Below are 120,478 nucleotides of genomic sequence, written 5' to 3'. Positions count from 1 at the left end.
AAAAAAATTAAAAATAATAATAATAATAATAATAATAAAACGTATGGCTCTTGAATCGCATTCTTATGTTGGGGCATATTATTGGTTGTGATAGGGATAGAGTTAATTGTGATTAAGCAGGGATATTAAATGTGATAGAAGTGATTAGGTTGTAATGCATGATGTAACTGGAAAAGCATGCATGATGTAACTGGAAAAGCATACCCTTTGAAAAAAGGGGCATCGAAAGGTGGTGGGTAGGGGTTGGAATATGCAATGTTGACGGTGATATTGTGCACTATGGAAAAGGAAAGTCTTGCTTTCACATTGCAACTTGGTCTTGGTGCTAGGTTGCTTGGTTGCTTAATGCTTGGCAGGCTATTAATTTAATTGAAAAGAAAGAGGTCTTTTTTTTTTTTTTTTTTTACAAACAATATTATTTTATTAAAGGGGTGGGAAAGTGGATTAAGTTTCATAATAGACTAACAATAATGTGGTTCAATTTCGTCTTTGGCGAGAATCGAACTTAAGGGCCAATTTGGAATTGTTGTACTTTTTTAATAAATTGTTTTTGATGCGCTTTAAGAAGAATCAACTGTAAAATAAAGTTTAATAAATTGTAGTTGTAAAAATGTTGTGAGTATGAAAAGCAATGTAAGAACGATGTCTAAAATGATAAATAATGTCATTTTTTAATTTAATGAGCTTATTACACGAATTAAAAATATTATAAATGCTCAACTTTGCATTTTATTAAAGCAACTCACATACTGCTTTTAAAAGCAGCTGCTTAGAAGCCATTGCTTTTAAACTACGCAGTATATTTTAGTTTTACCACACTTTTTTCCTTCTTAACTTTAAAGTGAAGCAGCTTTTAGTAAAAAAAAAGCAATAACAAACTAAGCCTAAGACCTCTCCACTTACCAGCGAAAAAAAATTTCATTAGACTATAGTATTTAGTCGCAAAAGAAAAAGATTACTCTCTGCTCTGCTTAACGGAAACGCAAATGATTCAACCTAAACCTTCGAGTCTTTTGAGTCTTGTCTGGGGCAAGCAATATCATATATACAAACTATATTCAGTCATTGACTGTGGGGAGGAAAATTCTTCGACGAATCGTATATAAAAACTATCTTCAGTCATTGACTGTGGGGAGGAAAATTCTTCGACGAATCGTATATATATACAAACTATCTTCAGTCATTGAAGGGCACCCTAAACTTGCAATGCCCTCTGGAAATTCTGGAATATCATACAAAGGACACATTGTATTAACATCGTCCGATGGCAAAACGCACACCAATGTCATGTCCATAAAAGTTCAACACATCAAATACCTGTTTGCCACACCGAGAGAGAAACTTCCTGCTGTTAATCATCCGCGGCGCAAGCTAGACATCAAAAAGCTTGTTAGAGAAGTAACTTTGGTAGTTCTTACAACCAAGTAGGAAACATAGTTTCCCCAACTGAACAGAACAACGCGGTCGAATAGCAGGCAATCACGATTTCAAACCAAACCCTTTCATATATTCATTAGCAATCCATAGTACACCATTACACTTATACAAGCCAGTACAATAATAATATAACTACGATAACTCACTACATACTGATTACAACACACCATACAAGATGGTATACTTACAAAAAACAGAAAACATAAAGCCCCATACCTAAAACCATCTTTATAAATAAGAGATGTTAGCTTTGCTAAGATCATTTTCATCTCACAAACTGACCTTCCACATTTCCCATCAGCATCCGGTCTGAGACTGCTCCACCTGATCTTAGTTTGGAAAGCAATGTGTCACGCCCGGCTAACAGGATTTGGAAAAATCCATCAACTTCCTTTGTAAGAAGATCGAGCCCTTGGGAGAGTTTCTGTGCCTTCCTGTCTAAGTCTGAAATAGAATTCTTGAATGCATTCCCTTCAGCAAGGTCAACGCCATCTTGGATCTTGGGATACATTTCCTTGACTGTATCATCAACTGCTTCCAGCTCTTTCAGTACCATGACTCTTCCACTAGAAAAAACATTTCTAATTTCCCCATTTACAATACCCTGTAAATCGTTAAACGCTTGAGCCCACAAATATGTATCAGCGACATTCAAATCTAACAACTTCTTTGCAGAACCAGAAAAGGCGGCAGCAAAGACACTGCAAACAGATATTGTCAACACCTTCACTCCATACATAGCACGCATCAAAAGTTTCCCTTTGGCTGAGTTCTTAACTTTTGGCAGATCAAGGGATTCCACAAGCTTATCTAAAATGGTGCTACAGTTCTCAACTCTAGGGTTTTTTGAACTAATATGATGCCTCCAGCCATCAAGTGAGGAACGGGCCCGAATAAATTGGTCTGAAGTAGTTGAATCCAAATTATGCAAGCCGCACTGAAGATAAAGATGTCCCTGGTTTAAACGTGAGATCTCAGAGCTAAAAGCAATGCATACATCAAGCAACTTCACACTGATGTCCAAGTACACATCAATCCATTTCTCGTCCCAGTTACTAACAGGGAGATCAATTTCAGCTATGAGGGATTTTATGTCATTATGAGTTCCACAAAGAGACTCCATAGCTAATTTCATCCATGACAAGCTGAGGACATCATCCTTGTCTTTTGGGTTAAGCTTTCTTAGCCTCCCAGCCAATGTTTCCTCAAACGTGTTCAACAGTCCAACAAGCCTTGGAGACAGTTGGGAACCCTTTGGTGCAATCATCTTAAAAGGATTTCCAAAATGGAAGAATGGTCGGTGTGGTTCCTGTGGACGACTCATTATTGTGTATTTACTGCAGAAGAAAATGTAATCAGATATCGTATGGGAAATCAACCTCAAAAGGCATCCAAAACCAAAAGTGGGGAAGACATAAACATGATGAGACATCACATTGTAAATCAGCCTCATCAAGTCCTCCAGGGAACATGTTAGAGTAAAAGGCCACATAAACATTGCAAAATTAGGTCTCTTTGGAAGCTGATTGTCAACCTCCATCCATAGTGATGTATTGCAAATTGCAAGACTGCTCACTACATGTGCTCTAGTCATCCCGGAGATGACAGCAGGAGACACAATGATTTTAACAAACATATAACACAACCTTCCACCTGATTCCAGGCAGAAGAATAACAAAATTATGTTAACAACCAACTAGGCAGTAATCACCGAAAACATATCCCTAATTGAGTTGACAAGATCAGCTGCAAATAAATAAACCCAAATACACAAGTACTCTCTGTTCATTCTTCCATTTAACAGCATGCCATTTCAACAGTTTAAACAAAACTTGACATATGCCCGATCAGTAATTTAGCACTCGTCAAGCAACTTTCGTAATAAACTTAGCTGAGTTTCGCTTATATACAAAATAACAAGCTATGACCCCCTCCCCCAAACCACAAACAAATAAATCCTCTGTCTTATGCTTCTCTTTACAGAAAGACGAAAAACAGTTAAGCTCAACCTTAGGTGAAATTCTGTGTTCCACCGATAGAACCAAAATACAACAAAGCAATGCAAAATCTGTATGAAATGAAGATAAAAATTAGTTATACATGCTTTCCTACCTATTTTCTCATTTTCTGCCATTTCATACGGTACCAAACGGGCGGTAAACAATTACCCAAATTGAAAATCCTACCCATACCTAATTAAAAACAAAACCCCCAAATTTCTATCATAAGTTTTTAATTTCCAAGTCACAAACTTCAATACCACAAATTAGAAGCTTCTAAAACAAAATTGAACAAAAATTAAAGCTAACCCAAACAAATCACATGCATATACAAGATTTTACATATCAGATATACAAGCATATACAAACAACAAATACATACACAAAAATTAAAAATTTAACATTTCTAGGCATAGATCACTCACCTAACCGTTAGATCTTCAGAAATCTACACCGATCTTTGAGAAATTGGAAACCAAAAACCCTAAACCTAAAGTCAATCTAAGCGAAACAAGAATTGAAAAAACGGAAATTTGAAAGCCTTTTACCCTAATTATACTATAAACACATCACAAGAGAGAGGTAGAGAAAGGTAGAGAGAGGGGGTCCGTACCTGATTCAGAGGAGAAATCGAGAAATTTCGATGAAAGTTTCGAGCGTCGGCGACTCGGCTTTTGGGGTCTTCGTTGAAAATGTGAGGCTGCTGAGAAACTGCTGTATACAGGTGGGTGAGTGACAGTGATAGGCTCACCCAAGGATGTACGGGGAGAGGGCCACGTGGTAGTGGGTGATATTTCCGTTGAGGTTCGAAGACCTTCGGTAGTAATCCTGGGGTTGCACGTAGTGTACTGTTGTCTCTCTGTTAATGGACGATTTTGATTGTTCTTTGTGCACGAAACGCGGCCGGGTTATGTGGTTGTGATCACGAGAAGAACGGTCTTGATTGATAATTGGCTGAGGGTGGGATTTGTTTTGGGCCTTTGGGCTTCGGCCCGCCAGATCGTTTGTTCTTTTTTTTTTTTTTTTTTTGGGTCAAACGATATGTTTTGTTGGATTAGCCAACGATAGAGTTTAAACTCACGCCGTTATGTAATGACTCAACATCTTTCTACCAGATCGTTAAAGGAAAAAGAATGGGAAGTGATTTTTCCATTTCCATGCATATTTTCCCCTTGTACATGATTACATTTTATATTTTCATTAAATAAATTAGATTACAAAAATGAATAGATGTATACCAAAAGGGTAATGCTAAGTAGGTTAAATTTGAAAACTAAATGATGTATCACTAATTAAAAAAATTAAGTACGTTAATCAACAATCAAGTAATAATCTAGAGCTCATTTGGATGTGCTTTTAAAATGACTGAAAGCGTTTTTAGTGAAAATATTTTTGAAAACAATCCTGAGTAAAATTGTTAGTAAATCTTAGAAAAGAAAGTGCTTTTGGAACCTAAAAATATTTTTCCTAAAAGCGCTTTCAGTTATTTTAAAAGCACATCCAAACGAGCACCTAATCTTCAGTTTCTATGTCATTTAGTTTACAAAGCCTACACATTTAATCTCCCTCTCATTACCCATACAAAAATCATTTCTTAAAATGAAAAGCTTTTCTAATGTTTAAAACTAGGGTTTTTTTTTTTTTTTTTTTTTTTTTTTTTTTGGGATACGAGTGTTACTAACACTCGGAAGGGGAGAAAAGAACACATGACCTCAAATGTATGAGTAACCCCTTGAGTTACAAACCTCTTATAATCTGCATATGTCATTTAGAATAAGCTTTACATATTCCAAATTTTGATTTATGATACAGAGAAACTTGCAAGTTATTATCACTCGTGGGGTAATAATTGTGCAATGGTGATGAAGCTCGCGATGGTGAAAAAAACTATGATGTGTGCAACTTATTATGAAAGATGAATCGTGGTACAAAAAGTACTAATTTGGCTCCTTAATGGATGAGGAGGAGTTCTTTCTCAATTCAATTTGTGGCCGATTCATAGAACTTTGGCTTATGATCGGAATTGTTAGATTGTGTAAATCACTCATTAAAAGTCACCTTTGCAAAAAAAAAAAAAAATTCATTAAAATATGAGATCATTTAGTCATTAACCTATGTAAAAAAAAATCCAGGGATTAAGTAAAAACATTATGAACCCTTCATTTATTTGCTACAGTTGATTGACTAAAAGATTTTAGTTTCAATTATTTTTTGTAGAAATAATTTTTACATACTGATTTATAATATAAACGGTTTCATTTATAAACATAAAATTTTGTAAATTGAGGACGAACTGTTCCTCAATCTTAAGGATCCAAACTGCTCTCGATCAGTCCAAAATTGGCAAGAAATTGTAGTTCAAATGGTCAAAAGCATTGATCTTTACAACCTTCATATCTCACTACCATTTGTATTAAGAAAATTGTGTCGTCCTAAATCCGAAGAAACATTTGTATAATGTAATAGTATCGTAAGGCTAATATAACCAAGGTTTTTGATATTATTTCTTAGAAACAAGCGATGTTAGGAATGAGAGAACTTAGACAAATCTCTCATCTAATCCTGAGAGGCATAGATAAACGTTCTTAAATATTTGAGTCTCGAGTTCTAGTGTTTGTGGTGCCTACAACGTGCAAATTACTGTTAGATCAAAAAATGCGATTGGTGCTTCTAAATAAAGAACCATTGAGTCAACAATTGTATTTGTAAATGAACCTCGTCGATAGTTAATCTAACAAAATGTATCGTTTGAAGAAAAAAACCAATTGTATTAGAAAAGATTTGATAGGATTTTTACCACCTGCAAAAGTAAAAATAAAAATACTTAAAGTACTTGCAAGATAACAAGATAATTGTAGTATAAACGGCTTAATTGAATGAATAATTTGTGTAAAAACCAAATATTAATTAATTGTTTGAAAACCAAGTTTAGAAAAGATTGATTTTGTGACTTAAAATAATAAAAACGAATTTAATTAAAAAAAACAAATTAAGAAATCAACTAGAAAATAATTTAAAGAAAATCAATTAGTAAAAGCACTAGGGTTCCACCATCACCTTAACAATCCTACGTAATTCTTCCAATCACTTATGAATTACCCATGCATATTTTGAAAGTTAGGTTTTCCTAATATATATCCCAGTTGGAACCTCCAATATAGAATGTATATCTCACATGCAATCCGTCCGGACGTTCAGATCAAATATGAACATGAAAGACTCATTAAACTTTGTGAAAACCCTTTGAAAAACCATGCAACCCTTAGGACGTGATGTTCATCCTAAGTGAATTTACAATTATTAACCACAAGAAGCCAACGTCAATTTCAGGGAACCTTCCGATTCAAATTACTTTTCTAAATATTTTAATGGTCGAGAATCACTATGACAATTAGATAGTTTAAAACAGTGATTAATAATTCAAAACATGCATGCATGATATCATAAGTAAATTGAAAATAAACTACATATTCTTACTAAGGCTCGTGGTCTCACCCTAGCAAAAGAGACTAGTTACGATAGCATAAAACAAAATATTATTAAGAACATGAAAAGAAAACACCTTGAAAATAAACTTGAATCGTCAAAGGCTCCTTAAATTAGTGCGTTCCTCCCCTCTAAAACCCTATATGGCTAAATAGCCTTATTTATACTAATACAAAATAAAACCCTACTTAGGAAAATATCTTAGAATAAAACTAGAAAACAAAATAAATTAAGATAAACTAGGAAACAATCTCCTAGTCAAACATGGAGAAATTTTCCATCTAACAAATCTACCACGTTTTAGACCTAAATCTCCTCAAAATCCGAAAGATTAAAACAACCTGAACACATCTCCATAAGGGCCGAATCCAAAATAGGCCATCTTGGGCTCCAATACTCGCAATCAAGCCCAAAACGTAACTTTGACAGCATTGTGCACTGCATTTTTATTTCTCCACAAGAAAATATCTGCTTGGTGAGAAAATGTGAAACTTTGACATGAATAAGCTGAGAGACTCACGAACATCCTCCAAATGGAATTACTCCAAAATTCATCCATTTGATCACGTTTTGCCCCAAAGGAAGTCGAAAATCCTATATTGAAAATACAATTCAAAATATCAAAATTCTTCCAATATAATAACCAAACTAAACTAAAATTAGGATAAAATATACAGCATAATATCGACTCATCAAGATTCATTCACATCAATGGAGGACCTATATTAGCAAAAGCAGATGCTTCACATGTGAAAATATTTAAAAGAAAAACACTGAGGACAAATAACCATGGTAGAGTAAAAGATAAGAAATTGAGCTGATCAATCAGCAAAATCTGCTAAGCAAGATACAATTACCTGATTCACCCTTCCAAGTGCGCACTTGTAGATATATGAAAGGGACAACAAATTTAGGAGATTTAGGTTTTGCCAAGTTGGTTAAAACAGTACGCTTCACACTTTAACTTAAATTTGAATGTCAATATTTGTAGTTTTGATGAATCTAGTATGATAATCTTATTGTTCGTCCAAAAATGTAATTCCTGTGATGACCTGCCAAGTAAAATACTTGCAAAAACAACTGAGATTAATCACAGATAAAAATTTCGCCACAAGGTCAAAATAGTGTGATTGGCTTCTTCCCTCAAAGTTATAACCCTCTTCCCATCAATATTTTAGTTTAAAATATTGCCTAAAATTTTTAAAAAGTAATTGATGAATATTTTAGTCGACAATTGTAGGCTAGCTTCGGCCCCAGCCGCGCACGCCTTTTTTTAACAAAATCTCATGACACAGGTCAAAATTTTCAGCTTCTACCCAACGCAAACAAATGCATTGAAAAGGTCTTAAAATGCTATAAATAAATAATTAACAAAATATAAACACTAGCAAAAAGACAAAGGGGTCCCTTTAAACATTACCTATTGCCAGCTTTATAACACTACCGTTTATCATGCCAAATGTCGATGTTGAGGGGCAAAAGGGGCAAAAGAATGTTCTGGCATTTGATGGTGAAAGCCGAAAGCATGACCCCAGTCCAGCCCAGACCAATACCTACATGAAGAAGAAGTTGCAGGCTTCTAGCAGCAGCTCTTTCAACTCAATTAGCTGGTTGCCGGGTCCATTCCCCACAAACCATCCAAGGCAGTCATGTGGCCTGTCTGTGATTATGAGACTAAAAACGTTTTCTGATAACTAGAAGCGTTTATGACTATATTTATCAGCAACAACTCAAAAGTATACATCATATAAGTGCTTTATGGAGAATAGGGACTCGTTTAAATGTGTTTTTAAAATGGCTGAAAGCGTTTTTAGAGAAAATATTTTTGGGTACCAAAAGCACTTTAATTCTTTTCTGCAAGAAACACTTTAAGTGATTTTTCAGGATTTACTTGTATTTTTATTAAGGATTGGTTCCAAAAACATTTTCACCAAAAGCGCTTCCAGTTATTTTAAAAGCACTTCCAAACAAGCTCTAGGTCTCGTTTAGAAGTGATTTCAAAATGGTTGATGCTTTTGAAATAGCTAAAAGCACTTTTGGTGAAAGCTTTGTTGAAACAAATCCTTGTAATGCAAGTGAATGTTGAAAAAACAGTTGAAGTACTTTCTACAAGAAGCACATAACTGGTGCTTCTTCAAGTGTCAAATTTTTTTTCTTCCCTAAAAGCGCTTTTCAATCATTTTAAAATCACTTCCAATCAAGCCATAACTTGCTAAATGCTTCTTAAGGAAGTAGTTCCAAGAGCTTTTCCATAAAGTAATTGAATTCAACATATTTTTAATAAAAGCACTTCTAGTAAAAGTGATTCCTACACAAGCAGTCTTAAACATCCTATATCTAGACAAGTATATACACAAACGGAAATGATTACAAATTTTTAATCAAAAATGAAATCCGAGAGACACTTAAGACATTGTATATGTAAGGTTTGTTAATTAAAACCTTACGTATACAACTTATTGTGGGTTTGGTGTCACTCATTGTATATGTAAGGTTCTGTTTGTGCGTATTAAGGGGCTTACAGCTCATCACCATCTAACACTGAGGCTGGCATTGATGGTGACAAGAAGTTGGAAACCGACACGAACCTTATAAGTAACTTTATCATTGCCTAAACAGGCTTAAACTGAGAAAGAAAGAAGATATATATTTTTGAAGTAACACTAATGATATATCTTGTTTTTACAAGCAAAGCAATAGTAATGAATTATGCTTCCTATAAGAAATTAAGAATGAAGAACAAATTATTTGAATTGTACAATTGCAACCAAATTCGGTGTACGTCCTAAAAAAATATGTAACTAAGCAGGAAAAGGATTTAAATTATTGAACATACAGCAAAAATGGTAGGAGAAATATGAGCTTCAGAAACCTGGAGATAACTTAAAGATGTTAGTCACGTAATCCTCCCGGGGCATTATCTCCACGTTGTAGTTTGATGATGGTTCCTACTGGTATCACCTTTGCTAGTATCAGAAGTACCTTCATTCAAGTGTTTGTTGTTTATCTTCACAACGATGTGATTGTCCTGTTGAGAATCAAGGTCTTTTCTGGACGTATCTCTACCAGGTCGGTGTTCCTGCAAGTCAATGACAAAATGGATAAGTAATTACATATCAAGAACAGACGGCAATCAAGAATCATGAGATTAGTTTTCAATTATACATACATCACGGAATAGCAAGTCATCAGCCTCGAGCATGTGGATCACATGTCCCATTTTTGGCCTTTTTGTGGCATCAGGATCAACGCATCGAAGAGCAACCAACAGAGCACGTTTAAGTGCTTTTGAAGCAGGCATCTCGGGCAGCTTGGGATCAACCACATCCTCTGCTTTTCGTTTCCCAACCATGGTTTTTAACCATTCAACTAGATTCACCTGATAATATTCATTAAGTTCAACTTATAGTTAGTAGCAGCGAAAGAAAACTTGCTATATGAGGGGTTGGGGTTGAAAGTTCAAAACCTAACCTCTCCTTGTGGTCGACCATAATCAACAGGGCTTCTCCCAGATATAAGTTCCATAATAAGTATTCCAAAGCTATAAACATCACTCTTCTCGTTCAGCATTCCCGTGCAAGCATATTCCGGTGCAACATAACTAAAGTAACCACCAAATATAAGATTCATTTTCAAACCCCAAGCACATATGACTCTTTATGCATATGTTTAGGTAAATTTGTAAATAAATTTTAAAAGAAATCAAGAACTGACCCAAATGTTCCCATCACTCGAGTTGTCACATAACTGTTCTCAGAGCACAAGAGCTTAGCAAGACCGAAATCAGATACTTTGGGGTTCCACTGGCGATCAATTAGTATGTTGCTAGATTTCACATCACGGTGAACCACCTTTGGTTCAAGACCCTCATGAAGATAGGCCAACCTGCACAATGAGGGAACACCAAAAGGCCCTTGCATACATCAATATGGATTTCTTTTCTTAATTTTAAGGAAAAAAACGAATAGTCAAGCAAAAACTAATTTAATCTGAGTACCCTTTTGCTGTTCCCAGTATAATATTCATACGGATATCCCATGTTAGAGGGCTGACTTCACCAACATCCCCATGAAGCCACTGATCCAGATTGCCATTGTCAACGTACTCATACACAAGCATCCTACGAAAAATCAGAAGTTATATGACATCTATACACAAACCACAAGAACTGCAAACTCAAACTCAAATTAGAAGATAAAAAAATGGGTACCTGTATGCACCCTCAACACAGTATCCAAGCAACCTTACAAGATTTTTGTGTCTCACACGCCCAATGGCTTCCACCTCCACTTTAAATTCCTTCTCAGCTTGACCCCTGATTATGGACCAGTATCATAAGCAAATGCATTAGTCACATGCATAAAAGATAAGAGATATCCAAAAGCCAAGGCACAATGTACCATCAGTTAATCATTGACAATGCAGCCATACACTAAATAGTACGAACATTGACACCAAAAAGAAATTCGAGATAAGTCCAATTTGGCATGTGGGAAGAGAGAGTAAAGTGAGAAACAGATTCTGATGCCAACTTCATCAATTCAAGCTTGACTATAAGCACAAGAAACTCAAAAAGAAGATGGGTTGGGTTCATTCTTTTCAGAAAGCATGCAACTTTACAGCACAATTCTAACAAACGCAAGACAAGAATAAAGGGCAAAAAGGGATCAACCCGAAAAAAATAACCAAATGGTAAACATGCCAATTCATTCAACCAACACAGAAGTACCCTGTTTGGTTGCTGAGAAAATGCAGGAACAGAAAAATTTTAATATCCAAAAAATATATATCCAGGAAGAAAACAACAGTTCGTTGAAGTCAATTTCAAACTGTTACTCAGACCAGAAAAACTTGACACCGTTATCTTACACATAACCCATCTTTCTATCTCCGTAAGAATTGTACCACAATTATCAGATATCCAAACGCCCCTTCTATTTTTAGATTTTGAGCTTTCCTATTTTAATAAAGTTCTTCAATTTATAAAATAAAAAATACATAATTCAACTAAAATTTTCACTTAATGTCGAATATTACAACAAAAATATTCAAAATTGATCATCAAAATCTTGTCTGATCAGAAAAACCCCACAAACCCATATCCAAATCAATCCAGAAATCACAAAATTCATATTTGAAAAAAAAGTTTCAAACTTGGAAGAAAATTTATTGAAAAAAGTACCTGTTATTCAACAAGTTCTTGACAGCGACTTTAGTCCCGTCACTGAGAATCCCACTGTAAACAATCCCATACCCTCCTTCCCCAATCACATTCTCCTCACACAGCCCATTCGTCGCCGCCTCCAGCTCTCTCAGAGTGTACCATCTCCCCCAACCCAGATGCGACACCTCCGGCCCCACCACGTTCCCGCTCCCAAATGACGCCGTCTCGCACCCGCTATTCAATGTCCCCTTGCTCTCCCCGCTCGACGCCCGGTCCGAATACACCACGACCCGGTGCTCCAGCTTCCCGATCTCCACGTGGAGGTCGTTGACGACTTCCTGGATTTCCTTCGATTTGACTGGAGTAGTGGGAGAATCGGCGGCGGAAGGCTTGGGCTGGGCCTTGTGGGCCTTGTGAGCCCGGGAGCGGTGGCGGGAGGTGAGGCAGAGGGAAAGGAGGAAGAGGGTCAGGACTATCAGAGCACCGACGAGGATTCCAATGACCACCCAGAGACGGAGCCCGAAGATTGATGTCGTTTTCGCGAGCTGCGAGTTCACAAACGCCGCGTCGTACACCGACATTGCAAATACTGTGAGAATGACTCAGACAGTTCGCTGCTTGGATTGTGGGCTCCGTCGCATTGAGTCGCCGGAGTTTTATTTTCCGGCGATCAGAGAATCGTGCAAGTTTTTAGAGAGAGTTTTTGAAGGCTCAAGACAAGATGTAGTGGGAGCTTTTGTATAAATATGAAAATTGATCTGTCTTACTCTTATCTGTCTATCTGTCTGTGTGTCATTAATTTAATGTTTTTTATTTATTTATATTTGTTTTTATTTTATTTTTATTATTTTTGTGTGAGGGTTTTTATCAATGTGAGCAAAAATACTTCCTACCGTGAATTCAAAATTTTTATTGAAATTGGATGACAAGATGGAAAACATTTTTCATGTATGAAAAACACAAGTCGTAATCATGTATCATAATATAAGTAAACAAATAATATATTTTTCATCATTTATTCATTTGTGTTTATAACACGCAGTGTATCTGTTTGTTACCCGTTTAACGTGTTTCTTTTTTTAAGTCTTTGATATAGAGGAAAGAACGGGTGTGTCCCTTGGCCGGACGCAGACAGGTGACGGTGGGACTCTCAGTGTCTCACTGGGTTTCTTCCAAATGGTGGTTGTAGAGTGAATTTTCTTGGCAGATTAGCTTGAGCTTTCAAGCAAAAGCATTTACTAACATTAATTGTTGCAACTTTGAAATTTGAATCCATCTTGATGGATTATCTGTTTTTGGATTCAAGTAAATGACTTTTCTTCTAATCAATAAGAATTTGTTTAGAAGATTAAAAAAGGTCATTTGAATTCTTCATTTGATTTTCTTATTGACGTGAGTTTCACCTTAGATTGAAATCTTACATTAAAACTCAAATATAAGTATCAATTTAACTCAAAGGTGTGTGTGTGTGTGTATATATATATATGTATATATAGGTTCTAACCTTCCGTTTCTTGGCATCTCTACGTGCTCTAATATTCTAGTAAATAAGGTGCTGAGTTTTCACACATGCATATTCTGGTTCAAAAATTTTCTCTTCCTTAAATATTGTAATAATTTCGGACATTCATCATCCCTTAGTATTAATAAATTTAAAAAGAAAATGGAAGTAATATTAGAGAAATTGCAGAAAAGTCCTTGAATTCACTATTGTACCAAAACTCCATGAAAGCATATCACCTACTTAGTTTTGAGTAGGAAAAAGGGCTTACACAAATCTATGGGCAAAAAAGTGACCGTTATGTATTGAGAAAATTTAAAGTGTTTCTGGCACTTATGTCAGCTCTATTTGTGAGAATTTAACTTAATTATAATTAATTGAAAAGAATATCTAAGTGTCAAATTTTTATTGGTGGAAACACCACCTGGCACAAGTGTCAGGTCCTCTTAAAAATTTCTCCTACATATTAGGGTTGGTAAAGAGTATTGGATAAGTTTTATAGGTAGCAAATGACTACTCTTAAAACTCCGTAACGTTGCAAAATAGTATTGTAAATTAGATTACGTGTAATAATTTGTGAATTACATGTAACAACACAAATACGTTGTAAGTGATTTGGATGCTTTGTTGGGAAATTGAAGATATATGGCCGTTTGACATGCTCACAAGATACAAACAAAACTAACGGACCTAAAGATTAGACCCATCACCATTAAAAAAAAATCATAAAAACAATAAAACCAAAACAAAGTAAGCAAAGCTTAACAACCATCAAAAGAGCAAAGAGACTAATAAACTAAAGGGCTCATAGTAGTTATGTCCTATCAACTTCCATACTAATGAATTGAGGTCAATAACCATGAATTCCAATGTACGAGATCTTGTAGCACTTAGAGATGTTTTGCATATCATACTTTAAACATCCAATTTTAAAGCAGGTCTCAATTGCAGGTATACCTCTTAAAATAGTTAGTAGTACAACCACAAATGGATGATTGTAGTGTTGTCTTATGTTCATCGTATTTGTAAGGGTAAAGTACAAAAAAACTACTTCAACTATTGGTGTCACGACATTTTTATACATTATCTTATAAAATTGACAATGTCATACCTCATCTTTATAATTTGGTCCAATGTTATACCTTCCGTTACTTGGCCGTTTACTTTTCAGTTAAATGCTGATGTGGCTTGATTTGGGACCCACTTTCTATTAAAAAAAATCATTAAAATATTATTAAAAACTAAAAAAAAATATTTAATATTATTTTAAATATTAAAATAATAATAAAAAGTAAAAAAAAAAATAAAAAATTAACCCTCAGTTCGTCCCTCCCCTCCTCCTCTCTCTTCTCCCCATCTTCATCTTCTTCTCACCACCTGCAAATCCCCAAAAGAAAAAAAAAATATTTGAAAACCCATCAACCCCCACCCCTGCAGAAGAAGAAGAAGGAGAAGGAGAAGGAGAAGGAGGAAGAAGAAGAAGAAGAGGGAACAAAGGAGAAGGAGGAAGAAAAAGAAAAAAAAAATCCCCCCCCTCGGCGCGGAAGAAGAAGAAGGAGAAGGAGAAGGAGGAGGAGGAGAAAAAAAAAAAATTTGAAAACCCATCAACCCCCCTACGGAAGAAGAAGAAGAAGGAGAAGGAAGAAGAAGAAGAAGAAGAAGAAGAGGAAAAAAAAGGAGAAGGAGGAAGAAAAAAAAAAAAATTTGAAAATCCATCAAACCCCAAATCCACCACTTTCATCCATTATTCACATCCTCTTCTGCACCCATCCTCCACCTTCTCTGCGCACCCATCTTCCCACCGACGGGATCTGAGTTTTTTTTTTTTTTTTTTTTTTTTTTTTTTTTTTTTTTTTTTTTTCTGGGTTGCAGGGGGAGAAGAGGGAGTGGGGAGGGGGGAAACTGAGTGTGGGTTGGGGGAAGACAAATTGGATTTTTTTTTTTTTTTTTTGGGTTTGCAGGTGGGGGAAGAAGATGAAGATGGGGAGAAGAGAGAGGAGGGGGGACAGGACGGGAAGGGCGAAATGAGGGTTTTTTTTTAAATATTATTTTATTATTTAAAAAATATTAAATAATTTTTTTTTAGTTTTTAATAATATTTTAATGATTTTTTAATAGAAAATGGGTCCCGAATCAAGCCACGTTAGTAGTTAACTGAAAAGTAAAAGGTCAAGTGATGGAAGGTATAACATTGAACCAAATTCTCAATATGAAGTATGACATTATCAATTTTAAAAGATGATGTATGAAAGTGTTGTGACATCAATAGTTGACGTAGTTTTTTGTATTTTAACCTATTTGTAATGGAGAAGCCATGGAAACATACGATAATACTATTTGACCCCAAAAGAAAGCAAGCTGTAATACGAATCCGGATCCTCTCCTAATCCTTTTGGTGAGGATCTATTTTAAATATTTTTATTTAAAATTAAAAACAAACAATACTTGACAAAAATTGATCGCATGATGTATAAGAAATGGACACGATTCACTGATTATCTGAATCCTCACTAAAAGAATTCGGAAAAGATCCTGTGAGCTATAATACTCCATTTTTATAATTTATTAGAATAAATTGTTATAAAATAATAGGTTTCTAATCAAAATGTTGTGAAAGGATAACTTAGAATTTGATTAAAAAAAAAAAAAACTTTGAGTGACATATGACTTGTTTGGAATTGTTAAGTAATTAAAAACGATTTTGATGAAAAGTTTTTTTTAAACTAATTCTTAGTAAAAATTTAAGTGGATTCTAGAAAATATTTTAAATGTTTTCTGTAAGAAATACATATATAATACTTCTTTAAAAAAAATACTTAAAATGCTTTTGAAACTTGAAATTATTTTCAACTAAATTACTTTTAATTATTGTAAAAACATTTTCAAATGAACTCGTATTCAATCAATGCAAGTAGTACAAGAGAATCTCATATTATTATATTCTGATTGATATGACACAGGGTGACAAAAAGCTGTGAAATAAAAAACCAACAAAATAGTGGAAATCCCTATCGGAATTGTGTGGACAACAATAAAGGCAAATAATAATGGGATTTCAAAAAGAATTTTTGTTTATTTATTATTTATTTATGCTTTTATTAATTTTCAATATTTTCTGTGTTATTTTGGTGTGTTGTGACAGTTGGGTTTCCTTCTGGTTTGGCATATGGTTGAAGGTGAATTATTGGGCATGATGAATAATTGTCCCAAAGTCTCTTTTTTCTTCTTTCTTTCTTGTTAAGTTTAGATGTCATCATCTTCTTTGTGACAAATAAAATCAATCAATGAGGAGTATGATTTGGGATTTGGTTTACTTACTAGTGTTGTCAAACATTAGTTTCATCATTAAACATTAAATTACTTTGGTGATTGGAAAGTTCACACATATTTAAGGTCCGATGTAAAAGGTAAGAGGAAAGAGACTTTCGTGAATACTTATGTATGGATTACTTGAGCAATTCGAAAGCAATTTAACTGTTTTAAAAGCATTTTCAACCGTGTCTTTACATCTTCACTTTACAAGTGCTTTCTAAAGCACTTATCAAAATAGACCATGATTTTCATTAACCAAAATGAAATGACATATTTAGGTTACACTAAAATTGGGTACCCAACATTTGGATGCCAAATTTTGTGACAATTTCTTATTTGGTACAAACAAATAATTCCTACAAGAAGCATATCATAACTTGTTTTTTAGTAGAACAATAACGTTAGTAGATTAAATAGTTACTTGTTAAGAGAAAGGAAAATCAGTGAGGATTCAACACGCACCAGAGTGCGTATGTATAATACTTTTCTTAACTAACGGACATCCTATCTTTCAAGGATTATCCATGCCGAAACCAATAAGAAAACGAAATCATCTAGTGCAGTTTTCACACGTGAGCAATTTATACCAGCAATAAATAATACCACAACCAACCGGCAAATCAGATGCATAATAATTTGCATGCTTCTCTGCCTCCCTCGTGTAATCTGTAAAACTTTAACATATGAATCATTTCTCCAAACGATTTCAGCATTTTAAGGACAAGTTGGACATGAAATACACAAAAGCATCAGAGAAAGGGATTCAATTCAGACTTCGAAACAGAAGTAACAGATGCTATCGTAAAATTTCAAGGAAAACGAAATATCAAGATACAACAGGGCGGAGCGCAACTACTATAAGAGCTGTTCCAACTGTTAGGTCATGCGAACATTATACACGTAAACGAAAGTTGTTTTCTGTTCACTTGTATATTTCATTCTTCACCCGTACCCCACCTTGTCCCAGGCAGAGTACTTGAACTACAAATATGGGAATAACCATCGAGTTAAACGTGACAAAGTAACAAATATGCCATTGACGACCACGAACCTAATGCTCTTTGTCAACTGAGATTGATTAACCATATTCGTGGTGATCATCCATGGGTCGCATCAGTCAGCTTTCTTGTCTGGTTTATCAATCGCAGCTAGCCTTTCGACAAGCGGAGGATGAGAATAGTGATATGCAGAGTACCAAGGATCGGTGTTCATAGCCGACAAATTCTCTTCCTGTAAAACCATTAAACTCCACTCAGTAATGCAAACATTTCAGCAAGGTAAGAGCACAAACGGAAACAACTAATCCACAAGCAACATTGATGAGAGAGGACATGACAAAAGCTATATGATGGCTAGAGTAAAATATAAATATAGCGGAAACAACTAATCCACAAGCATCATAGATGACAGAGGACATGACAGAAGCTATATGTGGGGCATTCATCTGTCTGCCCTATTGAACTTATATCACCAGAAGTCGGAATTTAATGGCAAGAACTAAACGAGGAAAAAAGAAACCAACAATGCGAAAAGGAATCTTTAGTTCCAGGATAAGTTTGAAATGCTCCATGATTTTAAGTTTGTAACCAACAAAGAACACATATTAGCGTCTAAATGAAGGGAAGCATTTAGATAAATCACCTGTAGTTTAACAAGACCAGCTCGAAGTGCAGACGAATAACCAAGCTTCTTAGCAAAAGCATCAGCCTACAGTAAAGTGAAAATGATAAAAGCAAGATCCGGCCGTAAAGAGAAAAAGTAAAGAAATGAAGAGGCAACTGATCAAGTACCTGAAATTCAAATGATCGGCTCACAAGGTTAAGAGCAAAGCTTACTATGTGCTGGATGGGTATTATGGTGTGCTACAAACAACAAAGTGAGGTTTAAATAAATAACACAGATATATGGATACAGCATAGTCTTTCCTCATACAGCAGTTTCTCCCAAGTCAACCGTTTCATCATAATGATCTACAGTTTGCAAATGTTCAAAAACAAGTGACATATGGACTACATGCGCATGTGGTCTATATGTCAATTTCTACAATATCAAGTACTCAGAAACCAAAAGGTCACTACAATTGAAGAATACAAGGAAATCGGGAGTAGCCAAAAGCTATCGACACCTGAAATATGATGAGTCCAATGATCACTGGCTGCGTATCAAACCCAAAACTTTGAAACAGGCTGCTTGAGTTTCTCACTAGAGTATATCCTCCAAACTGTAAAAATGTAAGGATCTGCGCCAAAGCAGAAAAAAATGAAGCAACCAGACAACATCATATAAAGGAACTTACTTAGAGTCAACCTGAAATATCACTAATTTCTAAACTATCTAATCAGATATTTGAATACTGCACATTTCACAAGTACGACAACAAAACATTCAAATTTTAAATAATCAATAGTCTAAGAGGACATATGTCCCTTGTCCTAGTAAGCTTTGGTGAGTAGTCATAAATTTAGCCAGTAGCCTTATGCTCTAAGTTGTTATTATTCACATAGGGTATCTTATCACGATCGATACCTGAGATGGAATATGGTTATTAGAGTTGAGCATTCCAAATTATAACAGAACAGATAAAACAGTGATCCAGATTTACAAAAAAAATTACAGCATACCTGCACAGCAATAAATGAATACATTGTGTGGTTGAGCTTCCAATGGCCTAACTCATGAGCTATAACAGCTACAATCTCCTCATCATTTTTGCACTGCAAACCATCAATTATCTCATAAGACTTTTGTGCATTAAAACGGAACAACACAATCTGAAAATAATTATCCTTTTCAACCCATAAAAAGGATAAGAGAATAGTGGAGGAAGGCATTCAAGATGATTTTAAAGTGACATATATACATCCCTTTCACCACAATCAAAAAATAATTATCCTTTTCTTCCCATTAAAATTAAAGAAACTTGAAGATAAAAGGAAAACAATACTTATTGGAGGACAAATAACACAATTCCAAAAGTGATGCCTCCTCACCTGTTGAATTAATGTATCATAGAGGACGATTCTCTTGTTCTTAAAAAATCCATACATATAGGCCTGTATTGTGAGTGGTAAGATGAGCAAGTCCAAAAATATGAACAAAATTCAGGACTAAATATGGTAAAGAAATAAGATACAAGGATAAACATAGAAGGGTTAAATCCTCACATTGCTGTGACTTGACCTTGTAGATCCATCAACGACAAACAACTTCTTCAATGGAAACTTGAGAGAAGAAGCAAGTTTCTCAATTTTCTGCCTGAGCTCACCCTCTGGAAGCTATTGTTGCACATAACAAAGAAAACAATATGACGAAACCGAATATAAAAGCAGAATAAATGGACTTCAGTTAATGACAAATATTTACAACACTCACAGGGGTGAACTTGTTAAAGAGAGGGGCTATTAGAACAGGGTAGAGTGTCATCATCACAAGAGAGAGAACAAACATGAATGCCCAAAGATAGATGGCCAGGTAATCACCTCCTTTCTGCAATTACACAAGTGAACATGAAATACCACCAAAATCCTTAGGATCTAAGAACTAATGACCCATTCAAGTTACTGCAAATCAACAAAAAACTGCAAAAAAAGGTGCTTGCTATAATGCTAATATAATTATGGTCTTACCTGTACAATTACAATTATGGCAGACACAATTGGTGGGCCGAGAATAACAGTGAGGCAAATTCCTTTAATCATGTCTCTGAAGAATAACCATATTGTTTGCTGTAAAACAGATAACAACATTATAAATAAATAAGACGAAAGAAATGGACGAAGAACATAATAATAGAAAAAACTGAAAAGTTTAATAATAGTAATGGTGATGGTAGCAGCAGTCGTAATAATAGTTTGCTTAATAGAGAATGAGTAAACTAGAAACTTATAAGAGATACAACATGATAAGAAAGTCTGAGTACAAATGCAAACCTTATTAAAACCATGACGAGCTTCAACCACAAATGTGGAGTATAGAGAGAAAGGTAAATCAGTGATCTGCTCAAAAGAAACAAACTATCATTAACTTTAACCCCCAAAGTTAATATAATCTACAAAATCAGTGCAGTGAAAATACTAATGGGATAACTCATATATCTCAGATTTTCCCAGACATGATGTTAAAGCCTATATGATTTGCTTCTTAGGAACAACGTTGCCAATGATGAAAATCACATCCATCATACGAAGATTAAAAACCTTCTATGTTAGGCAATCAACTGAAATAATTTCAAAAGCTTGTACAAACCATCACACTCATGAAATACACCATTAAGCGTGAGCCTCAGCAGTGAGCACAATAGTGCTACTCAGATTTTGTACATCATCCCCCACCCCAAAAAAAAATAAAGGATATGAAAACGCTAGATTTATTTACTCCAATGTAGTACTAGACATCTCAAAACATTTGAAGATGTGGCTAACAACACTTCATTAAATTTTTCAGAATCTGCAATGCAGACAAAGAAAATAAACACAATACTATCTTACATGCTAAGAGAGGGATATCACATTCGCACCTGTGACCAAATCATAACACCACCCAAAAACGCAAGTGTATGCCAGATTTCATTTTCAGCATTGAGGCCAGCTAAAGCCACGAAATCTGCTGATCTCTGCAATTATTGAAAACATGAAGTTAATATAATAAATATGATTTGCAGCAAAGAGGGAGGGCTCCCAATTACTAACCTTCCAAAACCAAGGCAACACCCGAAAGAACAAAATTGCTGAGTCCATCAGTATTGTCACAAACTCATGAACAAAATGGAAGCGGCTGAAAGTCAAAGAAAGATACATTAGAGCAACACAACCGTGAATGTGCACACCTAACAAAATTAAATGAGAATGGAAATTACAATATACCTTTTATCAAGACTATAGGCTCGTGACTTCTCAAACTTTTCTTGGCTGATTACTCCTTCCAAAGTTTTAGGAAGGGTTGGAAGTTTGTGAGCAGCATGTTGGCGCAAATCCAAATAAGTCTCGAAAAAGTACAATGATATCATAAAACCTGTAATATATATTAGAAAAAAGAGAAACAGTTATAGGCATTTTTCTAACCAGCTCTATCATTTGACAGATTTGAGCTGAACTATTCCAGATACCAGTAAAAACTGAGTCTTTAAAGCATAATTGCATCTCCAATCCAGAAACTATGCAATTTGAGTAGCAAAATAGTACTAAAACTCAGTTCTATTAAGCATAAAGGTTCATACTTTACGGAAAGAAAGGGGTAACCAATTCGGGTTGCCCGTCCAGAATTCGATAAAACCCAACAGTTATAACTTCAATCCGAACAAAAGTACCCACATTTTCCTAGAAACCAAACAAAATTTCTTCTATCTGAAAACATGAAAATCAATAAATCCAAACACCCACAAAGAAAGCCCGGTCCGAGCTCATCACAATAATCGCCATTAGAGAACAAAGATACAAACTTCAACTTCAAAAAAGCCCTAACATTTAATTAAAATCAAAACTGAAACAAAAAGATTAAACTTTCTGATTAAACACGATGCGCAAGACTAAACTCAATGAGTTCCCAGTCCCAGAAGAAACAAAAATTACATGAATTCTTTAAAACCTAAAATTAATTCAGCACAGTTATCAGAATAATAGGCAATGAAGACGAAGAAGATGGTGGCTCTCGATCGAAGCGAGCAGCTCAGAAAATTAATAAAGAAAAATTACAGGAGAAAAACAAACGAGAGAATTCGAAAAAGATGGAGGGAGAGAAGGAAATGGAGAAGTACCGATAACAGCTTCCAAGAACGGGAAAGCCATGGCTGACTAGCAAGGTGCAGAGAGAAAGAGAGGTTTTGACGAATTGAACCGTGTGTGGTGCGAATATATAGAATAGGAGACGGACTGGATCTTACCCGACTCAATTTTGAGACCCGAGATATTTTTGATAAATCTTGTAAGCAAAACCCTATTCAATCTTCTTTTTGGGGCCATACCTGAACCCGGACGATGACGCTCGGGTTCAGGTCAAGACACCCGCTTTTAGGACTTCTTACTCAGCCCTAGGGATTGACCAAGAACTCGATGTATGAGATTGAATTTGAGACTTTTTTTTTTTTTTTTTTTTTAACAATCGATATTATCTACACTAAATGACAGATTGTAAGAACCAAAGAGTTGGGACCAAACTTGGAATCCGCTTTAGAAGCCCATTGCCGGATCATACATGGGAACTTTGTATCTAAGCTCAGCCTCAATAACTTGATACCCGTTACTAAAGTTGAAGACCCGACATTTTAGGTCGAACTACATGACGGAAAATTTGGAACAGTGACCTAATTTTCAAACCTAAAGTCACAAGTCAATAATTAAAAGTAGTTTTTTTAGGCGAATAGTTAAAATAGTTATCTTTCATATTTAATGTAAATATATCGTCGTATAAATTTTTTGGTATTATTCTCATATTTGAATCCCATTGAAAACGTTATTAGCCATATTGAGACGAGGAGACAAATTCCATAACTTTGCAATCCTCTTCCCCCAAATCCCATCACATTGTCAAAATATCTCATTCAAACACAACCTTAATTTTTATTTTGAGGTGACAAAATTGAAACCCACATGTAAGCTTAGGGATGCGAGCAAAGTACTGTTCCAAGAAAGGGAAATATGAGAAGCAAGTTTTCCATCAAGGACTTTTCCCTGTATATACAAAGAAAAATAACATATTGTGATCATGTTTACACTTCTTTTTGTAAAGTTCATGCATGCCCTAATGGGGTGGTATCAAATTCACCGACCTTTTTGGGACTTTAACTAATAAAACAAACACATATAATCATGATTCACGATCACTGTCATAAAACAATTTACCTAAAATGAATTCACCACCATATGGTGTCTCAATCCAATAATGTAATATCATGTCATTTAGAGCGAAACACATAATATTGTAGTATTAGCAAGGTTCTAAAAGATGCTGGGGGCTAGTCGAATGGTGGGTTGGGGTCCAGCGCTTAGGCGGACTTAAGTAAATATATTATATATCGTATAAATAAGTGTTAGCTTATAGTTAAAAAATACATAATTGCAAAATAGAATGACATATAGAGTATAAAATATTAGAACATAATGAAAATATGGGAGAATAAGCATAATGTGTGTTTATCTAAATATTCAACGTCTCTTACAATTTATTTAGAACAATGAGTATCAAATAAACGCCACATTAATAGTAATGAACTCATTCCATACAAGTCATTTGTGCTATTGTTAGCGAATACAATCATAACTGTGTATAACTTCATTAAATGAGTGAATCATACAAAGTACACTCTTGTCATGCAATCTCCTTTGATAGATTTCGCTCCCACTCACATGCTTGTAGTTCGACGAAGGCCGTCGGATACAAGTACGATTTTTTAATACGCCTGCACTTATCCTTAAAATTAAGTTACAAGCACATAAACCATCAAAGTGCTAATCATAATTTTGAGAAAATTGGCCATAGCTTGTCAGTCATGACCTCCCTTTCCATGTTTGGAGTATGATTCAATTTAATCCTAATTTTCCGCAATTAGCAATACTAACCACCATCAAATCTTCAACCACCTGATTTCTTAGGCCAAAACCTACGACTCGGCTTTAGAATTTGCTTCAGTAGAACCATTTTAGGAACATTCCAGTGCTCTACATGCCTGAAAATTTCCATAAACATTCACTAATTATATGTCACAATGTTGGAAAGATAGAAGAAGTTACATTGTTTTAACAAAGTTACCTGCACACTTTTCCTGAGACCGCATCAAAGTAATACTCTGTGTATCCACTTGCTGCAACATTTCTCAATAATCAGATACACTACTATTTTATGTGTTATAATACGAGCGACAAACAAATTTATAACGTGAGTGGATAGGTGTCACCAGATGATGATGCGGCTAATTGAACATAACTTAATGAAAAAGGAGGAGAAACTAGTTAAACGAAAGGTTTTGTTATGTGGATAAGTTATGAGGATTTTAGAGCTCAATAGGATTGAAGCTAAAAGCATACCAGATAGAATGGGCCTCCAAGGGAATGTTAAGATACAACTAAATCTCCAGTGACCAATTCCCTTATCCTGTGTGACCAAATAATTAATCAAAGTTTAATGACAGATTTATAGAAAGCATGGGAATGATATTATCTTATAAAAAATACTTCTGCACATAAACGCTTTTGCTGAAAATGTTTGTTTTTTTAAACACAAGAAAAAAATTTATTACAAATTCATGTATTTTTTAAAACAAAAGGACTTACTCAATATTCACATTTTCGCGATGTACTAAATATAATTTTCAAAAACACTTATGAGTTTTTCCAACAAACGAAGCATTAAAAGGGAAATGCAAAATTTGTATATGGTGATGTAACTACCTCAAAATCTTCCCACTTCATAAGCTTCATATTTGACTTGACTAAAAGTGATCCAAAATTAGTGCAGTTCCTCTTGAAACGTTGCAGGCCTCTGAACGAACTTGCTGGATCAGCAAACTCACAATCCTCCTCATATGCATCAAGCCTAAGGTTCCCTGGCAACCAAACGTTGTTAAGTTGGCGGGTTATCGGATTCGGATCCTATTCGGATCAACGAACACAGCATTAAGAAACACACAAGAGAAAGAAAGAGAGAGGCCAATGAAATCCAATTGGGTTCTGAGAATACCTGTGACGAAGTATGATCTCTCAAAGTCTTCTTTGATGGATTTAACTACCACCGCACGATCAACCGCTCCCGACCCGTCTCTTGCAAGCTCGAGGACGGGATCAGGAGGAGGTTCGGATGTAGACGGTGGCCGGAAAAACGACGTGGCAATTCCAAGAAGCTCGGAGCTGTACCAGGCCACCTTAAGCAATGCGTTTTGAGGTTGAGATTCTTTGTCGGTTGGGGAGTTAGTTGTTCGGTTTTCTGCTCTGCAACGAAATCTGTAGCCGTTGTGAGGAGGGTTTGGCGGGAAACCGAGGTGGTGTTGGTGTTGGGTGGTGAGGCCGGGAGGAATGGAAGCGCAGGAGAAAATATGCGCCATTTTAGAGAGAGAGAGAGAGAGAGAGAGAGAATTGGTGGTTTATATTTGAGTTCTGTGAAGTTTGTACAGACGTCGCTTATTATCTAAAGACCTCAGTGAATGGCAGCCATAAATAATTTAGAAAAAAAAAGAAATACGAACAAATAAAACCGATTATAAATTTTTTATTAAATCAGAATAAGAGAGAAAACGAAGTTAATGAACTCATAATAACTGGTTATACCCTTTTAAACGGCTTATTGTCTGCTTAATATCTTAATTCGATTTAATAATTAAAATTTCAAAACAACACCACTTCCGCATATTTACTCCATCATGCCCATCTTTCTTCTCCTGTGACACATCAGATGACGAGAGAGATAGGCACAAAGGGAGGCAGCACCTAAGATTCAGTCTCCATTGAGGCTTTGCTATTTTACAATTACCAACAAGTCGATGCAATCAAAGCCGGAAAACATACAGGAAAACTAGCAAAGCTGGAAAACGGAAGATTATACGAGCGTGAAGCAAAAAAAAAAAAGTGTCTAACGTACAACACACCAGCATACACTGGATCGGATTCAGCTGCTTCGGTTTGACTATGCTGGAGATTGTAAGAATAGTTAGAAGTTCGTGATCAGTTTACGAGCTGCGATTCTCTTACAGTTTGCGAGCTTCAGTTATGTTAGTCGCTTGTATGTATAAATAAAGCTGTACTCTCTGTCTGAATGATTATTTGATGAGAAAAAACCTTCCGGTTCATTTTCTTTCCAGCAGCCGAACTGATGCTTAGATTGCTTCATCTGCACACCCTTCAATTTCTTCGATAAGGCACCAGGTACAAGTTCCACGGTTCACTTCAGCATATCATTTCGATTGCAGAAGGTAATATACAAAACTTCCTAGGCAGGAATCCTAGATGTTCGCCGTCAGATTGAACATAAATGCTGCCACTGCCTGAAATGTCTTCCACCTCAATAGAATGCACGCTGCAAAAAGAAAAAAAATACATAAATGCGATCCAAAGACAAATTGCTACACGTAATAGCTGCAGATGAATTAACTCTTGAGCAACCAATTCAAAGCTTTTGATTCCTCACGTTATGCATGCTGATGTGATGAAACAAGCAGTGAGAGAGAGAGAGAGAGAGAGAGAGAGACAGGAGTAAGTTATTGTGTAACGTAATGCAACTCGACCTAGTAAGGCCTACCTTCTTGAAGATACATTTTTCATTGTTAGATGCATCCCATTGTAGAGCTTATGTAGCTTCAGAATAAAGTCATACCACTTGAAGCCTTGAAGGATCACAACCTGCTAAGAAAGTTTATAACAAAGATCAAATGTACTCGCAAAGACACTGCAATGTATAAAGTTTCTTTTTAAAGCAAACAAAATTATTGCAAATAGTTAGGAAGGTTAAGTGCAGAAAAACAAATCCACCTCAAAATTGCCGCTGCGAGGGTCAGCATTTGGTGTAATTTTCATACCACCACCAAAGTATTTTGCATTTCCAACACAAAGGGCAGTTACTTGAGAGTATACTTCCCACTCCCCTTCATTGACCTAAACAAAAAACATTCTATTAAGCAAAACAAAAGGTACAAGAGGGGAAATTGCATGCGTGTGACATACAGACTATTAGTGCTCAATATTACAAATATTGACCTTGATTTTAAGGTCCTGATTACGGTGCCCAGCAAAAGCTTTTAATGAACCAATAACGTAGCACAAGTTTCCAAATCTCTTGTAACTAGAAGCATGGAATCCTGCTTTTGCACTCCTGCAACATATCCCCAAAAAAATGGCAATAAGACTTACTAAGATCGGCATCGGCCTTTGTTGACGTTAATTTGTCAAAATTTCCAAGTTAACCTTACAAATGAATGTCAGCAACATTAGCAAAGTAATGAGGTTCTCCATCTTCTCCACTAATAACACCAACATCAATCTGTGATCTCTGCCCTGCAGAAGACAATATTATAAATGACCAATTAAGTGCAAAACTGAAAGCGAACAAAAATATACAATAAAAAGAACAAATTAACTACCCCTAACTACCTAAGCAATCAAGAGAGAGAGATAACCTTTGGCTATACGGTCAATGGCTTCATGGGGATCATTTTTCCTGATAAAACAACAAACAGTCAACAATCTAAAACAAGTGTATGCATAGAAAACTTACATAAAATGATAACTGGCTGGAAACACATGAGCTAACCAGCCAAATGTTCTGGCAAAATCAGATCCAGTCCCCAAAGGGAGGAGCTGTAGAAAGCACAAAATAAATTATTTCCCTTTAGAAATCCAAAACATCCAAACCAGGCAGTAAAGGGATCAACTCAACTTGTCATACGCAATCACTGAAGTTAGCTTTACATAGAACAATAAACAATTGGAACTGAGATTACTAGACTCTCATGGTAAACACTTACACCAAGTGCAGTTGAATGGGTGGCATCCCTATCATAATTAGTAACAGTTTTTCCTGCCCAAAAGAATCCATTAACAACCTGTTCATCACAAGCCAATGCAGACGAGTGAGACTATTATCAAATACTATTAAATTAGCAACACTGCTCAATATTGCAGGTTATTAATATCAGACAGTTTCATAGAAACTTTTTGAATACAAGGGTTAATTGTAATTTATTTAACTATCTCCGTACCAGACAAAATGCCTCATCATAAAGATGGTAAAAAATCTTATCAGCAAAAGTCAATTGCAGAATATGAAGGACCCAGGGAAGGAGGTAAAATGTGATTGACTCTAAATGACACCATCTTTCCATGAAAACTATGATATTAGAGAAAATTCCACCTCATGCAGAGTTCCATCTCCTCCCACCGCGATTACAGCATCAGCTCCCTCACGTATGGCCTGCATACCATAAGAAATGCAGAAGCCATATTAAATCAATCTTCCATTAGAGAAACTGGATTCATGTCAGGCTCAAATAATAGAAGCACCAAATCCCACCTCCCTCGTTATGTCAATTGCATGAGACGGGCCTGATGTTAAAGATTCACATATCTGCCCATAAGATAAACAAGTGAATTAGATAAGCTCAAATAAATGAGCGAAACACAAACACACACATACGATCACCAAATCCGCTGAGTTAGATGCATTTAGCAGTTCTACAAATTTACAAAATGCACACAAGTGTGGTGAATAGTATTGGTAAAGTGATTGGTTAAAACTTGTGGTGTACCAGCAAGACCCAAAGATTGAAGCAATAAGCGAAGAAATTTCAAACCGCACAGCACTTGGGACAAACATTGAAAATGATTCCCAGGGCATGAGTTTCATGGATATACATATGATCTAAGATTTTGACCCAAAAAAACCTATGATCTAAGATAACATAGGATTTCCAGTTTTCTTGCCAAGCAAGATAAATTAATCCAAATTAATACAAGCAATGCATGTAAACCCAAAATTAACATAAAATTAATGGGTACGAATCATCAACCTCCATGGAATTAGTCAGAAGGAAAATTGGATAATTGGGTCCAGCTAAAAAAGAAACAAATGGTAATAAACCAAAGAAAGGAAAATTGGTAAGAAACTCACATTGCAATCAGCACCAAGGCGAGACCTTAGATATGGAAGCAGCTTCTTCCACTCCTTCCCAGTCCTCCCATTCGCACCTGCTCCAATTTCCCATTTCAATAATCCACAAAACTCATAAAAACAGAGAGAGAGAGAGAGAGAGAGAGAGAGAGAGAGAGAGAGAGACTGCTAGGATTGACGACGAAAACGAGGTCATGACGGCGAGACGAGGAAGACCCACTTCGCAAAATGGAGCGGTCAACGCTCAGGTCAGGAGCTTTGGGGAGTTCTGCTCTCACAGCCCACGGTGTCGCCGTTGAAACTCTCACTCCTCCGCCTACTGCTACTCCTCCACCGCCTCCGAATGCTATCAGATTAGTGCCCATCTTTTCTTTTTGAAGCTTTGGTTTTGGTTTTGTGGTTTATCCTGATTTGCCTAACTTCGCAGAGAAAATCAGGGTTTTAATTTTGTATAATCAAGCTTATTAGAATTTAGAACAATGCGTTTCTCGAATCTCTTCATACCATCGAAAAATTCCTAGACGGAATTACACGCTTATTCTTAGCCTACCCTTCTGGAACTGGATTCTAATTCTTTCGCTCATTTTTTATTTGTAAATTTACAGGACGCCGCCTAAAATATATATGGAACCCAACACCATTCAAAACTTAACCGAGCGTAATGAAGTTGTTTTTTCATGCGGTTAATTATTCTAGAGTGTTGAGTTTTTATTAATGCGTCGTGATTAAAAAATTAATGTTTAGAGTAATACATTTCTCGAATCTCTTCATACCATTTAAAAATTTAGAATTATATGTTTAGAGTAGTGTTAGGGAGATCAAATTTTCTAAACTAAATGATGTGTCGCCAATAAAAAAATAAACACATTAATCGACACTTATGCAAATAATCCAATCATTTACAACCATATCATTTAGTTTGCAAATTTAGTTTAAAAAATTTGATCTCTCAAGTATTACTCATATGTTTATTCTTAGCTACGCTCTTCGAACTCAATTTTAATTCACCTTGCTTTCTGTAACTCAAAATTCATCATTTTATTTCCTGAAACTCAAAGTTCGTTTCCCTTTGACTTGTAGACTCTCTCTTCTCCCTGAATTTATAGGTTGCCTCTTGAAACATATGTGGAATCCAACACCATTCAAAACTTAACCGGAGCGTAATGAAGTTGTTTTTTCATGCGGTAAATTATTCTAAAGTCTTGAATTTTTATCAATGCGTCGTGATTAAAAACTTCCCCCTCTTCTGAATTAATGTAATAAATTCAAATCATCACTTTTTTTTGAGAATAATTTTAAAATGTTTTTTTTTTTTTTGTTCTCTCCGTAGCTTGATTTTTAAGCGATTATCGTATGATCGAAATGAGGATCCTATCCGAATCCTCTTTGTGAGGATTCCTATGATCCTGAAAACGTATCTCTTTATCGTATATCGTACGATCAGTTTTCATCAGGTACTGTTCATGTTTAATTTTAAATAAAAATATTTAAAATTATTCTTGACCGCATGATATATGATCAACGGGGATTGACAATGATATTAAAATAAAGCTTTGTCGGGGGTTGGCAATAATATTAAACACGTAACAAAATTATTCTGAAGGGTTCACCAAAAAGAATAAAAAAATATTCTGATGGGAATTAACGTCATTATCTAACTTGTTGGTAGATGACACCTGTTTATTTCTTGATCGATAAATTTGATTAGGATTTAGGAATATTTTAAACTTTTAATCTTTGATAATAATTATTTGGATTAAGCACCAAATTCTTCAACCTTTTAGTGTCATTTCAAATTAGTTTTAATCTTTTTAAATATTTCAAACAAGTACCTAACTTATTGAAAATGTTAAATCCGTTAAGCCACAGTTATTTTTCAAATATAGATTATATTCAAACCCCACCAATTAGGTATATTATGGTCAACATAACTATTAGTTACGTCAAGTATGATTTCAAAATAGATTATATGATATGGAACTCAATGATAAACGGGTATTGAATTGAATCGAAAATGGACTCAAATTGAAATTACAATAGAAGGCCAATCTCCTAACAAAAAAGAGAGATAAGTATTCATATAGGGTTTCAAGGAGCTTGTTTCTACTCATGTGATTTCCTCATTTGTTGATTCTTGGCTCATAAAGCTTTCAGTTCTTCTTTATGGGCGGTGAAGATGGTGGTGACCACATCATGACAATCCATACTACTCAGCAACCTCCATGACCTTTTTCTTGATGTTGGTAGCTTGAGTTCTAAGGTGGAGTTGGTGATTTTGTGTTGGGCTTAAAGGTGATGGCATCATGGGGGGTAGTGGTGACTATTAGTGTGGAGGTTATCTATGATCTTCTATTGATTTTGAAGACGAAGTAAGCCCTTACTTAATTTAACAGATTTGATTAGTACCTAATAGATGTGACATTTTCAATAGGTTTGGTACTTATTTGAAATATTTAAAAAGATTGAAACCAATTTATAATGACACTAAAAAGTTGGGAAATTTTAGGTACTTAATTGATAGCGACATGAATTATACTTTTTCACCATTTAATATTTTTTCTTTATTAAACACAAATTATCAAACAATTAATTTGTTTTAAGCCAATGAGCAACTAGTGATTTACAGCTGCATAATCCAGAACAACTGTTGGTGGGGGTTTTAACTTGGCAAAATTACAAAACAGCAGTAAAATGTCATCCTCTCCGGACGGCGAACTTTCACCTTCGTCCTCTTCCACCCTTCGAACTGAAATGGTGAGACTTGAGCTTCTTCTTGCGCACCGCTGATGCAGGGCCGGTCTCTCTGAACGGCATCCCCATTAGAGCCAAAAGCATCTGAGCTTCTTTATCTGTTTTAGCAGTTGTTCTGATGCAAACATCCATTCCCCTGCCCTTACCAAGATCGAACCGAATCTCTGGGAACACACTCTGTTCCTTGATTCCAAGGGCATAATTCCCGTTTCCATCAAAACTATTTGGGTTTACACCTTGGAAATCCCTTGTCCTAGGAAGTCCCAGATTAATGAGACGATCAAGGAATGCATACATCACCTGTAAAATAGAATAGTAAGCTTAGTGCATGAGATTGGATGCATTTGGGTTTATAAGAGAAACATACGCATTTTCAAGAGGTTGACACAGGAAATACTGCTTAAATCCTTTAAGCACGTATAAGACCACTATAGTGCATGCGTCTTCAACCGCATACTAACAATGCCAATATAAAATGTTTGGATAGAAGGAAAAAAAAAGGCGATTCACCCCCCATTTTGCTTCTCGTCAAACTATTTCTTTTTATTGCAACAACTTAATTATTTCTCATCATCACCCTCACCAATGCAGAGTTGCTACAAATGCCAAATTGATTCAGCACACAAACCATGGATGCTCTCTCAGTCAACACCTTCACCCACCATTGCAACATCAATTTACCACACAACTTACAAATGCAGTTTCTGTTCACAACTTGCCACCACGACTGCAGTCTCTAACAACTATATGCACCAACACATCCATCTTGATCATACTACCTCCTCAGGATATTAATTCCACGCTGTAAATAATGGCACTCTTCGCCTATGATCAGACCTCACCTTATAGACCATACTACCACATCTTTAACAATATGTTTTACAGGCTAAATTGTGATTGAGCATTTTAATATGATACTAAACAAAGAAGAATAAAAAAGGATATGTGCGTGGTGTCACCATCATAATATAAAGAACTTCAAGAAGGACCACCAAGTGATTTAAAGCGTTATCTTGGGTCGTGATGAACGTAATTTCAAGCATTAACTTGGAAATGATAAGAAAAAGAAACAGTCTTGTAAGTATCTATGCAGAAGGTAAGATTCACTTTTAGGGTTGAAAAGCAAACTCACATTTCCTCTGAGTGTGACAGCAATCCCAAGTGGCTGGCCTTCCCTGATCTTGAAGGTAGCAAGGGAAACCTTTGCTCGTGTCTTGACGGGTCTCTGCCCTGTAATGAGTGCCAAGTCATTCATTGCCGCTTCCAATCCCTTAGCATTCTGTTGAGCATCTCCAATTCCGCAGTTCACCACAATCTTCTCAATCTTCGGAACCTACCCAAGTTCCACATTGCATAACACTATTAAGTCACTGAACCCCTTGGCGGAATAACAAAACTACCAAAAGCAATATGTATATCAAGGAAACAGCCTTTCCATTGCTTACAAGGATAATACATTCCGGAAACCTTAGTTCAAGGTAAAGAAGATTTTATTTTACACTCAACCCAATTCATCAATATAGATAATTCATCACCACAATAACACGGAAATTCTCACTCCCGGAAGGCATTAACACGAAAAACTGAGTCGTTATGATTGAGAAAATTGTATCATAACATCAAAACTGAACCACATTGTCACTACTCGTTCTTAAATGTACTTTCAGTAAATGGAAATTTAATGAAGCTAAATCAAAAATTCGATTGCTTAACCAGAGCAAATCAACTTCTGCTAAAATTAGAGGTAACAAAGCAACACATTGAACCATTTTCCCACAAAAAAAAAAAAAAAAAAAAAAAAACAAACAAAAACAAAAACAAAAACCCCCATTTAATTATCAAAATAACAATATCCAGAACAATAAAAATTAACAAAATTAATGTAAAAAAAATTAAAATTGTGGGTTTTATTCACCTCGTGGATGTTGGTGTAAGAGAACTCTTCTTTGAGCTTAGGGATGATTCTTTCGAGGTAAGTGGTTTTGAGCCGGCTGACCTTTTCTGCCTCCGACTTCTCCACCAGCACCACCTCCGCGGCCTTCACCGGCACCACCACATTCCTAGGGTTTCCGTACGAAAGTCGTAAAGGCGGAGGTGAAACGGCAACCGGGAATTGGCCGTGAAACGACGACGTGGCGGAGCGTAAGAGCGAAGGGCAGGCCATTGTTGTCTCTGTAAGTTTTTTTTCCAGTGTCCGAGTGTTTTTGGAGCTGGGAGCGAAGGGGCTTAGGAGGCGTGGTCGTGAAAGGGGCTCGCATTTGAACTTATTTACGAAAATGGCTGTAGGAGGAGGTCAAATGTGGTGGTTTTTTTTGTAAATTTGAGTAATATAGGGGCTGTTGTTGGACATGACATTCTGTGAATGAAATAGGATAAGGTAAGGTTCTTTAGGAAGAAAACGATATAGGGATTATCTTTCTAGCCAAGGGTAAAATAACATTGTGTTATCCGAATTTAGGGGGTATATTTAATTGGAATTTTTGACACACCCCGACCCAAAAAGTCCACTTGGACCTTAAATCGAGCTGTGCTGGCCGACACCTGGAAGGTGACGAAGCCATAAAATGTGATAGTGTATAAAAAGTGAATGAATTTGAATCTAAAAGTGTCTAAAACCAGAGTGCGCTACGAGTGGGAGCGAACCCATTTCACTCGCGATGTCAGAGCATAAGTAAGGTACAGTAGTGTGGGTAAGAATCATACCCTCAAAAATATCCATCAATACTAAGATTCGCCACAGATTCTTGTCGATACAAACTCAGCAGTTAAAACCTGGAGGGCACCAAACAGAAGGTGTGAGTAAGCAATAAAACCAAGCTTCCCAAAGTTACTACCTCTCAAAAAGTAATGCCCCTAAATGTAAAACCCGTATCGTTTTCCATAAGACAGTACAACATATATACATATATCCAAACCATACTCAGAAATGACCAAAACCACGGTTTGCCATCAACTCCAACATACATTAATAAGTAGGCCAAATGAACTAAATCAATACAAAGTGATATATCAGTCAGAGTCATCTAAAATGACTTGTACATCTTATCCATATTTCATCAATCACGGCTAGCATATAAGTCGGAGTCACCTATAGTGACCTGTACGACTTATCCATATCTCATCAATCATGGCTAGCATATAAGTCGGAGTCACCTATAGTGACCTGTACGACTTATCCATATCTCATCAATCCTGGCTAGCATATAAGTCGGAGTCACCTATAGTGACATGTACGACTTATCCATATCTCATCAATCATGGCTAGCATATAAGTCGGAGTCACCTATAGTGACCTGTACGACTTATCCATTTATCCATATCTCATCAATCATGGCTAGCATATAAGTCGGAGTCACCTATAGTGACCTGTACGACTTATCCATATCTCATCAATCATGGCTAGCATATAAGTCGGAGTCACCTATAGTGACCTGTACGACTTATCCATATCTCATCAATCCTGGCTAGCCAATAGCTCAATAAGTATACCTGCACACGAGTCGGAACCACCTAAAGTGGTCTGTACGACATGACTGGGTGTAAATAAATACGCTCAAGTGCTACGATCACGTGAAGACTGGGCGAATGATCGCGGGTCACCTACGAGTCGGAACCACCTAAAGTGGTCTGTACGACAGGACTGTGCACCTACCTTAAATCCAAGGTGAGCGTAAGGTGCGGGAGGTGAACATCACGTGAAGGACTGTGCCCTGGCCACGGGCGGGAGCACTAACACCGGGGTGCAGGTTTATGAGCTCTCAATGCATCTCAATATAACATGTGCAACTCATGGCAACCAGTACGACAGTATCGAAGTTGCCTAACTCATAACTGTAGTCATGCTATAACGCAATCGATTCAACTATTACCATAAACTCACCTAAACTTACCTGGGTGTCCTGAGTTCACCTTTGCACTTGAAAGCATTCCCAATAATTATATGCAAGTAATATACATATGGATATATCATGATGCAATCTACTACTCAACCATGTCGTAGCATTTTCAATTATAAACAATATGGTGTGAAGTGTACAATCAGTAACGCCCTACTCCCAAACTACTTATTTTCAGGGATAATTATCCATGACAACCCAATTAACTCTAATTTAACTAACTAATTCACAAAACTAAAACTTGCCTTTACAAATTTCCTTTGCATTACTCAATTTCCCAAGCAAGGCTTTTGTCTCAAATATTTTATGGCTGCATCTAACGTCTCGTTAGACTGCCTACGTACCCTAGACATGGATCAAGCCATTCGTAGTTCATATTGTACTTCAAGCATTCACAATAAATATGTATGAAAGTAATATGCCTAATCAATTTAAAAGTGTCGATAGAACTCTCAATAATATGTACGATAAAAAGGAAAAGATGCACTCACCTGGAGTCCACGCTATGATTCTCTAGCGCACGCATCGAGGCGTCCTGAATGATTGGTCCCTGTGACCAAATATCAAATCACATCTCAGAACTCTTATGTGACATCCCGTCCCGAAAATATCGGAAATGTGCTTAGGAAATGACCTTTTTACCCCTAGTTGGTTTTCGTATTATTGTTTTTGGTTACTTTGTGTGGTGTTGGCAAGCTTTGGGCCACACACACACACCTGCACATACACTGTCTCTCTTCACCCTCTCTCTGTCTCTGTCCCGTGTCTCTCTCTCTCTCCCTTTCTTCTTCTTCTTCTTCTTCCAAAAACGTACGGACCAACACACATACCCCTCAAACTGTGGTGGATCGAGGAAACCAAGGACACATTTGAGCTCGTGAGGTCGAGGGGAACACAACCGTAGCATTTTCAGGTGAGAAACACATCGTTTTCACGTCGATTCGACGATGTCCGTTTTGAGCACTGTTCATGCAAAAGTTATACATTAAGTTTTTGGGTTTTCTGAGCTTGTAGATGTGTTGGTGAGGTCCCAAGGAGCCTCGGAGTGCTTCGTTGGACAAAATTGGACGTCGGGATCGTCCTGTTCTAAGTTGGCCGGTTTTGGAGAAATTGCACAGGTATAATCTCTTAGTTTTAGCCCTTAAAACTTGTTGGGACATGTTCTACTAGTCTAGGGCTTTCATTTGGTCCAAGAATCACGAAAAACGGTCGAGAAACGAGCGAGAAAACCCTAGTTGCAGGTTTTCCCAGTTTCCGGCGCCGGCGACGTCGCCGGCGTTCGAATGAAGAAGGCGACGGAATATTCCGTCAATTCTGACGGAATATTCCTAACGCCGTTAACGGATCCGGTTAGTTTTAACGGAATATTCCGTCAGTTTAACGGAATATTCCTGACGGCGTCTGTTGACACCGTCAGTGTGCCTGGCACGTGGCCGCGCGTGGGGGGCGCGTAGGTCCGTGCCTGTGCTGGCGCGTGGGGGCGCGTGCGGGGTCCAAAATTTTTTCTAAAAATATGGTTGTGACCCTGAGGTTGTGTAGAGCACGTGGGTATATTCATTTGTCCATTTTGAGCAATGTATGAGAAGTTATTACGAGAAACGGGTTATGTGCTTTAAAGTTAACGTTTTTATAGTTGTTTCGCATCTAGGTGACACGTACCCAGAGGACGAGCGTGCACACGCGAGACAGGGGGGCTACGACCCTTCTACATACCAGTGAGTGGGCTTTTGTTTTCCGTATATACCTATATACATTTATATTCCCAGAAATTGAATTAAAAAGGGTTATTTGCCTTATGCCATGCACTTTATTATTTATCGTTTATGCATCTTTGCATGCATTATTTGTGGCATACATATACATATGCATATGTCATATATATTTATATGTGGGTGCTGTGGAGGCATAGGTAAGTGCCAGGTAAGCGTTATTTAACGATTGCATTAAATAGTGGTTAGAGATGCTTAGAGAGCTCATAACCTGCACCCCCGGTGTTAGTGCTCCCGCCCAGAGTAGGGCACAGTCCTTCACGTGTTGTTCACCTCCCGCACCATACGCTCAGCTTGGATCCAAGCTAGGTGCATAGGCCTGTCGTACAGACCACAGTAGGTGGTTCCGACTCGTAGGTGACCCGCGATTATTCGCACAGCCTTCACGTGATCGTAGCACTAGAGCGTATATACATGTTACACCCAGGCCTGTCGTACAGACCCCTTTAGGTGGTTCCGACTCGTGGGCAGGTTTAGATATTGAGTTGAGATTTGAGCTCTATATGCAGCCGTACAGGTCACGTTAGGTGACTCCGGCTGCCAGAGGATTATGTGATTGATATGACTCATACCTGAGCACTTGCATGTCATTATGAGATTTTGACATGGTATATATTGAGCATGATTGGCATACCCTTAAGCATGTTTGGTATATCTATACATACGGTTATATGTCTATTTTCTGGGAAGTATACAGGTTTTACGGCGAGGGGTTAGAAAGTATTTTGTAAATGGTTTTAGAAAGAATTGTTTTTGCCCACTCACGCTTTTGTTTTGCGCCCCTCCAGGTTCTAGTTGCTTAGCCGTTGCGGTGGTTTCCCTTGAGAGCTTTTCGGCGTTCTGACAGACACTCCCCATTGTAGGGTCGCCTTCGGGCGTACTACTGTTGTTGTTTTATTTGGACTGCTATAGACCTGCTCTGAATTTGTATCGCACTAACTAGCACTCATTCTAGTACTTGTATGCTAGTTTTTAATTATTCGTACTTTTATATTACTACTTATTAGCTTCTGCACGTGCACATGGCTACGTCACCTTTGTGTGACGGCCAGCACGCTCCGATCTCGGTCGGGGTGTGTCACTTATCCGTAGAATATGTAATTCACATAAAACACAACCTCAACGACATTCTAAAATAGTTTGATACCCATTGACCACAAGTCAACCGTCGATCAAAGATCGACGGTAGGGTTTACAACCCTGTATAACTTGACCCGGAAGATCCGCATATCAGATTTCCAATCCGCAACTCCCAACGATCCAAAATATGTTTCTAGAATAACATATTAAAATTTCATTACGATCCAACGGTCAAATCTCCGCCAATTGCCTAAAACAAGTGGCCGTGAACATTTATTTTACTGACTTACAAATCCAATTCAGGAAGATCCGTAAGTCGGATTCCCGATCCGTAAATTCCTATAATCTTTAAATATTACGTAATATAATGTATCCAATTTTGGTGACGATCCAACGGTCGGATCATCGATTCACATTTTATCAAGTAACGTATCGTAACGAATTTAGGTTCCAACTATCAACCTACGTCATTCAAATGACAAAACTGAATTCAAGACATTTGACATAGCCTAAAAATAGCATTGGCGGCCCACTGGCCACGCGCCGCCGCTGGTGGCGGTCGGCCGCCCCGACTCGCCGGAAAATTCAACTATTTCCAAAAATTCTCAAACTTCACAGAAATGAAGGTCTCAGTGAGTGGAGCAACTTTCATACCTGCCATGAAGTCCAAAAGTGGACGGAAAATGGTCAATTTTGCCCACGAAGCCGGCGGGTGCCTAAAACTTCCCGACGTCGATTCGTCGTCTACGGTGGTCCAACGGGGTCAAGGTTGGTTGGGTTTTGCTCCTGGGATGATGGGCTACAAAGCCCAAGTGGTGGCATCGGCCATTGCTTTGCCGATTTGCCGGAAAATCGAAAAGGGTGGCCGGAGCACCATTGATTTTCGTCAACTTTCGTGGCCTCAAACCTCCAGATCCCATGGTTAATCAAGGTGGTTCTTGGGTGGGTTTTGTAGAGGGGAATGAGAGCTTCAAGATGGTGGTGGTGGCATCGAAAAACTCCACTGGAGTTGGCCGGAATCGGCCTTGGAAAATGGGCACCCGCGGTGGGTGCGGGTGGACGAAAACCCACTTCCCTTTTTTTTTCTTTTTTTTTTTTTCTTTTCTTTCTTCCAATTCTGATTGGGCTTTTCCCCACAAGGGGGAATTTAATTTAAATAAACGCTAAACCTTGAATAACTAATTTCGAACGTCCGTAACTATACCGTTATAATCCGGACTCGCAAACGGCTTTCGTCTATGCGTTCACATCCACGAGTATTACGAGAATATGTTAAAAGAATAAGTCATACGTCTCTCTAGACGATGGTCAACAGAAGTCAAAGTCCTTGCCTCTAGGGCAATTTCGTAAATTCACGCTTTTTAAATAAAATAAAAACGTAAAATTTGGAACGGGTTGTCACAATTTTGAAGAAATTTTATTCTTTTAATAAATTTAAAGATATTCAGTCAGGATTTTGATTAATTTTTGAAATTCCAAATGTGTTTAATCAGGATTTTTAATATAGTTTATTAAAACGATAATTGTTATTTAAAGTATAATGTATGTATTGCATTCTAAAAAGACTTATTTAGCTTAATCAGACACTGACATGCTCTATAGTAACGTTTGGTACGAAGACGAGACGAAACGGGACAAAATGGAACGGAGGTTCCGTGCTATGTTTGGTATGCACAGGATGGAATAGGACATTTGTTCTATTCCGCGTTTGGTACATGTAGGGCGGAATGGAACAAAGGATTAAATGACAAACGCACCCATGGTTCTCCATCAACTCCATCGACTTAACTCCATAGATTTTTTTCAGAAATTGGATTTTCTGCAACTGTCATGGTTGTGGGAAGGAAGGTTAGGCAACGTGCGGGACCATTATCGGGACTATCGTGTAGGACCATCGTTGCCGGAGCTTTGTACCTCATCATCTAGCGCACCACCGAACTTTCCCCAAGACCTCTGGGTGCAAGTCGAGCATCGTCACTGCCCACAACAAAGACGATGTCGAAGTGTCCTGAGCTGCGAAGAGGAAGTTAATGAGGCAAACGGTCTGGAGATTAAGGAGAAGGAAGGGATATGGTGGAGGATTTGAGAGTGATGGAGGCTACGGGAGAAAGAGAGAGGGTGGAAGCTCTGATTTATGACGACGCCGGAGAAGCAACGGGGCATCGTCGACCACGTCCTGCCAATGAGTGGCCATGAGGTTGGCGTGGCGGAAGGTGACGATCTCATCATCGAACCAGCAGGGAAGAAGAAGGAAGTTGGGGTTGGGTTCGGGTGGGTTTGGTAGGATTGGGTTAGCATTGGGGCCAATTAGAGAGGGATGATGAAATCATCCTATGAGGAAGATGGTGGAGAAGCTATGGTTGGGTTGCTAGATTTGTGGTGGAGGAAGAGGAATAGGAGAATAAGAGAGGGAGACTATGTGAGGGAGAGGGAAGGTAGACAGTGGAATTAATGAAAAAGATTAGGGGTTCTATGGGCTGGAACAAGTCGTTCCGACTAAAATTTGTTCCACGGGACAACGCGTCCCAAACAATTTGGTGCACCAAACGTAGGACGAATGCGTTCCTCTCGTCCCATATACCAAACAGTACCTATAAGAACTAGGTGGGTAGAAGCACTCATGTTCTACATACAACACACTAACTGAAAACTTAACGAATTTTTAACGCAAGCACCACATTGATGTGTGGTGAACAAACTTAGAGACTAATTATATTGATTTTAATTGTTCAGGACCAAACTGAGGAGTTATAACAATCTAAGTGATCAATTTAGCTAAAAAGCCTTAGCTTAATTTTTTTTGGGTCAAAAGGTAATTTTAGTACCAACACCAAAACAATACACACAAAAGGCCCCAAAAGCACACTAATTACAAAGAAACATGGACCAAAAAACACACAAAACAAGTCAAAAGTCTACTTTGGAGCCCAGCACACACAAACCACAAAAAAAAAAAAAAAAACCCTAAGCATCCACAACTACTGTAGTTGTTTTCCCCGCAACCGACGCTCCCCAGAACGAAGCACAAAAACCTTCGCCCACCACTGTCACCAATCATTAGACCATTGAGAATTTGTGGAAAAATAATGAAACCAAATGGTGAAGATGGTAGAGAAAAAGGACGATCTGCCCATGGAGCTCAAGATGGTGGAATCACCTGCAAGAAAATGGGTATATAGGAGAAACGGGGTTGGGCTTATTGAAAAAGACAATATGAGAAAGAAGAAATAAAAAACAACAGAAATATAAGGGCCTGTTTGGTATCCTATTTGAAATTTTTTATCATTTCTCAAAACATTTCTTAAAAACATTTCTTGAAAACAATTTTCTTTAAGACTTAAAAACTTGATTGGTTTGCGATTTAAAATTTTTAAATCTTATGACTTAAACTAGACAAAAAGATTTAAAAAGAGGGGGTCGTAGGAGAGGGAGACAGATGAGAGAGGAGGAAAGAAAGTAAGAGATGATTGAAGGAAAGAGAAAAAAGAGAGAGGATCAGACGAGATGGAGAGGAAGATGAGTGAGAGAAAGAACCCAGAGAATGAAAAAAGCGGATTAGATGAGAGACGAAAAAGGTAAAAAAAAAAGGAGAGAGAAAGAAGAAGAGAGAGAGGGAAGGAAAAGAAATGTGTGAGTTTAAATTTAAAAACTCTAAAAACTTATTTTTTTATATTTTTAGATAATAGAGTATATTTTTTAGTTAGTCTTGAATTCAGTTTTTGAAAATAGTCCTACTAAATAAGTTTTTAAAGTATAAAATTTGAAAATTACTTTTGAGTTTAAAAAGTTAGATTCAAATAGAGTACCAAACAGTCCTAGAGACTGAAGCCGCCTCTTGCCAATAGCAGGGCCGACAACAACGCAGGACATCTGAAATGAAAACTAGAGCTCACACTTAGCTTAATTAGACATCCACATGCTCTATAAGATTTCGGGTTACTCAAACCTATTTCACAAGATAAAATTACAAAGTTTAGCATTATATCTCACAATTGGTTGCTAAACTTCTTACACGTATCAAATTAGACTTAACACTAACGTCTGTTTCAAAAGTTAATAGGATTATTAATTTAGTGAAATACATTATTTAATTCAGTCGATTTTTGGTTTGAATGGACAATGGTGTCACTTAGGCTAAGGCATGTGTAAAATATTTAAATATTTTTTTATCAAAGATTTTATTGGTGAAAACAACTAAGGTAGAATTGTCCATAGAAGGTAGACTGATCTAAATTAAACTAATTGCAGTATGATCTAAAACCAAACCAACATTTATCGATTTTAGTTTGGTTAATTTAAACGATTTGGCCAGTTTTTTTTGTGACATCCCACATCGTCCAGGGGAGTGATCCTTAAATGTATATTCCCATTTCTACCTAGCACAAGACTTTTTGGGAGTTCACTGGCTTCGGGTTCCATAGGAACTCCGAAGTTAAGCGAGAAGGGGGCTAGAGCAATCCCATGATGGGTGATCCATTGGGAAGTTGCTCGTGAGTTCCCAAAAACAAAACCGTGAGGGAATGGTAAGCCCAAAACGGATAATATCGTGCTACGGTGGTGGAGCGGGCCCGGGGAGTGATTCGTCCCGGGCCGGGATGTGACAATTTGGTATCAGAGCCTAACCCTGGCTGCGTGTGTGCCGACGAGGACGTCGGGCCCCTAAGGGGGGTGGATTGTGACATCCCACATCGCCCAGGGGAGTGATCCTTATATGTATATTCTCATCCCTATTTAACACGAGGCCTTTTGGGAGCTCACTAGCTTCGGGTTCCATAGGAACTCCGAAGTTAAGCGAGAAGGGGGCTAGAGCAATCTCATGATGGGTGACCCACTAGAAAGTTGCTCGTGAGTTCCCAAAAAACAAAACCGTGAGGGAATGGTAAACCCAAAGAGGACAATATCGTGTTACGGTGGTGGAGCGGGCTCAGAAAGTGATCCGGCCCGGACCGGGATGTGACATTTTTGCCCAACTTTAATTTGAATGGCTCACTTTTGGCTGATATAGTTTGAATTTGACTTAATTTGAGCTCGTTCGGACCCTTTTATAAGTGAAAGGAGGTGAGCTTAAACAAAATGTTAGATTTTTTTCCTAAACGAGCCAATCTTGAGCTTTGAGTAAACTTGATGATCGTATTTTTTTATTTAAAATATGTTATGACTTGTTATTAGATTTTAAATAGGTCACCTGTTTTTTACTACAAGTACTTTAGCTTTTTTTACAATTATAATGTATTATTTAAAAAAAAAAGAAAAAAAGAAGAGATGAGTTGAGCTGATAATTTTGTCACGAGTTTACGTCTTTAGGGATCGAAAAGATTCACAGAGATATTTTAATATCTCTATTTTATTTTTTACAATTATAATGCTTCGACTATGTTTATTTTTGGTTTGAAAAGTAAATTTCATTACTTTGAAAGAAGGTTACATGCCAACACATAAGAAGATAAAATAATCCAAATACATTGGGAGAAACAAATACATAAAAATCAAGTCCAATTAAATAAGCAAAAGTTAAAACTTACATCTCTAATCTATGACCGCAGAAAACAGCATCTGATACCGCTAGTGCCATAAAAATCTTACCAGCAGCTACCTCGACTATATGTTATTTTGTTAAGCAACTTGTCTACGTATCAGTCGGTTACAAATTATTCACTCACATCAAAGGAGAGACCGCGGCCACGAGCCAAAGAAGCGCGTGAGGCGTCGCTCATTATTTTTGAAAATTTATTATTTCTCCTTCAGCGATGTGAAGGTTGTCTTTGTCCCTCTCTCTAAACAACTCGCTCGCGCTCTGCAAATCCTCTCGCTAATTCTCTCTCTCTCTAAACATTCCGATTGAAAGAACACGGCAGAGAAGATCAAACCCGCAAATTCCAGTCAATCTCTCTCTCTCTCTCTCTTTTCATTTGGATCCCCGTAGGCTGTAGGTCCTCCGTTGGAGAATACCTTAGTTTTTGCAAGATCTAGATAAAAATATTTAAAAATAGAACCCTAGGCCTGTCGTCCCGTTCGATGCTTATTCCGGAGGCTTTTCACCCAACTTTTTAGGATGTTTTGATGAATTTTTCTTGAAATTTACACGATACTCGAGTTTTGATTTTCAGAAAAAGTTGATCATACTTGTATGCATGTGTGCTTTGGTGTTTGGATTGGACAAATTTTGATTAGGGAGAGTTTTGGGTGGGTTTTTGAAATATTTGGTGTATTGGGTATTTTGCTGTCGATTGAGCTGGATGGACCAGAGAATGGATTTTCTTTGTTTTTAGGGTTCTAGTGGTAGTACCGTAGTGGGCTAGACTTTTTTTGCTGATTTTGTATTGCTGGGGAGTTGCGAAATTCGATTTTTGGATATAGTAATATATGATGGGTGAGCTGGGGTTATTGATTTTCTTGCTCTGAATTGTATAACTTTCTGTATCGAATTGACTCTTCGGGTTAGAATTGGTGTACCAGTTCGGCGAATAATGGATTATTGAATTAAAGCTTTCTGTGGAGGTAGGAAGTTCTTGTGTTGATTTGGAATGCTGCTACGGTTTCTGGGCTTTGCCTTTTGAGCTTGGTGTAGTGACTATTGAATTGAAGAGTGGTTGTTTTCTTATGGTTGAGAGGTTACGTTGATTAGGTCGTAGTTCAGATATACTGTTTGCATCGGGCGTTTTCAAAATGAGCTTAGAGAACGAAGAACCACGCTCACCAGATCATCTTACCGAAACGAATCACGAAATGCAAAGGTAATGGATTTGTTTTTGGCATTTTTGCTTTTACTAGTAGATATAGTTTCTGTTGTGTGTATATATTCATGCATATTTCATTGCTTTGCTATTGGTGAACTGTAACAAATCTCTTCCTCCAATGACCCAGGAAGTCGAAAATGTCATATACGAGAGAATTCCTACTGTCGTTTAGTGAATTAGATACTTGCAAGAAACTACCAAGTGGGTTCGACCAGTCAATATTAAGGTTAGATTCCTATTTTGAATGGTCTGATTGTTGTATTTATAGCTTCTGTCGCAGAAGGTAGTTCGATTTAGATGGTTGTTTTTACTCATTTACCATGTTAGGCCTTGTTCATTATGTTTGATATTTTCCTTTTTGTTTCCTTTTTCAAATCAGTGAATTCGAGGATGCTTTCAAAGATCGACAGAGAACTAGTGGTTTGTCAGCTCATAGTTTCAGGCGAAACGAGTATGGTCCATCTCCACCTACTAGAGGGGATGTAGCTGGTTATTCACGGCCAATCCATGGAAGGTGGGAAAGTCGTTCAACTGGACGGAGTGACAAGGATAGCGACTCGCAATCTGATAAGGATTCTGGTGAGGTTTTAGTTAATCATATTGATATGGTTTTCTCTGTACAAAGGCACATGTAGTTGAATATGCATGTTTCAGAAAAAAGCTTCATATGATTGTTAGTTCCTGTTGTAGAGGCTGGCAGCGATCTTTATAGGGATTCCAGTAGAGTCTTCCATAAGTAAGTATTAAGTAGGACTTTCGCCCTTCATCTTCTTTGCATCTATTGGATTTGTAGTTATTTGACAGAAGAAACTTATGAATTGTTTAGCCTTTACCCAGACCTCCAGCCACTCTCTCATCGTTGACCAAACAATGGAAATTACATTTCAATTTTCCAAAGGACTGGGCTAAGATTGGTTATGCTTAACAGTTAACATTAGCAGGAGGAAAAGATATATTGATTGGGTGACATGAAAGTAGTTAGGGATTGTGAGGGATGTCCAGATTATGCTTTTGCGGATGTCAGATTATGCTTTTAGGGATGTCCAAATTATGCTGTTTAGGAAAGCCCTTGAAGTTTAATCTGAGACTTACTTTGTGGACAAGCTGATATTTGTTGTGGGGATATTGAAGGATCGACCACTAAAAAGCATTGATTAGCATATAGAATTAGAATTGGTTACTGGTGCCCTTGTAGGTGATTGTTAAAATCCTACCATTGTTCATTTCCTGTCTTGAAACTATCAAGAAATTAATTTCTGATTGAAATACTTTTTGTCCTCATTCTATGTTAGGCTCATTTCTGTGACAATATTATCTTAATTCCAACCCTGCTGTACTCTCTGTAGATAAACTAATCTCTGACGTATTGTACTTTCTGTCCTGTTCAATATCAGATTCAGGAAGGCATTTTGGGAACCAGTCTCGGCGGCCATGGCAGGTTCCTGAGCATGATGGACTACTCGGAAGTGGTTCCTTTCCTAGACCAGCTGGGTTTACTGCAGGGGTATCAGCACCAAAAGTTCGACCTAACGAACCATACCAGTTGAATAGAACCAATGAGCCATACCACCCTCCCCGTCCTTACAAGGTATACCTTGATCTTAGTTGTGGCATTGACATGTTTATGTAAACAATTTTCTGAAGCTTAATGCCTGCAGTAGTGGGTTTAAGTATCCACCACCTTTAAATGGAGCAGCATAATTTTATTCTCTTTTTCTTTTTGATAAGATATTTTCTGTATCTCGAAGAATAGTATAATGTGAATATAAAGCATCCTAATTATATCTTTCCTCTTATCTTATAACTTGTAGGCAGCACCTCACTCGCGGAGGGATACTGAATCATTTGATGATGAAACGTTTGGTTCTTCTGAGTTGACAAGTGAGGAAAGAGCAGAAGAGGAAAGAAAGAGAAGAGGTACTTGAGAAAGTGATTTTTACTTTTTCTTTCTATCTTTTATTTTTCTTTCATTTGTATCTAGTTTGGGTCAGTATAGTTCTGCTCAGTTAAATCCAAGTTTGAAATTTGTTGGATTTCCGCCCAGCATCATTTGAATTGATGAGGAAAGAACAGCACAAAGCACTTCAAGAGCAGAAACTGAAGCCAGAGAAGAATAAAGGTGATTTTGACTTTGCCACACTGGTGGATGATTCCAAAGATGGGAGGAGACATAGAAGTAGTGAAGTAGAGGAGCGTCTCATACCCCGAGCTTCAAGTACTGATTCTGAAAAATCTATTTTACTCTTGCAAACTGCTGCACCCAGACCTCTTGTACCCCCAGGTTTTGCTACCACCGTTTTGGAGAGAAATCTTGGACCAAAATCCTTAAGCCATTCCCATGACGTTGAGGTAACCATATTTCATTTCCGTAATCGTTGATGAAGATGCTGAATTCAAGGATTATAATTATTGGAACTCCTAATTTATTGAATTAAAATGATAACAATCTTGCTTGAAGTGCTAAGACATTATGTTTGCAGAAGGCTGGTTTTTCATGTGAAGAAATTTGTATTCACTTGTTTGTGATGTTGGGTTAATAATTGAAACTTTGTCAATGTTTTGTGATTTGGTTTTTCTGATCTGTGCACCATATAGTTTACGCTGCTACCAAAGTACCATGTAGTAGTGCCAACCCAAGCTTGAATCTTCCTCTATCATTTGCTTTCTGCTATTAATAGAATATATCTTTTGTGCTTTTTGATAGGTTGGGAATTTTGAACTTGAGGAAAATATCTTACATGCCAAAAGTAAACCTGTTTTAAGTGGGACTTTGGATAACCAAGTGGAGAAACAATCAACTGAACAAATGATCTTGAGCAAGCAACAACATGGAAGTGCAAGTACTCATGCCTCAGTTGATAGCATGAGTGAGAAGAATCGAAATCCGTCACCACCTCAAGGTGCCTTGAATAAGATAATTGGCATTGAGAGTGAACTCTATAACATAGCTAATGCATCACAAGCTCTAGAAGCCTCCAGAAATAGTGAAGTAATTGACCTCAATACTGGGAAGGTGATGGGGACTAAGATTGTTGGCGAATCCAATCAAGGTCCTTCTGCGTCGATACTGGAAAAGTTCTTTACCAATGCTGTAGCATTAAATGTAGTTGGCTCCTCTAATATCACTGAGGTAACTGTGGCGTCCAATGTCTTTCTTTTCCTATATACAGATTTTCGATAAGTTCTTGCAAAGGTTATTACTCAGGACAGTTCAAGTTCCCCAAGGTCTTGGTTCATTCTAAATTTTATAATGATACAGTCATAAAGTGACCGAATTCCCCTGTCCCAGTATCTATCTTGGCTTCTTGCATCTGTGCAAGCATAGGGCTTGCTATTACTATATGCTATAAGACCTGCTGATAGGGTCCATTAAAATTACACTTTAGCAAAATAAATTTTACATTTTGGCGTTCTATTTTGTGGTCCAATATCAGTGTGAAAACAAATGTCTTTGCTTCAGCTTTAATCTGAAGCACCCATCTGCATATTTCCCCCTAAAATCACTTTTAACTGCAATTCATGGTTTATATGTTTCAAATGTGTGTTTTTCTTCTCATTTAAATGAAAAAAAGTCATTAGCTTGAATTATGAATCTCATTTATTTCTTTTGTGCTTCTACAGCATCAAGATATTAAAGATGATGAGACACAGAGCTCTGATACTGCCCATTCTTCCAAGTTTGCTCGTTGGTTTCATGAAGGTCTGCAGCTGTTGATATCTTGGAGTTAAAGTTTAAAGTGCTTTCCAACTTAAATTGTTTGTATTTGGAACTGGAAATGTACATTCAAGTTTTAAATGGTTCTATCTTACTGCAGAAAGGAAACCTAGTGATGATTTCTCATCTGGAAGGCAAAATGACTTACTTTCATTGATCGTTGGTGGTGAAAAAGGTGGATCCGGCATTTCTGATGGGAAGATACTTGATCACAGTTTTCCTAGTTTTTCTTCTCAAACCTCTGAACCTGCAGACAGGGTTATGAAATCAGATGTAGTATCTCCTACAGTTGGTAACTCTGAGGATTTTTCCAAAAGTATTAAGCCAGAGGCAGTTTCGACAGTCCTTACATGTGAAGACCTTGAACAATCGATTCTGTCTGGTATTAGTGAAAATGTTCCGACCTTGCAGCCCCATGTTCAAAAGTGGAGTCCTCCTGGGGCTGGTGGAAAGCCTGAGCAGCTGAAAGCTAATGTTGATAATAATGCATCCCATCACATACTTTCACTGTTGCAGAAGGGAACAAGTGTGAGTGATATGGAACCATCCTATAATCAAGAAACAACGTATTCTGAAAAATTACATGACACTGAAGGAGCGACTATTGGCACCGCAGTTCACAGTTCAAAAAAGGAAATTGCTGAAAATGTTTCTATTGCAGGGAAGAACCTGACCCTTGAAATACTGTTTGGAACTGCTTTTATGAAAGAGTTGCAAACAGTTGGAGCACCAGTTTCTGTTAAGAGGGGCCCAATGGGGTCTGCAAAAGTAGATCCTATGGAGCCTCATGGGGTGCCTTTTCCTGTGACAGATAACAGTCTAATTCCTCCTGCAATTCAAATTGGACCCAACTCAACTAGTCATAGTAGTAGTGACTCAACAGCAAATAGGAAGAAACAAACAAAATCAGATACGATCGAAGAGCCGTGGCTAGGTCTCAATAATCCTCATATTGAAGTAGGTTCATCACAGGTTCGAACCGACTTGGGTTCTAAGATTGGGGTTTTTGAGGGGCATCCTGATTTTCGACTTCCTGAGGAGGATAGCTTGATTGCAGCCAGCGAACCGTTGAACATACAAAGTTCTATGTCTTCTCGAAGTCAAATGAAAAGCAAATTGTTCTCCTCCCCAAACACCTATGTGGACATTGTTGAAAAGTTGGCAGCTATGAATTCTGGCTTTAAAGATGAAAGAAGAATGGGAAGCCAAGAAGTTCCTCCTCCTTTTCTTCGTGGTCCTTATGATGTGACAGAGCCTGATATTCCATATCAGAACCTTAATGTGCAACCATCTTCTCAACAGCTCCATCATCCTCCATTGAATCATGTGGGTCCCCCTTTCCACCCTTTAGACTCTCGTCCTGGCAACATCAACTCTCAGATTAATTTTATGGGGCGAGAAGGCATTATGCGAAGCGATCCTCCACCAAATCATCAATTTCAATCAAATATGCTTCGTCCAGCTTTCTATCATCCCAACACTGGTCAATCTGGGTTTGATGCTCACACCCATCACCCTATGATGCAACAGATGCATATGCAAGGCAACTTTCCTCCGCCTCACCTGCTACAAGGATTATCCAGTTCTCCACCCCAGCCTCCTCATCCCAATCGTGGTGCACCTCCACCTGCTCATCCAAACAGTCAGGCTTTTATGCAAGAATTGAACCCAATGCAAGGTTTCCCTTTTGGTCCCCGGCAGCCCAACTTTGGTGGTCATGGAATGCCATCGCCCGGTAAGGCACTTCTCTGTGCATCTGTTGTTAATGACTTTGGTTGATTTCATCGTGTCTGCATGATATTCTGTTTTTAATGCGTTCATGTAGTGGCTTCTCGCACCTTTACTTTTTTTTTTTTTTTTCTTTTCCTAGCAATAACTCGGGTGATTAAATCTCCCAAAGTTGTTGCCGGCAATATTTGGAGCTCTTTGATATTCAACTTTCTTGAACTTCCAAAAATTGCTTGATTTCTTTCTTTCTTTCTTTCTTTCTTTCTTTCTTACTTTTGAGTCTCTGTAGTTTAACATCGAATTGACATCTTCTACCTTAAAAATTTGGCTGATCCTTATGTTGTAATGTTGGAAATTTCATGTGGTATACTGACTTCCTTTTAATTCAGCTGCTGACGTTGCCGGTGGAAGCAACCACCATCCAGAGGCACTCCAAAGGCTCATTGAGATGGAACTAAGGTCAAACCCGAAACAGATTCACCAGTTTGCTGGTAGCGGACACACTCAAGGGACGTACGGACACAAACTGGACATGGGTTTCGGGTATAGGTAGGTCACTCGGATGTCTCGAAACTCGGTGTATTTTCAATGTATTCAGATTTCAGAGTCCTCTTGGATGATATGTGCAACTCAACGGACGGGCGATGTGTTTGATATTGCTTCTTTGAAATGGATGTGTTGAGGGCAGGTGGTGTAATTAATGGATTTTTCTTGACCCTTTGTTTCTCATGTTCTTATTTGATTTCTGAAAGCCACAAGGAAGAGCAAAAGGGTGACATGCCACTAAAGAAAATAATTAAATTTCTGGGCAGGCTAAATTGTTGTAGATTGTAAAAGCACTTTATGGAAAAGCACCTTCAAGAAGCACTTAAAGAAAATTTATCTAACACGTTTATAATACTAGCAGAAGTGCTGCTTGCTTACACAAAACAACGTTCATCTCGTCAGAAAGCGAAATAATCTAAGTTCAGACTGCATCAATAGCACATACACAAAATATAAATGAATGAGGATCCTCTCCGGGATCTCACAAAGAGAGGATCTTGAAAATTCTCTAATCACATTCGTTAATCGTATATCGTGTGATCAAAAATCATTGTAAATCTTTTTATTTAAAATTAAATATAAACAGTACATGATGAAAACTGATCACAAGATATATGATAAACGGATATGATTAGAGGATTTCCAAAATCCTCATAAAGAGGACCCGGAGAGGATCCTCATTCAATATAAACGGCCCTTTATTGAGCTGTAAACAGCCAGACTTAACCGGAGAAGGCTGAACGTCGAACAGACTAGAGGTAAGAACTTTCTGCAGAATGTTCACTGTTTAAGACGGAGACGGCGAGACCACAAACAGTAGCAGGTTTCTCTTGTTTTGAGGTCCTACTTTTATTCCAGTTACGTAAAAACCAAAAACAATTATTACAACGGCATACAGTCCACAGTCAACGATAATCCCCCCGAAATTCTATACAAGACGGCCTTCGGAAGGACGTTGGAGTTGACTGTATCATCCCACATTCCTTCACGACGAAACTCAAAAGGTATGGTATGCACACAAAACTGGGTTTGGTCCTCACAAGCTACATGTATTCAAAACCGCGTATTCTACATATGTACAAAGCCACTCTGCACAATAACTGTTGGTGAACTTGGTCGTGTTCAACGCTCCGCCCTGAAATCCACAGTTAAGAGTCAGAAACGGCTAGATATTCGCAGTAAATATTTAGGAGTTGATAAGTTCCATTTTACCTTCGTCTCTCAAGCAGATAGGATGGCATTCTCTGATTTACCAATGCGAGAGAAGTTGCAATTGCCGTCCGATTTAGTTTTGTTGGAGCCGACAGCATATGATGTAATTAGCTTTCTCTGTGTGTATAAAGAGAACTGTTAATATGCAAATAACATCATCATATAATTTAGTAAGAGCTGAGCTAGCACAAAGCTAGAAACGACACAAACACCGAAGAGTGAAAGGCACGACCTGTCCTAGAAGGCTCAGACACAAGGAAGGCTTAGAGAGATTTATTCGAAGTTAAAAACTAAAGAACTTTTCAGATAGAAAGAGCACGCATTCTTAAAACTTCTCGTGCAACAAAATGGATGTATCAGTCACCGCTACCCATGATGAGAGGGGATACAACAGAACAGCTCAATTGCAAAGAAAGCATCAAGGTCCAGCATATTGTTAGATCGGCAATCCATAAATTTCAAATTTCTAACTACAGAACTTCTGTGCACAAGACATTCTTCAACAACTGCTTCGTCTCTCATCAGAGACATCTGATCCTCACACTCCGGAGCTCCATTAATAAGTAGTCAATTATTACCTTAATGAGAGAGACCATTAGGTGTCTTAATTCAAAAATGAAATTTCAGTTTATCAACTGCCAAACACAAGGTGTGAACATTATGTTCCTAAGATATTGGCAAAGTTTTGAACCGTCAAGATAGAAATTTATAATATTGATTCTTTGTGCAAACAATTAGACTAAGGCACCCATACTGCAGTCAAGAAAGACATGCTGAAGTTGAGAAGGTGAACACTTACATGATCCTGAAACTCGGGACTTGTCAAATTAATGGAGAGGTTCCGCATCAGCAAAAGTGCCTGAGAAGAACCAAATAGAACCCTTCAGTAAACTTAGCAGTAAGAGCAAGACACTTCCGGTAAATTCACGGGGGTGTAATTCTGAACCCTTTTGATGATATGAATGGCCAAATAAATAAATAAAAAAGAAGGTTACAAACAGTCAAAATTGACTTACTGTTTCGAAATTTATGGGGTCCAATTGTCTCAGTCTCTCCAAATGACCAACTGCACCGGGGTCAAATACACTTCCGATAAATTTATACACCTGAGCAAAATCTGGCAAAACTGCAACTACAAGAACTACAGTTAATACCAACAGAACTTAAAAAAATGTCATAAACGCATATAAACATTGCAATACCGAGGAGAATCTACATGCAATTATAAGTTGCATGCAAGCAACATCTTCAACTCCTAAGGAGGAGATCATAGACCAGTATACAGTACCGGGCACCTAAAAGCATCCCATGGACAACAGAGAGCTACTACAGTGATAAAACATAGATTATCCTCCATCCTTTCTGGTGATAGGGGGGGGGGGGGGGGGGTGGGAAACCCAAAATTTGCCAAACTATATGAAGAAGGTCAAGGAGATAATGTAGAACTCAAAGGCTAGACTTCAATATCACCTCCTTAAGCAGCTCTTATGATTTTAACATGATAAGAAGATCATAACTCAAGCACATGAAGGGAGGCATTAAAAATATGAGAGAGAATTTTACCTCTGTGTGGCTGGCCAGGATCTACTCGATCAACTGTCTCACTCACTTTCCAATTTGTCGGGTTGCTTTCATTGCTACTACTGTAGCAAGAGTTATGTGTAACAGTTGGCCCAGATAACCTTCCTTCGTCTAAGAAAAAGCATAATAAAAAATATAAAAAATTGTATCTTAACAAGATAGGGAGAACAACTTATTATTATGGTCAAATCGATCAAGATTAAATCACTAAGGCAGGCAGAAAAATATGAAACCTTTAATTGTTTGCGACACGTTGACTGGTGGCACAGAGTTATAACTCCAAGAAGATAAAGTTGCAGCGTCAACTGGAGTTCCAAGCACAAATGAGGAATCTGGCTGGTAAACATATCCATGTTCAAGCAAGTGAGATGAGGACTGAAACGGCCCAGCTACTTGAGATACAACTGCAGCTGCCAGAGATTACCTTATGAACAAGAATTCTATGATAACCATAAGAAGCATTGACAAGAAAACAATGGTTGACCATGCTGACCACTTTTTGGAGCCTTTTGTGGGTATGGATGAGTCGCTTTCCTCTTTGGCCGAGGTGGAGGTACATGTTCACTTGTCCCTTTCTTCTGAACCTTCAAAAAGTACTTCTGTGCATGACTTCGTATCTGAAAGGAATATCATTTGCCATGAGTACAATGAAAACATGACACATAAGCATTGAAATGGAGCAAAAAGAAATACGACAACACGAAGCAGATACAGGGCTTACTAAGAAAAGATTTCTCAGATGGTATTTAAATTCTATAAGGAAAGAAGCATAAACCCTGCAGGGGCATGTATTTCTCTGTCACCTTGTCCAAGATATTCACTTCCTTCATTTTAAAATTATTTTTTCGATAACATGAAACTATGCTTGAAAAAGTGAGATTGGAATACATACACATGACTAGAGGATGTTGTTTTATATGTAATCTGAAAATTTGTGAACATAAAAATTCTCAATATCAGTTCACTATCCACAAATTCAAAGGACAGTTGGTTTCTCTATCTTCAATCAACCAAAAACGCAACAAAAAGAAATTTACAGAACCTACAAAAATGTTAGAGATCCTTCTAAGTACCCACAAGAAATTACTTACAAGTTACAATTCCTTCACCATATACTTAAAGACAACCAAAACCATCTAACATCACTCTCCAAGTAATTATATAAATATTAAAGCAAAAAAATAAAAAATAAGCATATTATATTCATCCTACATTTTTGTTTTTTGCTATCTGCAAATACATGATGAATTTGACTATAATAAGTAGTCACCTGAATAACCGTTTTTGAGCCAATAAATGCTTCAATCTTCTTCCAGTCACGATCAAACCTGAGTTAACCCAAGCGAACAAACATAAGAATGCTTAAACGTGGAGGAATAACTCATGTGAATTAAAACCGCAAAGCTTACATCTACATTACACTAACACAAACATATATATTGAGTTAAAAATACCAGATACCTCACGTAGTCTCAAGAAACATTAATACATCTCGACCATGAAAAGAAGAGAAACTAAATAGATAAAACAACTTATCAAGACATTCCACTCAAAACTACTAAATCTAATAGTAAATTTAGAAATCGAGAACAACTTATCAAGACGTTCCACTCAAAACATTCCACTCAAAACAACTTATCTAATAGTAAATAGATAAAACAACTTATCAAGACATTCCACTCAAAACTACTATTAACAAAAATTTGATATCGAGAACAAAATCTAATAGTAAATCCCAAATTGGGATTTAGAAATCGTCAAATTCAGAGATTATCAACTTGCATAACATAAATATTCCACCATTTGGATGAACTAATCCAAACAACTAGATCAACTTGGGCGAGATTTGCATTTTGAATACATCCTGGTGTCCAAAACAACACTCTTTGACAATACAAAGTCTCATTTGCTTACACTCGAACGCCTATCTCGCCCACTTACACAAGCCCGAAAAGGCTCATCCTTGGGAAAAAATTTTAGCTCCAACTTAGTAAAATTAATCTAATTAGCACAAATTCACTAAAAAAATCCATCAAATTATACTGGTAGAAAAAATCCGAAAACCGAAGGACCTTCAATAAGCTCCAATTCTCTTCTTGGTTAATAGGAAATGCAATAATCCATTACAGAACAAAAATCACCATCTCAATTCCAAATCTTCGTTTATGCAAACTGAAAGAAAAGCTTTTCCATTTCATTCTTATTTTTAAACAAATTAAAAAAGAAGCTGCCTTTTCATCTATTTTCCACACCCTGTCCCCAATTTTCCCAGCAACCGAACAGAAACCAAAGAAACAATACTAATAACACAAAATTGAACTCCTTACAGCTGAAGAGCTTCGAGAAACTTGTCGTGCTCCTGCTCCGTCCAGCTCTCTCTCGACTTGGTAATCGTATACGGCTTCCGGATTTTCTTGCTCTGATCATCCGCCGACATCGACGCGGCGTTTGCGGGCGCGGACGAAGACGTGCAGGCAGCAGTCGTACTGGTCGCCGCCGTAGCTGAAGCACCACCAGTTGTCGGCGGCGGCATAGTATTGAGACCCGGAAGGCCCATATTGGTAATCATGGGATCGAATAAGTAGAAACCTTGAGCTGGGTTTGGATTCAGAGACAGCATAAGCTATAAGCTAAAAGCTGAAAGCTCAAATTATCAAATCCAAGTACTAAACGCTATCAAGTTTGTAAATAAACCACAGAAAAGTGAAAATTTTCTTTGAATTTTCTGGTGATTTTTGTTGGTTTGGTTTGCCCTTTGATTTGGGTTTTTAGCTTTTGGCAGGAAATGAGGTGTGGCCTAGAAATGTAGCCGCCCTTGGGCCATTTTGGTCCTATATTTACTTATGCCGCTATTTATAATGTTACTAGTTTCTCAGCATGCGTTTTAGCACGAACTTAATATTGTTTGGGAAAATTTGAAATAGGTTCAATTTTATAGACCATCTTATTTCATGAAATAAGTCTAATTTTTAATGACTTTTGACTTTTGAAATAAGTCTAATTTTTAATTACTTTGGACCCATATAAAAAAACCCCATATTTTTTTTTTGTAAGATACGCTTCGCGATTTTTTATCTCAATAAGTTACTAAAAACTAAAAGATTAAGCAAATATGGGTTTAGCAAAGTTGAAGTGAACACCACCCTTTAAAACCTTCGGTCGTATTTTTTTTTATAAATAAAAGTATAATTATTCTATTGTTTGTAAATGTAAATATTAAAAAATAATTAGTATTTATCAATTAACGTTCTTGAGTTTGTTTTAAATATAAAGTAAAATAACTTTTTTTTATTTATCAATATACGTGTTTTAATAAAATTATTTTTTAAATGATATTAATTTTCTTATTATTTTTTGCGCACTTCTCATTCTTCTTGTAATTTTGAGTAATTAACATAAAAAAATGTAAAACCAAAGTACTAAAATCACTACCTTCAAATTTGGAAAGAAAAAAAAAAAACCAACTCCATTGAAATAATGAGTTATGGTAGCAATTGATCATCTATCACAGTGATTGAGAAAAGTAGTCCTTTACACTACGGCATGAATTAAAATTCTATCGAGTCTCTAATTTAATATTTAATTTAATAAATTTATTGTTTGATAAAAAATAATGGGAAAGAGATTCTCTCCTAATCTCTCCCATCAAAGTCATCTAATCAAGTGATCTGAATCCTTGAAATTTGATACAAAGACTAAAAATAGGAACTCCCTTTAAAAGTTAATAACTTTAGTCGTTGAATCAAATTTAAGGATCCGAATTACTTGATTAGGTGGCTTTGGTGAGAAAGATTATAAGAGGATCTTTGTGCAAAATAATGAGTTATGATATATATGAATATTGTATTTGTTGATGTAGGTAGGGACACTAAAAATATTACCTACTTGGCTACTTGGGTTTGACCGCACACGTGGCGACACACAGATATGGTATCATACTATGTGCTGGGCTTGCGGGGAGTGGCACTGGCACGTGGCAAGTGCCAATGCTGTCGCTTTGAAAAATTCCCCAGGTTTTTGACAAAGAATTTTAAAAGAAAACTTACAAATAACGTTACATAATTACAGACCACTGTAGTCGTATACCCGTGAAGGCTGATTTCATTTAAGTCGCACAATACTATCTAACTTTGTCATTATTATTTATTAGTCTTCATGCACGTGCATGATTATTTACTAATCTTTATGCACGTGCTCAAGCACATACATAATGTATTTTTTGAATCACGGCATGCTACGTAAATTGATAAAAGGAAAGTCTAATATTTGAAGTAAATGAATAATTTTAGATCATGCTAGAAGAAACCTCTCATAAACTAATTAAAGCAACTGAATTCACATAATAAAACCGATCCCTATAGAATTTACATTAAGAATAAAGAAAATAATATTTAATAAACAATTGATTGAACCACATTATTGCTAGCCCATTGTGAGGCTAAGCTCACCCTCTCCTCCTTAGCGTAGATAATATCATTTGTTAAAAAAAAAAATAATCATTTGACAATTAATTTAATCACATTATTATCCGTGTGCGAAAGACCTTTTTTATAACCAGCATTACACATCTTTTAAGATGTTTTAAACGTGTTTCAAATTAGAGAAAATAATATTTAATAAACAACTGATTGAATCACATTATTGCTAGTCCACCCCCTCTCCCTTAGTGTAGATAATATCGTTTGTTAAAAAAAAAAAATCATTTGACAACTTATTTAATCACATTATTATCCGCGTGCGAAATACCTTTGTTATAACCAGCATTATATGCCTCTTAAAATGTTTTGAACGTATTTAAAAATAGAGAAATTGAATCACATTATTGCTAGTCTATTGTGAGGTACTAATTATTTAAATAAAAAAAATACAGCACCAAAAAATTAATTATTAAAAAAACACTATTAAAATGACGAAACTTCCCCTGCATTATTTTGAGATGCCTTTGAAATTTTTTGTCTTGGGGATATTTTTGTCCAAATCTTTTTGTTGAAACTTGATGACATCAAAATCACTATTCCTTTTTCCATTGGCTTTATATATAGATAATAATAATAATAATCAAGTATTTGGAAAAGTAAACCACTATGGGGTGGCCCTGTGATTGGGGACGAATTTCAAACTGGTATTCCACATAGGAAATTCAAGTTCGATTCCTGACGTTGGTGAGTCACACAATGGTGGCTAAGGGGAGGTTGAAATGTCTCTGCGAATCTTTCTGGCACTAAAAAGGGTTTAGAGAATGGAGGGAGAGGGTACACGACATGGAGGGAGAGATGGAAAAAAGGGCCTGAGGAATTTTATGTGTTATTCTCCATACCTTGTGTCTTTATTTATAGTAATAAGGAGGAGAGAAACTTGCTCTTCAAGTAATACAAAGTTTAATAGGAAAAATCCTCTAAATCCCAAAGGTTTCCTAATTTATTTCTACTTAGGATTTACACAATCACATGGTGGCAAGAGAGAGGTTGAAATGCGTCTATAACTCTTTCCGACTATGAAATGATGGATTGTCGTAACGAAACCACTAGCTGGTTTTTTTTTTTTTTTTTTTAATATTGGAAAAGTAGGATGTTTGTGTTTTTAATTTTAATCCATTCTTTTGTTTAGGCTTTGGTTGTACAATGTCATTTAAAAAAGGATAAATCTCTCCTAACTTCATAGAAAGATCACCTTTTGCAACCCATAACCCCAAATGTAGAAACATAGTTTTTGTTTCCATACACAAATACTTATTTGTAACTTATCTACATCAACATGCAACGGAGATACCTCCAAGGCTCCAACCCTCCTTCGAGCTACTTTCTCAAACACCTTGCTCCAAATGAAAAGTTGGGCACCTTCATCGGTACCAAACATGACGAGTCGGGCAATAGTCTTCACTCGCCTTGTCATATCATTTGGTAACGAAATAATAATAGAAATTCTTATTAGCATTTGAAAAAAAGTCGGCAGCATGTTAATAATCCACATCATTTGGTAACAAAAAAAAAAAAAAAAAACTGTTATTACTCATCTTATTTTGCTAGCGTTAAGAATATTATTTTGTTTTTTCATTTAGTTTCAATAATAAATGAATTCGTTATAATAAATTTTTGAAATGTTAATAATATCTGCCGCGATATTCATAATAATAGTATTATTGCTACAGGTGTGATTGGACTTCCAAAATACGAAAATAAAATTACCAAACGGCCAGGGCTGAGATGATGTCTTGTGTGCCCCTCAAATATAATATATAATATTCCCCAAAAGAAAAAGATATGGAGGGAAAGCTCTAGAGTTTCTTTCTAGCACCGTCTTGACAGAAATGTTAATCAAGATGTTGCCCACTCCTTTTGGCAGACTAAAGTCCAAGAATCCGTACTAAAACAGCAAACCCGATTAGTTTAATGACTTAATTATCAAATCAAATGTTAACCACGCTAGTGGTTGGCAATTGATTACCATATTTGCAAGCAAATCCGTTTAAATTCTGTTGCTTGCATTTCTCCCCACCAATTCACGTTGCCAAATTCAGTAACAACAACATTACGGATTACTTGTGTTTAATTCGAGTTTGGTAAGATCACCAAGAACTTGTAGAGCAATGAGTTCCTCTCTCTGTACTCAAAGTTTGATTGGTTTTCGTCGCAAATTAAACTGACTGAAAGGACAACGGAAATTTCTAATCTATGATCAAAATACTGAGTTTTGCTCGCGTCTCGAATGAATTCGAGCACATATTCAAACAGAATAAAATTAATACTCCGAATGATAGAGAAACAATAAGATTCATCAATCGCAAAACAACACTCCGAATGAAACTTCCTTGATGGATGAGTTACAACCGCCATCCCTTGGGACAAACCAAAGGATATCACTTGTACATTACACAATACACGCACCTAACATCTGGAGGCTGAATAACCCACAACACAAATCTTCTTCCAGTTGATAACATTATGCGACGAAAAGCCCGAAAAAGGGAAGTGTAGATGAACCAAAAATGATAAGAAAAAGAACGCTTTACAACTCTCAAGCTGTTTTAAAATGATACAAACCTCAGAAAGAGGAAAAAATCAGAATAAAAATGTCAGGATTCTTAGTATTCTTGCTCGTCGCAGTCTAATCAAGCCAACGTGTAACCCCGTCTTCCCCTATGGTGGCCAGAATCTCGATGCTTACATCCAAAACAGCCTACAGTTTTGTAACAACCGAACATTCGAACGGTGAGCAGGATTAAATTGGCAACAACAATTACAGTTCATGAAATTCACAATTTAGCACTTCAAGGATTTTTTGGGCTGAGAATTACATCTGGAAAAGGAGAGGCAACATTTTGTTATATCGTTTAAATTCTAAAGAAAGCACATAATCGTTTAAATTAGTAGACTCGGGAGACCACAGTTTACACAGGAGAGGTTTTATCTTAAATTCTTCTTGGTAGTGGGGGTTATGTTCGTTCAAGACAACTTAATCACCTATGGTTATTGAACTACCAGTCCACGGTCCGCTAGCGTCAAAATTTCAGTTTAAAACACATGAAAGCAGATACAACTACATAAAGTAAAGGAACTTACCAAAGGATTTCTACAGTTAACCAGTTTACATTCCTCCAGAGTACCTTCCAACATCCAACTCTCCCAGACATCGAAACTGTGACTGGCAAATACAAACTCCATTTTTCTATTTATCTGCAATGTTAAGGTAGACGTTGATTTTAATCCCAAGAACTTAAATAGTCAGGTAGTCAGCTTTTGAGATCAATTTTTATACTCGTCCAAATTTAGACTTCCAGGAGTAATAATTGATAAAGTAATATTACCTGCAATAACTTTCCGCCAGCAGCAAAAGATCGCAAACCAATTGTGTCCTATAAGAAGGAACCGATAATTTCATATCAGCTAACAGATTACAATTAACACAGCAGCCAGGATGGATTGAATAATAGGCTACAGTTTAGGTCCAAGGGAAGAAATAAGTTCTTGCATGCTAACCTTGCTTCTGATAACAATGAGAAACTGAGCTGCAGGATCTCTTTTTGTTACATTTGACATGGTATCTAGGAACCAACCGCCACCTTTAACTCTTTGCCTTGAGACATGGAGGGCGGGACGATCTCTTGCATACAAAGCAACAACATACCCATCCTTCAACAGCTCACCAGGCTTTCCACTGAGCCTCTTAATAGATTTTTGAAGATGGTGGGAAGGCAATTCTTGCATTGATTCTATTTGAGTTTTCCTACTTCTTGAGTCCTCTGGGGAGGCAAACCGAGAACTGGAACTTAACGCTTGATCAGTTCCACTCATAGCTGTATCTTCTTCCCGCTGCGAGGTACTTTCTTTTTCTCGTGAAGGATCATCTGATTTTTGCCGGGATTTTTGGTGTGCGTGCCTCTTTTTGGCTTTCTTACCTGATCTGCCTCGTCTTCCATCAGGTCGAGTGGCACTTTGAGATAAACCTGAACTTTGGTGCTGGCTAGGAGACTCCTTGGATTGAATAGCTTCTTTATTCTGAGAGCTTTCCGGACTTGAATGAATGACTTCAGTTGGTTGCTCAATAACGGATAGCTGCAAGTTATTTTCTCTGTCCAGCTTATCCGACTCTTCATTTTCATCACCTAACTCACTTTCATTCTCCTCTTCAGATACAGAATCTTTTGGAACAATCCCGTCAAAAAAGAATGTCTGCAATATGGAGATAGCTTTCTCCCTTATCTCCAACCATACTTCTTCACTATAATCTGCACTGTGTGGAAGTATCAACACGTTGGGCATCTCCTTCACCTGAAGTAAACCCATGATATGTATCTTAGCATCAACCTGGTATATCGAATTTAAATGCTCCAGATGTGCATCATTCATATGTGGGTAGAAATAAAGAAGAAAAATACTAAGAATATACAATCATCCAGAAGCAGGTAAAATTTACATTCCCTTCCGCCTTTCATGCCTGTTAAGTTATATTACCACATGTAAACAGCACCATAAATACCATGGGGTTTCATACCAAAGGTTATAGAGCCATGTGATAGTTCAAAGATAATTAATGTTAACAATGCAGGTGCATTTTTTTACTCCTCAAAGCACAATCTACATCCACTAATTCAGATATTAAGGATGTAAGACTTATAAGAAATGAAGAAAAAAAATTGAATTAGGCAAGGGGGGAATCAATGAGAAGACGGGTATAGTACAAGGCTAGAATGAAAACACATACTTTGCATATTAGTGCATACAGTTTGCAAAAAAAGAAAAAGAAAAAAAATGATCTACACATCGTTTAAGGCTCCCAAGCTATTTATGAGCAAGTCCAAAGCTATTAATACAGCAAGAAAGCAGGAGACAAGTCCTGAAATGAAGCAAAAAGGGGACTAGACTAACTGGGTATATTGCAAAGCATGCTGCAACACTCAAGCACAAGTATTTGCCAGAAATTGACACAGTCGCACAGCCTATGTTAACAAGTCAATATCCCACAAAGAATTAGCATACCCATGCTTCCATCCATTGTGGCCCTTCAGCGCCATCTAAAGCACACCCAGCTAAGGTTCCGTCAATCAAAAGCTGTTTCACAGAACAATCGTCCAATAGTTGACAGCTCCCTGTGTTGACCAGAAATGCTCCTGCACAACAACACTTATAAAATCATTCCACGCTAATATAACATACAAGGAATCCCAAAATTTCCTTAAACAGGCACCAAGATGAAGATTAATGTACCAGGCTTTACATGCTGTAAGCATTCAGCATTTAGAATCTGAACTGTTTCATTTGTCAGAGCACAGTGCAATGAAATGAGGTCACTCGCAGCCAGTAAATCATTAAGTGTATCCATTCTTCTCGCAGCAGAAGGAAAGCTTACAGGAGACCTGCTCACTTTTCCATTCACCTGAGATATTGTATCGGGCAAAATGTTCATACAGCACACAATAAATTGAACCAGAAGAATCAAATATGAGACGCAAAAGGCAGTTCCAAACTAGAAAGTATGCAATGGCAATATTGAGTCAATTTCCATCAATAGAAGTGGCAAAAACAAGTTTATTTCCAAAAGAAGTTTCAAGTGCAAAGTATTTGAAGAAACTAAAAACAATAGTTTTCAGAATTCAAATAAGCATTAGGATACTTGTAAGCAGTACTTCGCAACTAAAACATCATCGTGTACCCACCACCCCAATAGATAATTAGATAAGTAAAAAACTGAAGGTCCACAATTTCTTGATAAGTAATGCATTCTGCTTCAATAAAACATACCCATATCCAATCCCAAAAGAAAATATTAACGAACCACAACTTAACTTCAAACATCAAAATGAATTGAATCTACTCTCTTTTTTCCCGCTATCAGATTCATAATAAACTATACTACATTTTAGGCTCCGAACATAGATTAGGACCGAAAACACAAACTTTACCACATTTCCATCATAACAAGCTTCGGTAAACATAAAAAGAAGTGCATTGTCTCAGCAATATCGATATGAACAATAAAAAGCACATTTAAAGGTCAAATATTTCAGCTACTCAAATGTTAAAACTTAAAAGTGAATTCAGTAACTTCAAAATGATGCACATTTCGAGCTACTAAACATCAGATCTTTTAGTATAATTTAGCTGAATATGAGTTCGGAGAACTAAATATGATCGAATCAGTACCTCTACGTCTTGAACATCGAAATAGAGAACGTTCATTTTGAAGGCCAAGCTCCTTGTAGCCAGAGACCTAGCCGACGCAGATCTGCCGACAATCCCCAAAACCAAGCCTCGACACCGTCTCATCCCACGGCACAGCGGCTGGATCGAGCCGAGCCATCCCGAAGCGGAGAGCGTGTGGCGGGAGAGCATGTGCGTCCGGCGGAGCAATCCGAGGAAGAGCGCCATAACCGTGTCGGCAATCTCCTCGGCACGCGACACGTCCACGTGGACAAGCCGGATCCCGAGGTCGGCGGCCAAGGCCGAATCGACTGCGCGGTCGGAGGAACCGAGGCAGAGGATGAGCTGGTAGGGGCGGAGGCGGCGCTGGGCGGCCCGTGGGAGGTACGCGAGGGACTGGAGGAGCACGGCGGAGGCCGACTCGATCTTGCCTTCGGCGAGGCGACTGAGCGGCACGTGCTCGACAGCGGCGACGCCGGACAAGGAGTCCTGCTCCATGCCGAAGTCATCGATGCAATTGAGAGTGACGACCAAGGGGAGCGACGAGGGTGAAGCCGCAGGGCTGTTACGGCGGGGCATTGTTGCAGGGGATCTGTGACCGGTGCTTGCTCTCATGCTTTGTGGCGGCGGTGGGTTAGGGTTTTACGCTTGTAATTTTGGGCATTTCTGGGGGTTAAGGCGAGCGAGGGCTCCCATTGATTTGCCGGAGAGTTGAGAGCTTCAAGTGTCCATGCTGATGAGATCCAGTGCGCGCCTCTAGGCTCTAGCTAGCTAGTCCTCTTCGGCTCTGCCGCTCTGTCAACTCACCACGCGGCCCCTCTCATTTTTCATAATTACCTTCATGTCCCCAGTCTTTGTTTTGTATTTTTTTGTTCCCTTTAATCGGGAAGAGGATCTAGCATCTTTGAAGTACCACGGTCAGCATCATCATAAAAATATACCCGTATGGCTTTGACTTATTTGATCTTGTTGAAAATGCTGGTGGGTTGAATGCCTACAGTGATATTGAAAATGTTGATAGATTTTTTCGATACTCACATAGATTGAATTTGTAAAATATTAGCAGATGAATGAAAACATTGGTAGTGTTGATATGTAGACTTGGAAATGGAGGAGATCATTTTTCAAAAGGTGTGTTAATTTTCAACATATAATAATATGAAGATACTCTATAAATAGAACATTCCGATTGCTATCAACAGATATAGAAAAGAGAAAGAAAGAAAAGATCAATAACATCATTATCTATTCCTACCTTCTTTATTTGTCATCCTCTTGTGCTATAGTTACAATGTAATATTTTACACCTGCTTTGCTCCTGTGACTAGTAAATGTTATCTCCCTAACTTTGACCTATTTATAAAACGTTATCAGCACGACTCTGTAAATATAACTATTCCTCATTTCTCTTTGCCGAAAGAAATCATTTCTCTTTGCCGAAAGAAATCATTTATCTTCGCCGAAAGAAAAAAAAAATTCCTCTAAGGATTTTACTGTTCATCTTATTCCTCTGCCTCAATTACTGGATATACCCTCGCGAAGAACTGTTTGCACCATGCTTGCTTTTAGTTCTCAACCTAATAGTTACATATATCTTTGATTTCTTGTTTGGTGTAGATCTTGATTACTAACCCAGTGTTTATTTATGTTAATTTTACTGCAACCCAAGATGGTGCGGTACAATCGTCCATCTTGAACTGCAAATTTAATCTTACTGCAATTCATGATGGTGCTGTATCATTGCCTATCTTGGATTGCAGATCTAATTTTACTGAAAATTTTAGGTGGAGCAGTATTATCACCCATCATACCCTGTATATTTAAATTTGCTTGCTGTTTAATTTCATTGCAATTTTAGGTGGTGCGGTATAATTGCCCACCCTACTTTGTATATTTAAATTTTCCTGCTGCTTGAGTGATGCGGAATAATCGCCGATCCTATGTTATGAGAATGGTGCAGCACAATCGCCCTCCTCATTCATTATGTAAATCTCGAGTTAGAAGTTTTGAGTGCTTATCATTTTAACCTGAAGATCAAAATGAAGAACTTGTAAGAATTAGAAGTTCCAACACTACATCCCCCAGATTACATATTATTGCAAGTTCTTACACATCTCAATTTTCTTTTAGAAAAGAAAATGGCGAACTTGGCAAACCTTAATTTTGCTGCCCTGAATATTACTGTGAAAAAGTACCTTACTTGTGTATTGGATACCAAGATTCATCTGGAAGCAGGGAATCTTGGAGATACCATTAGGAAAGAAAACAACTCATCATCTCAAGATCGGGCGAATGTCATGATTTTTATTCGTCACTATCTTGATGAGGGACTAAAGAGCGAGTACTTAACGGTTGAAGATCCGTTAGCTCTCTGGAAAGTCTTGAGAAACAGATACAATCATTAGACAACAGTGATTCTTCCAAGGGCTCGCTATGAATGGACTCACCTAAAGATCCAGGATTTCAAGTCAGTGGCTGAGTACAATTCTGCATTGTTCAGAATTACCTCTTAGATGAAGCTCTGTGAGGATACCATTACTAAGGAAGATATGTTGGAAAAGACTTTTAGAACATTTCATGCCTCTAACGTGCTCCTTCAGCAGCAGTATAGAGCGCGGGGCTTCACTGACTACAACCAGTTAATCTCTGTGCTCTTGGTTGCTAAACAAAACAATGAGCTCCTGTTGAAAAATCATCATTCCCGACCTACTGGATATGCACCATTCCCAGAAGTGAATGCTGCTTCCTGTGGTGGTAATAATCCTAAACGAAGACGTGGCCACAAGCGAAGACGGTGGAACGGGAAAGACAAGAATCATGGTGTCCAGTTTCACAATCAGTTTCCAAGGCATAATTCTGACCCAAACTTCAAAAATGTAAATTGCCACAAAGGCAGAGCTCTTAGGAACAATACTCCCAGAAACTTTGAAGGAGCCTACCATAAGTGTGGTGGCTATGGGCACTGGGCACGTACTTGTCGTACCCCAAAATATCTGGTGGATCTATATCAAGCATTCCTAAAAGAGAAGGGTGTCGAGACCAATTTTCTCGACCAGACTAAACTAATGAATATACCTGATCCAGTGTGTGACTTATCAAGGCAATTGAACATAACCCACCTAGAGGTCTCAGACTACATGGTGGAAAGGGAAATGAAGTATACTGGTCCGATTGAATCATTAATGTTTGATGTACTTTTATTATGCTGAACTTGTAGTTTAAAAACTAGCATTTCAGATTCAATAAAAGTGACATTTAAATTTTCTGTTATAAATTGCTTTTAACTGTGATTCCTTTACTCAGAAAGTATGAATAAAAACTATGGTCATTCTCAAAACATGAGAAATTGTGGAAATATTTGTCTTGCAGACAACGCAACCACGCATACAATACTTCGAGATCGAAAGTCTTTCTCAAGATTGATTGTGAAATCTCATTCACGGATTTCACTGTTATAATCTACGTATTTATATTATTAAGAATTTATATTATTTTTCGAGAAATTATATTAATTTATTTAGATTTAGATCTTAATTAAATTAGTTACAAAGTTTGAAATTTGGAAAGTAATTATCTAAAATTCGTTGACCTTTCGAGGTTACAAGTAACTTATTTGAATAAATCTTGAAACTATGAGCGCACAATCGAAAGTCGTTTGCAAGTCCGAGTTATGATGATATAGTTACGGACATTTGAAGTTGTGTTACTAAACTATAGATTTTAAATTTATTTTAAACTCCCATCTTGTGGGAAGGAGGTCAATCATATTTATGTGAGTTAAGGGAATTGACCAATAAGAAAGGGGAGAAAAAAGGAGGGGGAACAGCCCAATCAGGAAAAAGGGGGAAAAGAGGGGAAAGGAGAGACCCAAAACGGGTCAATTTTCACTCGCGAACCACCATATTTGACCCGACCATATCTTCTTCATCTGATTTCCGTTTTGGGTGATCTTGATGTCCATGAAAAGCTCTTGATGAGCCATACATCTTTGTAGTGTTAGATTTCCCAATTTCTTTCCCATTTTTCCAGTTCGAAGCCTCTGGTGGCTTTATCCCTTTTTCCGGTGGCTCTGACAAGTTTCACCGTCCATGACCACCACCAAAAGACTCCCCTCAACCCAAGGAACAAAGCCCAAGAGGTGTTGGAGATGTCGGAGTTCGATTGGAAGCCGAATTCGAAGCACACCCACCTTAGGGTTCCGGCGGTTTGTGGCCAGTTTGGGGTGTTTTCCGGCCAAATTGGCCTTGACCACAGGTATAAAGTTTACTCTACTCATTGAGATCTTCATTCCTGTAAATTTTGGTAATTTTTGGAAATAGTTGGATTTTTCCAGCGATTCGGGGTGGCCGACCGCCACCCGTGGCGGCGCGTGGCCTGTGGGCCAATGATGCCTTTTTAAGCACTTTTAGATGCCATGAGTTCATGTTTGATATCCGTACAATGTAAAATGATTGTCTGGACTTAGCTTCATTTCGATACGTGAATAGGTCAAAATATAAACCGATGATCCGACCGTTGGATCGTCACCAAACTTTAAGACATTATAATAAGTAATATTTGAGGATGTTAGGAACTTATGGATTGGGAATTCGACATACGGATCTTCCCAAATTGGATTTCTAAGTTTGTAAAATAAATTATTGATCGCCACCTAACTTTAGTAATTGGCTGAGATCCGACTGTTGAATCGCAATTAGATTTTAGTATGTTGTTCTTTGAGAATAATGTGGACCTTAGGACATTATGGATCGGAAATCCGATGTACGGATCTTCTGGATCGAATTACATAGGGTTGTAGACCTTACTGTTGACCGAGAATTGACTTTTGGTCAACATGTCTCGAAATGTTCTAAATACTAAAATTAATACTACAGGGGACTAGTTGAAGTCTAGTGTGCTTACATTGGTTAGAGAGTGACTTGAGTATATGAGATATGAATATTAACTTATTTTCTTTTATTAATATCGTATGTGAATATGTCTTGGTCTTATAAATGGGATTTGTATTGAAATGTGATTTCATATATTAGCCATAGACTATGTTATTAAACATGAATTGGCTTGTGTACTGATGATGGTTGGGATATATCTGAGTTTAATTATCTTTTAGTACTGTGATTGATGTGTATGATTATTTTTTTATGATAAGGTTATCCTAGAATCCTATTTGAAGTATGTTGTAGCACTTATATGCTTGTGTGACATATTAGTGATAACCTTGAGAAGTTGATGGTGTAGATGACTACGTTGAAACTCATAGAGGCTGACATGTGGTTAAGTTGTGTGTTGAAGTTATTGCACCATGTAGCAAAGGTACATGGATGGTCCTGCTTGGTATATCCGTGATGGGGGACCCTACGTATTCAGGGGTGATCATGTTTGGTATATCCGAGTTGGATGATCATCACCTGCACGATTATGTTGAAACATAATGATGTATATGATGGATGAAATAGAAACCTTGATTATCATGTGGGTTATTATGTAGCTTGAATTGAATAATTCATGCTTGTCAAGTCCAAATGTTTGATTGAGGAATGTTATGCCTTTTTGGCTTGAACGAATCGTGTTATATGTTGAGTTGTAGAGAAGTTGAACTACGAATGACTTGATCTCTAATGAGGGTACGTAGGCAGTCTAACGAAGAGGTTAGATGCAGCCATAAAGTATACGAAAAATTATTATGCATCTGGATCTTAAATGATACTTTGTATATATTCAGGAGGCGGGGTATGTTAGATATACGGGTATTTGGTGACATCACGTGTCGATCCTGGACGTATGTCGGGATCGGGGTGTGACATTGATGCTTACAAAAGTAAGGGTAACAACAATATCAACGCAATCAGATGTGATTGAAGGCTCAGGGAAAGCCCAGATTATATTATCAAATGGAACAATATTGTCCATACAGAATGCGTTGTACGTTACTCGATTTACTCAAAATTTGTTGAGTTTTAAAGATATACGTTTAAATGGATACCACATTGAAACAAAAAGTGCAGAAAATGTGGAGTATATATACATTACCTCCAATGATACCCAGAAACGTATATTGAAGACGTTGCGTGGTTTGACGAGTGGATTGTATTATATATACATATAGACAATTGAATCACATATTGTTATGAACCAGAAGTTCATTGATTCAAAAGTTTACATGCTTTGGCATGACCATCTGGGTCACCCAGGATCTACTATGATGCGTAGAATCATTATCAACTCTAATGGACATCCATTATTGAGCAGAAACATTGCTATCTCAAATGATAACCCTTGATAGGCTTGTTTTCAAGGGAAGTTGGTAATTAAACCATCACAATTAAAGGTTGATGCTGAATCCCCATCATTTCTGGAAAGAATTCAAGGGGATATTTGTGGGCCTATTCAACCATCTTGTGGACCATTGCGATATGTTATGGTTTCGGTTGATGCATTTACCTAATGATCAAATGTTTATCTCTTGTCTACTCGGAATGTAGCTTTTGCCAAACTTTTTACTCAAATAATTAAGTTGTAAGCACAGTTCCCAGATTACCCCATTAAGTCAATCTGACTTGATAACGCTGGGGAATTTACGTCTTAAACCTTTGATGATTACTACATGACATTGGGCATCGATGTTGAACACCCTGTTCCTTATGTCCATACTCAAAATGGTTTAGTTAGAAGCATTGATCAAGCGGCTTCAGTTAATAGCCGGCACTCTGCTTATAAAAACAAAATTACCAGTTTCTACATGGGAACATACCTTCTTACATGCTGCATCATTGGTTCGATTGAGACCTATACCCAACCACCAATGCTCATCAATACAACTCGTGTTTGGGCATCAACCAAATATTTCACATTTACAAGTTTTTGGTTGTGCTATCTATGTACCTATTACACCACCACAACGCACTAAAATAGGACCCCAGCGTCGATTGGGAATTTACGTGGGTTTTGATTCACCATCTGTCATTAGATATTTGGAACCTTTGACAGGTGATATATTTACAGCTCGCTTTGCTGATTGTCACTTGATGAGACAGTCTTCCCATCATTAGGGGGAGAAAAGATCGTTTTAGAAGAACGGAAAGAGATGACATGGGTTGTTCCCACCTTATCTCATTTTGATCCACGTAGCATTCAATGTGAAAATGAAGTGAAAAGGATCGTTCATCTTCAAAGTATTGCTAATCAAATGCCAGATGCATTTAATGATGCTATGAAAGTGACAAAATTACATATACGAGCTGCAAATGCACCTGCAAGAATTGATGTCCTTGTTAGACAAAATAAAGTGGCAGCGAATGATTCATCTAGTGCACGCCTAAAACGTGGTAGATCTCCAGGTTCAAAAGATTCAACCCCTCGAAAGAGAAAGTCGAGAACACAACTGAATCCAAATGAAATCATTCAAGAAGAAAAAATAAATGACACATCCACAATTCATGATTCTGTACTTTCAGAAAAAGAAAATGCCTTTGATGAGACACATGTACTTGAAAAAACATAGGTACATGAAAACAAAGAAATCTCCATAAATTATGCTTGTACTAATGAATTGTGGGATTGAAATGAAATAATCATCGACGACATGTTCAAATTCGCGGTAGCCACTGAAATCATATTAAGTGATGATCTTAAGCTCCGTTCTGTTGATGAATGCAAATAGAGACAAGATTGGTCTAAGTGGAAAGTTGCAATCCAAGCAGAATTAAATTCCTTGGAAAAACGAAATATTTTTGGACCAATAGTCCAAACCCCGCCTGGTGTAAACCCCGTGGGTTACAAATAGGTATTCACAAAGAAATACAATGAGAAAAACGAGATTGCAAGATATAAAGCATAACTCGTTGCACAAGGCTTTTCGCAAAGACCTGAAATTAATTATGAGGAGACATACTCCCCTGTAATAGACGCAATTACGTTCCGTTACTTAATAAGTTTAGTGGTTTAAAAAAAACTTGACATGCGACTTATGGATGTCATCACCGCGTATCTATATGGAGAATTAGATACTGAAATATATATATATATATATATATATATATATATATATATATATATATATATGAAAGTCCCATAAGGACTTTAGTTGCCTGAAACAACTAACAAATCACGAGGTATGCTCTGAATCAAATTAAGGCGATCATTGTATGGGCTGAAACAATCTGGACGAATGTGGTATAATCATCTCAGTGAGTACTTGATTAAAGAAGGATATATTAACAATGTCATTTGCCCTTATGTGTTCATTAAGAAATCCAACTCTGAATTTGCTATAGTGGCAGTATATGTCGATGATATGAACCTAGTTGGAACCCTTGAAGAGCTCAATAAAATTGCTGAATACCTGAAAAGTGAATTTGAAATGAAAGACCTTGGAAAAAAAAAATTTGTCTTGGCCTGCAGATCGAGCATTATGCTAGTGGAATTTTGATCCACCAATCAGCTTACATTGGAAAAATCCTAAAGCAATTTGGCATGGACAAGGCTTATCCACTCAGCACGCCAATGGTCATTCGTTCTTTGGACATTAAGAAAGATCCATTCCGTCCAAAAGAAGATGATGAATTGATCATTGGTCCAGAAGTACCATATTTGAGTGCGATATGTGCTTTATTGTATTTAGCACAATGTACTAGACCAGATATATCTTTTTCAGTCAACTTGTTAGTAAGGTATAGCTCCACTCCAACAATTTGTCATTGGAAGGGAGTCAAAGATGTATTGTGATACATTCGTGGGACAACATACATGGGTCTCTTCTACTAAAAGAAATCCACAAATGACTAGATCCTTGTTAGATATGCAGATGCTGGTTTTCTCTCTAATCTGCATAAAGCCCGCTCACAAACTAGATATGTGTTCAAGAATAGAGATACAACAATCTCAAGCAAACATTAGTTGCTATATCTTCAAATCATTCAGAAATACTTGCTTTACATAAAGCAAGTCGTGAATGTTCTTGGTTAAGATCAATGATCCCTCATATTCAGAATTCATGTGGTTTACCTTAAAAGACAGATACACCAACTGTCATTCATGAAGATAATGCAGTCTGTGGTACCCAAATGAATGAATAATTCATCAAGGACAATATGACTAAACACATATCTTCCCAGTTTTTCAGTGCACATGTGCTTCACAAGGCTAAAGTTACTGAAGTCAGACAAATCCGTTCCAATGAAAATCTGGCAGATTTGTTTACCAAATATCTACCAAAGTGCACGTTTAAGAAGATAGTGCAACATATCGAATTATGTCGACTTACCAAACAACTAAATTTGGAGAATGCGGAATCAGGGGTAGCATCCATGATACATGCAAGTTGTAATTTTTTTCCTTCGATTAGGATTTTTCCCACAGGGTTTTTCCTATCAAGGTTTTAACGAGCAACATAAGCATAACAATCCAAGTAAGGTTGTACTCTTTTTCATTCGCTATGGTTTTTTCCTACTGGGTTTTTCCAAGTAAGGTTTTAATGAGGCAACTGATGTTGATATGTAGACATCTAAGGAGGAGTGTTGAAAATGCTAGTGGGTTAATAAATGCCCATAGTGATATTGAAAACCTTAGTAGATTTTTTCAATACCCACACATATTGGATTTGCAACATTGGCAGATGAATGAAACATTGGCAGTGTCAATATGTGGACTTGGAAATAAAGGAGATCATTTTTCATAAAGTGTTGTAAATTTTTAACATGTAATAATACAGAGTTGCTCTATAAATAGAGGACTCCGACTGCTATCAATAGATATAAAAAAGAGAAAGAAAGTAAAGATCAATAACATCATTATCTATTCCTACCTCATTTATTTGCCTTCTTCTTGTGCTATAGTTATAATGTAATATTTTACACCTGCTTCGCTTATGTCATTAGTAAATGTTATTTTCTTAACTTTGACTTATTTACAACAAATTTACTTTTTCCCAAATTTATTTTGTTTATTATCCGCTATTTTACGAAAGAAAGTTGTTATTAACACTCCATAACAATTATCCTGCACTCTCCATGCGTGCCGAAAATCTTGTTAATAAAATTATTCTAAAATTTAAAAAACAACTAACATCGAGTGTGGGCGTTCGACGACTAACTGTAGCACAATTTCCCATTCGAATGAAATGCATTTGACATGTCTCAAAATCTTTATCTACAACATTTATGTACATCGGTTGTACACAACGTCTTATGAAAAAGGCGTTTCATACAACGGTTGCAAGTCTCACGAATAACATATAACTCATGTAAGATCAAAATCTCAGAACAACATGTGCGCATCTGCTACCTACAGGGCAAGAAGAAACAACACAATTATTCATCAACCGCACGCGCACTGCTCGCTCGCATCGAATTTTATTAAACAGAGTGTGAGACTGAGAGAGAAGAAAAAAAAATCAAATGTCGATGCGAGTGATGCAACAGTACACTATCTACAAAAACAAACATCCACGATATGAACTTTCCCAACAGACTCCAAGGACTGCAAAATTTTCTACAAGATATGGAAAAAAAAAAAAAGCCAAATACATACATTTTCCACGACAGCAAAGTCGAACCTCATACAAGCTTGTGCTGGCCGCTGAACAAGTAGTTGCTATTACCTACAGCTCCTTCAGATCTTCAAAGCTTATTATATTTTCCTGCCTCGGAAGGCTGAGCCGGTTATCCACATTGGCACCTGTGTCTATGTTTCAATGAAACAACAATTCAATGGTGTCCAACCAACCTTTGGAGTGAAATGAACAACTTTGGCATCCTTTGTAAGAGCTTTTATCTGAACATAAAACTATTAAACAGAAAAACTGTACAAAACTTCCAACCCAACTTCAAAAACTCATGCTCAACAGATTTATGTTACCGATTTATGCCGTTTTCACTTCCTCACAATTTTTTATTATTTCGTTCCCCTTGACTTCCCCAAAAAAGTTTCCAATTATCCACTTCAGAAAAACCTCCTCCTGAAATTACTGGTAGTTGCTTGATAGGAACGCATGAGCAATCCAACACCAATCCCTATCCCAAGGCACATCCCAAGCCCAATTCCAACACCAACTCTAACACCAGCATTAAACCATGTAAGTTGGCCATCTTCACCGGTGTACATTTCATCGGAGTAGAAATGATGTCCGATTTTCCCTTCTGCCTCATACTCATCAATTTCAGAGTCTGTGATCTGCATACGGCCGCCAATCAAGGACTCCAAGTCAGTTTAAACTACAGATGACAAATATGCTTCTTTCCTCCAGTACAGAGGCTTGGAATAAGTAATGGGGGTAATCCAACCCAAAATGATATTACAAACAGGAAGACTTAAGTACAAATAAAAGCTTAGAAATCAACATTTCAGCAGAAAAAAAAAAGAAAAAAAAAAAAACCCAAGAAAAAAAAACATATATATATACCTCAAGCCCCAGTGAGCTATATGTTTCGCGTCCATATGTGCACCAAAAAGTAAAAGCAAAGGAACCAAAATTGTTCGCTAGTGTGTCATTGACCTTACAGAGCCCTTCATTTAGTTTGCTCAACTTAAAGCAACCCCTTCGGAAGAGTGAAAAAACTAAAGGGAAAAATAAACATTTCCATACTAACATAGCCCTCAACAACCAAATCCAGAGGGAAAAAACTTAAAGCAACCCCTTCTCCGTTCATTAGAAAACCACAAAATGGATTATTTTCTAAGTGCTATAAATGAACCCACAGGTTTGACGAATACTGGATCAAAACTTGGGTGCAATAAATTAAAAACATGATCACAGCAACTACCTACAAGGCTCGTGGAGCATTCTGAAGAGCCTCAAGATACCGTATTTCAATCAAAAGTGTAGTTTAAATGCCTCGTACTGATGTTTCTACAATAGCCATTTATGCTAAAAGGCCACAAACTACTGTGCATCCGTTGACATAAATTATTCCCACCTAAATAAATTCATCAGAAATCCAAATTCCTACCACCGCCACCACCAAAATTCTCACAAATTCACAAGCTAGCTACCAGCAATTACCGATACCATATTCAATACAAACCAAATAAAGAACAAAACTTTCAACAACAAAATCAATGGCAACATTTCAATACCTGAACTTTCCGGCGAATCATCCCATTACAGCCCTTGGTGTGCTCCTTCCCAACCTCCTCATCCTCCGGAATGGCATCGAGCGTTGCATGCCTCGGGCCCTTTCGCCTCGGACTAACCTGTATGGTTTTCGTCAATATCACGGGCACCCCGGAGCAACACCCGGCGATATATACCTCTATTGACGGTGCAGAGACGCCAAGTTTTGGCCGGAAAAAGGCGGAAGAACCCGAATTGATCGAGGCGGCCATGTAGCAATCCATACTCCACCCGGTTCTCGAATCGTTCTCCAATCCCCCCGCATTTCCATTGAGCCAAACACCCTCCATCCGCTCCAGAGACCCACACAGAACCATGTCATTGTTCTCATACACCTCAAATTCAACCCCACCGGTGACCCTCACGCTATCGGTGCTGACGTACGTCACCTCCGACGACTCCTTATCGACCCGATCGCGGCGGAGCGTGAGCGAGGCCGAGTCCGACGCCGGAACCCGGATCCCGTTGATTTCAAGCGATACCCCAATCTCGCGTCGGAGGTGGCGGAGCGTGAGGTGGTCGGGAACACTCCCAATCACGCAGGGCGCAACCCGGACGTAAAACAACCGGATTTCGAACCAGGCGGAGTGGGCCAACGACGGCCCGTTTAGAATTTGGATCGAATTTTTGTCATGCTGCCCCATAAAACCCTAATTCACAATCGAAATCGAAAAACTGGAAGCGGAAAACTAGGGTTTTCGAAAAATAAAAATACCCAGAAGCGATTTCTCCCCTTTTTTTTTCAATTAAATATTTTTTTCCAGTGCTTTTTTATTTTCAGAGATTGGAAGACCTGAGCTCTCCGGTGATCCACGTTTCGGGAAGAGGCTGCGAAAACGAAGTGGGTCGTTGCGGAAAACAGGGTTTTCTGAACACGGAGGAAATTTACAAACAGAGCCAGGAGAGAGAAAGAAGAGAGAGAGTTTCTTTTTCTTTTTTTTTTTGGTTGGGACTTTTGGGTGAGTGGGAAAAATGAAGGTAGGCATGGATTTGGAATTTTGTTGGTGTGAGGTGTTTGGTTGGAGATATTTTGTCTCCTCAGTTTAAAGATGGGCGCATGCAGACGGAGTCAACCGTGATCGACACGCGTCGTTCTGCGCTACAAGACAAATGAACAACCTTTGTCGTTTTTGAACTGTGAACCACCACGGGCAATTGGGTATCGTTGCGGTTTTAATTGTATCGGCTGACGATTGTCATCAATGGTTACAAATTGAATCAAACCAAAACTACGCATAAGTCCAAGTGACGACGGTGGTGTTGGGTACTCTTCGGTTTGGCTTTTGGTGGTTCGGACTGAATCATACTTTGCATTTCGAACGGTTAGGCTAGGATTGGAGTAAATGGGTTGAAAATCTTATTCTTGTAAATTTGTACTCAGCCAGAATTCATTATTTCGTTTACGATGAACTTAATCATAATTTTTTTTTAATTAAACGATTTTATGTACATTAAAGGGTGAGGTAACAATAAATTAGTGCTTGCTATGGGGCAACTTAGGGCTGGTTTGGTATTGCTGTGCTTTGAAAAAAATTTGTTTTTACTGTATTATGAGAATAAGCTCATTTTTGCTGCTTCACGTTTTTAGTTTTTTTTTTTTCACCATAAACTGTGAAAATAAGCCGTTTTTAAGTGTTTATCAAACACTTTTTGTGCTCAGCTTTTTATACTCACTTTTTATAAAAATACAGCAGTACCAAACCAGTGCTTAAATCATACTTAAAAGTGGTGGTAATCCGTGTTCAATTTAAATGGACATATCCAATCCGATCCGATCCGATCCGATCCGATCCAACCCACCAAACAGTCTTGAGGTACCCGATACCCTCTTTAGCCAGGCCCAAACATGTAGGCCCATTGGACCATGTTTGAATGAATTGATGTAGAACGAAGCCCATATGTGGCCCAACCATGCTACTAATGAGTTTTTCTTCCTTGCCAACCTATATGCCCAGTCCGCATCCAATCATAAATCAAGGTAAGTGTATGTTGCACACAGAATTTAACAAATGGATAGCGATTCCTTTTTCACTTTGTGAACATCTCCTGCTAATCTTGATCGTTGATTTTATTTTAATTCTTCAATTTAATGGCTATGAAACAAGAGAAATGTGCATGAGGTGAGAAATGATGGGTTTAAAACGCTACCCTTAACAAATGAGGAATCAAAGAATTGAAGGAAGAGCCCATGAAAGCCAAACTAAAGAAGGAATAGCCCGACAAATAAAAACGGTGGGCAAGACTCCGAGAAGGAATAGCCCATTTATTTGGAGTACATTTTTTCTCATCACCTTTTTAATTATCGTTAAATTATTATAAATTTTAAATTTTGTGCAGTAGATATATTAAATTAAACTTATTTAATGGTAATCAATAAGATTGTAAGTATCACCATTAATTTTCATTTATTGTTTACTTATTTATTTCTCTTATTTATGGTACCATTTTGTATTTTTAGCTTTCAAATTTTTACTCGAGATACAAGAAAATTACATGGAAGACAACAAAGTTCGCTCACAACAAAGTTATTCACAAGAATGGTTCATTTTCACATCAACTGACTGTTGAACTCACAATAAAATCAAACGTGAGATTTGCTTCAATCAAATACCACTCGATGAAAGTTAGTTTTTTTCCTTTATACAAGCGATAATGGAAAGAAAAAAAAAATTAAATCAAGGGGGCTTAAATCAAACTCCAAACTTCTAATGCAACAGTAAATACTTTTAATCTTAGCTACTGTTAACTACATTGGAGAAGTAGCAGAGATGAACAATTATAAAATCAAGAAATGAAGTTTTACAGAGAGAAGAGAAATGTGAGAAAGAAATGAATGAAGATTTTGTATTAAACTCAATGAACTAACTTTACTATCTGTTTACAATAGCTATATATAGCTGACTAGAGGACTAACTAACTCTTTCAACTATTACATCATCCAATCCTTTACAACTGTTTTGATGAGCTGGCAGAGATGAGTTGGCAGTGATATGTTCAACATCCCCCTCAATCTCAACTGGGTTTCCTAGTTCGAGATTGAATGAGTGCTTTGGCAAATGCAGAACTATGAAGTGCTTCTTGTCCATGTACTCTTAGCCTTGCTCCCATCATCAATTAATCCTCTGTTCTTGGTGTTTAAAGGTGTCTTCATGCATCTGCATTATCTTTTTGATGGTACCCATGTTGTGCTTGTCAACCATTATGTTTTGATGAACTATAGTCTTTTGATACTTCCACTTCAGCCCAGTTTTCTGAAAATAGTCCAGTCATCCACCCGATGCATAGTTAAGTTGCTGATACAAAAGATTTGCAGAGTGATTCTGCCACTGCACCAAAACTTATGTTCAGTTGTATTTCTTGTCTTCACCATGTGTCTATCCAAAACAACAGTTATCACTTCTTGGATAATACCCTCTGCTTGATCTTCATAGCTGCAATAATATGGAAAAGCTAGAACATGTCCAGCATGAAAGCACAACAATCATATCATATCTTCTCCCTTCTCATTTTCGTGTCCTGATTCACCAACCCATAGCTTTCCTTTATAATCCTTTAAACAAACAACATAATGACCATTATATCTTCTCTGTAGTTTCTGGGAACACTAAACCTTACTACCTCTAATTGGAGCTTCACACAAGAATAGCCATCCATAAAGGAGTCGTAGCACACCCTCATGCCGATATAACAACTTCTTACGGGATTACCCTTCGTGGGATTTACCATCAACAATCTCATTCAACATTGCCTTTGGCCTTTAACATTTACAAAGACTAAAAATTAACAAACTATAGTGTGGCATCGACCTTAACTATAGTAACACGGGATCGTCCTTTGTGGATTTTACCAAAAAACAACTACTCTTAACAGTGGTATCGACCTTCACAATTTCAACAACAGAAAATCAACATCTATGTAGGATTACCCTTCGTGGGATTTACCTACTCACATCACGGAATTACCTTTCGTGGGTTTTACTGTTTATAACTTCTTCAAACGTCATTGTATAACCAGACTTACTGTAGATTCATGCTAACCATTGAGTTGGTTAAACTCGACATTATAGGCTGTGTTAAGGAATATACTGCACAACTCCTCAGTTAACACCTGAACACTTGCTCCAGTAACCTTTGCTGAATCTAATAAACAGGCATTGCTGCTTGCTTCTCTGCTTCGTCTCGGCACACTGTTCTGCCTAAGATGCACTGAAATGGGACTACCAGTTTTAGGAGAGTTTCCTTGCCCATTTCTTACAACATCACTCCATTCCTAAAGACTGGAAACAATGGCAAGTTGCTGAGAATTGAAACTAGCACCTTGCAACCCATATATGTGGAGATAAGAATTTTCTGAACAAGAAATTACATTTCTCATTTTGGTACAAACCATAAACTTGGCTATGCCAGAATGCAAGAATGCACACCCACACATTCTCATGCATCGTCGTCTTCTTCCCAAAGTCTCAACCTTTCACAAGAATTAGTACCCCAACAAACCCCCCTGATTAGGCACATGACTCTGCGGGGTCAACTGTTGCAATGGAGACTTAGTTCTAACACATCAATCTACCCAAATCAAAAACTCATCAAAACATTCACAAGAAAGATGAACAAAAATCAAATATCTGTTCGTCAGCAACTTGGCAACATTCATCAAAAGATTCACAAACACTCACCAAATCAATCTTCAAGACATCAATATTATGGGACTAAGATTCACAAACACTCATCAACATAACTCGGCAAATTAACCCGGCCATAATCGATCTCCAAGACATCGTGCATCGAATCAAATATCCCAAATATCACAAACAATGATCTTGAAGTAATGAGCAATCTTGAGTCCAAATATCCCAAATATCACACTAATATCCTAGGAAAGATTCACAAGAAAAATGAACAAAATAGTGAACATTTTCTTATCAAAACATTTAATCAAACAAATTATGTGCATTGTGAAAACCAGAAATTAAAAACCTGTCAGTCTTGATCCAAATAATGCTGAGGAAGCAAACCAATCAGTCTATCGACCAACAGCAACCATGGCTTCCCACCAAAGAATTCAGACAATGATTTGAGCAGACCACCAAGAAGAAAGAACCAAATCTCCAGATCTCCAATCTCCTTGCGACATTTAGTTTCATTCAGGCATTTTCACAAACACCAAGCAAAATCCCACATTCGATATTGTAGAATGTAGTTGGCAAAAGAAAATTAACCCAACAATCGTCGAAAAATCAACCTAAGAACAATCACGGAAGCACCAAAAAAGTAATGGAAATTTCTGAAGACAATCTAAAGAGAAAATAAAACTAAAAAAAAAAATGAAATCTAATGAAAAACGAAACCACCATAATCCATGGCACGAGCCTGGTGGCTCTGATACCATGTTAACTACATTGGAGAAGTAGCAGAGATGAACAATTATAAAATCAAGAAATGAAGTTTTACAGAGAGAAGAGAAATGTGAGAAAGAAATGAATGAAGCTTTTGTATTAAACTCAATGAACTAACTTTACTATCTGTTTACAATAGCTATATATAATTGACTAGAGGACTAACTAACTCTTTCAACTATTACATCATCCAATCCTTTACAACTGTTTTGATGAGCTGGCAAAAATGAGTTGGCAGTGATATATTCAACAGCTACAAACCTTTTAGGGATCAAAAGTAGATAAGTGGAGGAATTTAATTAAATCCCATCTCATATATTTGTGAAAATATTTGGAGCCTTACAAAGTTGTCCGATCGTGGACCTCATCTCACGTTCCACGTAAGTAGCCATGCAAAGGAGGGGGGCCGCTGCTCAACCTGGTCTACAATTTTCAAACTTACATGATGGATTAGAAAGCAAAAGATTCGTACTATCAATGTCACCTAATCAAAACTCGCATATGAAAATACCGAAATGATAGCCCACAAAGAATGAGTGAAGTAGCATCCATGGCTCTTAATGTTTGCAATAATTTTCCATTTAAATTTGTGACCACAAATGGCCTTCGAATTATATATGATTACGACTACCGAATCTAGCTACCTATTGTGCCCTCTTAAATAGGTTTGACAATTTCTTGTACTATTTGTTAATTCGACAAGAAACAACACCAAAATAACAGGTTTCGCATCAACCTGTTAACGAGTTGGGTAGTTATCGAGTTAAGAACTCGAAAAGATATCGTTTGCCAGATTTATATATTAGGTATAATAATTTCTTGCTTGACTCGTTAACTTGACACGAAACGACACGACCCATTAACGAACTAGGTCGTTATTGAGTCACCTGATAAGATATTGTTTGCCAGATCTAGATATTAGGCATGGTAATTTCTTGCATGACCCATTAACCCGACACAAAACGATACGACTCGTTGACGAATCAGGTTGTTATCAGTCACATATTAAGAATCCGTTATGATAACGAATTTGACACAACACAACGCGTTAAAATAACGGGTAGACATGAACACGACAAATACGACCTGCCAGGCCTCTCCTTAAGGCAATTCCTTGATTTAAGCAGTAGATTAGATTGAACCTAATACTTCCCTCTCATTCTGATAGATGCCCTTACCAACATGTATGCAAACATTAAGTTCATGACTCGAACTCGTGATTCTGGTGAATAAGAATATTCACTCATGATTTATGTATTTAAGATTATGTGTTTAATTAATATTATTATTTTTAATTGAGGTCATTTGAGGTCATGATTTATGCATTTGAGGTCACTAATGTGTGTTTGATTATTATTTCTCCTCATATCATACGTGTATAATTGATTGAAAAATGTTTCGGACAAGAGCGGTTAATAGAAATAACACCGTCACTACAAAATCCTTCCATTATACATGCAAGCAACATACAACCTTACACATTGATAAAAATAAATAAATAAATAAAGACATACAGTCTCACACTGTGCTCTGATTTTGAGTCAATACAGCATAAGGAATATCGTACAACAAATTTGCTGATAATATATAATATTATTTGCACTCCTACAACTTGAGTGACAGGGTGTTATCCGTCCTCTTCTGTAAAAAATATAAATAACATGCACAGAGAGAGGTAAGCGATTTTCACTCACATTTACTATGTATAGACTTAATTATTGTGTTTTTTTTTTCCAATTGATCATCCTCTCTTTTATTTAATCTTAAAGTTAAAAGAATAGTTTTTTTTTATTTTTTTATTTTTTATTTAAAGGGACTAGGTGGTGGTTTCGTCATTGCAATCATCCTTTTGGTGACCCAAAAAATTCACAGAATCATTTCAATATCCTCTTGGCCACCATCATGTGATTCACCAGCGCCAGAAAATTGAACCCAGTACATGCTGTATGGAATACAGGCTTGAAATTCGTTCTCAACGACTGATCACCCCGTAGTGATCGTTAAGCGTAAGGAATAGTTGGAAGGACTCGAGAAGAAAAAGAAATAATAGTCTAACAAATGTACATGTTTTGTCACATCACAGTCTCGACTCTGCCATAGCATGATATTGTCCACTTTGGGCTTACGATTCCCTCACGGATTTGTTTCTAAGAACTCAGACGAGAACTTCCCAGTGGGTCACCCATCCTAGGAAAGCTCTCGTCTGAACTCACTTAACTTCGAAGTTCCGATGGAATATGAAGCCAGTGAGTTCCCAAAAAGCCTCGTGCTATAGGAAGTGAAGCATGTACATATAAGGCACATCACCCTCTCCGTTAATCGACGTGGGATCTTACATGTTTAAACAACCCCGCAAGTGGCCCTTTACCACAGTGGTGGAAAAGTGTTGAGTTCTTGCATGACGGCGTGGGTTCAAACCCCGTCAATGGCTAATCTGACATCTAATCTAACAAAATTTATTGAGTAATGCTATTCATACCATGTTTTGGTATCGCATTTTCATACCACCTTAGGTGACATTTGATGTGGACAACCACATCATTTGAATTAATCAGATTTTTAAATTTAGTTCATTATTTAATGAACTAATAATTAAGAAAAACTAATTAATCAAATGATGATTGTGATATACGAGGAGTCTTCTTTCTTCCTTTCTTGGGTTTTGCAAATTTTTCAAATGATATGGCTGTCCACATCAGATGCCACCTAAGGTGGTATGAAAATGTGAGACCAAAACATGGTATGAATAACATTACTCAATACCAAATCACGTAATTGATAGTTGAATTCTTTTTTAAAATCTTAAAAAAAAAAGTTCAACCATCAATTACCAAATCACGTAATTTACAAAATATAGTAAAAAAAATGATCTCCTTTAACATTTTTCTTCTTCTTTTCATCTTTTTGCCTGCCAATAAAAGTAGTCATTGAGTAATAATGAGATTACTTGGTCCAACGTCTAGCCACCCCAACCAACAATTTTTCTTCGGTGAATTTTTTTGGCTTTCATGCCAATGTTACTGTTGCTAATTAAAACAAATAAGAAAAAAGTGTGAAACCGGTCATCAAGCTAAAAATGCATGTGGATCATTACTTACCAATATTTTCATCCGAAAAATTCAACTCAATCATCAGTTAATCCTCAAAAATAGGATTATTTTCCACATTTAAATGAACAATACTCCAATCAAATCTCAATATGATGGAGCCATGTAACCGTAGACAACAAGTGGGTACATAGATGAATATATAGTTACACATCTGTTTATTCTACTATTAATTCATACTATATTCTCTAAGTTAACTTTACTATTGATGAGCGTTAACACACCCCCATCAAAGGTTGATTTCCCAGTTTTGATCGTTAACAGAACTGCTTGGCCCTTTTGGTCCAATACGGCGACGGATTTACTTCTCCTCTGCTTCATCAGCGAAGAGGACGACATATTCGAGCGATTCCATAAGGGTGTTTTCGTCTTTCTGACGAATCGCCCATTTTGATCTGCTTTTTTCACAAAAAGCCGACTTTCCAACCCTCTAATGATTCTCCCAACCCAGAAAGATTTATAAATTTTCTGATATTATGCTCTATATGTAACCTGGTCAACCGATGAACCTGGGCAGCGGGATGTTATCGGACGATAAAAAAGAAATGGTATTTGTGCCGAAATGCACCCAAAAAATCACCCAAACCTAATCACAATCGAGTAAAAAAACTCATTGATGTGTGTTACTGTAACTTATAAGGGATCCCTGGAAAATGCCAACATATGATAGCTATATATTCCAGAAATATTTATATTCTATGCTGACGATGTTCTCTATATTTATCTGAATATATGTTTTTTCCGATAACATTTTTTATTTAAATATATATATATATATATATATATATATATGACGAAGGGTGAAGAATTCTTTTTTTTTCTTTTTTTCCCTTGAATTATTTATCTTTGTTTTTTGAAGCGATAAAATTTTATATTGTATTCTGCCGTTGCTGCGTGCGCTCTTGAAAATTAGGGTGATGACATTGTCATGCATGCTGCATGCAAGTGCACGTACGATCACCACTAAGGCCTTTGTTGTGGTCCGCTAACCATTTGGCCGTTTTAATTGCTGTATCCGGGTAAGCATCTTCTAGGGTTACGATTTTTTTTTTTTAATTTTTCCTTGGGTTTGGTATTGAAGAAGATAGGATATAAATCATTTTTATTCTGAGAAATAACGTTATCATGACATTTTTTTTTAATTCAATAGAAAAAAAATGTTGCTTTTATCTGTATTACATTTATACCATTTCTAATCGAGATGAGACCCACATGTGTTGGTTGCTTTACCTTTATTATAGAGGTGGTATGAATGTGGTAATAGTAACATTACTCAGAGAAAAAATGAATTACCTTCTTTTTTTGAATACTAAAAACTAGTGTTTTATGACTAGGGATGGTACAAGGTGCCCATAGATATTCCAACATCACAATCATCACCATTACCATCACAAACACCACCATTCACCATCATAATTAACACATATTTACACTTTAACGGGCTTCCATTTAGCTAAATGGGTACTCGTTCATTGTCTCTTATTTACTACTAATCTTGCTTGCATGTGTAACGATAGGGAGACCATATCTTAAAACCACATTGGTGTAGCATTTCATATGGTAGGTGATGCACACAACCAACCCCCATTCAAATGGATTCATTAATTAACATGTCGTATACATCACTTGTCATGTCAAATAGTACACCAATGTGGTACAAAAATGTAGTCTTCTAACACTTTTTCTTTTTGCATATGATTTTAGACCTAATTAGCTAGTACACAATGTAAATGATTTAACGTTTGTGTACATGTAACACAGATTTATCATGATATTTAAATACCAGCATAATTTATTCCACAAAAGAATATAACATCTCTTACAAAAAGAAATCTCCATTAAAATTATATTACATAGTGTTCTTCTCCAAGTAAATATTAAAATGAAGCCTATTAATTATTTAATTTTTCTTCCCTCATGCTCATTAGACAATAGACACCTAACTAATGCGATGTTGCGTAGGTGGCATTTGAGATTTGAAGCATTGGCGGCATTCTAAATCGACGGCCAGGATGCGTCGCCGCCCATATTGTGAAAACCCGCACATGTACTTTGACATCGACTATTTGACTGGAGGTACAATAGAAGGGCCCACAAACCCTCTGAGAGTCTGAGGTCCTTAATTTTACCATCCACCTCCGACACGCGCTGCCGAACTGCGAGTGTTGAGATCCAAAAGTGAACTGACAATTAAAATGATTTGCCAGCGGAGAGGGGGACCCACATGCTGCGTCAGATCGTCGTCTTTGTAGCAGCCTTTTACAGTAAGTAGTACGACTCTTGAATTTTTCAGTGCTGTCGTTTTGGGTATTTGTCGTCGTGGAGAGAGTACTTTTCACCCCCAATCCTCTTTGTGAGAATCTTATGAATCACTTTATCGTGTTCGTTCTTCTGTCATACTGTGATTATAAATTATTTTATTTAGAATTGAACATAAGCAGTATCTGACGAAAACTGATCATACGATGTACGATGAACGAACACAATGAAATAATCCTGAAGTTCCTCATCAAGAGAATCTAATGAAAATCCTCATCCAATTGGTAATTAGAAATTGTAGCGTCAAATTAAGGGAGAGTGCAGAAGGTGGGTAATTTTTTATTTTTTTTAAAAATATTTTTGTAAATTTAGGTAGCAACCATCCACGTAACTATTTTAACTTGATAAATAACTTCGCTAGTCTCTTTGGAGCACTATTTTTCGTTAATTTTTTTTTGGAGCATCTTCAATCATACTCTAATCCAACCATATTCTCTAATTTAAAATAGAGGTTTTATTTAAGTATCAGTACAAGAGTAGTTGCAAATGCTAGGAACTCCTTTTTAATTTCCCATGAGCTCCTAACGGTTTGGTATCCTAGAAGCAAGTTAGCGAGTGTAATTCTAGGGGGGGATAATGCTTGTGTCCTCCATGGAGAGCTTACTTATCTCACACTTACGATTAATGAACCTTTATCGTCTGAACATCATAATCGGAGCCGTTCATTCTCTTTATTATCATTTAAAGATTGTATCTACAAAAAATCATTCAATTTGGAGAGAATTTAGTCATCTATACGTGTCAAACTAATCAATGATTGCGGTAACAAGTAATATCTTCACGATGACACGTTCATTTGTTTTTATGCATATGAAAGGCTAAAAGATTTCCAAATTGAATAATTTTTTGCATATATGATGTTTAGATGATGATAAAAAGAAAATGAACGGTTTTGATTATAATGTTCAAACAATAAAAATTCGTTAGTCGTAAGTGAAGGAACAACCGAACAAGTAAGTCCACCCGTAGCATTATCCCTTAGGAAGTTCATTGAAGATCTCTAAGCAAACAGAGGTCAGCTAGGTCCCACAAAAGATAAAAATTTAAAAAGTGAGTTGGTGCCACGTACGTACCCATGAGTGCAAGCATTTTTAGAGTACAGAAAATCTAAAGTTTAGTTGGACCACACAAAAAAAGAAAATGGAGATCTAAACTGAATACTCTAAAAACATGCGATCCTCTAATTAAGAAAAGGGCCATATACAAAATGATTTATCCAAAGAAAAATTGTAAACCAAGTCCCATACCAAATTAATGACCATTTTGGTAAAACTATATATTGAGACATACATAATTAGGTGCTTATCGCCTCTAGTTAATTAGGTGTTTATTCTCTAAAAGAAATCATGGTTAAGTACTTATCATCATCGTTCTTTTTTATATTACCATAGAAATATTTCTTACCATGCTTACACTGGATTCAAGTTTGTGTCCATTTATTTTGATTAACATGCGTGTTTTTTTTTATGTAATATATTATTGGGTTTATGATGAACTTGTAAACATTTCAAGTATAGGCAACTGACCAATTTGAAGTTGTTGGAAACATTATGGGTCAATGCTTGCTTAATTATGGATAAATTAGTTTAATGAGGCTAATTGTATTAAAAAGAAGAGGTGGAAACAGATAAATAGTGAATTAAGGAGCTTTAGAATAGGAGAAGGGTGTGTAGCAAACCACAATTGCCGCTTAGATTAACAAGAATGAAAATCGAATCAGCTACACTCTATGGTTTATCATATTCCTAATTTTGATATTATTTAATTTTTGTAATTGGAATAGGCCTCTCGGTTATGTTTTCAATCTTAAAATAATATAAAAAGGTAATGCTAGGGAAACTATCTATTTAAACCATGTTTTGTCATTGTATGACGTGATTGTTAATAATTAGATTATCACCTAAGTGTTAATTTAACGTACTTATTTTTTTAATGATGACACATCACATAATTTACAAATTTAATCTAAAATATTAATCTATCTTACATTATTCTTATAAAAATACCATTTTGTCTTATCAATACAGGAGACAAAGGAAGTTCACACTAATAAGACAGCTGAGAGGTTTTTTTTTTTCCTTTCCTTCAATTGAATTCTTTAAAAAAAAAAATTTAATATAAAACATATAGTTGTCAGAGTGCTTTTACTAACTTAATTTATTAAATTAGTGCTAATTCAGCCATTGCCCAACTCTTAAACTAAGATATCCAAGGGCATGTGATTATGTCACTAGGTTCACATGGATACAATATCAGAAATTACCATTTGCCTAACGAAATTTTATCTGACAAAATTGCAATTTGTATGGCAAATAAACATTATCCAGCATATTACTTATGTTCACCAGGCAACATCAATCAACATTTTGGTTTCTTCAGAGGGTTTTGCCTGACGAATAGAATTCGACAGGCAAAGCTTTAGTTGGCAACCTTTACCTGACGAACCATCTAGGATTCATCGCACAAAGGTGTGCTTTAAGGTTTAGGGTTTATATTTCGTCGGGCAAAAGTGAGAGACATGGTTGGCATATTTCATTCATTCGATGATTTTCGCAGTCTGCAAAATTAATATCAACAATTCAACCGTCAAACTTGTTTGTATGCATCCCAAGATCGTATATGCCAAAAATGAAAAAAAAAAAAGAAAAAAAAAGGGGATTAGGTAACAAGATGAAATTCTCGATGGTTGGAAACGAAAAATCCTGATTATAGGGTTGTTTAAGCTCCGATTTTGATGATTTTTTACTACACTTCTTGACCCTCGAAGAATATAGTGAAACTCAATCATCAATTTAAAATATTTACGCTAGTGGATACCACAAAATCTTACGTTATACTTAATGGAAGTATAGAATAAACTCTTAAGTGTTTGTTGAATCTATTGTTTTGGTTGGATATGCATTCTATGAAATTAGTTTCAATGATCCAACTGTCAAACTTGTTTCTATATACTTCGAGATTGTAAATGCCAAAAATCACAAAAAACAAACGTTTGGAGATTAGGTAATGCGACAAAATCCTTCGACGGATACAAACATATCATGACGATTTAATGTGTATAAACCTTTGATTTTGATGATTTTTTGAAGGACGGTAATTGAGAATAAATATTTTTTTGATGTTTGCTCGACGATTTAATGTGGCAAACTAACATAGATTCATCGGGTAACATTGCTACGTTTGTGGGGCAAACCTGAAAAATTTGCAAAAAATAAAATTTGCCCCCTAGATTGCTCGATGAAATATTCCAAAATTTTGTCAGGCAAACTTTATTTTCCACCAATTTTTTCGTCAAATTAAATTATTTTAGATGCCTTTACTCGACAAAATTTTAGGATTTTAAACATGTGTCCCATTTTTTCAAACCTTTACTCGATGAACCTTTTCATCAGGCAAAGGTCTAATATGTTATAATCCGAGAGCCCTTCTTCTTCCTCCTCATGTCGCTCAACGGTAGAAAATATCACTCTCTCTCTCTCCTTGCTCTCTCTCTCTCTCTCTCTCTCTCTCTCTCTCTCTCTCTCTCTCTCTCTCTCTCTCTCTTGGTGTTACTAGACTAAATGATTGTGTGCAAATGAACGAGAGAAGTGAGAGTTACACATCATGTTTCTTGTCCTACATACACCTCTTTATAATTGGTTATTCAGATTGAATAAATCAAACATAAACAAGAGATAAGATTAACCAAGAACGTATGAGAAAAGAAAAATAGTACCATAATTATCATTTTTCATTAAAAAAAAGTTAAAAGTAGCATTGAGTTTTAATGTGGCATGGAGAATCCAAAAGTCACATAGAAATAAAATCAATGTTTTAACAGCCTATCAAATTACGTGCATAATGACATTGAAGAACACCATCGTTTGAGAAAGAGAAACGCCAAGGAGACTCTTTTAAAGTAAGACTTTTCATAAATTTTATGTAACTTTATGTTTTTGACACAATCTTTTATAATATTAGCACGTAAATTATCACTAAAACTATAAAATAACATAAAATCTATGAAAAATTTCATTTTGAGACCGTGTCCTTAGTATGGAAAACTGACGTGGTGTTTTGCGGAATTACAATTTCAATTTCACAACGAGGGTATTTTTTGAGGCTTCAAATTTGGGAGAAGTCATTTCAAGAAGGTGACTTTATTGGCCACAGAGTAAATTGACGCGCCAACAGTTCGCGCGTGATATGCAGTTTCATGCTTCAAAAGGGCCATGGATTTTGACTGTAATAGCTTAGCTTAACTGCTTAAGCAGCTTGATAGCTTCACTGGTTGCACACAATTCTTGAACACGTTCGTGCACAAAAGCTCTCTCTCTCTAGCTTTTCTCTCCATCTCATTTTCCACCCTCTAATTTTCTCTCTCCTATTCTGCATTGGTTGTTTTGATTCGGATTTTTTTGGTGCCTGGTGTGCCCAAACACCGACCTCCTATCTCTCTCATCTCATCTCATCTCATCTCTCTCTCTCTCTCTCCTTTTCAATAAAGCATTATTCGATTTCGTCTTGCCCTCTCTTTACAACACCCCATTTCTGCAAATTGCATTTATCTCTGTTTTCCCATTTTTCTTGCACAGCTTTTCCATCTGACAATCTCAACTTTCTGGTTTTTTTGCTCTGCATCTCTCTAAAAAAAGAAGGCAATTGCAAATGAAGGTCTGGAATCTGAAATCCTCCCCACTTTTAAATTTTCTGAATATTCATTCTTTTTGCTGTCAAGATTTCCCATTTGGTATTGATTCTTCAAACTGCTTTTTTGGGTTCTTTTTTCTTCTCAATTCTTTTCCCTTTTGTTTTTTAAAGGAAGGCATGATTGTTGATGGGTTTTGGTTAAAATCTTATCAGTTTTAGTAGTATAAATCAGTTTCGAGGATTAATTAATCAGATGGGTCCTAATTAATCACACAAGTCTCTATCTTGAAAGGGACAAAAAATTCTGCTTTTGGTTATTGCAGTTTTGGAGTTTCCATGAAAGAATTGTTTAGATTTGGAAGAATTTTGTGTGATTCTGATCAGATCTCTTGGTGTTTGTGGTTTTGTTGCTGCAGAAGTTTGTACTGAAGTTGGATTTGCCTGATGGCAAAGCCAAGCAGAAGGCTCTCAAGACAGTCTCTACTCTTTCAGGTGCAAAATATCATTATTTTACTAGATTTAATCAAACTTCTTAATTTGGACCAAATTGATGATGTTAATTACTAATTGACAGAAATATACTTCAATCCTTACCTAAATTCTGTCATCTGTAATTGTTTGGAACTTTGGATGGAAAGTAGTGGTTGGAAGATTTCTCCACTATAGTTTCCTAAAGAAGCAAGAGATGGGATTGGAAAATTATATATAAAAAATCAAATCTTTTTTTGTTATTGTTCATATCTGATTGTTCACATATGACAACTTAATTGGTTAAAAAAACAAACAGAAATATGAGGAAAGAAAGAGAAAGAGAGAAATTTCTTCACCTAGGCTCTTTATAGGAATAAATTTCGGCAACTAGCTAGCGGTAGAGTTTGCAGACGTCTGCACTCTAATTTGTGATTCAGTTTCAAGGGGTTGAAATGTACTAGAAATCTTACAAGTAATGTATGTAATGAATCCGGTTAATGTTTGTCTTTTGTTCTTTTCAATATGAAGGGTTTGAAATGTGTTCTAAAAGTCTACAACTAATGAAAGTAGAGCACGTCAAGGATAAATTCAAGCATCGATGATGAAGAACTTGCCGTTTGTTGTCGGAGTTGGTTGTCCATGTTGCCTTCGGAGTTGTGTATAAGAGAAAAATGTTAGTAATGAATGGGTTAATGTTTTAAAACAATCTGTGCATGGTTTCAGCAGGGTTTAGAGTTGCTAGTTTGCTCTATCAGCAAGTTGATCATCTGTCTTGCATTACTCAAAACTTTAAGTACCACAAAATGTAGGGGTCATATGGATCAATTGTTCTTGAGATAGTAGATATTTAAACAGAGTTGAATAATTGAAAATTCTCAATTAATTGTTTTGATCTTGCAATTTGTAGGCATTGATTCCATTGCCATGGACATGAAAGATAAGAAATTGACAGTGATCGGAAGCGTGGACCCGGTGACTGTGGTGAGCAAGTTGCGCAAGTATTGGCAAACAGATATAATCTCAGTAGGACCAGCAGTAGAGCCTAAGAAAGAGGAACCAAAGAAGGAAGAGCCCAAGAAAGACGAACCAAAGAAAGAAGAAGAGGCGAAGAAGGAGGAGCCCAAGAAAGAAGAAGAAGCCAAGAAGGAGGAGCCGAAGAAAGAAGAAGAAAAGAAGGAAGAAGAGAAGAAGAAAGAGCTAGACCCCGTCTTGGCGTACAAAGCGTACCCCCACATGACCACATACTACTATGTGCACAGCATGGAAGAGAATCCGAATTCATGCGTTATTTTCTAGGCAAGCAAGCTTCTTGAATCCTCGAACGAGGGACTCAAAATCTTCCCAATGCGAATATGAGGCCAAAACCCCAAGAAAGTAGGAGCTGCATTTGTATATATAAGATGCTCTTTGCCTCATTGAAATGTTGCAAAACATTACTATTGTGTGTAGAGCAAATAAATGTATTTAAGTTTTGTTGTCACCACATAATTGTACTCTCTAGTCTTATTATGGTCTGTAATGCCTCTCTTGGGAGCTTGAGCTCGCCAATTTGGTAATTTTTTTTGTTTTGTTTTTTGTTTTTTTTTTTACTGTGGGTAAAGAAAATGGAAAATTTCATTTTCTTTGGTTTTGTAGTTAATATTTGTAGGGCACAGGTGTATTAAATAAAGCAAAGGTGACTCTCATTTTCTTCAGTTTGCATGGTGGGTCATGTGAATGTACTCCTTTCAGGTGTTTCTTTGTATTTGTCTGTGAGGTTATATGTCTACATGCTTTATTAAATGAAACTGAAGGCTCATGGAGCCATGGTCCTCCTCCTCCTCCTCACCATTGTACCTGTCATTGATGTGTCTTTATATTATATATAAGCTGCTGCTTCTGCATTAATTTGCAAGGGTCATACATGGTCCCATGGATTAACTGGTCAAGTTAGTAATCATTTTTCCTTTTTCTTTTACTTGGTGATCTCTATTGGTGTGGGTGGATGGTGTAAGTTAATTAGTAAATGAAGTTTTCTCTGCTTGAAGAATCATGGTTGTTTTCTAGATCATTTTCAAGCTGTTCCAGCCTTTTAAAGTTGGTGTATCCAAAACTCAAAGTTTCGTGTCGGATTTATGAAATGCATGAGAAATTTTTAGAGTGACAGTCATGATGTTTGTTGGAAGACTATAAATAAATTCAAAAGGACATGTGTAATTTTTATGTGGAAGCTTCAATCTCAACACGCTCCTACAAACACGAACAACTGCTCTGACCCTCCGTGCACTTCTAGCACCTCGCAGGTCGTTGGGTTGGCTACTTATGTCGAGTTGCCCCTTGGTTTTCGCCTCCCAAGATCTAGAGCCGAAAGTGAAAGTTCTAAAGACCTAACTAGAATATTTGAAATGTGGAAAAGCTTGTGTTTCTTATTTTTCCTCTTCCCTGAAGCCTCCTTATATAGTGGTTGGGAAGAGTGTACAAAGACTGAAAAGCCCATGAAAATTCCAAGTATATTCTAATAGGAATATCTCTTGATTTTAATCTAATTATCACATAGATAATTAGGAGGTTAATATCCTCATGTGGGTGGAATATCCTTTGATATTTATCTATCCCGTAAGATAAATCATACATTTCCCACTCACCCACATAGGGTGTGGCATAGTCTTAATCAACACACTTAGTTCACATCCGTTCTAGTCTATCTCCTCATACAGGAAATGGGATGCGCGACCTCATGAGAAAGAACGTACATAACCAGGACCACTACCATTAAGCTATCACTAAACTAACAACAGTGCATCACTCGGAAGTTCATCGCTTTATGCCCCAGATTGTTCGTCACACACCAGACTTGACATTCTTTATCCCTTGTTATGAAATAAAAAACAATGTCATGTCTCACAAGTATCATGCATCCATGTCTTATGTTTGATAACAAATATCAAAAGACTCCGCACAACTAATGAATCACATGACATGGTGTTTTCTTCAAATTGTCTTCCATAAGCTCTCATGTCAGTCTAATTTGATTTAACTACTTGCTAGACACGCCTCTTAGGATAGTAGCTGACTTGACCGTCTTAGATAAACGTGCTAAAGTATCGATCATTAAACCTCATCTTTCTAACATAGACTTTAGTTCAAAGGGCATAAGGGTACGATTTCTTGTGGTTCACAAAGTGATTGAAGCAGGGATCAATTCATCACTCCCACTATCAGTCGGTTATAGCACATACAATATGATTTGTATGCTATGGTGTATCCTCATTTCAATGAGTGTGTCACATGTCCATTGGACATACCATACGGATCTTAGTTTAGTCGCTACACAAGTGCCTAACCTGAGTCTTCTAGCCTAGTTGCCTTCTCGGCGACCACCTAGATACTCATATCTGGCTTTACAAGCTTCAGCATGAAACAAATCTCATGTTCGACTTCTGTTAAGTCTCATCTTAGACATTTCTAAGGCGACGTTTACCTTGTGCATATTGGTACGTTCAACATACACGTGTCCGGTCTCGTAGTCCAATACATTAAGGACACAAATGTCTCATCCTACTCGCTATCTAAGCGGTAGGGTGAATCGTTCGTGTGAAAAATTGATTCTAGCTTGGTGACACTCGTAAAGATGTGTAAACAATCATTTCAAAAATAAATATGAAATGAAAAACTTCAATGCCTTTTTATTCAATAATAATGTCAAATACAAAGAAAAACACATCAAACCCTACATAAACCTATGTTCTTTACATAAGTTAGAAACAAGTTTCTAATTATGGGTTTAGTCATGGGATCAGCGAACATATTGCTAGTCGAGATATGTTTCAACACTACTTCACCCTTGGTAACCTTGTTCATAAAGAAATGATATCGTGCATCTATGTGCTTAGATTTGCCATGATATTTAGAATCTTTGGTATATGCTAAGTCCGAAGTACTGTCCCAGTAAACAAGTACAACTTTTTGAGCATAAGCTGTAATTCCTATTTGTTGTAGAAACCTCCTAAGCCAAACAACTTCTTAAACAACTGATCCAAGTGCAACGTATTCTAACTCCAACAGAGCAATACAAGTTTGCTTCTTGCTACACCAAGAAACAATTCCACCTCCAAGGATAAAAGCATAACCTGAGGTGGATTTGCGTTCATCTCTATTGCTTGCCCAGTCTGCATCACTAGATTACTTCAGATCCCCTCATTGGTAACATACGGCTAAATCTTTTGTTCCTTGCCTGTATCTCATAATCCTCTTGATAATCCTTTTGACGGCTTGCTAGTGAGCTTGTCCATGATTACTTTGATAGCGGCTTACCATGCCCACGACATGGTAAATGTTCGGACGCGTGCAAAGCATCGCGTACATCAAACTTCCTACTGCAGAGGCATATGGGACGTTTGCTATTTGTTCTTTCTCTTTCTTAGTCTTTGGATACTATTCTAAGGACAATATCGCGCCTCTTTCCATAGGAGTGTCTATGGGTTTGGAGTTCGCCATCTTAAATCGTTCAAGTACCTTCTTAATGTAAGTTTCTTGAAACAAACTTAAAAGTTTCCTTGAGCGATCTCTCATGATCTTAACTCCAAGCACAAAATGTGCTTCACCCATATCTATCATCTCAAAATGGGATGACAACCACGCTTTCGTGGTTTCCATGGAGGTTCTGTCATTTCCCGCTATTAGGATGTTGTCAACATACAGAGAAAGTATAAGAATACTTTTTCTAGATTTCTTAAAATGCACACAATGGTCTTCCTCAATCATCTCAAAGCCAAATGAAGTGATTGAATTATGGAGTCTAATGTTCCATTGTCTAGATGCTTGCTTGAGGCCATATATGGAACGTTTTAGGCGGTAAACTTTGCGCTATTGTCCCTTGGCCACAAAGCCTAAAGGTTGATCCATGTATAACTCCTTGTCTAGTTCTCCATTGAGAAATGCTGTCTTAACATCCATTTGGTAAAGTTCCAAATCTAGTTGAGCAACAATAGCTAAAATGAGGTGAATAAAGGCAAATCTCATCACAGGGGAGAATGTCTCTTCATAGTCTACACCCAATTGCTGAGTGTATCCTTTCGCATAAGGCATGCCTTATATTTGTCAATTGAACCATCCGCCTTGCGTTTGATTTTTAAAACCCACTTGTTTCCAATGGTTTTATGACCAGGTGGAAGGTCAACTAACTCCTAAACAATATTTTTGTCCATGAAGCTCATCTCTTCCTCCGTTGCAGTTATCCAATTTTCTTTGGCCGTTGAAGACAACGTTTCTTTGTAAGAAGAAGGTTCGTCTTCCTCTGAAGGTTTGCAAATGTAGGCCTCCCTATCAACCTCAAAATGACATTTGGGAATGTGGCCTCTCTTGCTTCTTCGAACTGTGTGACCTTGAATTTCAGAGGGTACGCTCCCATCATTGGGCATATTCTCTTGAGTGTTTATGGATACATTATTCCCACTAGGTTGTGTACTCTTACTCGGATCAAGTCCTCTTACATCATATTTAGCAACCATCAGATTGAAAATTAATTCCCCTTATTCGCTTGAAGATGTTACAAGTTCTTCATCTTTCTTCAACTCATGGAGATCAAGGTTTTTGACAGTATCACCAAGTTTTGGGAAGTCATTCTCTATGAATTCCACATCACGTGAATCAATCTTGGTTCTCCCTCTATCTGGATGTTTGCCATACATCACATAACATTTCGAGTTTTCACAATATCTTATAAAGATATGTTTATTTGCTCTAGGACCCAACCTTCCAAACTTATGTGATTGATTATGAACAAATCCAGCACAACCCCAAGGATGCAAATTACCCAGATTGGGTTTTACATCATTCCAAATTTCGTATAGGGTTGAGGGAACCGTCTTTGAAGGCACACAGTTAAGTATATACGTCGTAGTCAATAATGCATCACCCCATAAAGATATGGGGAGATTTGTCTGTGCCATCATAGACTTGGCCATTTCTAATAAAGTTCTGTCTCTTTTTAGCAACACCATTTTGTTGTGGCATGTAAGGAATAGAAAGTTGTTTGCGTATTCCCTTACTTTCACAAAAAACCTTGAATTGGTCAAACAAATACTTGCGTCCACGATCAGTGCGAAGAGCTTTTACAGTCTTCTTTTTTTTTATTTTCAACCTCAGCTATGAAGCATTTGAAACAATCTAAAGCTTCATAACGATGAGCGATCAAGTACACATAACCATATCGTGTGTAATTGTCAATCAAAGTCAGAAAATAAGAGGCGCCATGACGGGCTTTCACACTCATTGGCCCACAGATGTCAGAGTGGATTAACTTTAATAGTTGAGTAGCTCAAATAGCCTTTCAAAAGGCTTTTTAATTGCTTTGCTAGCTAAACAAGCCTCGCATACAGGTAGATTGACATTAGTGAATGGCCTTAACAAGCCTTCTCTAACTAACATTGTCATTCTATCTTGCCCTATACGCCCTAGTCTAGTATGCCATGTTTCAGAATTAACATGTTTAATAACAGTTACTAAAAAAAGTAGAAGAACAAGAATTAATCAAATCCAAGCAAACAAAATCGTTCGTTATTGAACCATATCCAATTTAGGGTTGGAGATTACCTTTCTATTCGGCTTAATGCAATTACAAGCGAAGTGTCCCTTCTTTTTACAGTTAAAGCACATTGACTTGGATTCGTCTTTCTTGCCATGTTTACCTTTGTGGGCCTTGATCTTATTAGAATTTGGAGCAAGCTTTGCATCATTCTTCTCACTAGTACAAAAATCTCAGACTTGGCCTTACCTTTTTCTTTGAACTGGCTACCCTTTTTGGACCTACCTTGAGTCAAAAAGGCAGTATTCTAGGTTGCCACTCGGTGCTCACCTTCCATCTCAACATGATGCGAGATGTCATGAAAGTTTTTAATCTGATCATTGTATGTCATGATCCGTTTAAGGGCATCCCACGAGTTTGGGAGGGACCTAATCATAGCTTGGACTTGCTGTTCATAGGTGAGGATACTCCCAGCAGCTTTCAAATCTGGTATTATGCTAGACATCTTCTTAAGATGTTCAGATACAGAGTGCTTATGATCCATCCTATAAACCTTAAACTTCAACACTAGAATTCTCAGCCTAGTAGTTGAGGTTCCACCAAAAGAAAATTTTAGCTAGTCCCACATCTCCTTGGCCAGTCGAGTACCCTTCATACTCGCCAATAAGATCATCAAACATGCTGCTTAACATAGTAAAGTGCGCACTTCGATCTTTCTTGAACAAAGATTCATAAGACCTTACTCTAGCCGTATGCTGAGATGCAGTGGTTCCAAGAGCTCTTGTTTATAGCTCTTGTTCATTGAGAATATATTGGATCTTCTTATGCCAAATATCATAGTTGGTTCCAACCAGCTTTTCTCCTTTGGTTAAATCAGCAACAACATTTTTTGCAACCATTTCTTTCTACAAGGGTGAAATATTTTTGACATTATTAATTACACATCTTACATTTATTTATTTCAAAAACTCATTAGAAAATATTTCACTTTTTCTCCTAGGTTGAAATTGAAAAATCCGCTGAGTTGCTCGTAATTACCATTCAATTCTAAGAGTCAACATCATATTTTCTAATTATTTTTTTAAATAAATCTAATTTAACATTATTATGTTTTAATCTTATCCATTTTTCATGCAACATCCAATTGAGTGCACAACGATTAGGGTTTTTAGACAATGGGCTCGACATATGGGCCTCCGTAAGTGCGGCCAGGTCAAATCCTGGAGGGGTGGCAACACAAAGCTTTTAAAAACTGAACCTCTTTGACACCCAAAGTGTCTCCTTAAAGATTTTTCCTAGACACCACATCAAATAAGAGGTGACCATTAGTGATCCCCAGTCTAATTTCATTATTATTTTTATTAATTAGGTAATCTTTTTAAATATTCTCCTAAAGAATATTCCCTTCTAATTTAAAATGCTCAATCAACATGAGCAAATTTGATTGACATTATCTCTTTTTTATTTTCCTAAAATCTTGGCACGTATTGGATATTTTTTTCAAGGTTAATTAAGAACGTTTCCTTATTTTAGTCAATTAAAAGCGTCTCTAATACCAAACCTAAATATACACTTACGTAGGTCAATGAACCACAATGATTCACTCGCCAGTCGTGTTCCAAAAACAAGGCCCACACGCCGCCACGCGCTGCTCAAAGCGGCGGTGCAAAATTAATTTAATATTGCACGAACCCACTCACCATGGGTGGCGCGTGACACACACGCGCCACCTTTGGGCGCTCCGATGCCGTTCTTTTGACATCCGTTGGATTGAACTCCCTGAGATGAATCCAATGGTGTAGCTAACATCCACGAAAGCTTAACGATGTACTCGTACTTACTTAGGCCGAAAGTGGGAGAGATGAGCCATTGTTCATCATCTTCTTCCAAAAAATATGGAATTTCCAGATTTTTCACTCTCACGAGGCTTGTTTACAGAGGCCATAACTTAGCGAATATGCATCTGTTTTATTTGTATTTTATGTCATTAGAAAGATCAGATTACCATCTACAACTAAGTCTTCTTGAAGAAATCCAAAAACAACTCTAACCTCATGAAAAAAAAGGTCGCAAAAACCTTGGAAACATTCATTTTTCATGCTATTACGAAAGTAGGGTTTCAATTATCCCTCTAACCACTTGGTTTTTCTTTACCAAATTTTAAACATAGTCTTATATGAATGTAAAGAACATAACCAAAGTGTTAAAACCCAGGAAAATAAGCATGGCAAAAACGAAAATTTTAAAGACAAGCATTCATGGCATATTCATATATATATATATATGTATATGTATATATATCTCATGCTTTCAAGGTTTTCATACATGGCATATTCATATATATCTCATGCTTTCATGTGAGGAGTGTGTGAGTGGCTTTGACACCATTGTTGGAAGACTATAAAAAGGACGTGTGTACCTCTTATGCGGAAGCTTGAATCTCAACATGCTCCTACAAACACGAACAACTGCTCTTACCTTCTGTGCATGACTAGAACCTCGCATGTCATCGAGTTGGCTACGATATGTCGAGCTGCCACTTGATTTTCGCCTCCCAAGACCTAGAGCCGAAAGTGATTGCTCTAAAGACCTAACTAGAATATTTGAACTGTGGAAAAACTTGTGTTTCTTATTTTTTTTCTCTCTTCCCCAAAGCCTCCTTATACAGTGGTTGGGAAGAGTGTACAAAGATTGAAAAGCCCATGAAAATCCCAAGTATATTCTAATATGAATATCTCTTGATTTTCATCTAATTATCACATAGATAATTAGGAGGCTAAGATCCTCAAGTGGGTGAAATATCCTTTGATATTTATTTATCCTATAAGATAAATCCTACAACGTTATTATAGAATCATATTTTATAATGTTAGTAGATGATATGGATGACCAATACTACATGCATTAGGGCATTAGGGGTTTAGGACTTTGAGTTAGGGTTTAGGGCTATAACACGATTGCATGGTAACACTTCGTAACAGTGAGACGATTTAATTTGCCTCAATTTTATACAAGGTAAATTAACAAAACTTCCAAGAGTAGTACTTAATAAGCATTTGAGACTGTTTAATTAATTTTATCATTGTTTATTGACAATTAAGAAAAAAGAACAATCCTTTGTTTCTGAAATCCACATGAAGAGCCTAATTTTAATTTTCAATTACTAATAATATACTAATTATTAGTTAATGAGAGGCATGCGATGCTAAGTATAATTTTATTCCTTGTACCTGTTCTTACCCTGTAAAGTGGCAACAGAATATTTACAATGCATGAACGTACAAATATTCTTCTGACAAATTAATAATTCTTAAGTTTGAATGATGAAATTAAAAAAAATGCACAGGAGATTGATACTGAACATTCAACAACATGGTGTGTGTTGAAGGCAATCGTAGATTCAATTACCACATTTAAAAGCAAAAGTATTTGTTGCAGTGGATCTGGTCTGTTCAACTCTTCTGTCAACCATTTTCTGTGGGTGGTTTCAGAGCTGATGGCTTCAAACCAAAGAAATAAATAAAGAGTAGGGTCTCCAGGTTCAATGAAATGACTCATTTTTTAATCAAAATTTTACCGGCTTTCTTTGGTCGAGAAGATTTTACCCCTTGAGTAAAATATTATATACTTGAAATCAAAGTAATTTCTAGATATATGCATGGCATATTGTCTATCCAAGTCATAGCTTGGCCTACTTAAAAACGACGTAAAATAATTAACAATACATGGTTAATACTTTCATGAGTGGTTAGATCTTACTAAATAAATTCAACGGTACTTAATCGTGATTATTATGTTGTTGTTTTCTTTGAAAAGAAAACTTTTCGAGGAGACGTTCTTGTTACGTGACAGGAATTGAGTGATAGGCAGTACCATTAAGTAAAAGTTTATTATCTGTTACAAATCTTGACTATAAATAAATAAAAGCCTATCACACATTACAACTAATATTCTTTGGTCCCTTGGTCGACCTAGTATTGGAAAAGCATATATGAATGTATGTATCACGACTTGATCTAGATATAGAATGGCCAGTAAAGAAAAGAAAACTTAATCTAGAATGGCGGTGACGGAGAAAACTATCCTAGCTAACATAGAAAGGCTAAAAGGAAATGAAAGCTTACAATGTTGGGTATTTACTGAATCAAGCATTAGAATAAAGAATAGATCGCATCAACCTCTATGTATATACGTATATATATGTATTGGAAGAATCTGATTAAAAAAATGCTAAGTTTGGGTATTTAGGAAGTATCTGGAAGGTTTTGGAGCTTAAAATATCTAGCGCATGGAGTAATTCAAACCTAAAACAGCTTCCCAAATATTATAGTTAGGTCGAAAACTAAATTTGTGCACTACATATGTTTTCTTCACAACCATGCATGTATTTTTTAATGAAAAAAAAAATTAATTGATGAGAGCAACTTATATGAAATGAGTTCACAACCATAGTGACGTGCCAGTCCATAAAAAAAATTTCTCCTAACCTAGTGGTGACACATTCGTTCAAGCAAACTTTATGTTATCTAATAAAAAGATATCGATATATTATGCCAACCATTGTCAAATTGTCAACCATCATACCCATGTCGTACAATACTTATTGCTTCAAAACTTTGATACATATCTCATCTTTGTAATGGACTGTCGTTATAGAATTTACGTACAAACAATAACCATATATAGGTACGTTCTATATTGGCTGAAAAGGACCAGAGACTAGCCTTATTAGTGACTTGTGTATTCTACATAAAATTTGTTTACAACTATCAAGCAATGAAATATATACAAGAATAATGTTGGTGGAAACAAAATGTTGATCGTCATGATTCTATACTGCATGGCAGCTGGTTACGCTCGACAATTTGTACACCATTAGCTAGAATATGACATGCCTTTTTCCCCACTAACATCTCTTAAAATTTAAGAGACGTGTGATGACACTTCAAAGCTTCTGTAATGCTATTGCCTTCGATTTCCACCCTAAATTTACATCAAAACTGACTATATAGCCATTTCAACATTCTATCCTTGATCTTGTAAGATTATGTGTTTGACCTCTTATTGTAACTCCCTGTTTGTTAACATTTTTTTCCCTCTTTACCAGAGTGTTAAGGTTAGTGTAAATACACTAGAAAACAGTCATGATACACATTTATCATTTGAAGGGTCATGAGATTTTGGGACTATATTTTTTATTTTCTAAGTGATCTTTTAAGTTAACCAGTTAGGAGAAATAATATGCAGGTTTCCCTTGTTTTTATGGATTTAGGTTTGCTTTACTTCACGTTTTGAGTTCCCCCTCTAAGCTTGTTTTCTTATAAATACTTTCTTATAGAGAAGAATAAAAAATGCGAGTGTATGTGTGATTATGACAAAATTTCATTTTGTTTGGTTATATATACATATATAAATTACAAGATCAATTAAAGTGAATAAAGATCGGCAGTAAGAGGTAACTAATATATAACTTTGTACTTAATATAACTCCAATATATATAAGGGTTTAAGATTTAGAGTTTAAATATGATTGTTTACATGAGAATTTTCGATTATAAGATAGCTAAAATTATTTAAAAGGCCAGCAATGCTAAAATAAACTGAAAATCCATTTCGCTAGTATAAATTTCATCTTCACCGTCACAAAGAAAACAACATCACCTAATTTGGGCGGCAAGAAAAAGTTAATACACATTATTTTAGATTGTGGATTTGTGGTTCTGAGCATGCCAGAATAGACGTGACTGCAATGCATCATGATTATCCATGGAATCGTAGCCTTATTAGTATTTCAAAGGGTGAGAAAAAACCATAAAGGAAGACAAAGGAAGACACTTTCGGCATAGGAACCAAAATCGAACAGAAACATGCAACAAGCATGTCCGGCCGTGGGTCACACTGTGTCTCATCAGACCTTCACCTCAGCTACATGAAAATGACTTCTCAGATTTACGTCCAACTCTGGTTCATATCAATCAACGCCCACTAAATAAAAAGTTTGAGTAAAAGTTAAAACAGAATACGATCCTCTCCGGTGAGAATTCAGATGATCAATCAATCGTATTTGTTCATTGTATATCATGCGATTAAAAATTATTTTAAAATTTTTATTTAAAATTGAATATAAATAGTACTTAACGAAAATTGATTGCATAATGTACGATAAATGGACACAATTAATCAATCTTCGAATTCCTACAAAGAGGATCCGGAGAGAATCACATACACACCCCACACATATATACATTGTCGTTCACCTTCCACAATCGTATCCGTTCATTGTATATCGTGTAATTAACAATTATTTTAAATTTTTTATTTAAAATTGAATATAAATAATACTTAATGAAAATTAACTGCATAATGTACGATGAACGGACACAATTAATCGATTTTTGAATCCTTACAAAGAGGATCTAGAGAGAATCACACGCACACCCCACACATATATACATTGTCATTCACCTTCCACCTTCAACCTGGACAAGGATTGTTTGCCCTCCCATTTTTCGTGCCCTCATGTTTTGTGTGGTCACGGTTAAGCCACGTCAACATTTTATATTGTTTTTTTTATAGAGATAATAAGATAAAAATGAATAGTAATATTAAATGTTGACGTGATTTAACTGTGACTACACAAACAAGAGAGCACTGGAGGGCACGGAAAGTGGGAGGGCATACAATCCTTGTCCCTTCAACCTTCCACCTTCCATCGTCCAACAGTAAGGTGAAAATTTTCGACTTTGGAACACTGACACAGTGCACGTGTCAACTATATGCAATAGTAAATGTTTCATTTCTCTTAATTGAAACTTTGTTTCTTCTTTTCTTCTTTTTTATTTATTTTTATTTTTTATTTTTATCAAAGTTCTCTAGTTTCTATCTAATTCATAAATTTAGCAATTTAACATGTCAATATATTTAATTTTATAATAAAAAGTTATTTAATCATTTCTAAACGTTACATTCAGTACGTTTATATTCATGATTAAATAATGTATCATATATTTTTATTTGTTTTGGTCTATTTTATCTGATAAGAAGAGATGTGTTTGTAGAATTGTAGGGGAATATGTGTGTTGTTATCCCTCTTACATTGTGCCTTTATTTATAGTAATAGAAGGAGAGAAGATATTTCTTCTTCCCCAAGGAATACAAGATACAATAGGAAATGATAACTAGAATCAAATCCAATCTAGGATTTACACAATCATACTTAAACTAGAAATGTTTACAACACTCCCCCTTGAATGTGTAAATACTTAAGGTAGATTTAACATCATGCAGAAGTTGAGGAAGTCGACTCATCAGCACTGATTCTAAGGAACAACGCTTATTCTCAATAAGGTAGGAACTTGCATAAGTAGTATGTCTCACTAAAAAACCCTAAGGCTATGGCAAAAACCTGAGTAAGGACAAAATCCATAGTCTCAGGAAAAATGCGTGAGAGATGCAAAGTCAAAAGAAACGTCTAAATGACGTCATCAGGGATATGACCAGCCCACTGTGGGTGCCTCGTTAAATCCTAGTTAGGTAGAAAAAACTCAGTGGGAAAAATGCTTATAATCGTAGGAAAAAGAGTATATTAAGATCAAGCAAGTATCTACAGGATACTCCCCCTGAGTTTGACATAATTCCAAAGAGTAATAGCAAAGTTACAACTCAGAAAGTTTACGTATACCAATTCCATGAATAAGCTTTTGAAACGTTGTCTTCGGCAATGATTTGGTGAAGAGGTCGGCCAGATTATCTTGTGAACGAATTTGATGACTTTAATCTTATGATGCTCTTGTTGTTGATGTGAAAAGAAAAACTTCGGCGCAATGTGCTTAGTGTTGTCTCCTTTGATGTAACTCTTCTTGAGTTGTTCGATACAAGTTGCGTTGTCTTCAAAGATCGTCGTCGAGACATCAACGGCAGGATAAAGATCGCATGAGCTTCGAATATGGCCCACTACTGCTCTTAACCAAAAGCATTCCCGAATTGCTTCATGTAAGGCGAGAATTTCAGCATGGTTAGACGAAGTGGCAACTAAGGTCTGTTTAGTTGACCTCCAAGAGATTGCGGTGCCTCCAATGGTAAAGACATAACCCATTTGAGAGCGCACTTTGTGCATATCATATAAGTATCCTGCGTCGACATAATCGACAAGGCGATAATCGACTCAAGGAGCATAGGGTTAGAACAAACCCAAATCTGTAGTACCTTTAAGTAACGAAAGATGTCTTTCACGCCAGTCCAGTATCTGCGTGTTGGTGTATTACTGTATCTTGTCAAAAGATTAACAGTGAAGGAGATGTCGAGTCTAGTGCATTGAGCTAAGTACAATAAAGCGCCTATAGCATTTAGATAAGGAACTTCAGGCTCCAAAATCTCTTCATCATCCTCATTCGGATGGAAGAGATCTCGTTTTGCATCTAGCGAACAAACGACCATACGAGTACTCGAAAGCTTTGCTTTATCCTCATTAAAGCGATGCAACACTTTCTGGGTGTGGTTCGATTGATGTACTAGGATTCCATCTGAACAATGCTCTATCTCGAGACCGAGACAATATCGAGTCTTACCTAGATCTTTCATTTCAAATTTCGATTTCAGGTGTGGGGCAGTTCTCGTGAGCTCTTCAAGAGTTCCGATAAGATTAATATCATCAACATATACTACAACAATCGTAAATCTGGAATGTGACTTCTTAATGAACACACAAGGGCATAGTTCGTTGTTCACATATCCTTGACTGGTCAAAGACTCACTCAGATGGTTATACCACATTCTTTTGGATTGTTTCAAATCGTAGAGTGAATGCCTTAGCTCAATTGAGAGCGTGTTTCAGGATTTGGAAATATTTGAACCAGTCAATGTAAGTCCTTTGGGAACTTTCATGTAAATTTTCATATCAAAATCCCCATAGAGATACGTGGTTATTACATCCATCAGCTACATATCTAGTTTTTCGGAAACTACCAAACTGACAAGGTAGTGAAAAGTAATCATATCCATAACGGGTGAATAAGTTTCGTAATAGTCAATCCCGGGGCGTTGTGAGAAACCTTGTGCAACAAGATGAGCTTTGTAATGCACAATATCGTTCTTCTCATTACGTTTCTGAACGAAAACCCACTTCTAGCCAACGAGCTTCACATGTGAAGGAGTAGGAGTTATAGGTCCAAACACCTTACGTTTCGAAGCGAATCGAGTTCGACTTGGATTGCTTGTTTCTAGTTTGACCAATTAGTTATACGTCGACATTCATCAACGAAACGCGATTCAATGTCATCGCTCAACATGATCTCAGTAGTTACTGCAAATGTTAATGCATCGTCGACAATCATTTCATTTCTACGCCACACATTATCTAAGCTAGCATAATAGACCAAAATCTCACGATTCTCGGGAGGAGGATTCGTTTTTTCAAGGACGCTTCCATAATCCAGAATTTCCTCATGAATTGGATAGAATGAGTAAGCGATAGTCAGATTCATGGTAGGCTTTTAGGACCTTGTGCTATGGTTTTCCTCTTCCGAGGGTGTAAATCATTTGCACCAAGGAGTTTGCCACGCTTTTGTGTAGGGGCAGATGATTGGCTAGCCGCTAATGTATATGGATCACCAAGATTGGCGTCCCGGGCTTCCAGGAGGGCAGTCCGTCGTACATTTGGTGCATCTATCTTTGCTCGTGTATTCGCAGTTGGAATATATGATCTTGTCACGCATGCTAGATCGATGAAAGCATTTGGTATGCTCTGAATGAGACAAAGTGGGATTCGTCCATGATAATTTGCGTCATGCTTCAGGAAGGGTGATGTTCTTATCTCCCCCTAACGACGGGAAAACTATCTTATAGAAGTGACAATCCGCGAAATGAGCGGTAAACAGATCGACAGTCAAAGGTTCTAAGTAACAAATAACTGAAGGATAATCATATTCGACATAGATTCCCATCCTTCGATGAGGCCCTATTTTTGTACGTAAGGGTGGCGAGATCGGCACATATACCGCACAACCAAATACGCGCATATGCGATATGTCGGGTTCGTATCTGGTAACTAACTGAAGGACACTAAATGGTTATGTCATAATAGGCCTCAGGCAGACCAACTTTGCTGCGTGCAATATTGCATGGCCCCAAGCAGCGATTGGGAGCTTGGTACGTATGACCAACGATCGAGCAATCATTTGTAAGCGCTTAATGAAAGCCTCTGCCAAGCCGTTTTGGGTGTGAACATGGGGTACATGATGTTCAATTTCAACCCCAACCGACATGCAATAGGCATCAAAAGTTTTAGATATAAATTCTCCAGCATTATCCAATCAAATAGATTTTATCAGATAATCAGGGTGGTGAGCCCTGAGCTTGATAACCTGAGCCAACAGTTTAGAGAATGCAGCGTTCCTTGTGGACAACAAGCACACGTGTGACCAACGTGTGGAAACGTTAACCAAAACCATAAAGCATCTAAATGGTCCGCATGGAGATTGAATCGGTCCACAAATGTCCCCCTGAATCCGTTGCAGAAAAATAGGAGGATTCGAACGAATCTTGTCATAAGAAGGCTTAGTAATAAGCTTTCCCATCGAACATGTTTGACATGTGATTCCTTGGATCGAACCTAAACTTCGGGTTAGTGGATGCCCGTGTGAAGATTTGAGGATACGGCGCATCGCTATTCATCTAGGATGTCCCAAACGATCAAGCCAAAGTGTAATTTTGTGTACGGTCCCAGTAGTAGGGCCAACCATATAGTGGTATTCTATAGGGCGTATGGTTGTAGTATATAAACCACTCGGGGTACGCTCCATCTTCTCTATAATACGCTTTTGGCCATATTCGTAGGAAGTTATGCATAAAAATTCAACTCCGTTTTCTACATGGGTTTTAGCAGGGTAATTGTTATCTCTAATGTCCTTGAAACTTAACAACGTTCTTCCAGAACGTGGAGAATAGAGTGCCTCAGAAATGGTCAAGATTGTACCATTGAACAACATTATACGTGCCTTACCGTATCCTTATATCAGGTTGGATGGGCCTAAGAGGGTTCTCAAAGGTGCATTCTTAGGGATGACATTAGTGAAATAGATGCGCTCACGCAAAAAGGTATGCATGATTGCACTATTTGCCAAACAACTAACTTTCCCACTAGTTATACCTAGAATGAAAAATTAATTTGAATTGGTCACATGCATAAAAGTTTTGAAAAAAAATATCAATTCAAAATAATTTCATTTATCCAAGGATTAAAAACTTAATATCCAAAACAAATCACCAACTAATAATCCAAATATAAAAGGAAAATTGTTCAAAAATCAACCAAAAACAAAGGAGGGGTTCGGCCACTAGGTGGACTTCGGCCCTATTTGTCTTATCTGAACTAAAAATAAATCTATGTCTAAGATTCTAATCTTATATAGGAGTGGTATCCTCCTGAAAATCAGAAACCTCCATCTTTGTAGTCTCTGGTTCGTCCACTTGCATGAAGTTTGATTCAAAATTCTTACGATGAGAATGATATTCATCTATAACCTTCTTGGGAGTTTGGCAAACACGGGACCAATGGTCCTTTGAACCATAGCGATAGCACATGTCCGCATCCATGGTTTCAGGTGTTTTGCCCTTATTCTTGAAGTTCGGGGCTTTGGGGAGGGGTGAGGTTTGGTTGTTTCTGGGCTTTGTTTCCTCCCTTAGATGGGCTTTGACTCTGTTGACCTTGGTGGGATGGCTTCTGGCCGTCCCTACCACACCTCTTTTGGCGTTTTGGGTGTTGGTTGGGGCTATAATGTGCTTCAGGCACAACAGTCGCCCCAGTAGGTCTAGCTTGATGATTCTTCATCAACAACTGGCTTTGCTTTTCAGCGAGAAGTAAAACAGAGATCAAATCCGAGAACTTAGTGAACTTCTGAGCTCTATATTGTAGATGCAGGACAATATTAGAAGCAGAGAAATTCGAATAAGTATTCTCTAGGAGATCCTCTTCAGTCAAAGTTTCATTGCAAAACATGAGAAGTGATCGGATTCGACAAACTTCAAAATTATATTCATTCACAGACTTAAAGTCTTGGAAGCGCAAGTGTTGCCAGTCGTGTCTTGCTTCAGGCAAGAATGTATCATTTTGGTGATCAAAACGATCAGCCAAAGCAACCCATAATACACGTGGATCCTCCTCAACAAGATATTCAGTTTGCAGAGCATCATGAATATGTCTTCGGATGAAGATCATAGCAGTGGGTTTTTCAGCTTCGCCAATAGGCTCGTCCGTTTCTTTTTCAATAGCAGGATGCAAGTTCGTTGCAGTGAGGTAGAGCTTCACATCTTGGACCCACTTGAGGTAGTTCATTCCAGAGACCTCCAAAGTGGTAAAGTCGAGTTTGTTCAAATTCGACATGTTCCTATCACAAAATAGATGGACAAGATGTGGTTAGTGTAATGGAGAAAAATCAATCTATTCATGTAGGAGTAGAACATACAGGCTCTAATAGACAAGATTCAGTTTAATTTTGCATGAAAAAACTTCGGGTTTTCATGGGTGATGTGTTTAAATGAAAAACTTCAGGTTTTCAAACAACGCATGTTTATAAGAAACTTCAGGTTTCAAAATAATTATGAACTTCAGGTTCATATATTCCTGCAGGCAAACACAAATATATATATATATATATATATATATATATATGCAAACAAATACGCAACAAGAATATTCAAAAATATAAAATTTAGGTTTACAATTATAATTATAATTGAATTTTAATTATTTGGACTTCGGACCAAATTTAAGTGCGGGTGAAAAAATATAAAACCCATTGGGCCTAAAATAATTAGGTGAATAAAACTCGAGGCCCAAAAGAAATGCATAAGCCCACAAGGTGGCTTAATAAAATGGGTGCCATGCTTCCTAGACCCTAAAATTGGGCTAGGGATCTCGGGTCTAGGATGCAAGCCTATGGGGAGAGACAGGACATAGGGTTAAGTTGCTGCAGGCATGCCCAGAGAAAAAAACATACGGGCCGCTGCAGGCGAGCCCAAAACAAAATTTATTTTGTCTTGTTTTTTTTTTCTTTTCTGTTTTTATATATGTAGGCTGGGGAAAATTGGGCCAAAATAAATGTTATGGGCTGTAAGATGTAGGCCAAAAACAGATTGAGGTTTGAGGGTTAGGCCGAGAAAGGGCCAAAAGGGCTGTGGGTCATACATCCCAACCATGCTGGGCGTGATTGGCTGGGGAAAACACCAGGTTTGGTTCACGGCGCCGCGTTAGGTGGTTGGCTTTGGGACAACGATGCTTGGGGTGAGTCCATGGGTCGTCAAATACTTCAAATATGAACAGAAATTTGAAAAAAATTCTCGACATTCGATGTAAAACCCTAGAAATTCGAATCGGACTTAGATAAATTCCGATGAGATTCGAGAATCTCGGTTAATTGGTGTCGATGACGAGCTTCAGGCCGTCAAACATGGTGACCCGAGGTGTAAGGATGGGCTACAGGCCATCCTGCCATGGGGGAAGACACCATGAAAGACGTTGGGGTCGCTGGGTTTTCAGTCTTGGAGTCTTCGGCTCCGGCTTTGGGACTCAGTGTGGCCATCCCAGCTTTAGGCTTGGTTGAAGGCGCAAGGTCATGGGTTCAAAAAACCCAAACCGTGATTCCCAATCACAAAAAATTGTTTTTTTTCTTCTTCTCAATTCATACATAATTCAATTATATGCATATTCAATTTAATTATATGCATATGTAAAACAATAATATGTTAATTGAATTCAATTTGATGCATATACAAATATATTTGATGCAATTCATGGCAAATATCAAATTCACATAATTCAACAATTATGATTATGAGGTATACACAATTTATGTAGAATCTAAAATTCATAAAACGTAAAGTTGAGTCATGCATCGTGATGAATGTTCATGCTATCAAGGCTGCAAAAATATCGAGATAAAAATCGTTGTTTTGAACGAACCTGATTGCGTGATGGTATAGAGGAACTGGTTTGATGCAGAAAAATTCTTCAACGTCAAATTCCTAAGCGCAGCGGTAGGAGCGTGTTGATAACGTGTTTTGGTCTATTTTATCTGACAAGGAGAGAGAGGGCCGGCTGCAAGGAGAAGGGAGAGAGATATGTGTTTGTAGAATTGTAGAGGAATGTGTGTATTGTTATCTCTCCTACATTGTGCCTTTATTTATAGTAATAGAAGGAGAGAAGATATTCCTTCTTCCCCAAGGAATACAAGATAAAATAGGAAAGGATAACTATAATCAAATCTAATCTAGGATTTACAAAACATACTTAAACTAGGAATGTTTATAACATTATTTTTAATTTATAACATTTTTAATTTGTAATCATTTTTTAATTTGTACTTATTCTCTTTTTAATCTTAATTTGTACTCATATATTTAATTTCTTTTTTGCCATTTTTTTAAACTTAAAACTTTTATTTGTACCCTAATTTTTAAAATCATTTATTGCACCCAAGATTTTAAAATTTGTTATGTACTCCAAATCAGGCTGCAAGTACATTTTGTGGGTACTTAACATTTTTTTCCTTTCGATATTGAAATTGGTAGATTTTTTTTTTTAACAAAAATCAGATTGCTACATTCTTTTGACACGGATAACGTGTAGGGGTGAGTACATTTTTTGATATTGTGAACTATAAAGGGTGAGATTAGTTTTTACATCTTACAAATTGTGATTTTTAAATAATATCCCATATTTTCAATAAAATAAAAAAGAAGAAAGAATATCCCATAAAATGGGGAGTTATATATTTCATAAGTTGTTACTTTTATAAAAAAATTAACATGAAAATATATGATATTGATATACTAAGGCGTACAAAGTCACTTTCATAAAAAACTGAAAAGCAATAGGGTTTCAGTTAAAGAACAGTAATAGCAAGAAATCCAATCCAAAGTCTCCTTTAATTTAAAATTGAAAATAAGTTAACTTATAAACAAATTATAATATAGTGCCATAGCCGTCTCATACTCATTATGTAGATGAGTTTAATCAAATTAATTTGTTTGTGTGTTTGTGTATATATATATCTATTATCATATATAAGTTTATTGGTTATGGTATGTGATGATCTCATCAGTTTTAACATTGTGCTATGAGTCATTTTGACTTGGAATTTCTCAAATTGAGTCATTGTGTATTGTGAGGATCAATTAAACACGCAGCATGCTCATCATATAATACACGTACACACACACACACACACACACACACACACATATTCTGTGATTATGATGATGGATACAGAAGAGCCTGGGACACGGATAGGTTGTTGGATTGTCATATGTGTACGGAAACTTTAACAAAAGCTTTCGGTACTGTTTATTTTAACGAAAAATCATATTTTTACACTAAAATGTCAATCCTGGTACTATTTATTTTAACATTTATTTTGTCTTTATCATTAAAACTCAAATTTTTCAAATTTTTCTCATTAGTTTTTCTTATTCTTAATAATGCCTCATGTTTAATATTTAGGTTCCATCTGCTACAATGAAGCCAAAACATCCAGCATTCGACTAATTAATTTTCAATAATCCACCCTAATATTGAAGAAACACATTAGAGAATAGAGATACAAGTATAATTTACATTATTTATATGTATAGTTCAGCTTTCAAAGTCACAAGAAAAACAGTGCTTGATACAATGGGGAGTCCTACAAGCATATTAAGGCCTCAATAGAGAGGATTAGCGTGAATAGTACTGATATACATTTTGAAGGAAAACATGGACGACAACTTTCCTATTTAGTCCATTAAAAAAACCTTTGAGAGCTGCATTAATCAGCATCCAAAGTAATTATAATGGGAAAAATTATTATGAGCACGTCCAAAACGAAATTAAAAACATATTCAACCTCAGTAATTATTTTCTAGTACCCTTAATTAATTGCACACACTAGAGTATAGGTCCCCAATACTCTTTAAGTCGTAGCTCGAAGGAGAGGTGAGTGAGGCATTGGTGAATGAGGAGACATCATACGTGGTGACATAACACTAACACCTTCCTGCTCAAACCTTCTGGATGATGATGAAAAGCTCAGCCTTAGATTGCTCTGCCAACGCTTCTTAGGACTTTTCACTTGTGCTTGTTCTTGAGCTTTCTTTCCTTGCCCTACAAATGCCCTAATCCTTTTGAGTGCAACTTCCACTGTGTCATCATCCATGTTGGCGAAGCAAACCCTAAACCAACCAGGCTCGACACATTTAAATGAAGAGCCCGGAGAAACGTTGAGCTTCACTTCATTAACGATTACACGCCACAACACCATTTCGCCATCAAACGTTTGATCTTTCAATAGCCTCCTTAAGTCCATCCAACAGAAAAGGCCGGCATTGCTCTTCAAGCAGTTGATTCCCACTTCCTCAAGCCCATCAGTGAAGACCCCGTGCCTCTTTGCGAGCCTTTTTGCGCTTGTGGTGAGGAACTTCTCGACAAAATCTTCGTCCGAAAGCATGGACGCAAGCATGTGCTGAGTTTGGGATGAGACCAGCCCAAAACTTGACATTTTTCGGCCAATGTTCACCACGTCATCGTTGTAGGAGTAAACGATGCCGACTCTCAATCCCGGGAACCCCATGTCCTTGGACAAACTGTAGACAATGTGGATTAGGTTGGGGTTGCAATTCATGTTTTGTATAACCTCGGTGATGCATGTGAATTTTGGGGAGCTGAAGACTGTGGCTGCATAGATTTCATCACAAACCAAGTGAATGTTCTTTTGGTTTATAAATGTGACAAGGCTTTCAAGTGTGTCTTTGTCTAGGGTTGTGCCTAATGGATTTGATGGGTTTGTTATGATCAAGCCCTTGACATTGATGTTGTTGTTTTGGGCTTTTTCATAAGCTGCTTCCAGTGCTTCCTTGGTTATTTTGAAATTGTTGGAGCTATCACAATCGACCGGGACAATTTGGACTCCAGTTCTCCATCCGAGGTCTCGGTAAAATCTGCAATTAGACATATCAAATGTTAATTAATTATTAATGAAACTAATTCAATCCATATATTAAGCTTCTAAATTAGCTTGGTGACTTGTAACTAGCAATTTCTTCATAATTTGTACATATGGATATATGAAAATGAGACTAGCCCACTGAGCATATCAAGTTTGGTAAGCACTATATGAGAACGGAAATTGAAGCTAATTAGAGAATTTTAACATTACGGTATAAAGATTAAGACTTTAAACAATTAAATCTTAGAAGGAAACGAAGTTGGAGTTTTGCCTAAACATCCAGTTGTAACTACACAGACTAATCTGATTTGAATTATCATCCAATGTGAATGTATGGTTGAGGATTGATGCGTATGGCTTGATCTTATAGTAAATTTCAACTATGGAGTTAAAAATCTTAACTAGTTCTTATGATATACATTAACAATACTGTATGTGATCGTTAGGGCTAAGTATAGAATGATGAGTAAGTGTGAGTGAGATTCAAAATTAGAAACCTTTCTATAAATATAAAAGAAAAGTATGTGATCTCAACCGAATTTATTGAACTATAATCCTTATTTATACTTGATTATGACTCTAAACACACGTTTCAGATATGAAAAATTCTGTGACCAAAACATTATTTAAAAAAGTAAAGAAAATATTACAACTCTCTCTATGTCAGTTGGACCAAATCTGTTGACCTTCAATATAAAAACCCAAATATATTTATCTTAAGGATTTCAAAACCCCTGTGGTCAAGTCCATGACTTGGACTCCACAAGTTTCTTTCTACCAAATTCTTAAACCTACTACTGTATTTTTTGTACAAATTAAAACACGCGTAGTCAACCAAACGCTTGAAAAGAAAAATGGTGCTAATTGGGAAATTAAGTACTCAACTATTCGGCACGGTATATAATTAATTAGCTACGTACGTACGTAAACGTAAACAATTAAAAAACAATATGTGAAATGAAAGACATAGAAGAAGCATCACGTACGCTGGATAGTACGGTGAGGGGATAAGGAAAGCATCGCCGCGGTTGGCCAAACAGAACATGACCAGCTCATTTGCTCCGGTGGCTCCTCCACTCATAACTACGCGATGAGGATCAAATGTGACTCTACCACCTCTTGCTTTCGACATGAACGTAGCAATGGCCTGAAAAATAATTAAGATCATGCAAGTTGATTATAATGGCAATTACTGAATAATTGATTTCCATGGACCATGCCATGCATGCATATGTGTATGTATACCTGTCTGAACTCTGGTAAGCCATGATAGTCTTGAAAATTGGCCACGCTTCTGAACTTCTCAATTCCTTCAGCAGTGCAAATAGAGGCTTTGGGATTTTTTCTAATCCACTCTTCAACCAAGTCGAAGGAAAGCTGAAACAGACAAAGTAAAACCATGCATTTTGTTAGCTTAATTTCTTCTTAACTCTAACGTAATTATGTATAATACAACATAGTCACAGTTGAGGCTTGTAGCTCAAGTGGTAGTGAATATTTTGTCCGACTTCAAAATCCCTCGCCCCCTTAATCACCTTATAACTGAAAAAAAACTAAAACGGGAAGAAGAAAAATAACGTAGTGCAAACCTGATTTTCTGCCAGACCCATCTGGATAACTCCTTCAGGATTTTCAGTTAGGTGAAATGGGTTTTGATCGTACGCCTTCCATCCGTCGAAGTACGGCGAGTTCTCACCATGTTTTTCATTGGTTGCAATCCTGGATAACAGTAAGCGATTCTCACTTGCAGATGAGGCCATTTTCTTGGTGCCAAAGAACACACAAGCTATATATCTGGAGGGAATGATTATACTACTGGAAGTCTGGAACGACAGTAGTGCTTATGTTTTTTAAACAATGAAGTGTGAAGCAAAGGGTAAGGCAATTGTAGATTTATAGGCAGTAGAAGATTGAATGGCAAGCTGCACAGGAAGCAAAATTTGATTGAAAAGTCCACTTCAAAATTCAAATGTAGAAAAACCGACCCATAAGAAAGGAAATAACAGAATTTAATTGTGCCAGTGTTGGTCAATGAGTCGTAATTGCTTGCGTGTTGTACATCATACCGAACCATCAAGCATGAAAAAACTTGCACAGCCACGTGTACACCGGCAGTGTACCTCTTGGTGGTCCTCATACATCACCTTTCATGAAACATTCCTATAACTCATCACTTTTTTCTCAATTGACATGCCACATGGTAATATTGTAACAAATAATGTTAAGGAGATTAAATTTGTAGTTAAAATTTTATAAACTAAATGACATGAAAGTTAATGATTGAATTATTACTTAATCGTTGATAAACATACTCATTTCCTATTGATGATACATCATTTGGTTTGCAAATTTTATCTACAAATAGAATCTCCATAGCATTTCTCTATCGTCACACAACAATATATCATTTAATCAAATAAGGGCTTATCTCAACTTCATTTGTTTCTAATAAATAAAATACTAACATGTATACAGACACATCATTGATGGTTCTTTTTATGTATATAAAAAGTTGTTTTTCATTTTTCTATTAGTTAGGTATTTGCTTTTGTGTTAATTTTTTCTTCAATGGATGTGTTATGTTTCTAGGAATGAAGCTTCCCCGAAGCACCATGAAAGAAAGAACGAAGATTTTGGTGCTGACTGAAAGCATATAGTTAGAAGTTAGAACTTTGGAATTTGGTCGGTTTTGGACTTGTGCACCAAGAGTAGTAAATGCACAAGACTCACACATTATTAGGACTTCAAATCTAAAGGGTATTACTATTTCCTTGAGGTTTCCTTTTCCTCCACGGTTGCTTTGTGAGATACTAATTTGGTCTCCACGTTAATGTGCTCCATTGCATTACTTTGCCATCTTTTCTAAAATTACTAATTAAATCCCTCGTGTGCTCAAATGGGAATGCAATTAAATACCTCGTAAATAGTTGGAAAACCGACTTATATCATGATCCTGCCAAAAATAGCTGATGAGAAGTGAGGACATCTCAGAAAATGTACTTTCCGGCCCCCTAACCTTTTGTTGTAATATTTAACGCGGTGGTCTCTGGTAGTACCGAAAAGCCAAGCAAATCAAAAAGGTGGTTTGTGGACTGTGGGAGGGTGGAGAAGGTTGCTTCTTATTACTCTATAAGGGTGGTACAAATTTCAAATTTTAGATTTAAAAGATAAAACATACACCCTGGAAGTGGTATAGCACCAACTAAAGGCGATGATTGTGTATTTTGACTTTAGCGCAAACACTCACTCGTATTAGTCATTGATTTGAAGCATCCCTTTCACATTTGCTAACGTATGTATTGGTTTGCATGACTGTACGTAGCTAGGTAATTGAGATATTACTAATTTTCATTGTTATACGTATGTATTGGTTTGCCGTATAATAGTATAATTTCAACTTTTTATGTTACTTAACTACCTTTCGAATCATTCACTCAAATCATTTCCGTATCACACTTTTAAACATTATGTTACATTATATTTCTGAGACTATCGAAATGTATACATTCAAATATGAGTTTATGTAATCAACGATGAAATAAGATACAACATATAATTGAATGGTTTTACTACAAATTGCATCAAAAGTTTTTTTTTATAAAATCTAATCACACACCTGCTGTACCCACATCTCTTTAATAAGACAATTTATCCGTTTTGTAATTCCATTACACTATGTTTGGATGAGGGAAATAAACTTAGAATTTGGATAAAAGTATGAATTTATAAATTGACATACACCAATTTCCTTGTTTGAATTCATAAACATAGAAATTTAGAATTTCCGCGTGGAAAAAAAAATTTGGAATTTGGGACCTTCAATTCCCAAG

General features: G+C 36.9%; 13 protein-coding genes across 19 annotated transcripts; 2 read left to right on the top strand and 11 right to left on the bottom strand.

The window, feature by feature from the left end:
• Positions 1–1,485: 1,485 nt before the first annotated feature.
• Positions 1,486–4,184, bottom strand: LOC137720304 (protein BPS1, chloroplastic-like). 2 transcript variants are annotated; one of them, XM_068459354.1, is made up of 2 exons: positions 4,051–4,184; positions 1,486–2,774 (listed from the first exon to the last, which is right to left on the bottom strand). In XM_068459354.1, the coding sequence occupies exon 2, from the start codon at positions 2,759–2,761 to the stop codon at positions 1,703–1,705; it is 1,059 nt and encodes a 352-aa protein (XP_068315455.1). In that variant the 5' UTR covers positions 2,762–2,774; positions 4,051–4,184; the 3' UTR covers positions 1,486–1,702. The 2 variants fall into 2 exon arrangements, with proteins under 2 accessions (XP_068315455.1, XP_068315456.1); XM_068459355.1 differs by lacking the exon at positions 4,051–4,184 and adding an exon at positions 3,863–4,019.
• A 5,384-nt stretch (positions 4,185–9,568) lies between these two features.
• LOC137720249 (probable serine/threonine-protein kinase At1g01540) lies at positions 9,569–12,809 on the bottom strand. Its single transcript, XM_068459290.1, has 7 exons — positions 12,106–12,809; positions 11,134–11,238; positions 10,921–11,043; positions 10,638–10,808; positions 10,395–10,524; positions 10,093–10,302; positions 9,569–10,002 (listed from the first exon to the last, which is right to left on the bottom strand). Exons 1-7 carry the CDS (start codon positions 12,666–12,668, stop codon positions 9,841–9,843), a joined length of 1,464 nt encoding a protein of 487 aa, XP_068315391.1. The 5' UTR covers positions 12,669–12,809; the 3' UTR covers positions 9,569–9,840.
• A 4,878-nt stretch (positions 12,810–17,687) lies between these two features.
• Positions 17,688–22,778, bottom strand: LOC137720605 (CAAX prenyl protease 1 homolog). Its single transcript, XM_068459693.1, has 14 exons — positions 22,653–22,778; positions 21,763–21,910; positions 21,589–21,673; positions 21,417–21,512; positions 20,830–20,895; positions 20,527–20,625; positions 20,273–20,386; positions 20,065–20,175; positions 19,891–19,953; positions 19,522–19,614; positions 19,026–19,139; positions 18,691–18,762; positions 18,542–18,607; positions 17,688–18,130 (listed from the first exon to the last, which is right to left on the bottom strand). The coding sequence occupies exons 1-14, from the start codon at positions 22,681–22,683 to the stop codon at positions 18,014–18,016; spliced, it is 1,275 nt and encodes a 424-aa protein (XP_068315794.1). The 5' UTR covers positions 22,684–22,778; the 3' UTR covers positions 17,688–18,013.
• A 1,272-nt stretch (positions 22,779–24,050) lies between these two features.
• On the bottom strand, positions 24,051–26,276 carry LOC137720297 (uncharacterized). The gene is made up of 5 exons (XM_068459347.1): positions 25,571–26,276; positions 25,282–25,436; positions 24,919–24,985; positions 24,644–24,695; positions 24,051–24,560 (listed from the first exon to the last, which is right to left on the bottom strand). The coding sequence occupies exons 1-5, from the start codon at positions 25,929–25,931 to the stop codon at positions 24,467–24,469; spliced, it is 729 nt and encodes a 242-aa protein (XP_068315448.1). The 5' UTR covers positions 25,932–26,276; the 3' UTR covers positions 24,051–24,466.
• Positions 26,277–26,411: 135 nt separating this feature from the next.
• LOC137720298 (sphingoid long-chain bases kinase 2, mitochondrial-like) lies at positions 26,412–30,056 on the bottom strand. Its single transcript, XM_068459348.1, has 12 exons — positions 29,652–30,056; positions 29,486–29,562; positions 28,889–28,942; positions 28,730–28,789; positions 28,344–28,421; positions 28,130–28,176; positions 27,996–28,036; positions 27,789–27,873; positions 27,577–27,691; positions 27,352–27,474; positions 27,122–27,222; positions 26,412–26,899 (listed from the first exon to the last, which is right to left on the bottom strand). The coding sequence occupies exons 1-12, from the start codon at positions 29,848–29,850 to the stop codon at positions 26,770–26,772; spliced, it is 1,110 nt and encodes a 369-aa protein (XP_068315449.1). The 5' UTR covers positions 29,851–30,056; the 3' UTR covers positions 26,412–26,769.
• Positions 30,057–32,020: 1,964 nt separating this feature from the next.
• On the bottom strand, positions 32,021–34,477 carry LOC137720497 (large ribosomal subunit protein uL5c). Its single transcript, XM_068459572.1, has 3 exons — positions 34,152–34,477; positions 33,369–33,569; positions 32,021–32,536 (listed from the first exon to the last, which is right to left on the bottom strand). Exons 1-3 carry the CDS (start codon positions 34,398–34,400, stop codon positions 32,204–32,206), a joined length of 783 nt encoding a protein of 260 aa, XP_068315673.1. The 5' UTR covers positions 34,401–34,477; the 3' UTR covers positions 32,021–32,203.
• A 10,296-nt stretch (positions 34,478–44,773) lies between these two features.
• Positions 44,774–51,885, top strand: LOC137721460 (uncharacterized). Its single transcript, XM_068460556.1, has 10 exons — positions 44,774–45,715; positions 45,846–45,944; positions 46,098–46,297; positions 47,113–47,306; positions 47,530–47,635; positions 47,763–48,067; positions 48,423–48,848; positions 49,340–49,418; positions 49,534–51,168; positions 51,551–51,885. Exons 1-10 carry the CDS (start codon positions 45,648–45,650, stop codon positions 51,712–51,714), a joined length of 3,276 nt encoding a protein of 1,091 aa, XP_068316657.1. The 5' UTR covers positions 44,774–45,647; the 3' UTR covers positions 51,715–51,885.
• A 139-nt stretch (positions 51,886–52,024) lies between these two features.
• LOC137721461 (protein REVEILLE 3-like) lies at positions 52,025–57,310 on the bottom strand. 3 transcript variants are annotated; one of them, XM_068460557.1, is made up of 9 exons: positions 56,828–57,310; positions 55,771–55,828; positions 54,994–55,117; positions 54,734–54,910; positions 54,483–54,611; positions 53,936–54,051; positions 53,719–53,778; positions 52,920–53,036; positions 52,025–52,842 (listed from the first exon to the last, which is right to left on the bottom strand). In XM_068460557.1, exons 1-8 carry the CDS (start codon positions 57,118–57,120, stop codon positions 52,929–52,931), a joined length of 1,065 nt encoding a protein of 354 aa, XP_068316658.1. In that variant the 5' UTR covers positions 57,121–57,310; the 3' UTR covers positions 52,025–52,842; positions 52,920–52,928. The 3 variants fall into 3 exon arrangements, with proteins under 3 accessions (XP_068316658.1, XP_068316659.1, XP_068316660.1); XM_068460558.1 differs by having other exon boundaries at positions 53,936–54,045; XM_068460559.1 differs by having other exon boundaries at positions 54,734–54,904.
• A 3,971-nt stretch (positions 57,311–61,281) lies between these two features.
• LOC137720365 (C-terminal binding protein AN) lies at positions 61,282–66,006 on the bottom strand. Its single transcript, XM_068459425.1, has 7 exons — positions 65,141–66,006; positions 64,205–64,373; positions 63,977–64,107; positions 62,477–63,268; positions 62,305–62,352; positions 62,060–62,173; positions 61,282–61,676 (listed from the first exon to the last, which is right to left on the bottom strand). Exons 1-7 carry the CDS (start codon positions 65,750–65,752, stop codon positions 61,605–61,607), a joined length of 1,938 nt encoding a protein of 645 aa, XP_068315526.1. The 5' UTR covers positions 65,753–66,006; the 3' UTR covers positions 61,282–61,604.
• A 9,114-nt stretch (positions 66,007–75,120) lies between these two features.
• On the bottom strand, positions 75,121–78,216 carry LOC137720366 (uncharacterized protein At1g01500). 4 transcript variants are annotated; one of them, XR_011066504.1, is made up of 3 exons: positions 77,210–78,216; positions 75,690–76,306; positions 75,121–75,506 (listed from the first exon to the last, which is right to left on the bottom strand). XR_011066504.1 is itself a non-coding variant. In XM_068459426.1 (2 exons), the coding sequence occupies exons 1-2, from the start codon at positions 77,888–77,890 to the stop codon at positions 76,076–76,078; spliced, it is 912 nt and encodes a 303-aa protein (XP_068315527.1). In that variant the 5' UTR covers positions 77,891–78,216; the 3' UTR covers positions 75,425–76,075. The 4 variants fall into 4 exon arrangements, 1 of the variants encoding a protein (XP_068315527.1); XR_011066502.1 differs by having other exon boundaries at positions 75,122–75,418; positions 75,665–76,306; XR_011066503.1 differs by having other exon boundaries at positions 75,122–75,418.
• A 14,361-nt stretch (positions 78,217–92,577) lies between these two features.
• LOC137720426 (heavy metal-associated isoprenylated plant protein 39-like) lies at positions 92,578–94,647 on the top strand. Its single transcript, XM_068459494.1, has 3 exons — positions 92,578–92,720; positions 93,113–93,188; positions 94,075–94,647. The coding sequence occupies exons 1-3, from the start codon at positions 92,715–92,717 to the stop codon at positions 94,461–94,463; spliced, it is 471 nt and encodes a 156-aa protein (XP_068315595.1). The 5' UTR covers positions 92,578–92,714; the 3' UTR covers positions 94,464–94,647.
• Positions 94,648–111,283: 16,636 nt separating this feature from the next.
• Positions 111,284–112,051, bottom strand: LOC137719797 (uncharacterized). The gene has a single exon (XM_068458816.1). It carries the CDS (start codon positions 112,049–112,051, stop codon positions 111,284–111,286), a length of 768 nt encoding a protein of 255 aa, XP_068314917.1.
• A 3,364-nt stretch (positions 112,052–115,415) lies between these two features.
• On the bottom strand, positions 115,416–118,518 carry LOC137720590 (1-aminocyclopropane-1-carboxylate synthase 1). Its single transcript, XM_068459681.1, has 4 exons — positions 118,238–118,518; positions 117,894–118,025; positions 117,635–117,795; positions 115,416–116,640 (listed from the first exon to the last, which is right to left on the bottom strand). Exons 1-4 carry the CDS (start codon positions 118,406–118,408, stop codon positions 115,617–115,619), a joined length of 1,488 nt encoding a protein of 495 aa, XP_068315782.1. The 5' UTR covers positions 118,409–118,518; the 3' UTR covers positions 115,416–115,616.
• Positions 118,519–120,478: the final 1,960 nt, after the last annotated feature.

This window comes from Pyrus communis, chromosome 16 (genome assembly GCF_963583255.1).
Source record: "Pyrus communis chromosome 16, drPyrComm1.1, whole genome shotgun sequence".
Classification (NCBI taxonomy): domain Eukaryota; kingdom Viridiplantae; phylum Streptophyta; class Magnoliopsida; order Rosales; family Rosaceae; genus Pyrus; species Pyrus communis.
The sequence above is the reverse complement of the archived record's forward strand: the minus strand, read 5'-3'. Positions and strand labels throughout refer to the sequence as shown.

Bases quoted from the DNA above. Each gene is read 5' to 3' on its own strand.
- LOC137721461 (XM_068460557.1), bottom strand. From the start codon at position 57,120: ATGCTGTCTCTGAATCCAAACCCAGCTCAAGGTTTCTACTTATTCGAT. The intron at 54,612-54,733 runs GTTTCATATTTT...GCTTTTTCTTAG, and splicing joins CGTGTCGCAAACAATTAAAG to ACGAAGGAAGGTTATCTGGG. The intron at 53,779-53,935 runs GTAAGTCAATTT...GGTTCTTCTCAG, and splicing joins ACCCCATAAATTTCGAAACA to GCACTTTTGCTGATGCGGAA.
- LOC137721460 (XM_068460556.1), top strand. From the start codon at position 45,648: ATGAGCTTAGAGAACGAAGAACCACGCTCACCAGATCATCTTACCGAA. The intron at 46,298-47,112 runs GTGAGGTTTTAG...GTTCAATATCAG, and splicing joins GCAATCTGATAAGGATTCTG to ATTCAGGAAGGCATTTTGGG. The intron at 47,636-47,762 runs GTACTTGAGAAA...ATTTCCGCCCAG, and splicing joins AGAGGAAAGAAAGAGAAGAG to CATCATTTGAATTGATGAGG.
- LOC137720497 (XM_068459572.1), bottom strand. From the start codon at position 34,400: ATGGCCTGCCCTTCGCTCTTACGCTCCGCCACGTCGTCGTTTCACGGC. The intron at 33,570-34,151 runs GTGAATAAAACC...GAACTTGGGTAG, and splicing joins CTTACACCAACATCCACGAG to GTTCCGAAGATTGAGAAGAT. The intron at 32,537-33,368 runs GTGAGTTTGCTT...TCTATTTTACAG, and splicing joins CTGTCACACTCAGAGGAAAT to GTGATGTATGCATTCCTTGA.
- LOC137720249 (XM_068459290.1), bottom strand. From the start codon at position 12,668: ATGTCGGTGTACGACGCGGCGTTTGTGAACTCGCAGCTCGCGAAAACG. The intron at 10,809-10,920 runs GTACTCAGATTA...CTCATTGTGCAG, and splicing joins ATACTGGGAACAGCAAAAGG to GTTGGCCTATCTTCATGAGG. The intron at 10,303-10,394 runs GTTAGGTTTTGA...GAATATTATCAG, and splicing joins ATGGTCGACCACAAGGAGAG to GTGAATCTAGTTGAATGGTT.
- LOC137720297 (XM_068459347.1), bottom strand. From the start codon at position 25,931: ATGGCGCATATTTTCTCCTGCGCTTCCATTCCTCCCGGCCTCACCACC. The intron at 25,437-25,570 runs GTATTCTCAGAA...TTTGGTTGCCAG, and splicing joins GAGATCATACTTCGTCACAG to GGAACCTTAGGCTTGATGCA. The intron at 24,696-24,918 runs GTATGCTTTTAG...GAAATGTTGCAG, and splicing joins TTGGAGGCCCATTCTATCTG to CAAGTGGATACACAGAGTAT.
- LOC137720298 (XM_068459348.1), bottom strand. From the start codon at position 29,850: ATGGGCACTAATCTGATAGCATTCGGAGGCGGTGGAGGAGTAGCAGTA. The intron at 28,177-28,343 runs GTAAGTGTTTAC...TGCTTTCTACAG, and splicing joins CCCATTCAACTGCACTTGGT to CTCCTCCCTTTGGGGACTGG. The intron at 27,475-27,576 runs GTCAATATTTGT...TTTTTTGTTTAG, and splicing joins ATCAGGACCTTAAAATCAAG to GTCAATGAAGGGGAGTGGGA.
- LOC137720365 (XM_068459425.1), bottom strand. From the start codon at position 65,752: ATGAGAGCAAGCACCGGTCACAGATCCCCTGCAACAATGCCCCGCCGT. The intron at 63,269-63,976 runs GTATGCTAATTC...GGTTTACTTCAG, and splicing joins CACAATGGATGGAAGCATGG to GTGAAGGAGATGCCCAACGT. The intron at 62,353-62,476 runs GTTAGCATGCAA...TCCTTCTTATAG, and splicing joins TCATTGTTATCAGAAGCAAG to GACACAATTGGTTTGCGATC.
- LOC137720304 (XM_068459354.1), bottom strand. From the start codon at position 2,761: ATGAGTCGTCCACAGGAACCACACCGACCATTCTTCCATTTTGGAAAT.
- LOC137720426 (XM_068459494.1), top strand. The intron at 93,189-94,074 runs GTGCAAAATATC...TGCAATTTGTAG, and splicing joins GACAGTCTCTACTCTTTCAG to GCATTGATTCCATTGCCATG.
- LOC137720590 (XM_068459681.1), bottom strand. From the start codon at position 118,408: ATGGCCTCATCTGCAAGTGAGAATCGCTTACTGTTATCCAGGATTGCA. The intron at 118,026-118,237 runs GTTTGCACTACG...TGTCTGTTTCAG, and splicing joins TGGGTCTGGCAGAAAATCAG to CTTTCCTTCGACTTGGTTGA. The intron at 116,641-117,634 runs GTACGTGATGCT...GTCTAATTGCAG, and splicing joins CCCTCACCGTACTATCCAGC to ATTTTACCGAGACCTCGGAT.
- LOC137720605 (XM_068459693.1), bottom strand. From the start codon at position 22,683: ATGGCTTTCCCGTTCTTGGAAGCTGTTATCG. The intron at 21,674-21,762 runs GTATATTGTAAT...TTTGACTTTCAG, and splicing joins GCCTATAGTCTTGATAAAAG to CCGCTTCCATTTTGTTCATG. The intron at 18,763-19,025 runs GTGTCGATAGCT...TGTTGTTTGTAG, and splicing joins TTGGACTCATCATATTTCAG to CACACCATAATACCCATCCA.
- LOC137719797 (XM_068458816.1), bottom strand. From the start codon at position 112,051: ATGTCGAATTTGAACAAACTCGACTTTACCACTTTGGAGGTCTCTGGA.
- LOC137720366 (XM_068459426.1), bottom strand. From the start codon at position 77,890: ATGGGGCAGCATGACAAAAATTCGATCCAAATTCTAAACGGGCCGTCG. The intron at 76,307-77,209 runs GTATTGAAATGT...GGCCGTATGCAG, and splicing joins TGATTCGCCGGAAAGTTCAG to ATCACAGACTCTGAAATTGA.